The sequence below is a fragment of the Panthera leo genome, chromosome E3, assembly GCF_018350215.1.
Source record: "Panthera leo isolate Ple1 chromosome E3, P.leo_Ple1_pat1.1, whole genome shotgun sequence".
NCBI classification, from domain to species: domain Eukaryota; kingdom Metazoa; phylum Chordata; class Mammalia; order Carnivora; family Felidae; genus Panthera; species Panthera leo.
Window position 1 is genome coordinate 5,633,292 of NC_056694.1, and position 142,643 is coordinate 5,775,934.

Below are 142,643 nucleotides of genomic sequence, written 5' to 3' on the forward strand. Positions count from 1 at the left end.
TCTGTCTCTCTCTGTCCCAAAAATAAATAAAAAACGTTGAAAAAAAAATTAAAAAAAAAAAAAAAGAGATGAAAGTCTCTCCCTTTAATGAAAATGAAGCAAAAACATGGCTGCAACCAGCCAAGTAGGTATTTCCAACATGGTGGTCTCCTTGGAGAGGGCCCAGTGGTTAATGAGTATTCTTCACTGTGGGGGCAGAACTCACATCCAGTGTTCCTTTACACACTGAAGGCTCTACGCTGAAAACTTCTAGGTTCTTTCTCTGGCTCATCATTTCAACCCGCTTCCTGGGCAGTGTTTCTGTGACTCTGGAAGGAAAGGAGCCTCTCGTCTTCGAAGGGGTACTCCCTCACTCCCAGCACCATCCTGGAATGAGGACTCAAGGCAAACTAGCAGGAGTGGGTCCAGAGTTTGAGAGAGCAGAGCTCTGATTATTTGAGGGATTCCCTTTGAGAAAAAGAATACATAAGTGCAATATGCACTTAGGTATGGAAGTGAATATTTATTTAGAATAAGAAAGGAAATCAGCACAGAGTACTGGATCCCTGGGAATTCAGGTCACTTTCTTCTGCTATCTCTTTAGGCAAATTACTAGCCACATTTGCTGATTTCCTGGCTTTTCTCTCCACTTAGAATGTTCTAGGACTCCCACGATCTTCCAGCTCTCACAGGGGCCCAAGCAAACAAGAGGTCCTGATGCTGGGGCTTCCTGCCTGAAAATCTGTCCCTGGCAATGGGGCTGCCCAGAGAAGTTACATCTCTGCTCTGGCTGGGATTTGCCTCTGGCAGCATCCAGGGTCTGTGAATAAGGCTGGAGGCTTTGGAAACATCCAGAACTCTGGGATTTGGGGACACATGCCTGGAGGTAGCCTGGCATCGTTTTACAATTTCAGTCGATGGAAATCTGGCCAATTGAATCCTACTCTGTTTGGAAATAGATCAGGTAGAAAGAAGGGGAGTGGCAGGCCAGGGCCTGGGGACAGTTGTGGGCAGGCCGTCCAGCTGGGGTCAGGCAGGAGTCATCTTGGTGGAGGCATCGAGGCCAGCTCGCGATGGCCAATTCCTGCCATGGGAGAGGGAACCTCAGGCTGTGCAGGCCCAGAGCCCCCGCTCAGGTTTACTCACTCTCCTTGTTCTGATTCCAGGCTAATCGGGCAAATTTTAGGGCATCAGTCATTCTCCGGGAGGCCTGCCTGTTGGACAAGAAAGGGTAGTTAGTCTGCCAGAAAGCCTGTCCACCCAAAGTGGCCCCCAGTGGTCACCTGGCTCTCGTTGGAGGTCTTCTGAGGGAGAGAGGCTACTGGCCTGTCAACCTGCACACCCAATGGCTGTGTCTCACAGGGCCAACCACTAAATTGGCATTGAGGTTTTTATTTATCAGATTCTTTGAACTTGGTTGGTGCCAGTTCACCCCCAAGACAGATGGATCCATTTCACTGTGCCCAGAAAATCAACGTCTGGTGTGGTGCCAGCTCGATAAATTCACTCAAATGAATGAAAATTAGATTTCTGAGCGGGCTGGGAAGGCTGAACCCAGATACTGGCAGATTCCCAGGAAAAAATGGTTGCCTTGTGAGGGCCAATTGGGGGGGAGCAGTAGGTCTGTCCTGGGTCCTTTCAGGTGTCAGAGATAGGGTCTTTAAAGAGGTACACACAGGGGTGCCTGGGTGGCTCAGGTCATGGTCTCACAGTTTGTGAGTTTGAACCCCGTGTTGGGCTCTGTGCTGTGAGTGCGGAGCCTGCTTCGGATCCTCTGTACCCACCTCTCTCTGTCCCTCCCTCTCTCTCCCTCCCCCCTCTCTCAAAAATAGATAAACATTAAAAAAAAAAAAAAAAAGAGGTATACGGAATGAGGCAGACAACCAGCTGGGAATGTTGCCTTCAGGGACGTGGAGCTGAGGGTTCTATTAAAGCCCAGCAGAGCTCTCCGCCCAGTGTGCTCCCGGGCCTGTCTTCCTTCCAGACCCTTCTGTGCCCCCCCACTGGCACCATGCTGGCCTGGGAAGGCCCCCTTTGCCCCAGCCGTGCCTCTCCTCACACCATCTCCGGAGTCAACCACTGACACATGTTTAAAGAACACACACAGGCTTTGAGACTCTCTACTGTTGGGAAGTCAACCACCCCCGGCCTTGTGGGAAGAAGCCACTAGGGCCACAGCTGATTACAATTCCATTCACACTTTGTGAGTCAAGATCATGCAGATGTCAACACTGTTCCAAAGAGCCCATGACTGGTGCGCCAGCCCAGTGCAGCACCTCCACAGGAAGCCACCGCTACGGATCCGTGCAAGCTTCAAATGACACACACTCGCCCTTGGCTGAAACTCCCCAAGCGCATTCTAGGAGATTGTAGAGTCGTGGGAAGCAAGTGACACAGCAGGGAAACGGAGATGTGGAGAGGGTCGTTTAACTGCGTCCCATGTCATATGGGCTCAAACAACGTACACTGGAATTGAAAGATCGATGAGGATGAGGCCATTAGGGTAGCCCTCCCCCACATACCTGGCGTCCCTATGAGAAAAGGAGATTAAGGGGCGCCTGGGTGGCTCCGTCAGTTAAGCGTCCAACTCTTGGTTTCCGCTCAGGTTCATGAGATCCAGCCCTGTGTCAGGCTCCACGCTGACAGCATGGAGCCTGCTTGGGATTCTCTCTCTCCCTCTCTCTCTGCTGCTTCCCCTGCTTTCTCTCTCTCTCAAAAAAAGATTAACATTAAAAAAAGATTTAAAGAGGGGTGCCTGGGTGGCTCTGTCGGTTAAGCGTCCGACTTCGGCTCAGGTCATGATCTCGTGGTCCATGAGTTCGAGCCCCACGTCGGGCTCCGTGCTGACCGCTCAGAGCCTGGAGCCTGTTTCAGATTCTGTGTCTCCCTCTCTCTCTGACCCTCCCCCATTCATGCTCTGTCTCTCTCTGTCTCAAAAATAAATAAATATTAAAAAAAAAAAGATTTAAAGAAGAGGAGATTAAGACACAGACACACACACAGGGACAACCATGTGAGGAGATGTCCAAGGAGACAAGCCAAGGAGGGGGGCCCCAGGACCCACCAACCCAGCAGACACCCTGATCTTGGACTTCTAGCTTCCAGACTGCGAAAGAATACATGCCTGCAGTTTCTGCCGCCCGGCGTGTGGTGCTCCCTTACGGCGGCCCTGCACGGCCTGATACATGTCTCACCCCGTGCTGGCCCCTGGGAGTCCTGTTGACCAGGATGCCGCACACTCCCGGAGCGGCCCTCTTCCTGCCATTCCCTTGCCTTTGAACTCCATCCCTTGCTTACGTGTCCGTGGCAGCTTCCTCGTCTCTGCAGCCAGAGTGGGTTTCCTCAAGCCCACACTGACCACCTTCTGCGCTGGCTAGAAGGCCTGCATGCCTCCCCATGGATGCGAGACAAACCCTAACCTCCTGAACGTGGCTCCCTGATCCCCCTTGTCCTGAGCCTCATGTGCACCACTCCTGCTCCCTGCTTGGCTACAAACTTTCTGCAGTCCTCCACACCATGCCCTTTCATTCAGACCTCTGTGACTTGGTCGCTGGAACTGCTGTACCAAAGCACCACGGACTAGGTGGTTAAACGACATGGGTTTATCATCTCAGGGCTTCTGGGGGACAGGAGTCCAAGATCTACGTGTGGGCAGGTTGGTTCATTCTGAGGCTGTGAGAGCGAATCTGTCCCAGACCTCTTTCCTTGGCTTGTAGGTAGCTGTCTTCCCCGTGTCCCTCGACGCGGCCTCTACTACATGAGCATCACTGTGACCACATTTTCCCAAAATTAGGACACAGCACACATTGAATTAGGACCCCCTACTAGATGACCTCATCTTAACTAATTACATCGGCAACGAACCTATTTCCAAATACGGTCACATTGTGAGGTGCTGGGGTGTGGGACTTCAACATATGACATTTTGGGGTCACAATTTAACCCACCGCACTTGGATATGCTATTCCCCCCCATCTGACATGTTCTTCCCCTTGATTCTTTCTCTGGATGAGCCACAGTCATCCCGGAGGGTAATCGCTGCCAGGCATCCCCCAACTGCCCTGGGGCGGCCCCAGCTGCCCTGCCAGCCTGCCACCCTGCCCCAACCTTGCCACATCTTCCCTCTACATCCCGCGCAAGCCCCGCCCCCTTCTTGTGGGCCCCGGCCCCGCCCTGTGCACCCCGCCCCCATCCTGCTTGCCGGGTCCTTTCCGGAGTGCCTCCGCCCCATCCTTGCGCCCCGCCCTATCCGAGGCCTGCCCCACCTCTCCTATTCCACCTGGCTGTCGGCTCCCGTGCAGGAGTCTGGGGTCCCTGCACCTTCACCGCCCCCCCAAGCACTTCAGGTCCCCTTCTGCCTTGTCCTTGAATTCGGGTCGTCATCTTTCTTCTCCCTCTGCACTTGCTTGTTTCCAGAATTAATGAGACTACATTTACTTTTCATAACTTTTGGGGGATTCGGGCCATCCCTTTAGGAGGCAGGAGATGCTGGGGGGCGGGGAGGCCGGTGATTCCTGAGTCGGTGGATGATTTCTTCAGCTCTGGGCTAAGCCGGCTCCCGGGAGCAGCGCTTCTGCAGGGACACAGTGGCAAACATTGGCTGTTTATATGCATGCCGCCGGGCCTGGGGCTCCCTGCCGCAAAGCAGGAATGATAATGACAGTAACAGCGCACCTCTGGGTAATTTACAAAGCGTGTTCACCGCCACCATCTGATTTGATCCTTATTAAAAAACAAAAAGCAAAAAAACCCAATGCTGGCATATTTTCTATCCCCATATTAAAGACTGAGAAATTGAGGCCCAGGAAGGCAAGCTGAACCAGGTCTGCCTCCTTGGAACAAGGAGATGAGACAGGAAAGGGGGAGGCGACAAGGGGTTAACACGCTGGACTGGAACCTCAGAAAGTAGGGGGGACACAGAGGGAGGGGTGGCTGAGACCAGCACAGCCAACTGGTCCTTAGCCATCTAGCCCAAGCTCAGCACCTTGGCTGCACCCCAGACCCCAGGTAGACCCCAGACCACTGGCTGAACTGACCAGGGCCCCAGGTTTCCTTTCCTTGAAAAGCTACATTCAATGCCCTATCAGAGGCATCAGCTGACCAGGCCCAGAGAGTGGTTGTCTCAAGGAAACCGTAAACTACATGAAGGATGCCTTTCTCATATTTGGTTGACATGCTTTATGTATGATCACTCTTATGACAACAGAAGGTATATAAAAAGGCTCAGTTACAGTTTCTTGGAAATAATAAAATAACTTGGAGGGACTCGTATGCCAAGGAGTCTGAAGATGAATGCCTGGCTATAAAAGAAGACTCGTGTCGTATTTCATAAAGCTGTGGTTCAGCTGCCTGGCAGGTGAGGAACGAAAAATGGGATTGTTTTGAGAACGTTTTACGATGCATCCAGAAGGGTCCAGTTCATTGTGTGATCAACAATCAGACTTGAACGAAGGGAATGAACATTGCTATTCCCCCCTTTCAAATATCCTTTTGGGAGACAGCAATTTCAGGACTGAGTATAAAATCTAATAATTATCAGCTACCACTGTAGAGGGAGGAAATCCATGTTCAATCTCTATAGTATGTGTTACTGGAGAAGAGGAAGTCATTAGCTCTGTATTACAAATGGAGGAACTATTTGTTTGTGACAGGCACAAATGGAGTCACAATAAACAAGAGACAGATTGGGATTGAACCTAAGGACTGGCCTGCTTCCAAGTCTGTGCCCTAGGGGAACATCATTATATAGTCATTTAAAACCTAACCTGTTCTCTCCAAATTGTACTCTAAAAACATGTAATCAGAAAGCCCCTTTAAGAAAATCTGGAAATAAAAGCTGTTAGAAGAATAAAATCGGGGCGCCTGGGTGGCTCAGTCGGTTAAGCATCCGACTCTTGATATTGGCTCAGGTCATGATTCCATGGTTGTGAGATCAAGCCCCATGTCGGGCTCTGAGCTGACAGTGCGGGGATTGTCTCTCTCTCCCTCTCTCTCTGCCCCTCCCCTGCTGACACAACACTCCCTCTCTCTCTAAATAAATAAACTTAAAAAAAAAAATAAAACCAAATTTAAAAAAGCCACTCATTAGAACATACTAGGATATATTCCCTAAAATGATTAGCTCACGTTAGTTTTCTCTGCACTTGCTAATTAAAAAAAATTTTTTTTAGCATTTGACAAGAGAGATCTGAAATTATTCATTTAATTTATTATGGTAAATCTCAGTGTTTAATATATTTTCAACACCTTTCTAAAGTGAGATCTCACTTTGGTGTCTTCACCTCTCCTTTTTATTTTCTGTCTAAAATTAGAAGTTGGGTTAAAAGAGGTAGAAATGCAGAGCCAGATGTGGATGTGGGGGTCTCCTCAGAATATTTTATTCCAGTTCCTTGAGTTAATGTTTTCCAATTTTATTGAGATATAATTGAAGTATGCGAAGCTGTACATATTGAAAGTGTACAATTTTTAAAAGATTTTTTAAAGTTTATTTTGAGAGAGGGAGAGAGAGACAATCCCAAGCAGGTTCCACACCAGCACTGCAGAGCCTGATGCAGGAGGGCTTGAACTCACGAACCACGGGATCATGACTTGAGCCGAAACCAAGAGTCAGACCCTTAACCTACTGAGCCACCCAGGTGCCCCACATTATGTATGTATGTATTATATACATATACATATATATATATATATATATATATATATATATATATATATATTATACACACAGAGACAGAACCTACACTCAAGATAAAGACTTCATTGCTTCCCACAGTTTTCTCTGGCCCTTTGAAATTCATCCCTCCCCTCCCACCCCCAGGGGACCATTGATGGGTCTTTCAATTCATTTGCATTTTGTAGAATTTTATATAAATGAAGTCATATTGTATGTAGCCTTCTTTTACCTGGCTCCCTTCATTCAGTAGAATGAGCTGCGAGGGACTCACATTGTTATTGATCAGCAGGCTGCCAGTAGCATCCCATTGTGTGGACACACTGCATTTTATGTATATGCTCCCCCACTGATGGACATTTCCATTGTTTCTACTTTTTGGCTACTGCAAATGAAGCTGCTGTGGACATAGGTATGAGTCTCTGTGTGGAGACGTGTGTTTCTCTTGGGTAGACACCCAGGAAAGAATGGGCCACATGGCAGATGTATAAATTCTTGAACTTTTGGACTGTTCTCCAAGGTGGGCGTACCCTTGTACGTTCCCATCAGCAGCGAGTAAGACTTTCCATTGGTCCACATCCCTGCCAGTTTCTGAGCTGATTTTTTTAAATGTCTATTTTTTTATTTTTGAGAGAGAGAGAGAGAGAGAAAGGGAGAGTGACTGGGGTAGGGGCAGAGAGAGAGAGGGAGAGAGAATCCCAAGCAGGCTCCTTGTTGTCAGCACAGAGCCCGACATGGGGCTTGACCTCACGAACTGTGAGATCATGGCCTGAGCCAACATCAAGAGTCGGCAGCTTAACCAACTGAGTCATCCAGGCGCCCCCCGAGTTCATTTTAATGTGTAGTTTTGGCTTGTGTCGGTCGGGGAATCAACTCTTGGCTTATTTAATGACTGTCTACCTCTAGGGCTCGCCAGTGTTACCTCTTAAACATCTCTCCTCACTTGCTGCCACCACATGGTCAGCTCTGTCCTCCCAACTGAGGACACTCTCTCTCCTTGGAGCCAGGCTCTGTGCACCAACCAGCGGGGGTCTTTTCAAGACGCAGATCTGGTGGTGACTGTGCCTTGTTTGAGACCACATCACAGCTTCCCAGGGATGGGAACACATCTCTCTCAGAATACAACATGATCCTGCCAGATCTGCCTCCCGCCTCACCTCACTCCCTCATTCCCAGTGTCCAGTCTTCCTTCTGTTCTTTTAGTGGTTGGATTCAGCCAGAAAATGCTTTGTTTGGTTCCTGCATGATGTACCACACGGTTTTATTATTTTTTAAACACTGGAATGAACTGTCAACATTAAACACATAACAAATCTGTGAAAACATTAACAGGCTGGCATTCCCCGCTGTGGCCGCGTGAGCACGAGCCGGGGACTGCCCCTTTAAGCCAGGGCAGGTGGCCTGCCACACACCACCCCCCCCCCGCCCCCCCACCCCACCCCTTTCTTGCACCTGTTCATCTCCACTCACCTTTGCTAAATTCACATTTGTTCCTCCTTGAGATTTCATCTGAAAGGGGGGGATCTCTGCATCTCCCACCCTTGGCACCCTAGCACAGGGACCTCACCCAGGCAGGGTGGGTCTTCCTACTATGAGTGAGCCACGGGGCCATGCCCTCTGTCCTTTGGCACTTGTCCTTGTGAAACTGTTCTGCCAGGGCTCCAGATCCAGCCATGAGAACACAAAGCCATTTCAGTTTCCTGGGAGACAGGGGTAGAGGATTCACAAAAAGGAGGAAAGCTAATATCAGTTTTGATGCACAAAATAGGATTTTTAAGTATGCAGCCAGATTAGGAAGCCAGGTTTGGTCAAGAGAGGTAAAGGTTCTTGAAATTACTTTAGTTCCCCCTTTAGTAGCTCAAGAAGCACTGAATCGGAGGGGATCTGTCTCTTTGAGCCCAGCGGCTCGTGCAATAAGAGGGACATGGAGACAGGGACACAGAGCCTGTATCATAAACACCTCTCCCCAGGCAGGGGGTGCCCATGGGTGAGGCATTACATAGGGGCCTCTGTTACACCTCCTTTTTAGGAGTCTGGGTGGGGGCGGGGGCAGGTGGCCTCCCAGCCTGCCTTCCCCACCTGGTAGGAAGAGGGAAGCCCTGAGTCCACTTCCTCCAAGTGCCCTTGTTTCCATGTGAGGTGGGCAGGACCGGAAGTACCCACATTCCTGGGAGAGCGAGGAGGTGAGTGGGCTTCTGGCTTGATTTGGGGTTGGGACCTTTGGGCAGAGACTTGCGGGCTCCATATCAAAGGGCTGTAGGGCTAACCTCCTGGGCCCTGGTGGGGGATGGGGCATAGCACCCCTCCCAGAGGCAAGAAAGGTCAGAGCCATCTTTGGATCTGACCAAGTCCCAGGAGCACAGACTCCAACAGCCTTCACTCGGCCATAGACCTTAACCAGAGGCAGGTCTGCACTGGGGGCCGGACCAACTTTGTGGGTATGTGGCTTGTGCAGTTCATGGGACTGTACCCAGAAGGGCCCGCACTTGGCTTAATGTGCCCTGTCACCATCTTGAAATTCTTTTTTTTTTTTTTTTTAAGTTTATTCATTTTTGAGAGAGAGACAGAGAGACAGAGAGCAGGGGAAGGGCAGAGAGAGGGAGACACAGAATCCGAAGCAGGCTCCAGGCTCTGAGCTGTCAGCACAGAGCCTGATGCAGGGCTGGAACACACAAACTGCGAGATCATGACCTGAGCCAAAGTCACTTAACTGACTGAGCCACCCAGGCGCCCCAAAATTCTTAACAATTTTTGCACAAAGCACCGCACGTTTTCCTTGGGCACGGAGTCCTGCCGGTTGTATATAGCCAGTTCTTCTCAGGAGGCACCAGCCACATGTTCATCCAAGCACAAGGGCCCCTTTGCCCTAGTGTCATGAGGTCACAAAACCAACCACATCCACATGGGCTGGAACACCATCTCAAGGGGGCTGGGGGGACTCCTGGGGACCTGAGGGCAGAGAAACCCTGAAGGGAACAAAAAGACCACTAGATTATGAAAGGGCACACTGTATTTACTGGATGGCACTAAATTTTGTTTTCTTCTCTCCCCTCCCCTTCCTCCAGCTACAAATGGGGTGTAGGCCTGGGGGGAAGATTGAATTATTTTATAGATATCATCTGTAGAGGAATAAAGAGACCACATTACGCACATCTGCACGCAGTGTGAATCTGTGTGATCTTGCCGCAAATGGATGAGGTGTCTCTCTTTCTCATCCAGTTAGCAAGACTGAGAAGAAAGCAATGATAGCCTGATCTTAGAGGAATAAAAGTAGCAGTGCTTAAAAGAAAGGAAGAAAGAAAGAAAGAAAGAAAGAAAGAAAGAAAGAAAGAAAGAAAGAAATTGAAAAGAAGATGTAACGTTGCCTCTGGACTTGCGTGCCTCTGACCTGGGTGCTCTCTGGGGTGGGAAAAGTGTGCCGAACAGCTGGTTGCCTAGTAACGACTGACATCCCCCAACAGTGAGTTGGAAGAGGGGATGACGGTGAGGGAGGTTTTGTTCTGTTTTAGGGACAGAGCATCTGATCAGGAAAGGAAGCCCCACACAACTTCCTGTGGGTAGGGGAGTCCCGGACCCAAGAACAGAGAATGTTCCAGCCGGTGCAGGAAGGAAGGACGCACCATTAGTCGCAACGGCTCCATTTGCCGGAACGCCTTCTTATCCTAAGTCTCAGAGAGTGTGCAGAAGACAAAGCTATTCATGAGAGGGAGGAACAGACTTTCCCTGAGAAGAGGAGCAGAAACCAAGGGTTAGCAAAGAAGAGATGAATCCTAGGAGAATCAGTCTAGGAGAGAGGGCGCCCCATTAGTCCCAGACTTATTTCTTTACGTCTTGCTCCCTATTCCCTTTCCTCAAGCAATGGACAGAGGGATTTTAATGACAAAGAGCAGTTTTCATAGAAAAAGTTAGAGGCTCCAAGGGGCCACTGCGGGGGTCCTCTGGTCCTCCCCTTGCCTCTGCATGGAACCCTCTCATAACGATCCCAGACAGAAAGCCGTGCTGCTTTAAGGTTCTTCAGAGATGCTGCTGCTGTCATCTCCCTTGAAGCTCATTCTAGTGCCTGCAAAGTACCCTTCGTGTCGTACCTAAACGGCTGCTGTTGTAACATTTCCTCTTGTTTGAGGCTCACAAGAGAGAGGGTAAAACCAGACCCCGGCTGGGGTGGACCACCCTATGCTGGGGTGGGGGAGGGGGCGGCGGTGTGAAGCTTGCGTGAACCAGAGAAGGGACAGTAATATTCCCAGCCACCCGGAGACGGTGGGAGGGACCCTGCTCCTGCTGAGAGTGCAGGCATCGGACGGCCCTGAGTCATCTTCCTCCAGAGACCCAGCCAGATGAGACATCCTACAGAGCCCAGCCTATCACACAGACCCCCGTGGCGTGGAGGAAGCCTGCCCGCTTTCTCCTAGACTCTAGTCTGGACTGCCAAGGTCTGAAGCTCTTTTTAGCAATGTGCCTTACCTTCCCCGAGCCTCAGTCTTACCGTCTGTAGAGTGGGGTATGAGGATCCTTACCTCACACAGTCGTCATCAACACGAAATGGGATCGTGGACAGCACACTTAACATCATGCCTGGCACCTGTCAAGAACTTGGACAGCGTTAACTACGATTATTTTCTGGGAGAGATGACATATGCCACGTGAACAGACAAGCCCCCCACCCCCACCCCGCCGTGGATCTGTTTCTCCAGTTGGTCACCACTACATACATGGGGATATTTAATTAAAAAATTTTTTTTAACATTTATTTATTATATAAATATGTAATATTCTCTGTCTGAGAGACAGAGACAGAGCATGAGTCGGGGAGGGACAGAGAGAGAGGGAGACACAGAATCTGAAGCAGGCTCCGGGCTATCAGCACAGAGCCAGATGCGGGGCTCGAACTCACAAACCTCAAGATTACGACTTGAGCCGAAGTTGGACGCCCAACTGACGGAGCCACCCAGGCGCCCCAAGAGCTATTTAATTTTAACTTAAAGTTCAATAAGATTAAAAATGCATATATCAACTGCATGGGCCACATTTCAAGCACTCAGCGGCCACCCATGGCCGGTGGCTACCTATTGGACAGTGCAGACAGAGAATATCTCTCTCACTGCAGAATGTGTTACCAGACGGCATGGCCTTAGACCAGTGAGTGCAGGCAGGTCCCTAAAAGGAACAGAAGGAGGGCAGGCCACTTTTGAGGGAGGGAAGGTTGGGGTCCACAGCAGGGGTCCCCCTGGGCAGTGAGTAGGAGGCAACGCGTGGGCGGGAACTGGGTGCATGAGCCAGTGGGGCCACGGCAGCGGCGACTGCAGGGGCGCCTGGGTGGCTCAGTGTGTTGAGCTTACGACTTCGGCTCAGATCATGATCTCAAGGTTCGTGAGTTCCAGCCGTGCATCCGGCTCGCTGCCGTCAGCGCAGAGCCATCTTCAGATCTTCTGTTCCCCCATCTCTCTGTCCCTCCCCCTGCTCCCAATCATGCTCTCTCTCAAAAAAAAAAAAGAAAAAAAAATGGAGTGACCGCAGAGGGTCTGAGGACTCACTGCCCCTCCCCTCGAGCTGAGCTGGCAGCCTGAGGGAATCCATGATATTGGTTCCAGTCTCCACCCTACTCAGGCATTCCATGGATGTGGCAGCCAGGGGGTCTCTGATGAGCCAGGGGACATCTCTGATGCCTCCCGGAGGGACCGCAGTGGTGGCACCTTGAACTTCCTCTGTGGCGCAGTGAGAGCAGGCAGTTTCATCTTGTCCTTATGTGTGTCCTTCCTAAGTGTTAAGTGATCGGTGATACATCGAAGCCCTGATTGTTTCTGAAGGGCTCTTTTACGAGATCTCCAATAAAGTTCTAAATGATCATGCCTGTTTGGGGAAAGATAATGCCAGAGTGGGGCCGGGAGTTTGTCAGAAGAAATTCCAGCCGGTGAGCGTTTAGGGAGCGAGATGAAGTCAGCGCTTGGAGACCATGAATTAGATGGCTGAATATGTCACCGTAATAATGAAGAATAATAAATGACCGAGAAGCTGCTGTAACTCACAGGGCAGGAGTGGAGACTGGCAAGGGAAATTTATGCCCTTGTAGTGCTGGGGTAAGAGAACATGTCAGACGTGCCTCGGTCTTTGGAATAGAAACCTTCTAGAAGAATGCTCCTCTGAAAAAAAGCCTCTTGTCAAAAGAATGCCTGCCTCTGTTTCTCTGAGAGGAGGGGCTCTGGCTGTAACAGACCATCTGTCCATCCAGCCCACTCCATCCCCACCCGACTCCCTGCACCCCACAAGCTCCCGCCAGCCAGAGTGAGGGCAGCTGTGGGGACAGGCCACTGCCCCACCCTCATAGGGTGTCTTTCCAACCCCCTTCTCTGTAAACGGGCAGCAGGACCCATGATCAGGGGCGCCTAGGCCGTGGCCAGGGTGCGACAAGCTACCAGCAGGAAGAGCATGCTGGGAAAGCATTTTGCAGGTGCGGGGAGTCTGGTATTTTTATTAGGGAACAGGGGTTACTTTCTCAACATCCATTCAGAGCAATCACTAGAGAAGACAGGAGTCAGAAATAAAATGGGCCTCAGGTCTGTGGATCAATGTCGATCTGTAATCATTTACTCATGGTCTTCAGGGAAGCCACCGGCACAGCCCGTGTGGGAAGGCGCCCAACGGGACATGTGCAACCTGGCCCGCCCTCCCGGACCCTTCCCACCAGCCTGCAAATGTGCGTGAGTCTTACATAACCTGCCTTGACCTCCCCTCTCCTCCCAGCGCGGCCCTGTTCCTGGGCCCTGGGTCAGAGCCCAGAGGCTCAGTCCGCTCTGTGCACCTGTTGAATGCGTCCCCTCCATGCACGCCACCCACCGGCCTGCTGGCCCGCTGGCAGAGTCAGCTCGGGGCTCTGGGCGGGTCTGATGGGTGTGCCAGTCTGCTCCCTGGGCTCTGGCCAGCGTCCAGGATGCACGGACAGCCTTACCTCCTTTCTGAACAGTCTTTCTCTTCCTTCTTGTCTTCCGTGACCTCACCTTCCCCTGGGTCTGTGATCTGTAACCATGTCTTAAATTATAAAGGTGACTGAGTGACAATGTGTGGGGGATAATGTCATTGAAAGAAAAGTTTAATGTTACAGTTCTCCCGGAAATGAGAGGCACACATCCAGGCAGGCCAGGTGGGCGGGCGCCAGAGTCAGGAGGCAGAGGCCAGAGGGAGTGGGCAACAGAAGCCAGAGGGAGGGGAGAGCAGAGGCCGAATCCTCTCTTGGGTTTCCCTGGAGAAAGTCAGGGCAGGCAAACAGCCAGGACTCGTTGGTTTGAATAGTCCGGGGGGCCTCTGAGCTACAGGGTGGTCTCTGTCTGGTACTGGGCCCTGGGAGATTCAGGGAAGAGGGAAGATTGGCTTGGTGACCTATTAGCCACCTCCCCTCCTGTATTAGTTTGTTAGGGCTGCTGGGACAAAAAATGACAGACGGGGCGGCTTAAGCAACAAACATGTATCTTGTTACGGTTCTGGAGGCTGAAAGTCCAAGATGAAGGCATCTGCAGTGTCGATTCTTGGCGAGAGCTCTCCTTCTGGCTCCTTGTCACATCCACACCTGGCCTCTTCTCTGCTCACAGAGAGCCACAGAGGTAGAGACACAGTGACAGACAGAGTGAGTGCTCTGGTGTCTCTTCCTTTTCTTAGAAGGACATCAGCCCTATTCGAGCGGGGTCCACCCTTAGGAACCCCCTAAAGGCCCAGTCTCCAAATATAGCCACTCTGTGCATTAGGACCGCACCATAAGAATTCTGTGGGCAGGGGCCCCCTGGGTGGCTCAGTCAGTTAAGTGTCCGACCCTTGGTTTCAGCTCAGGTCATGATCTCGCAGTTTGTGAGCTCCAGCCCCCGGTCGGGGTCTCTGCTGACAATGAGGAACCTGCTTGGGATTCTCTCTCTGCCTCTCTCTTTCTCTGCCTCTCCCCTGCTCACTCTTACTCTAAATAAATAAATAAATAGAATTTCGTGGGGACACAGTTCAATCTAAAACACCTGCCCTGCCTCTCGCAGTGCTTCCGGGGTCTGGGGGTCACCTCCCAGAGAAACTACTTGCCTCGAATCCTTATCTCGGGTCTGCTCTAGACTGGCGCATTCCGGTGCCTCTCGGGCTGTCCTCTCCAGACCACAGGCTCTGTGACCGAAATGGCAAGACTGTCCTTTTATCTCTTCTGCCAAGGTCTCGCTCCTGGTTTCCCTCGGGGGCTGGATTCCGCTGCTGTATTCCTGGCTTCTTTGTTGCTACCATAGAGGATTCGGACAATTCCAGCTGGCCGTTGTGCCCAGGGGGTGGGAAGACACCTTTGGGGCCAGTCGATGGATGGACTCCCATCTCAGGCCAGATGAGGCCAGTGGGGACCCAGGGGAGTCGAGGCCACTCTGCTGCCCATGCCTGGAGGGCAGAGGTCTGTGCCGTGGCTGGGGTGAAGCCTGTCCTGGCGGTCCTTCTGTGCCCTGGCCGGGCCCGGCCCAATCTGCGAGAGAAGGGAGGCATCCTTCTCCCCTGGGGCTCCGGGAACCTGGAGTGGGTGAGGCTTCTCAGGGCTGTGGCTGCTCCTTCATTACTGATGCAGCGCTAGGCTGCCCTCTCTTGAGCGGCTCTCCTCCAGAGGGAAATTCCAAACTGGTTTCAGAGCTGCAGGGACCCAGTGCTGTGGCTGCCTAGACAGTAGTGGTTGGGGAGGAGGCAGATTTCAGTTAAGTGCCTGCAAGTCCCCCCCGCCCCGACCACTCAAATCCCCCCGGCCTGCCTGGTCCTCCACATCCCCACTTTGAGGGTGGGTGTTAGGGCTGACGTAAAATGCCAGCCTGGTGTTTGTGCACAGCGCGGGATGGGAAGGAGGCGCAAGGGGCTAGTGCTGGTGACTATCCGCCAGCCACTGGCCACATGCAGCTGTTTAGGTGAAAATTAAATAAAAGTTAAAATTCAGGTCCTCAGTTGCATGAGCCACATTCAAGTCCTCAATAGCCATGGCAACCAGTGGTTACAGTATTGGGCGAAGCAGATGTGGCACATTTCCATCATCAGTAGTAAGTTCTACTGGCCAGTGCATTCAGCCCTGATAGGCCCTTATGGGTGAGCACTTGGGGTTCCCAGCTTTTGTGGAACGCAAGCGTCCTCTGTTAAAAATGTAGCTTCCTGGGGCGTTCGGGTGGCTCAGTTGGTTAAGCTGCCGACTTCGGCTTGGGTCATGAGCTCACGGTCTGTGGGTTCAAGCCCCACGTCGGGCTCTGTGCTGACAACTCAGAGCCTGGAGCCTGTTTCAGACTCTGTGTCTCCCTCTCTCTCTGCTCCCCCCCCCCCCCACACTCTGTCTCTGTCTCTCAAAAATAAATAAATGTCAAAAAAAATTAAAAAATGGAGCTCTCTGGAGCAAGCGGCATCTAGCCCCACACTCTGAGTGCCTATGGCCTCTCCATCCAGCCTCTCCCCACTTGGGCTCTGCCCCTGGCCCAGTGCTGGTCCTTCCTGGGCTCCCAACGTAAGATTTACCAGCCACCCTCAGTCCTACCAGGGGAGATGGCAGGAGAGTGAGGGTGGGTGCTTTATGCGGCCTGGGGATGGTGCCACCCTGGGGCTGTGCCTGGAGCAGGACATGTATGTCCTGGAAGGACAGGCAGAGGCCAGAGGGAATCAGTATATTCAACCTTTAGGAGCTAAACTGTGTCCCCCGCCAACGTCATCTGTTGGCAGTCCTAACCGCTAATACATCAGACTGTGACGGCATTTGTAGATAGGGTCTAGAGAATACGTAGCTGCCTGGGTCCCACCCACAGCGGCTCTGATTCCACAGAGTTGCATTGGGCCCAGGAATATATATTTTTAAGAAGTCACCAAGTTAATTTTTAAAAACGTTTCATTTTGAATTCATTTGAAACTCATAGGAACGCTGCAGAAATAGTACAGAGAGTTCCAATATACCCTCACCTGCCCGGCCCCCGCCCACCCCCCGCTGTAGTTAGCATCTTACATAATCGTCATACAGTGGTGAAAACTCGCGACTAGCCTGGCTTCGAAGTCACCAGCTGTGTGTGCACGTGCATGTACGTGTGTCTGTGTGCACGCTCGGAGGCATCTCTGTGTGTCCGTGTTTGTGTGCGTGTGTCTGTGGGCATAAGCGTCCGTGTCGGGGTGCGGGTGTGTGTCCAGTCAGGGAGGTGATGGGCAGTCGGACCAGCGGGGCCTGAGGCTCTAAGGCTGCTGTTAATGCAGGGGAGCCCCCAGAGAAAATCCACGAGTCTTTTCTTCCAAGTGAATATTGGCTGTAATAACAAAAGGCTAACGTTAAAGATGCTTAAAAACAGGATGAAAGTAAAATACCACACATCATGGAAAGTAGGGGAGGCACAAAAGGATGTGTAAGGTGCACCGAAGCCCGGTGATTCAGGGCGGCCTTTCATGATACAGGAGATCCCTGCTAAAAAATGTAACAGCAACTGCTAAAATCCTAGAAATGGAGTGTCTCTAGCTCCCAAAACAGTGGAGGGGGAAAAATTGTGTAAGGACCGTAGCCCACGTTTACAGAGAGCTCTCGGTGAGCAGGCCCTGTTCTCAGGTCCCCCTCAGATCTTCCGCGTCGGAATTCTTTGTCATCTCCATTTCACAGATGGGAAAGCAGAGGCACGGAGAAACGGAGCCTTCCCTGGGACCAGAGGGAGGCCCAGGCAGAGGCTAAGAAACAGTATGAAAACCACATACATACAGGGCCAGGTCCGATCTCCAGGTTCCATCTGCCTGCTGCACAGAAGGGAGCCGGGGCTCTGGGCGGCATGGCTGAGGTCATGTCAAGGGGGAGGGTGGGCGGGGCTGGGGGCCTGGTGTAGCCCCCAGCCCACTGCCCCGGAGAGGCAGTGGCGAAGGAGTAAAAATATAGGACTGTTGGTGTCCTTAATAATAGAAGAGACAAGTCCCTGCTCACGACAAACAACAGCTCACAAATCACAGAAAGTGCAACAGCACACACGCCAGGTGCTGCCACCAGAGTGGAGCACTGGGCTGCACCTGGGACACCTGCCTCTCCCCAGCTCACCCGGACAGCCACTCTGGGCACATTGGTTTCGAGATTCGTGTCAGCGATATTTCCTTCTCCACCACGAGAAACAAATCTAAAGCTTTTTTTGAGGGTAGGTCTGAGAGGGACATGTGTGCAGAAACAATATTTATTTGTTTCACAAACAAGCATGTTTCCTGTGTCAGAGTGGAACAGCTCAGGTGTCTGTGGGCAAGTAGTTCATCATTTCCGATTGCAAGCGTAACATATATTTATTGTAAAAGCTTGGAGAATACAGAAAAGAATGAGAAGAAAATGAAAAGTCGCCCATAATTTGGAGACTACAACGGTCAGCACTTCTGTTTTAAAACTTGTGAAGAGGCAATATTTATCATATATATTATGTGGATGTAGAATATATGTGTTATACGTATTCAGGGATACATACAACTGGGGAAATAGCAGAGGAATGATTCACGCAAATGAAGGATAGAGATTAACTTGGAGGGTTAGGAGGGGGCTGTGATGGGGGACACACAGGAGTTCAAATGAACAGCCATATGTATTTTTTCAAAATGTTTATTTTTAAGAGAGAGAGAAAAAGAGAGAGGGAGAGCATGAGCCGGTGAGGGCAGAGAGGAAGAAAGAGAGAATCCCAAGCAGGCTCCGTGCTGTCAGCGCAGGGCTCGAACTCACAATTCGTGAGATCATCACTTGAGCTGAGATCAAGAATCTGCTGCTTCACCAACTGAGCCATCTTTTTATTTGAAGCTGGGTGCTGGGTACTTGGGTGTGTATTGTTCTTTAAACTATATGTAAAGGTTATATACACCTTTTGGTATATGATATAGTTTACAGTTGAAGCGTTCTGTTTTTCTGGCATCCTTTTCTCACTTCACTTCATTTATTCAACAAACACTGGCTGAGTGTCTCCTCTATTCTAGGCGTTGGGATCTGTGGGGGATGGACACAAAGATCCCCACTCTGGGAGTGTATGTTTGAGTGGAGGACAGTGGGGATCGGGAGGGCCAGGGGGCAGTTTGTAATCTTCATAGGATGGCCAGGGGGTCCTCACTGAGAATGCAGTGTTGGAGCAGAGACTTGGAGGGGGTGGGGGAGGGAGCCAATTGGGTATCTAGGGAAAGACCATTCCAGAAAGAGAGAACAGCCAGTGTAAAGGCCCAGTGTGGGGTGTGGGGAGTATGCTGGGGGCCATTGAGAACTAGAAGGAGCCTATATGGGGGCACCTGGGTGGCCCGGTTGGTTGAGCGTCCGACTTCGGCTCAGGTCATGATCTCACAGTTCGTGGGTTCGAGCCCCGCATCAGGCTCTGTGCTGACTGCTTGCTCAGAGCCTGGAGCCTGCTTCAGATTCTGTGTCTCCTCTCTCTGCCCCTCCCCCGCTCACACTTTGTCTCACTCTGTTTCTCGAAAATAAATAAATGTAAAAAAAATTTTGTTTTAAAAAAAGAAGAAGGCTATATGGGGGTGGGGGTGGGGGTGGGGGTAGGGTAAAGCTCAGAAAAATAATCAGAGGCCCAATCTGGGAGGGATTGGTAGGTCTTAAAAGGACTTGGCTCTCTCTAAGTGAAATGGGCACCATGGGAGCGTTTGAGTGGACAGCTGGCTTGAGCTGACATGTTTTCACAGGGTGACGCTGGCTGCTGTTGAGAATGGATTTGAGTGGGACAGAAAGAGGGACACCCTTCTGGAGGCTCTCAGGTGGGTGGTGAGACTTGGTTGGATTCGGGGTCTTTTCTGAAGATGGTGCACACGAGACTTGCTGTGGGATCAGATGTGTAAGAGGGAGAGTGGCCGATGCCACCGCCATGATTTGTGACCTCAAGGACGAGGAGGATGGGGTGGCGACCCCCCCCCCGGATGAGGAAGCCCGTGGGGGAGGTGGGGGGAGGCAGGAGGAGAGCCATGGGGAGAGTGGGGTTCCGGGGGACCTGGGGACACCAGGAAAGATGAGATGTGGATGGACAGGCAACAGAAGTGACTTTGATTCAGCAACTTCCCTGGTAACCTTGACGCCCCCAGTCTTTGTGGATGTGGTGGGCTGTATAATGACCTCCCCAAATAGACGTCCGAGTCCTAGCTCGCCGTGCCTGTGAGCACGACCTCACTCGGAAACAGTGTCTTTGCAGACAGATAGATTTTATAACATTTTGGAATTTTAAATACAAACCGATGGATTATTGAAGACCATTTCATTATTCATCTGCTGAGACATTCTTACCTATTGGTAGCGAGCATAATTTTCCACCATTCCCTTGAAATTCCCTGGCTTCCTGGCACCCCCGCACACCCTTCTCTCCAGGAGCCAGGGGAGGAGCTCCTGGCCTTGCAGGCTCCGTGTTTGCAGTGTGGATGGGTGCCCAGGGCCTGGGGCCTGGAACAGCAAATCGATTCCTGGGGCGAATGAAGCTTACAGCTGTCCGGATTTCAAACGGCCAGCTCAGCCTTGCAATGGCCTCACGTAGTTGTTTAAAATTCCAGAATTTAATCATCACGCTTGGCATAACTGTAAGAGGGGTGGGTGGTGGGACAGGAAAACACTGATGTAAACGCACAGGACCGTGGGCTCCAGCTTGAGGTGGGAAGTGCGTTTGTTCCCCAGGCTGGGCAGAGTGGATTCTGGCACACGAGCCGATTGCTTTGTGCAGCCAGGCACGGAACACCAGCCAGCCCACTGCTCCATCCACATGGGTGCAGCCAGGGACACGGGACCGTCCTGTGGGAAAGCTGGCCCTTCTGGGAAATGATGCAAATGCTCCCAATAGAGCCTGTTAACGTGGCCATGAATCCCAGCCAGGGTGACACTCGTCCTGGCTGTCCCTGGCTCAGGTAAGGGTTTCTCCAAGGCAGTTTGACTATAAACACATTTTGTTGGGAGTGCTAACCCATCACCCCCGAGAAAACCGTGGCATCCCTGTATCTGTTAATTCACTCATTCTGCCATTCATTAAAAGCATTACCAAATGCCTGTTGCGCATCAGGCACCCTGCTTGTGTCAGATGAAACAATCGATTCCCAAATAATGTGTCTACCCAAGGCCAGGTTATCTGGGTAATTGACCGGAGGGCTTGGCGTCCCTGTGGATTAGAGAATTTTGTGCAGTGTAACATTTGGAGGAGTTCAGCCTCGAGTTGAAATAAGACTTCAATGTGGCTTCTTGTGAACACAGCAAAGCATCCATCAATTTTGCACACTCCCAGGGCCACTCCCTGGGGGTGCTCCAGGACCCCCGTTTTGATCAGGGCTGCAAGCATTTTATTCTTCAAAGCCAGACAGTGTCCAACCTTTTCACCCCACCATTGCTCTGCGTGTTTGTATTGCTGGCCAGCCTTGCCAACAAATAAATTCATCAAGTTCCATGTCCTAATCTTCACTGCTCTAGTCTCGTACTCCTTCCCTGGCTTGTACAGGAGGCATTCCTGATAAGGGGTTTGTCTGCCTGGAAGGCAAGGAGGCCAGCCCCAGCTCCGTATCACCAGTGTGGGATTTTCACTTTTATTTATAGGGCAGGTTGTCAGGGACAAGCCGAGTGTTGGATCTTCCAGAATATTACAGAGAAAACATCCCCACACGTTTCAAAAATCTTCTCTCTGAACAAGAGGTTGCCAAGGGGAAATTTACCAACCAGCTGCTTTTTTTATGACGATGAGAGGGAGTAGTGGCCAGGCTTATAGATGGGCTGGAGCGCTGTCACGCGGCCCCAAGAACAGAGTTTGCAAGAGGCTCGTACGTGTTCAGAGTTCTGGCTCAGTACAGAAGCACTGTCCTTTCCCACCACCCCTTAAGCGCTACCGGGATTGACTCTGCTGCTAAAGCCACTTGTTCGGTGCCTCTCAATTACTTTCAAAATTATGGTTGGTTCTGGTGAAAGGGTGGATGATGCAAAAATGGAAGAAGGAGTGTGTTGTCCATTTTAGGGGCACCTCATCTTTTGGACCTTGGCTAATGATAATGGGATTTCTACTCTCCCCCATTTACCCTCACTTAGGGATATGAGGCAAGATAGGGGGATCAGGACTGAATGAAGCAGCTTGCCCCAGATTCTGTAGGCAGGGGTGGGGCCCCTTAGAGAACAGTGCAGAGGGAGGCGCTGCCATTTCTGAACGTGCGAACGCCATATGGTTTCCAGCCACTTTCAACCAAACATCTGTTTTATTAATATTAAATGAAAGTGCTTTTGGCTGTTAAGAAAACATTACTATAAAATGTGTAAGTATAATGATCACATCCTCAATACAGCGTACAAGATCGCCTCTGTGGAAAACAGGCACTTGTACATTTGCTTTTTATCATATGTGAGTATGATAGGTAATGAGAACATCAATCTATGTGGAATGATAAAAATAAAATTTACTGCATCTTCCTGACATCAATAGTGTCTCAGAGTGCATCAGGCCCCTTTTCTCAGTGAGATTAATTTGGGCTTCTTTTAAACTTTGCTGTGTTCATCTGATATATCAGTTCAGCAGAGTCTAATTACCAGGGGCTGATGGAGTAGATTTGTATTAGTTCGTTGACTGGCAAGGGCAGAAGGACCCAGAAGCAGATTGCTGATTCTCAAGCATCATCCAGCTTCCTGGAGGAAAGGCATGTTGCTGAAGATCTTGTCTGAGTGGAGTGCAAAGATATTCGGTGTCTGCAAACGTCTGTCATACACTGAGGATGCAAGTTTTGGAGGGAATGAGGGCAAGTAAATAGAGTATTGTACATCTTCATTAAGTCAGGTGTTTGTGGGATGGAGAAAACTGTCCTCATCTGTATGTGTTACTTCTCCGGGTTGGCAAAGGGGGTGGATCATAAGAGATGGTCGATACAGCATTTTCGCCTACCAGAAATGTCTATTAACCAGCAGATCTGCACATTTACGGTACAAATAGAAACCGATACTCATAATTATGACTCTCAGGCAACAAAAAATCCTGGTGAGACTCTCTGTTTATCAGAGCCAGATTAAATTATGGTCACTGAGGTTTTAGTGCCAAATGCGTTTTATTGTTTTATAATTCTTTGGGATAGGGAGATCCATGGAAGGTATAGAGGTAATGCTTCATAACCAGGCTATCTGATTGAGACAGAAGGTATCATCTGCCAGCTATGCTGGAGAACAGAGTTAACAGAAATGTGCTCGTGAAATGTGCAAACGGCAGCCTAGCCAAGTGTGGCTTCCCTTGTCATGGAGGTGGTTGGAGATAGGTCAGGCTGTGGGTACCCATGAGCCGGCCACAGGCTGCATTGCCTATAGCATGGGGAAGTGCTTGGGGGCAGTGGTCCTTGCTGACGATGACATACAGAAATGCATCTGGGTCTCAAGGACTTTGTGTGTCCCACCTTGTCAACCAACCAAACTGCCTGCATAGTGTGGAACTCTGGGGAGTCCTGAGGCCCGGTGACCAGGATAAATGGGTGATTGTCTACATAGGGCACTCCCTGTTTGGGCCACATGATGCTTGGTGGGGAAGGGGCTTGCCCAAACAGAACACGATCTTGAACCCCAGCTTCCCGCCTTCTGGAGTCGGGCTTGTCTCCACACCTTGTAGAGTCCTCTCTGCCCTGACTGCAGCTCTGGTCCTCCCCTGTTCTCTAAGCATGCAAACTCACTCCTGCCTCAGGAGCTTTGCACAGGTTGTTTTCACTGCCTGGAATGTTTGTCTCCTTGATATTCACGTGTTTGGCTCCTTCAGACCAAGCGTGGATGCCCTCTAAATGGTGAGCTTCTGTGACAGCCCATCTGAAGGGGACATCTGATCACTTTCCATGATGTCATCTTGTTGTAACACCTTGCACATACCTCACACCCAATATCTTCTCAGTTGCTTGTATGGAGTTTGTCGTTTGTCTCTCCATGAGGGCAGGGGACTGGCGGGCTCCTCTCAGTGTATCTCCAAGGCATAAAGCACATTGTGGGTGCTCGTTACAGTTTGGTGAAAGGAACGAAGCTATCAATTGTTTGGGGGCAATTGTGGTTTGACCACACAACCAAATCCACCCATCACATACTCCAAATCCTGGAGCAAGGCTTGAAGCTTCCTCCAGCCACAAGGATGGATGACATGGATGGGAAAATGCCCACAGTGTGGCTGGTGCTGTTTCAGGCCCGAGGGAGGCCAGGCTTCCTGGTGAAGGTCACCCCCAAACCTGCCCAAGATCTTCCCAGGAAAAATCTGCATTAAAAATTAAGGGGCTGTGGCAAAGATGTCCCCAGAGAGGGTTCTAGAATTCTCCCATGCAGGCATGGTGGGGTCGAAGGCAGAAGAGCCCAAGGTAAGAGCTTAGAGGGATGGAACCAGACAGAGTCGGCTGGCGCCCTGGTCTGCCCAGCGCATGTGTGACCTCGGTGAAGTCCTCTCTGTGGCTTGTCTGCAAAATGACTGACAGCTGTCTTTCCAGCCCCCCTCCCGCAGATGCAGGAAAGGCTGCATGTGCCAGCGAGTGCAGGTGGATGTGTACACAGCACAAATGTCAAGCTGTCATTAGCGGAAGCAAGCCAATAATCAAGACCCCCTTGCTCATAGTGACACTGGTGTAACCAGTGACTTACATTTCTGTTTCCAGTTTGGTCCTTGGGAGTCCAGAGGCTCCTGCATTTTAGACCAGCAAGTTATTGTTGTCTTGCCTGAAGAGCAGCAATTGTAATAACCGTGATGGCTAGATTGACGGTTTGCATTTCTGAAGAACAGTCCATGGGCTGGATACTGTGCCAAACTCATTGCATGCACTGTGGTGTTCAATTGACAGCAGCCCCATGGGGCACATACCAGTGAAGAAATGGAAGGCTGGAAGAAGTTAAATTACTTGCCCACCCAAGCTCTCTCAGCTGGTAGACGGCAGAGCAGGGATGTGAAACCTGGAGTCTGGCACCCAAGACTACCTCTGGGCCACTGGGACTCATGGTCCTCGCTAGAGGTAACTGAGACCCAGGAGGGCCTGGTCACATGGGAGAAGTGATGGGCTGAGGTAGCTGGAGTGGGGGGAGGCATCTTGCTCCCCGAGAGGTGGTGACATGGTTCATGGAAACACCATCACCTGTGGCCGATGGCTGGAAAGGTCCCAGCAGGGCCTTGATCTAGTGCTAATGACTCTGAAAAAAAAATAAAAAAAAAAGAGGGGGTGCCTGAAAGAGTTTAAATGCAAACTCCCCAAATTCAAGAGAAAGAATATTAAAACTCTGCTCTTCATGAAAATAACATCGTGGGGAAGGCCCTTTTTCCCTCGTGCTGACTGGACAATTGCATGAGAAGCTTCTGGGTTCTCCTTGGCTCAAGATGAAGGTTATGTCCATGAATTACTTATCTTAAGGTTGAACCCAGTGGTCTTGCAGTAAGCACTACAGGGTGGACCCAGCAGAACAGCCAGGTTGTGAGGCCCCCAGGGGGCCCCCAGGGATGGGGGGAGGAGCCAGGTGAAGCTGGTTCAAATCTGTCTGCATCTTCCTCAGAGCCTGTGTCCTCTTCTGTTTAATGGGAGCAGTGTGTCCACCACAGAGCTTTCCCAGCAATAGGAACAGTCTATGTGACATGCCTGACAGTGAACTGGTTCTCAACACAGGGTAGCAACTCTAGTGATTAGGACTTTATGGATTTTGAACAAGGTGGCAAGTGGAAAAATATTCTCATGGATGTCTGTCCCTTCCATGGAGGGGAGCACCGGGGACCATCTGCCCCGATACAGGGGCCCCTGACTGCATCCTCCACTGCTGCCCATCTGCGGGGGGACACCCTGCCTACTGTCTAGACCAAGGAATTCGCACCCTGTCTGAGCCCCTAATGGGCCGCTCCTCTTCTCTTGCACATCCAAGAAAGGCCCACATGGGGGACAGTGAGGAGGTGTGAGCAGGCTGGGGGAGATGGTTTGCTGGGCTTCTGCAGTGCAGAGTGATCCCCACCCAGGGGCAGACAGAGGCCCTGGCTGGGCTGTGAAGTTGGAGCTCCTGCTACAAACTGAGGAGCTGGGGAAGGTGGATGGATGTTGGAGATGCTGGGGGGTCCTGACAAGTGCATCCTGTTGGGGATTGTACAGAGATGAAGGGCATCACCTCAAAATTCATGTCCTTCCCCCATCCTCAGAATGTGACCTTATTTGGGAATAGAGTCATTGCAGATGTAGTTAGTTAAGACGAGGTCCTGCTGGAGTAGGTGGCCTTTCATCCAATGGGACTGGGGTTCTTATCAATCATAAGAGGAGAAAAGACACAGAGACGCCCAGTAGGAAGACAGCCATGAGATGATGGAGGCAGAGATTGGAGCAGTGCATCTACAAACCAAGGAATTCCAAAGACTGCCAGGAACCAGAAGCTAGTGGAGAAACATGGAGGCCCCAAGGAGAAACCAGTCCTGCAACACCTTGGTTTTGGACTCCTGGCCTCTAGAACAGTGAGACACTAAATTTATGTTGCTCTGAATCATGGCGACTTTCAGAGAGTGGGGACAGTGTCTGAAGAGGTGGGCCCTTGGGCAGAAGAAGAATGTTTGTTTCAGCAAACAGCGCCTATGTTTGGTGCATAGGTAAGCATCTGGCACTAAAGAAGCACACAGGCCAATGGGAATACATTCAGAAACAGCCCCACATGTGCATGGGAAGATGTATAACATTTCAGATCAGTGGGAAAATGTGGGATTATTCAATAAGCGGTATTGAAAGAGACTTGGAATAGTCTGGAAAAAATGAAGCTGGGGTCCCCTACATCACTGTTTATGTGAAAATGAATTCTAGATGGATCAGAGGGCTAAATGTATTACTGAGAAAGAAGGCCATGGCTTCTGAAGAGATGGAATAGGTATTTTTTTCTATTCTGCCTGCTAAGTATAGCTAATATCCCTGGACATTGTATGGAAAACAAACATAAGAAGTCTCTGAAAGGTGGGGAGAAGGCAGACGGGCCAGGGAGCTTAGGACCCAAGGAATGACATGGTAGTGAGTTCCTTGAAGTTTGATGTGTGTGTATGTGTAAGTGTGTGTGTGCACTTTATATATCTCAGACTGAGTATCAGAGAGGCTGGCAACCTAGAAATGCCAACAGGTACAGACAAAAAAAAAAAGCCTTACGAAGAATCTGCTCTCTCTAGCCAAAGGACAAGGAAAGTGGGAGCCTAGTAAAGCAGGCAACTTTAGACAATGACCTCTGCACTTCTGCCAAGCACTACTGAAAACAGAGGCCCTACCCCTGCCAACACAGGCTGAGTGAGGAGCCCAAACCTTCATCCCTGCCAGACTGTAATGAGGCACCCCAACCCACTCCCCCTCCCCTTTGACAAAATGGTGGCAGAGAAAGCCCTAATGGGGAGCCACAAATTTTATTCCTGCTGGTGGTAAGGAGACCCTCTCCCTCTGTGGATTTGGTGGAGGCTGTGTATGGAGCCTGGGGGTAAGCACCACCCAGTGGGAAGTAACAAGGGCCACTCCCCCTCCCTCCTGGGGTAGTGTCAGCTGAGGCCTAGAGGGGAGCCTCCACTTCTACCCCACCTATAGCAGCTAGGAAGAGGCCTTCCCCTTCTCCTGCCAGAGAGATGTCACAGGAGGCCTGGTAAAATAGGACATTTAAATAAGATCCAGATTCTCAAGATATAATACCAAAAATATCCAGGTTTCGGTAGAAAAATCACTCATCATACCCAAACTCAGGAATATCTCAACTTGAATGAGATAAGGCAATCAACAGAAACCAACACTGAGGTGGCACAGAGATCAGAATGATCTGACAGGTATGTTAAAGGAGCCATCATAGAAATGCTTCCACAGGAAATAACAAACATGCATGATACAAAAGACAGTGTAGAATATCTTAGCAAAGAAATATAAAGTTCCAGCAAAGAGATAGAAGCTATAAAGAAGAACCAAATGGAAATTTTAGAACTGAAAAATGAGAGAACCAAAATAAAAGCTCAATGGGTGGGTTTCACAGCACAATATGGACAGAAGAAAGAATCTGTAAACATGAAGATAGAACAATAGAAATTACCCCGTCTGAACAATGGAGAGAAAACAGACTAAAAGTCATCATCACACAAAAAAAGAGAGACTCAGGGGCCTATGGGATGACAACAAAAGGTCTGACATTCATTCCATAGGAGTCCTAGAAGGAGAGGAGAAAGAGAGTGGGGGCTAAAAATTATTCAGAGAAATAATGGCCGAAAATTCCCCAAGTTTGGCAAAAGACATAAACCTATAGGTGCAAGAAGCTGAGTGAACCCCAAACAGGACAGACCTTAAGAAGTCCATGCTAAGACACACCATGTTCAAATTTTTGTAAGTCATGATCTTGTGGGTTGTGGGCTCGAGCCCTGCATTGGGCTCTGTGCTGACAGCTCAGAGCCTGGAGCCCACTTCAGATTCTGTGTCTCCCTCTCTCTGCCCCTCCCTACCCCTCCTCTTTCTCCCTCAAAATAAATAAACATTAAAAAAAAACTGTGGAGGCCAGAAGGAAGCAGCACAATATTTTTCAAAAGCTTAAAGAAAGAGATACCAACCCAGAATTCTATATCAAATAAAAATATCCTTTGGGAATGAAGAGGAAATGAAGAACCTCTCAGAGGAAGGAAATCTAAGAGCATTTGTCACCAGCTCATCTACCCTAAAAGGATGGTTACAGAAAGTCCTCAAAACAGAAATAAAAATGATAAAAACAGGAATCTTGAAACACCAGAAAAAACAATAGCAAGAGTAAACATATGGGTAAACACAACAGACTTTCCTTTTATTCTTGAGTTCTCTAAATTATGTTTGATGGTTAAGCAAAAATTCTAGCATATTTGACAAGTACTCCATATATGTAGAGGAAATATTTAAGACAATTATATTATAAATAGGAGAGTGTAATGGGGTGTAAGGGAAGTAAGGTTTCTATATTTCATTTGAACTGGTTAAACGCCAGTATCAGTAGACTATGATCTATTATGGATGTTTCATGAGATACCTAAAGTAATCATGACAAAGTATGCAAAGAGACATATTCCAAAACACTATTTATAAATCAAAATGGAATTCTAAACAATGTTCAAGTAACCCACAGGAAGGCAGAAAAAAGAAAACAAGAAATGAGAAACAGAGAGAAAGAATGGAAAACAAACCAACAAGCAAAAAAAGGTAGACTTAAGCCCTGACAGCAGTAATTACATTAAATATAAATAGTCTAAATATACCAATTAAAAGACAGAGATTGACAGAGTGAATTAGAAAAAACAGGCATGCAGGAAAATAATTTGGCGGTTTCTTAAAAAAATTAAACATATGCTTAATATATGACCCAGCAATTGCATTCCTGCATATCTATCACAGAGAAGGGAAAACTTATGTCCACAGAAAAGTCCAATTGTGGGTAGAAACTTTATCTGAAATAGCCAAAAAACCCTGGAAAAAGTCAAAGTGCCCTGCAACAGGTGAGTGTTTCAACAAATTATGGAATATCCATACTATGGAATATTTCTCAGCAGTAAAAAGGAATGAACTGTCAAAACAGGCAACAATTTGGATGATCTCAAGGGCATCATGACGAGTGAAAACAGTCAATCTCAAATGGTTGTATGCTGTGTGATTCCACTTATGAAAAAATCATAGGAGCACCTGGGTGGCTCAGTCAGTTAAACGTCCAACTGTTGATTTCAGCTCAGGTCATGATTCCAGGGTTGTGCCATCAAGCTCTGGTCAGGCTCTGCACTTAATGTGGAAGACTGCTCAAGATTCTCTCTCTCCCCCACTCTGCCCCTCTTCCCCACTTGCATACTCTATTTAAAATTTAAAAAAAGAAAAAAAAATCACAGGTATGGAAAATAGATTAGTACTTTCCAAGGGCTAGTGGTGGAGTAGGGGAAGAAGGACTGGTCTGACTAAGGGGCAGTGTGTGGGAGATCTCTGTGGAGATGAAACAGTTTTGTATCTTGGTTGTGGTGGTGGCCACACAAATCTACACAAGTGATAAAATGGCACAGAACTACACACACACATTGAGCCAATGTCAGTTTCCTGGTTTTCAAGTTGAACTATAACCACAAAAGCTGTAACCACTGGAGGAAACTGGGTGAGGGTACAGGGACCCCTCTCTGTACTATATTAGCAACTTCCTGCAAATCTATGATTGCTTCAGAATAAAAATTTAAAAACAATAAAGACATAAAAATTACAGAAGAGAGCATGAGTGAAATAAAATGCAAAGCCTAGAGCTCGGAGAGGAAATAATCAATAAATTTAGCTACATAAAAATCGGAGACTTTTGTTTGATAGAGTAGACCATAACGGAGTCAAGAGGGAGATGAAATTCTGGGAGAAACATATTTGCAATGTCTGTGGCAGACATATGTGGCAGGCCAATCTCCTTGCCTTACAGAGTTCACATAAGTCAACAAGAAAAAATAACCCAATAGAAAAAATGGGCAAAGGATGTGAACGGGCGATTTACTGAAAAGTGAATACAAATGGCCAACAAGTGTGGGAAAGATGCCCGGCCTCATTCTTAACGAAGGGCATGTAAAACAGACAATAGTGAAATTTGTTGTTCACTTATCAGATAACAAAAATGGAAAACCAGGATGCCCCAGGGCTGGTGAAGTAGGCATTTTCCTACACTGTTGGTGGGAGTATGAATCAGTGTCCTCGTACCAGAAGACAGTTAGGGAATAATTATGAAAATTAAAAATACTCCCTGCAACCCCACTGCCATAAAGTTATCCTAAAAGCATACTCTCAAGTTTCTCAAGATACATGTGCCAAGAAATCAGTTTTTGTTTTTGCACCAAGAAATCAGTCATATTTATAAAATGGTGCCTGGAACACAGCAAGTGCTATGTAGGCGTTTATTAAATGAATCAGTAGGGCTCAGCTTGGGCCCAGGAAGGCTGTGGCTTCAGGGACACTGGCACACAAGACCCTCAGCACAGACACCAGGGTCATGGTGCCCACTATTGGTGCTTACCTAGGATGGTTCATTCTATGTCTCAACTTGACCGGGACAACTGGGTGCTCAGATATTTGGTCAAAAATTATTTTGGATGCATCTGTGAAGGTGTTTTTGGATGATATTAGAATGTGACTCCATAGGCTGAATAAAGCAGCTGGCCCTCCTTAATATGGGTGGGCCTCGTCCAATCAGTTGCAGGCCCCAATCTAATCAGTTGAATAGAACAAAAAGCCTAGGTAAGAGGGAATTCGTTTTATCTGACCTTCTTTTAGGTGGGAGACATTAGTCTTCTGCCTTTGGACTTGGGACTGAAATGTACACAACTGGCTCTTCTGTATAAAGAGAGTCTCACATTTAAAACTTGGTTCCTCCTGTTTCCCAACTTTCAGGGACAATGGTGATGATGTGTTTGGTGCAGTGTCTTTTCCTACAGACACAAGTCTCTATTCATCTCAAACATGTCCCCGCACAGGGTATGAACACCCAGCAATCCAGATACCCAACCCTCGGGACCCATAACGTCTCTCCCTCCCCTGCTGCACTGACTCATCCGCGGTGTAGACACTGGCCTCGGCCTTAGGGGACACATCCCGATAGAGGTAGGCCCAGCTGGGTGTGTATCATCCCTAGGGAACTCCAACCTCACAACGTGGGCTGGGCAGGTAAGAAAAGCGATGGTCTCACCTCTCTGGTCTCAAATTCCTGAGTCAGGAGCATTTTATGACTAGGGTCAATGTCACTAAAAGGCAAACAACAGGATGCAGGCCTGTGCAGGAAAGGCAGTTTGCAGAGATTTCTTGCCCCTCTGTTCTCACCTATCAATCTTTATCTAATTGAACAAGATTCTCCGCCTGCAGTAAAGACAGCCACACACAGACCTGGCGGTTTGCTCAGCTGGGGGACTTTGTAGCTTTTGCTCACACATGTATTTGTGGTGAAAGTTCTTACTTTAGAAGAGAAATAGAACAGAGAACTTGGGCTTGTGAATTTGTATTTTTCCTCTTTTTCACTCTAAGCCCATGAGATGCAAAGAAAGTTCTAGAACACAGCTCAGAAGGACCTCTGGATTCCATCTGCATTCACTGAGCTGTCATCTTTGGACACACACCATGTGAGCTCTCAGGCCTACTGTATCAGCACTGCCTTTTAAATGAAAAAAAAAAATATAAATATAAGCTGGGGCACCTGGGTGGCTCAGTTGGTTAAGTGTCTGACTCTAGGTTTTGGCTTAGGTCACGATCTTGTGGTTTACGAGTTCGAGCCCTGCATCAGACTCTGTGTTGGTAGTGCAGAGCCTGCTTGGGATTCTCTCTCTTCCTCTCTCCCTGCCCCGCCCTTGCTCTCTCAAAATAAATAAATAAACTTAAAAAAATACATTATGAAAACAAATATAAAGTGGATTGGATACTCCAAGTTCTAAACATTTTTTTCTGCTCCTCCCCTCAGTCTGCACCGTTTCTCCTTTTCTATCCAAATCGGCATATAAGCTCGTTTGCCCCAGATGACTTGGGGACAGAGGAATGGTAATGCCTTCTGAGAAGATGTTCGCCAACAGTTCTGAAAATGGGGCAACCAGAAAGTTTCTCCATTGTGGTTGGTGCCCATGCCCTATCAGTCTTGTGAGAATGTTCTCGTGTGTCAAGAAAATTTACCAAGAAAATATCATTGTGTTTACAATGATATAGATGCTCAGTTATAAATCAGACTGAATGGAAGAGCTTAGGGTGGCCCATCCCCAGTCCCCATCCCATTTACTCAGGACAACCTCCCCGTTTCTGCCTAGTGATGGTGGCTGGCATACGAGACAATCTGCCTCTTCCTCTGCTGCTTCACTTACCAAGTTTAGGGGGTAACTACCCATCCTGTTATGGTCCATGATAATTTAGTTCATTTACACCATTCTCTTCCCTGCTTTCCTGCCTTTCCCAATGGGTGATGGTTATATTCTTTTTTATTCTTGTGTTGGTTCCCTGAACGGGCTCTTTGAACCTCAGGTGGGTGTGCCAATGACTGGACTCCCTTTGAGGGTAGAGGGAAGGTCGGCCCCAGATGCCCTGAGTCCCTGTTGGAGAAAAGCAGTTCTGGGCACAGAGTCCCTCTCTCCTAATGGCCCCGTGGTCTGCCTTGGATTGAGTGATAGTTTTCTTGAGCTGTGAGGGGCAGGTGCTGGGAAGGGAGCTGGTGGAGGGCACATAGAAGTAGGTGTTTCATAACCACCCCACTCTTGATTTCTCTCTTGCTCACAGCCTCCATCAGGCCTGGAGTGCCCCCACACTGGATCCTGTATCTGGGCTTCCCCCCCATTTCACTGTGCCACGTGGCCCCATTCATTTCCTTATCTTCCAGAAACCCACTGACGTTTCTCATTCACTGATAGCCCTCCCTTGTGGGTACACTCCTATATTTCTCTCCTTTATTCAGTCTGTCTCGTCAACAGGAAAACCACATCAGCCTTTTTAACAGGTCTCGAGATGCCAGATGGAGACCTGAGTTCGGCGGCCAGAGCTGCCCTGGGCAGACAATCCACAGAGCCTGAGCATGATCGGCTGCCTGGGCTTTCTGGGTTCCCTTTATAGATGTTCCAGACAATTCCATCCATCCTCAACTTTGCCATGGTTTTAAAACAATTGCTCAACTCGGGGCAGTTTGTGGGGGTAAAATGGTGGAGATGAGCAAGCTGTTGGGTCAAATCAACCCACGCGTCTCCTGTGAAGATGGTCCCTGTGCCCAGGAATGGACATATTTCTGCCAACCTGGTCATTCCGGGGCGACCAGTTCCTGGGGAGCCGAGTGAGGGTTTTGAATGATTCCAAAAATCTCCGTAAATGCTTTCTATCTGTGAGCCCCATGAGAACCCCATGCAGTTTATTATCCCGAAGCTGACCCACGGATGTGGAGGGTGTCTGGACTCACTCAAGGGCTCCAGACTGACCTCCGGTGTTGAGGTCTGCCCTTCGAGCATATGCCTCGGCATCCCCCTCTTGTCCTTGTCCAAACTTGGGGGGTGGTCACAGACAGAAGATCATATTTGGGGTATAATTGGTACGTCCATTTCATCTACCTTTTTTTCCCTCCTTCAGGTGTCATTATGGGTTGAATTGTGTCCCACGTGCCCCCACCCCCCACCCCATTCCTCTGTTCTAACCTCTAAGGATCTCAGGATGTGACTATTTGGAAATAGGTTGTTTGTAGATGATTGATTTAAAATGAGGTCATTAGGATGGGCCCTAATCCAATAGGACTTGTGTCCTTATGAAAAGGCGAAATTTGGACACAGAGGCACCCCCAGAAGGAAGACAATGGGAGGGGGAGGACACAGGAGAAAACTGCCCCTGTGAGCCAAGGAGAGAGGCCTCAGGAGAAGCTGGCCCTGCCGACCCCCTTGATCTGGGGCTTCTAGACTCCAGAACTCAATGACGATAGATTTCAGCTATGGGAGCCATCCAGCCTGTGGCTCTTGGTTACGGCAGCCCTAGGAAATGAGTGTGGATTCTAAGCAGGAAAATGGATTCTCTGCATTTGCTTGGTTTGAAAATTTTCAAGGGCCGTGCAGGAAGCTGCACTACAGTCTCTTTGTAAAAGCTGATTATCACAGAGGGTGCTCGGTGTTGCAGAGAGATATCTCTGCCTCCCAGATGGCCTCTGAGCCCCCATCGGGCTCCACGCCCCCAGCCACAGACCCACCAGATAAGCTCTGAGTCCAGAGAGCAAGAAGGTGCCAGGGGCCGCCTGATGGGGGCAGAGAGGTGCCAGGAGGAACCGGCCATTTGGGACTGGCTGTAGTCTGTGGGATCTGAAAGCCAGGATTTTAAAATGAGGCTGTTTATATATTTCCTGACGACTTCCTCCCAGCTTTCCTGAATCACCTGGTAAAGTCCTGTGAAAGGGCGAGCCTTCTCCTGTGGGCAGAAGGAAACCAGGTTTTCATCTGCACCTGCATTGTTCTGCGGAGCATTCACCCCCAGGAGTGCTCCCCAAGGGCCAGCAGGGGACAGCATCCCAGGGCGCAGTACAGAGCTGGGAAAGGTCCAGGCCGGACTCCCCCCTCCCCAGTGCCCCCCCCACCCCACAGCTCTCTAGCTCCCATAGTAACTAGAAATGGGCCCAAGGGACTCCTTCCCCAAACACCCTCGGGTCCTTCACTCGGGTCTGGCGCACGGCGGGACCCGTGTCTGTGTGTGGACTGGGTGGGGGTGTGCAGGCCACTTCATCCATCCACATCTGAAGGCCGTTTTGCAAAACGCACAGTTTGGGCCTCTCATAGGGCAAATACTACCACCCAGGAGTGTTCACCTGGTTGCAGGTGTTCAATCAGCGCTCACTGGCACGGCCCTGTAGGTGCCTCCTTGTGCACCGAAGTGCCAGTAGGCCGACGGCAAGGAGCAGTTCTCAGCTGCATTAGGACATTTCTTCTTTCTCCCTTTTCCTTTCTCTGGATGGGATTACAGCCGCTTCTGCCAGCGTCCCCAGATCTCGTGCCAGGTGCTGCAGACTTCGAGGCTAATTGGGGCAGAGCCTTATCGGGTTGCACGCTGCCCGGACGTGGTCTTGGACAAGGGCACGCGCTCGGAGATTAAATTCTCCACGGCGACACAGCCTGTCTTTCCTGGGAGCGTACGAGCTTCTATCAACACTGGCGCCCTCTGATCGGATCACCAGGGCTCTGCTGCTGAGTCTGGGGTACAAGGACAAGGAGGTGACACAGGGTAGACCTGACACACCCAACTCAGGTGCTGCCCTCCAAGGCCTGCCCACCTCTTGGGGAAAGACTGCAGGCTTGGGGTGAGAAAGTCTTGGGTTCGAATTCTTCTCATCCTCCTGGCTTGGTGACCTTGGTTGGTGTGTCCTTTTACCTGCCGAGCCTCAGGGAGATGAGGCACCGGGCTGTGGTACAGATGCGGCATGCGGAGGCAAGGAAAGCAAATGTTTTCTCATGTTGGAAAGAACACTGCATGAGACTGGTGAAGCAGCTGGGTGCCGGCTCTGTTCTATGTGCTTGGGAGACATTAGTGAACCAGACATCAGACATCCCTCACTCGTGAGTTTACATTCCAGCGGGAGAGAGACAGTAAACAAAAAGCAGAATACATATGGAGTTTCTGTATCCGGCTAGAGGAGTGAAGGGTTATGGAAAAAGGAAAAGCCCAGCCAGGTAAGGGCTGAGAGTGTAGCCAAGTCGTATGGGCTGAGTACTAGGGAGGAGTTTCGATATGGAATAAGGCTGTTAGGGGAAGCCTCAGAGAGTGGGCAGCATTGGAGCAAAGACTTGAAGGACACCAGGGAAGTAGCCAAGTAGAGATCCAGGGGAAGAGCATCTGGGCAGGGAGACAGTCAGTGCAAAGGCCCTGTGGCAGGAGTGTGCCTGGTGTGTTTCCGGTGCGTGGTGGCAGCTGAGGGAAACCACTGAAGAATTTGAGTTTTTACTCTGAATGAGAGGGGGAGGCACTGCAGGGTTTTGATAAAAGGAATGGCATTATCTGCCATCGGGGGAGGCAAGGACATAGCCGGTTGACCAGTTAGCAGAAGGCCATAGATGATGGTGGCCTGGACCAGGATGGTTACAGTGGAGTGGTGAGAAGTGATGCTTTCCAGATGTATTTTCAAGAGTATTTCCAGACAGATTGGATGTGGGTATGAGGGAAGGGAAGAGTCAGACGTGACTGAAGACCTTGGCTGCCATCAACAAGTGTGGGTAAGACCTTGTGAGGAGAGGTTTGGGATGGAAAGTCAGGGTTAGGGCTTTGGAAAGGTTGAGTTTAGATGTCCACTGGACAATTCCCAGCAGGCTGCTGGACAGGAGTCTGGACTTTGGGAGGAAGATCCAGACTGGGGATGTACAACTGGGAGTTGTCTGTCTATGGATGAAATTTAGGGCCAGGAGACTGAACAAGGTTAAGGGAGTAAGTACATATGAAGAGAAAAAGGGGGCTGAGCTCTGGGGCCCTTCAAAGTCAAAGAAGTCAAAGAGAAGAGAAGGAACAAGCCCATGGTGCAGAAAAGCCGCCAGTGAAAGTTGGGACTGTGAGTAAAACGGGGGTCACTGTTGACCTTGACAATGGTGATGGGCTGGTGTGTCCTCCCCAAACTCATACAGGGAAGCCTTAACACCCTGGGATCTTGGGACATGACTGTATCTGGGGGCCTTTAAAGGGGTGATTATGGTAGAATGAGAGATGGGCCCTAATCCAGTAACACTGGTGTCCTTGTAGGGAGATGTGATTAGGACACAGATATGCATGGAGGGAGGAGCACGTGAGGACACAGAGAGGAGACTGCTGTCTACACCCCAAGAAAGAAAGGCCTCAGAAGGAGCCAACTCTGCTACACCTTGCTCTCAGACTTCCAGCCTCAAGAATCACGAGAAATAAATGTCTGTTGGCCAAGCCCCCCATCTGTGGTACTTTGTCACCGTGGCACCAGCAGACAAATCCCAAGCACCTCGGGGGAGAGGGCAGCAAATTCTAGCCAGGTGGGCTTAAGAGAGCAGAGAAGAGGGAACCCTTCCAAGGGTTTTACCGCCGAGAAGAGCAAAGACAAGGACTGTAGCTTTCAGAGGAAGTGGGATCAAGGACTTTTTTTTCTTTAAAGACATTTCTTTTATGATTTTAGGTGGGAGGCTTAACAGCTTGTTTTTATGCTGCTGGGAGTGGTCCAGTAGACGTCACAATGCGATGACGACGCAGGACGGTCGTTGCTGGAGTGACGGCAAGGCTGGTGGAAGGGGGAGGGGAGTCTGTGCCCAGAGGGCGGTGGGACACAAAGAGGCCTCCTGGCAGTTTGGGGGGACAGCTCCTTAGGCAAGTGGGATGAGAGAGGGGCCTGTCTAGCTCCCCCTTCCTTGTCTCTGCCTTTCCTTGTTTCTGTGCTGTTTCACGTCTGCAAGTTGTACAAAGCTGATAATGATGCAGTTGATTCTTGTCCAGCGAAAGGCAAGCCAACTGTGTCTACTGGAGGGCAGAGTATTGCTGCCGCCATTTTGCGTCTGTTTGCAAATTCGTGTCTGCCTTCCTTGTGTGATTCTTTCCATTCTCTTTTAAACCACAGGTCCTATCTCACTGATTCCCTCATTAACTGATGAGTTCAGTAAGATCTTTGACACACGTTTATTTTATATTTGTATGAGAGTCAGTATTTTACCTCAACGATCCTTTCTCACGACACTGATAGGACAGTAGGTATCTTTGCATATTCTCTTCTGATGGGTTTGATTTTTCCCATGGTTACCAGAGCTCTAAAGTGGGTCCCTTTCTAAAACCCTCATCTAGGAAGTGATGGGTGACAGGAGGGGGATACGGGCCACCTGGAGGGACCCTGTAGGTGTGCCGGCCAGGCAATGGCTTAGCCTTTCCAAGGGTGACAGCTCCCTGGACCTGTGTGGATTGCAGGGAGCTTCATTCCACCCCTGGCTGCAGGCCTACTTGGCAACACTGTCATTTTTCACCTGGAACCACCCCCCCCCCCCCCATACACACACAGGAGTTTGCTCCCCCTTCACTCCCACCAGCCCAGAAATGGCCAAGTTGATTTATTCGTGTGTCTGCAGTTCTGATGGGGGAGGGGGGCTCGTGTGACCCCAAGGGAACAACGCCTCCCATTCGAAGTTCTGGCCTAAGGAGAAATGGCAGGGGAGGGGGCTGCTCCAGGACAGAGGAGCACTGAGCTCAGCTCCCAGCCCACTTCCCCTCCAGGACTCCCTCTGGGACCCACATCTGACTCAAGTCTGGGAGGGGAGTGATATGCTGAGCAGAGGGCCTGCTTGGCAAGGGCAGGGTTCTGACACCACCCCCCGGCCTCCTCCCGAAGCCTGGGGCCCCCTCGCTCCCCTCTCAGTGGGCACCCCGCTCTGCCAACTATCCGGGTGTGCAAGGTCATAAATTTGGGTCTCGAGGTTCTGGGTTCTGGGTGCAAGTCCAAGCTCCTTCCTCCCCAGACGGACGGCCTTGGCAGAGTGTCTTCATCTCTAAGCTTCCACTTTCTCTTCTGAAAGCCAGGAATGGAAGGAACCTGCCTGTCTGGCTGCCGTGCAGATCAGGGCTCTGAAAGGGCCAAGCTCCCTCCTGCACTGCCCCTGCCCCTCAGCCTGGGAACGGCCCAGAGGCTCTGGTCTTGCTGTGTTCCCTGCCAGGGGAGAGGCAGCTAACTGCTCACTGTGATGCCACACCAGCACAGGACCAGGAACTGGACCTTCCCCTTGGAGCCTGGGGCCAAACTCTGTCCCCCACCTCGACTTCCTCTGGGGATCTTGGTGTGACCCTTTTGCCACGTATAAAGATGCCTCAGTGTTCTAGAATCTGTATATATATGTACATATATATATACATATATATATATGCATATATTTGTGAGATATAAATATATACATATATAACAGATATATGCGTATGTATGTATACATATATGTATGTATATACACACACACATATATTTGTGGCCTACTTTTCCAGTCTCCAAAACTCTATTCAATCTTGCAGGTTTAGACCAAAGGCTGCCTCCCACAGGCAGCCTTACTGGGTTGCTCACAGATTGAATTGATTACTCTTTCCTCTGCAGCTCAAATCCTGTTCCCCTCCTGGCTGCATTTAGACGTTTAGATTGTTTCCCCTATTAGGCTTATTTATTCATTCAATCATGTTTCATTCTTTCGTTCATTCATTCATTTGGCTGAGGTTTACTGAGCACCGTCCATGCACAATGTGTAGGCCCTGGCCTCGGCCTGGTGTCCAGATGTAAACGCATCAAGTCTCTGCCTTCAGGTGCCTGTATCCTCGGCAGGTTTCTGTTCCCGGCACTGAGGGCCTGCCTGCCAGGTAACAGGTGTTCGGTAAACAAAGGGACACTGTGAGCCCATTTGCCCAAACTTCCTGCACTTGGCACACCCTGTTTGTTTCGATTTTAACTGCACCTTTGCTATTGCACACTTTAATTAACATTCTTGGGCCCACTGCACATTCTTCCGCCCTCTGTGGGAGAGCTACGGCTTCGTGACAGGTTGCAAGTTATCACGTTCTTGGGAGACTCCCCGCTGCTCCGGCCTGGGTCCCACACTGGCCTCAGGCCCTGGGCAAGCCCCCGCCCCTCCCTTCCCAGCCCTGCCGTCCTTCTCTGTGACCTCTGAGCAGATGAGGGCAGTGGGCTTGCTGGAGCCTGTCCAAGGGGTGTGGCTGCCAATGCCACCACCAAAGTCCTGCCCCTCTCCCTGGTTTCGGGCTCCCATCTCTGGAGCCAGCTGTGCCCTGCAGAAGCAGCGTGTGCCTGACAGGGTTAAACCAGGCAGCAGCGTCCTGTGCTCTGCCCCGTGGGTGACGTTGTGTCCCCCAGGGGCCCAGACGCCCCACAGCGAGCCCACCCTCAGAAGAAGAGTGGCGGAAGCTGTAGACATAGGTGCCCATGGTGGCGAGCTGACCAGGCATGTCACACCTTCCTGTCCCTGCTTCTCAGGATCAAGCCAGGTGCAGGTCGGGCACCGGGTTCTGGCCCCTGGGGTCCATCACTCACCCTCCCCGACCAGGCCTGCGGCTCCTCCTGGGGAATCCTCTCCACCTCGCCCTACCGCACCATCTGGGTAGAAAGGCAGATCCAGGCAGTAGTTAAGGGGCGTGCAGTCCCCCCCCCCCCCACTGCTGGACTAGCCGTTCACTTTCTGTGAGCTTTGCATCTGGAATGGAATGAGGAGGCACGACGAGGTGTTGGGGGCGCTCACTAACCCACACCGGGCTCGCTCAGGGCAGACAGCTGACTAGTTTCTGCTGCTCAGAGGCCTGGCCCTTCCTGATTCTTCCTCCTCCAGACTTCCGGTGTGTTTTCTCATTCCTGCCATCCGTGCGTCCTGGTACGCTGGCTGGAGGCAATGGTCACTGGGTCAGCCGAGAGTGTCCATTCAGAGCATCTCGACGTGATCTCGGGAGAGACACGCTGCTCTGGGTCGGCCGGCAACCGTGGCTGAGCTTACTCTCATCCTTCCGGGGTCTTCCGTGGGATGGACACAGGAAGCCTTCCTAAGAAGACACTTACTACCCCTGAACTTCCATTCCGACTATGCTGGCCAGTGTGTCGTGCCTGCTGGTCACCATTTAGTGAGAGTCCACTTTGTGGCAGGCCTTGAACATGAGCAGGCACTGAATGCCCGTTGAAGAGGGAGCAGACTGAGGTTTACGGCGGGGAGGGAGGCCACGGCTTCCCTGAGGTCACAAAGGAGAGATGGGCAGAGTGCCAGGGTGGCTCAGTCGGTTCGGCTCAGGTCATGATCTCACGGTTTGTGAGTTCGAGTTCTGAGTTGGGCTCTGTGCTGACAGCTCAGAGCCTGGAGCCTGCTTCAGATTCTGTGTCTCCCCCTCTCTTTGCCCCTCCTCCACTCATTCTCTCTCTCTCTCTCAAAAATAAATAAACATTAAACAAATTAAAAAACAAAAAAACAAAGGAGAAATCGGCCCCAGGTGACCCAGGGCACAGCAGTGGCTCTCTCCTCCTCACCACGTGAAAGGGTCCCTTTCACCACGGGTTCCAAGGGTGTGTGAGGCCACTGATCTGAGGAAAAGTGTGGGGACAGGGACAGTTAGTGCCGTCCTATTCCTCCCTTCTCCCTGCCTCTGCCTCCTCTGAGTCCAGGGGAAGATCAGAGGCGCCAGTATGCTCTGGACCTACCGGCAAAGCAGCCTATGCTAGTGTCCTGGGGCTGCCCTAACAAAATTCCACAAACCGGTAGCTTAAAACAATAAAAATGTATTATCACATAGTTCTGGAGGCCAGAAGTCCAGAAATCCAGCTGTCTGCAGGGCCATGCTTCTCACCCCAGGCTCTAGGGGAGGGTCCTTCCTGCCTCTTCCAGCCATGGTGGCTCCTGGCAGTCCTGGGTGTCCCTTCACTGGTGGACACATCACTGCAGTCTCTGTCTCTCCTTTCATGGCCTTCTCTGCGTGTCTGTGTCTCTCTTCTTTTAAAGACACCATCCCATTGGATTTAGGGCCCGTGCTAATCTAGTAAGACCTTAATTATATCTGAAAAGACCCTGTTTTCAAACAAGGCCACATTATGAGGTTCTGAGTGGGTATGAACTTCCAGGGTGGTGGTGGGGACATTCTTCAGCCACCACACGGCCCTTCTGAGCAGGAAGCCAGCACCATCAGGAGTGCACAGGGAGGGCCAGCCGGTTGCGTCCCTCTCATCACAGCCACCTGTATGATCTGCGGCTGTGACCCTGTGTCAGCCCTGCCCAGGGCCCTGAAGCTCAGTGGCACGTGACACACCGGAGGCCCTGGGGTCTGGCCAAGGTCAACCCCAGAGTCCTGCTCAAGCAGGTCTGTCGTTCCAGACCTCTGTCTCCCCATAAAATGATAGGCCTCTTCTGAAGCACGTGCCCTCATCTGGGTCCTCAGCCTGCCCTGCGTCCAGGCGAGCAAGGCTGCAGGCCCCTGGGGCCCGGCGTGGCATTTCGTAAACAGAGCGTGACATTCGGAGGCAGCTCTGCAGCCTCTGGGGCGGCGGTTCTGTTTTCTGACGTACAAATTACCGTATTGTTGCAAATAAGAGTTGTAAACACAAGTAAGCCCCGGATCACAAATCCATTTTTATTAAAAAATACAACTCTCAGTGTTGGGAGCCCATTTTTCACCAAATGAGGCATATGACCAATCCATTAGAGGGAGAAAAATCAAAGGCAACGCTTCGCTTCGCTGGTCAGGTAGGACCCCGAACACACGAGTGAAGGTCAAAATGGCATTCAAGTATTTTATGTTAATTAAACCCTGTTGGTGGCTCAGCCTGGAGAGAAGTAAGTGAAACATTGGTTCCTCGTCGGGCTGTCCAGAGCACTGTCCTGCGGGAAAGAAGTGGGGCCAGTTGGGCCTTGTCGGTCTGCACTAATCGCTGTGAGCATCTCTGCCCTGCGGCACTCAGGTGGGACCCAGGCTCACGGCAGAGATCTCTTCTTATATGAACACACAGTCGGTTCCTATGAGCTTCCGATGAAAGTTATGTGCCAGGGCTTAGGGCGCCGGGGAGCCTGGAGGCCTGGGCTCTAAGCGCACAGTGGGTCTTGGGAAGCATCGGCGAAGAACCTGGTGGGGACTCTGCCCTGTGCTTTCCAGCTCAGTGTCCTCCTCAGTGCCATGGGAACGATGCCCACAGCTACCTCCAAGGCTGCTGTAGGGATTAAGTGCCTACTTCCACAAACGCCAGCCACCGTCACCCACACTCCTTTGATGACTGCTGGGACAAGTTTGCAATTATCAGCAGTAGGGGGTGGGCCTTTGCTCCTCTTAGGCGCGTGGGGTGCCTTCTTCCCTCACCAGCTCCTGGAGGTGGGTTATCCAATCTGATCCCAGAAGGCTCGTTCTGCTCTTGGCATTCAGCCCTCAGAGCCCACCACTATTACAATTCTTACTTTTTGTCTTCTCTTTACAGTAAACAACCAATTCACACCCTGAGAACTTACAGATTGGTAGGATATAAATACATCAATTTGTTTTAAGCCGTTGGAGAGCAAAATGACATTTTTAGCACTCAGAAGGGCTGAATCATGGTCTGGAGGTATGCAGTTGGATCAATTCCTTTGAGGGGTCAAGTGTAATTTTAGAGTAGAATTAGTATGATTCACGATGGAGCTGCTATACTTACAAAAAAAAAAAAAAAAAAATTCAGTTCCAAGCAAGGATTATCGTTCTTTTTACTTAAGCATTTTCTAAAAAGTTTAAGATGTGCTTTTGGAGGGAGGCGTTTATGACTCGTGAACAGTCTGAAATTGCCTCTTCCCACTGAGCACATCGTTGTTACAAACGGCTAAGTCACAGTCATGTGTCCAGATGACCTCTGTGTGATGGCCTAGGCCAGGCTAAGGTGACCCGCCCATTTCATATAACCCCCCAGGTTCCAATAAGTTCCTTTCATTATCCTGGTATTGCATAAAGGAATGGATTGGAAAAAGTCCAGTCGGGACAAATGGACCTCATAGGAAGCACCGAAGGAGGGGCCCCCATGGAATATCTGAGGAACTTGAAAGCCACATGCGCCTTGGATAGTATTAGGAAGGAGGACAAGAATTCAAAAGTTGATCATCTCGGTCTCCTCCTCTGTCTGATGAGGACCGTGGTGACCTGGACACTTTTCTGATGGAGGTCTCGGGGGTAAACTGAGGAGAAGGTGCTGTGGGTGCCTGCCTCCACTGAGACTTCTGGCCTCTCTTCCTGTTTTTCTCTTCTGCTGCCCATAAGAGAGATTCGTTTTGGAGTCTGAGGTCACCTCTATCGACAAAGAATATTTTCAAAGAAAGCCCAGTGGAGTTCGGGCCGGGTGCCTCTCTCTTGGCTTGCGTTGGGGGAAGAAAAGTTTAGAATCAATAACCAGAAATTTGAATTAGTTCAACTCTTTTTCAGAATAACCAGGAGTAGGATGGACGCGTCCTCCCCACTACCTAAGGCCCAATCCTTACTCTTCCAATTCTAGCTCATCCTCTCCAGGCCTGTGCCTCCCAGGCCAGCTCCTGGGGCCTCCGTGGGGTGAATCCTCACCCCGAGATCACACGCCCAGATGCAGCCATCTCCAAGTAATGGGTTAGCTAGCAGCACATTATTTCTGGATGATCTTCAAAATATTCTGCTCAGATTTATTTCAAGTGTGGATTTAGTTTCTGTCCTGCGGTGTTACCAGTTGGTAAGGATGTGTTCTGCCAAGGTAATTTGTTCTACTGTGGCCCAGGTGAGATGTAGCAAGGAAAGACATGAAATCTTCAATTTCAGGAAGGAAAGAGCATAAATTCTGAAGTGTAGCACCCGCCAGTGCGGGAAGGTCCCAGGGGAAGGCTGTGAAAGAATTCTATAAAGTTTTAATAGCTCAAGACCCAAGGTAGCAGAATTAAATGCAAGCTTGGGGACCAACTCTTTTCTTGATCGTATAAAACGTGGGGGAAATCTCTCTCAACTCAGGCAGCGCCTTGGGTGTTTGGGCGGAAAGCGGACACATCAGCATTTCGAAGCACGTGCCGAGTTTTTTCCAATCTCATCAGGAGAGGTGGAGCCCCCTCCCGGACGTGCGGAACAGTGAGGTTAGCCTGGAGCTGCAGGACACAGGTATCTTTATCCCTCGTGACAGGTAACTCGGTAACGCACTGAATACTGTGAGTCGTTTCAGAGAATTATCAAATTCAAGGGTGTTGTGGAAATCCCCAAATTTGTAGCCAGTTGCTCAGAAGTGTGGGTGGCCTGGTGGTCCCTGAAGCGTGGCTGGTGTCTGAAATTCGGGTAGCCCTGGGGAGCCCTAGACTTATGGGGTTTGTGCTAACTCCCGGGGGGCACAGAATTCTGGGGCAATCTGAACTGAACTGTAGTACAAAATTGTAGTACACCCAGTTGGTTTTCCCTTTTCATTCAACGGGGAAAATATTCCCACACATACTCCTAAAAGGAATCAGGAGTCCCCAGATCCTTCTGTCACAGGAGGCTGGCGAGGCCAAGAGGCTTTTCTTTTGCACAACTGGTTCCCACACTGGGGACAAGCAGGCTTTAGCATGAAACCTTGGCCTGAAAAAGCCAGTTACCCGCTCCTTCTTATGTCCTCAGCTCGAGGTGCCCCAAAGCCACCACGCCATCCGTTCAGAAACAAAGGCATAAATATACACAAAGACTACAGGTCCAGGTGCACATGCCAAAATCACCTTTCCCAAGTGGCAGAGGAGCCCCGAGCGAGTGCGTGTCCTGGGGACTCCGTTGTGACTCGGGTGCCGTGTGGACACAGGCTGAGGGAAGTAAAGGCTCCCCCCCTCTCCTCGCATCGAAGCCTTCCCACAGCCCCACTGTTGGGAGGAGTTCCTGGCAGTGATCTATTTGTAGCGTCGCTATTTAACCGGGTGACTTGCCTTGGCAGCCACTGAGATCTCGGATCTAACAGATTTGAAACTTAATCCCCGCAGCGCCAACAAAGCCCTGCTCTTTTCATGTGGCTAAAAACGTACGGCATCCAGACATGGCTCAGTTGTGCTGTCTACGTGGCATTTAAAACACCTCTGCCCACGTGGGGCATCCACATGAGCCAGGTTTCCTAGTAGGAGTGTGATCTTCAAAAACATAAAATAAAATAAGGCGTGGGGAAAAGGCTCAGAACTGGCTCTGGCAGCAGCATGCTTAGCTCACTAGAAGAGAGAGTGAAGCTCCCCCTTCCTCTCGTCAGTACGGCCCAGAATTGGGGGGAGAGGAAGCCGAGAGGGTAGGGTTGTGCAAATGGGCTGAAAGGGCTGCGTGCACGTTTCAGGAGAGTTCTGTGGCCCCAGGGCTTGACACATTCCGAAAGGGGACTGCACGGTTTAAGGAAAGGATCCAAAGCCCTTTGAACACCTTCATCTCACTCTGTTTCCACTGTTGTCTGGAAGAGAGCCAACATCCACATGGCTGGCCCCTGCTTCCAGCTTCCTCTCCTCTTTGCTTATTTTCTTCATGATGTATCACAACATCTGTTTCCCTGATTATCATCCAAGATCGGAGCCCTGGGGAGGCAGGATCTGGTCCGTCTTCTCTCTGTCGCACCTCTGGACTCAGCATGTTGCCCGCACACAGTTGGAGCTGAATAAATGTTTCGTAAGGAAGCCTCCTAGCTGGCCTCCCTGCTTCTGGCCTCACCCGTTTCACCTGCCTACTCAGCCCACCACCTGAGACACTGCTCAGGTAACAGGTGACAGGGGGAGGGCGTTTACTTCCGGCCTGGCCTGTGTGAAGCCCCTGCCCTAGTGGTACAAGTCCCTAACCTGGCCAGGTCCTCTTGTGCCCTCCTCGGCCTGGGTCTTCGAGGCATCCTCAGCCTCGCACGCCCATGCCCTCCCCTTGCCTCTCAGTCTTCCTTCATCACGCATTTGCTGTTTCCTTTTCAGCTCAGGCCCACAGCACCGTGCACAAAAAGGGGCTTGGTGACTACTGAACAAAAACGTCAGACACCCTGTGTCACCAAGCTGGGCCTCACACCAAGCAAGTCTTCTCTTTTAAAGACTTACCGTGTATATAATGTGCCACCATAAGTTCTTTTTGTCAGTACTTGAATGGAGCTGCAGCCAGTTGGGGGAAAAAAAAGTCTGTTTTTCATCTAGTGGAAAAAACAACCCAATATCAGGGAACTCAGCCATTTGCACATCCGGATCCTCTTACCACAAACGGCTTAAGTGCCCAGACATGCCGCTGATCCCCTTCTAGATGGTTCTGGTGCCAGAGCCAAATGAAATTCCAGGCGGCAGGGGACAGAGCTCTTTGTGGCTTCCTGGAAGTATGGTCATTGATGAGACTTGATATTAGCGGCTTCTGCAAACAGCCAGGAACCTGGTAATTGCTCCTCAGAGCTAGTGCCCAGAGGCTGGGCGGGCAGGTGCATGGAGTAATGGACTGGTACCCAGGGAAGGAAAGCATGGGTGTTGGGGAGGGTGGCCGTGCAATCAATGAGAGGAAAAAGACTTGTGAGTCTGACAGCCATTCAGAGAAATATTCTGAAACTCGTCTGCTCTTCTTTCCTTGGGTTTAGGGCTTTTTGGCGGTGGGGGTGGGGGTGGGAGGGCAAATAAACTTTATGCTATTGAAAAGCCCTGCTGTAATGACCCCCAGAAGACGGAGGTCGAATCCCGAAGGGTCCTAACGGAGCCTCCTTCCTTACTCATGAACTTGTAAGCATGAGAGCAGTTTCTCTCCACGTACCCCGCCCCCCGCCCCGCCCCCTGACTCCAAGGGTGTCTACATTCAGTAACGGGTCAGCTGTAGCCTCTGTTCACCTGGCCGGGTTTCCCCGGGTCTCAGTGACCAAAAGCAGCGATTAACTTTTTCTTGCAGCCATCTGCACCTATCCGGTACAAAACATGACTTTTGGTTAAATTAACAAGAAGAGTAATGACGACTGATGACTGCTTATATTGGCACAGTACGTCCGAAGGAACAATATGGTCAGGAAGGCTGAGGGAAGGGCAGATAGCGGAGGTGGGACTGGCCGCTCCTGAAGTTAACCCCCTGTTCGTTGTGCTGCCATCTTCCTCGGTTCCCCCACCCACAGAAGCAGAAAATGACGGTGAGCGTTTTCTTGAGGTCCAAAGCTCGTGGAGGCCCCGATTGTCAGCCACTGCAGCTTTCAGGTCAATCGTGACATACTGGGCTCCCCAAGAGCAGCAGGGCCCTCTGACTGACCTTTCTTTCAGGAGGGTCCTGTTTGTGCTGCCCAGGCCACAGCACTGAGAGTCTGGGGTGGGGGGGGGGGGGTTGGTGAGATTAGTTGGAGATTACCTAGGGTTGCTGTAGTTCCCCCCATCTGTAAACTTCCAGGAAGTGTGCAAAGCTGGCCTCTGACCTGGAATCAGACCGTGTTCCACTTTTTTTCCCCCCAAGAAATAGAGTCACCTCTTCTTTGGAACATGACAAATATTTCAAACATGAGCACCCAATGGTGTCTCCCCAGCATTCTTCTGCCCCACAGTGCCTGGGTCCTCACGTTGCTTTCTGGCTGCTCAGAATCCCCACAGGGGAGTGCGGACATCTTCTCCCAGGAGGCTTTTTCTTTACACGCAGTGTGGCATGCCGAGTCTCATACCTCTTGCTGAGAGAACTTGGGCTCTCCCACTGGCTAATCTGAAGGACTAGTTCATCAGTTACTAAAGACTGACAAGAATAGTTAGTGATGTGGTGCCTTGATGTCCCTAGATGATACATTTGAACAGGATTTTGACAAAAGCCGAGAGTAAAAATGGGGCACCAGCGGGCACTGGGGGAGATGTCTGGTATAGAAACTTAGCAACAGTTCACAGTGGCTCAGCTGTCAAGAGGCCTGACCACAGAGAGAGGAAGAGTGTGTCATTTATTTATTAAAATTTTTTTTCTAACGTTTATTCATTTTGGAGAGACACAGTGTGAACGGGGGAGGGTCAGACAGAGAGGGAGACAGAATCCGAAGTAGGCTCCAGGCTCTGAGCTGTCAGCACAGAGTCCAAAGCGAGGCTTAAACCCACGAACTGTGAGATCATGACCTGAGCTGAAGCTGGACACTTAACCTACTGAGCCACCCAGGCTCCCCAGAGTGTGTCATTTATTGAGCCCCTGCTGGGCTGTCAGACCTCTCTGTGTCTCAATTTGCTTGTTTTCTTCTTCAGTTTGCTTTCTGTAACTCTCTGCATGCAACCTGTGTCTCCGGAAGTAAGCATCAAATTTCTTGTACACTCTGATTCCTCTCTGCCAGGGCTGCTGAGGGAGGGCAAGGTGGGGACATGGGGAGGGAAAGACAGGTGCCTGCCTGGCCATGTGGGACAGTCCTTAGGAGCTAAGCAGAGCTCCTGTTCTGGGGGTTCAGTGGACCCTTTCTGTCTGTCCAGACCCCCCACCCACTCCCTGGGATGGCCAGATCACCCTGAGGGGGCCATTCTAGTGGGAGCTGCCAACTATAGCACCTTAGCTCAGGGATTGGCCCAAGGGGAGGGCACATGATTTGAGCCAGGCCAATCAGAGTGCTTCCCTGGGATTTTAAAATTTGTATTCCCTCCTCTTGGGCTGCCAAACTGTGAGGAGGTGAGTTCAGAGCTGCCATGGCTGAGCATCTTTTTTTCACAAGGAAAAAGGCCATCCACAGTGGGAAATAAAGGAGTTGACATGTGGAGGGAAACGGAAGCAAGAGACAGGGTGGAGAGGCCTGGCAGTGTCCAAAGTCCCCAGGGCCAGCTCAAGGTGGGGGTGTGGAGAGCAAGGGGCAGAACCAGAAGACGCAGTGGCAGAAACGGAGACATGGTGGGCGTTAACTGAAAAGAAATGGGTGGACAAGAGCAGAGAATGACAACGGAAAATCACCATGACCTTGACGGGGCAGCTGGGACAACTGTCTGCAGGCCAGACCAGTGCCCACTGATCACCAGCTGCCTGGAGGGATGCTGTTTTCTAGTTTTCCCAAGGTGCCATTCACAGTGGCCTTGGGAGTCTCCCTCTCTTTGGAACTGTTTAACGAGGGCCAGCCTCTGCCCCTGCCTGTGTACGAGATACAGGGCAGAGGAGACAAATGCAGACTTGTGCTCACAGTGTCTAGTCAGGACGCAGGCAAGTCAATGTGCAGTTACTGTGCCTGTGAGGAGGGTCACGGGAGAACCTCAGGGGCCGAGTCCAGAGGAGGGAAGTGTCTGGGTGGGCTTCCCGGAGGAGGCAGCAGGGATAGCGAAGCCTAAGTGGATCACGGCCATCGGGCCCCTCTGAGTCTGCAATATTCATGCCTTAACCAGGTAGAGGCTTTCGTATTGCTCAGTTTTTTCACATCTCTTTTATTTGACCCTAAAAGCAGCCGCTTCAGGAGAGGAAGGCAAATGTTACGACTGCCATTTTATAACGAAATCCTGGAGTATCGACTCCTGAAGTGGCCTAAGGCAAGGGGAGAAAACATCACTTATTGAGCACCTTTTATGTGCTGGGAACTCTGCAACACCCACGTTTACTCTCCTGGTCCACTGCGAGTTTGATGAACTAGCACTTTCACTGACAGAGAGACTGAGGCTCGGCTGATGCAGGTGAAGAGCTCCCAGCTCTGCGGGAAGCCGTTTTCCAGGCTGGAGCGAGGCTGTCAGGGCTGCCCGAAAAAGAAAACTCCTCTCCCACTAGCTCCACCACCAAAGGGGCCCAACTGGCTCACAGAATGGGAAGGTTCAACGACGAGGTGGGTTGCAGGGTTGGTTGGATTCAGCAGCTCAATAAAGCCATCAAGCACCCGGTTTTCCTTCAGGCTCTGCCTTCCAAGATGGCAGCTTCGTCATCAAGCAGCCTCCCTCGCGGTGGCAAAAGGGCCTCCAGAGTTTCAACCTGGAGCAACCACTACCACACTTTCCTTTTGAGATATGGTAAAATCAGAAAAGCAAAGGTGTGTTTTTTTCCTAGGAGGTTCCTAGCAAATTTTCCTTACGTGCCATTCCCCCAAACTGGAACACAGGTCCGTCCCTGAGGCGGTGTCAGGAATGCTGTGGGCTGACTGGCTGAGCCCTGGGTCACCTGAAACAGTCACCCGTGGCAGCAGGGACGGGATCATCCTGTTTAGAGGGCCAGAGTTCGTCGCATGCACAGGTGGACAGCTCACGGAAGCCCGATGTTTCACGGGAGTCTGGCCCTGTTATGTGCTTGGGCGGGGGACGCTGGCAGGCAGCCGGCGGAGTCCCCAGCGTTGCTGGTGGCTTCTTTTCTACGTTCACAGGACTGAACAAACAGCTTTGCATATTCATGGAAGCAGCAGAGCCTCGGACTGGATGCATGGGTGCATTTCTAGCCTCTCAGGGAAGGAAACAGCTAAATGAAGAGGCTCTCAAAGGATTTGGTGTTCTCGATGGTCTTCTGGAGGACATTTTTCGTGATCCCTGCAAACTTGCGCACAGTCAGAAACGGAGCCCACATCAGGGCTTGTTGTTGCCTAGTTGACTCAGGCACAGGAGCCCTTTGGCAGGTAGGAGAAGGGGAAGGTGGGTGCCTCTGCCTGGGTGCCCTAGGAGCTGACGGCACTGGGCCCTGGGCAGTCATGGTGGTAGGCCAACTCACCCAGGTGGAAAGACTCAGGCACCCAGAGTGTTTGATGAGGTGCTCAACCCCATCTCCCCCAACCCAGAGGGTACATCAACTCTGCTTCCACGAGGTGCAGATGAAGAGAAGGCTGTTAGTTAACTGTGGGTCCCAGGCTGTTTGTGCATCCATCCTCTGTTACTGCCAGGAGCCGGTTCAAGTTCACATAGCTCCTGGCCCAGGCAGTGCCCACAGGCTCTTCCCTCTTGCCCCTGGTTTATTTGTCCAGCTCTCATTGTCTGAGCTGCACCTGGGAGTCAAGCCCAGAGCTGAGTGCTGGCCGAGCAGAGATGGGTGGTAGCCCGTGCCCTTGAGCGCACAGGACCGAGGGGGGCAGGAGGGAGACGCTCGGCGGGGCAAGTTGTGGAGCACCCAGGCAGAGAGGAACTTGAGAAGCACTGAGTACCCCTGGAGATATGTGGGCACCAAGCCATGAAAGGCCGTGGTGTTTGGGGAACAGAAGTAAAACAAGAGGGTACAGGGACTGGTTGTGTGCAGGGAGGGGTGGTGGCAGCAAATGAGGCTTTAGGGGTAAACTGAGGCTGGACAGTAATGGCCTCAGGAGAGATGTCTCAATGGAACAGAAAATGGAGACGCACGCCTGCAGGCAGATGGGTTCATGGGACCTAATGCGTCTGGCAGGCTGTGGCAGTGAGATGGAGGGGATCAAGGAGGGGGTGGTACAGGCATCAGGGGAGGAATGCTGGGTCAGGCAGAGAGGATTTCCCGTCGGGTGTAGCAGGTGGCAAGAGACAAGGTTACCTTCAATGTACTTGTATGGCTTAGAAAATCTGGTTAAAAGACACAGGCATGGGGGCCAGGCTCGAATCGGGAGATGAGGGTTCAGCACGCTGTGCACTTGGGACGTTCCGGGGTGTCCAGAGGGCACGGTACAGATGCAGAGCAAGGATGGGGACGCAGGAGTTGGCACACCACCCTTTTTATTTTGCACATTCCCTTCCAGTGTTTGTTCCCGTGAGAGGCACATGCAGCTCCCCAAATGCAGACAACGTGGGCTGAAGTCCAGCTCCCATGACCACCATGCATGAGGCAAGTCGCCAGACTGAGCCTTGTTTCCTGGTCTGCGATGCCGGGATAACAGTCTCTACCCGACAAGGCTGTCGCGGGCATTAACTGAGATGATGAGGTCAGCTCTGTGCCTGGCATAGGACGTGTGAGCGGGACACAGCGGCAGCCACTGGGATGACGTACGTGTGCACGCGCTTAGGAAGGCCAGGGCACAATTGCTTTCTGAACCACGCCACCTCCCCGGTCCCCGGACAGGAATGGCCCTGGTGGGCTGCCTCCATAGAAACCAAAGGAAGCGTTGCTCCTGCGTTCTCTGAGGGGGCGCCTAGGCTGTCAGGGGGTTCCGGTTTTCAGGTGGTTCTCTCTGGGACAGATGTGGCTGGGCTGCTACACAGCAGGGCACGTGGAGAACACAATTCGGTCTCGTGCCTGCTCCTCCCCTCCGCCTGCTCGGGGGCAGGACCACTGGATGCAGGGTCAGGTGGTTTTACCTGCTGTAATTAATTCACACGATACAGGATTGTTCCTGAAGAGCGTTTGGAGGGCCCACTGATAGCGGCACCGGGCATCAACACCCCGAACCGTCAGGGCCTCCAGTGAGGGGCAGCTGCTGCCTGATCCTCGTGAACGACAAGCGCCGCTCAGACATTTGCTTTCCCATTTCTTGTACATTGTGTTCTGGCTTTAGACAATGAGATGCATACGCGGAGCCCAGGAGAACAGCTGATCCACATCTCTGGCTCTGAAGACTCGTGATTTCAGTGGAAGTAATGAGCAGAGACAAATAGTGAAGGCCTTGCCCTCACCACCGGGCTGATGAAACTCCGGCTGTGGGGACCACCTGGGGTCCTCCTACCTCCGGGCCTCCGTGTGTCCAAAGCATCAGGATCTATTTGGCTCCAGCCTCAGTCAGACCTCAAAGGCTGTTCCCAAAAGATCATGCAAAATCCGAGGCACGAATTGGAGATCAGTGGCTAGAAGAAGTGGAATTTTTGCAGTGAAAATTCTGTTACATCTGGTTTGCTCCCATCAGTTATATTTCATACAGTTTCTCTGATACCCCATCAGAAGAATACTGAGTAGGGGGGCTGGTTGTACACCTTTAATCATGCCAACGAAAGAAGGGGAATGCATCTGAGAATCTATGAGACTCTGGCAGGCATGAAGCCCAGCCCATTTGGCAGTTTCTTAGTTTCGTGGAGTGATTGACCCCCCCACTGCAGACTCAGCACTGTGCTGTCTGTGACAAGGCCTGACCAACAGGCTCCTATTGTGGACGGTTGGATGGCTTGATGGACTGATGAGAGAAAGAAAAGAAAAATAAAGGAAGAAAAGAAGGAGGGAGGGAGAAAGAAAGAAAGAGAAAGAGAGAGAAAGGAAAGAAGGAAGGAAGAAAGGAAGGAGGAACTTGTTCTCGTCTTCACAGGGATTCCTTGGCATGCTGTAACTGACCTGTCTGGTCCTCATCATAAATCCTTAGGTAGAGTCCGTTACAGGGCGTGAGTGTCTGTCTGTCCTCCTGACACCCAGGCGTGAAGACTTCCTGGTTTCCCGTGAGCAGCCTTGAGTTCCTGCGTTTCAGTCCGGCTCCTCTGGCAGAAAGGACAGCACAAGTCTGGGGAGGACTCAGCCCCACGTAGACTTTCTGCCTCAGAGAACAGCAGAAGACTCCCTTTTTATTAGATTCTGCCTTAGGTGGAGGAGGGGGCTGCTCCCCACTCCTGGAGGGCGTGTGCCACACTTGAGAAAACCCCCAGGTGAACCTCGGGAAGGAAGCGACGGTCAGAGCAGAGAGGCTAGGGGCATTCTTCATCCGAGGAGAGTGTGCGTCCTGGGAGAGCTATTTCCAAGGACCCTTGCTGAGATACGCCACCACCAACAGAACTGAAATCCAGGGCACCCAATTAACCCTGGCTCCCAGCACGTGAGCCCCACCTCTCCCCAGGCAGGGAAGGAGCTCTTCAACAGGCTTGGGGAGAGAAAGCTCAGGGCCTGGGGCAGCCAGCGCAAGGCTGACGCCAGTGGCTGCGGTCAGGGTCAGGACTGCAGAGAAGAGGGTGGGGTCCAATCTGCATTCCTTCCATTGTGTGATCCTGAATTCCTGAATCGAGAAAGGAAGACAGGGAGGTTCCCAGAGGAATCCACTAGGCCATACCTATTCGGTTCCCACAGGGAGAGGGATGAACCCAGGCTGGGGATGAGGAACCCAGGCTGTGACAATCATATTTAAATAGTGGTAGTGGATTTCTGGATGTTTGGAGGTCACTCTGGCTTTCAAGAACGTGGCAGTTCCTGGGTCCTGAGTTCCAGAGTAACCACTGATGATGCGGGGCGGTGGTGGTGGGGGTGAGGGGAGTCTTAGCTTCAATCTAAATTTATATTTCTATTTAGGTTAGCTAATCTAAGAGCAGGCAAGACAAAGCTCTGTGTGTGTGTGTGTGTGTGTGTGTGTGTGTTGGGGGAACCCTTGATCCACAGCATTGGCCTTTGCTTTGAGACATTTCTGGCTCGGATTTGAAAGTCTGTGCTGACATTTGTCTTTTTTCTCCATGGAGGCTGCTCTCCCTGTGTCATTAGGACACTGGCACCACAACTATTTCTGATGCTGAGTTCCTTTCTGTCCGGGCCAGATGCTATGGCAATTATCATTAAAAAAAAACACACAATCTGATAAAGAACTCGCTTCACAGGCTTAACTAAATTAATAGACTAAGTCTTGTGACCAGATAGACTTTCCTTTTATTGGCTGACACTGGAAAGTTCTCAGGCATCTGTCTGCAAAGAACAAAAGGAGCCTAGATCTCTTTATTTCTGTCCAGATTCTTTCCCCTGCCCCGAAACCCTGGCTCGGTGTAAGACAAGACACTCCACAGAAACAAAATGATTCCCCTGACAAAGGAAGCCTAGCGCCTGTAAGACGCATCTGAAAGGCCAGAGAGAACTGTTTTCTGATTCCATTAGGGGCACCATTGGTTGGGGAAGCAATTTTTTTTCTTAAAAAAGTTCCATCTTCACGCGGTATAAGGTTTTGAAGTTTTTGCCCCCAATTACTGCAGTGGTGGCAGGATGTGGATTAAATTTGGAAATAAGGAAAAACTTCAGGACAGGTGGAGGGGGCCACTCTGGTGGGAGCTGGGGTCGCACTTCCCAGGTAGCAAAGTTAATGGGTATTAGCGAGCTGCCAGGGTGGAATCATCAGCTATGCCCTTGGCAACCAGCCCGAACATGAACATGATTTGAGCGTGAGCAGAAGGCCAGGGGATCCCGTCCTGCTCGGAGAAGCTGATGCCTTAGTTCCCAAGCATCCCTTATCTTGGTTTGCTCCTCCCAGATGATGGCAGCATTGGTGGTGTGAGCCCAGAGCTCACAGCCAGGAGGAGCCTTCCCCACTTGGATGGGAACCAATAGTCTCAGGGTAATACCATCACACCCCCTCCTTCTGTGTGGGGTCAAAGGAAATGATCCACATAGGATGGGCTGACCCCAGACAAAACTGGCCCCCTGCTTCATCACTCATTGGCTGGTGAGCCACTGACAATTCCCAAGCCTTAGTTGTCTTGTCTATAAAATGGGCACAGCGACAACACCTATATAAAGGGCAGTGAGGAATAAATAAGAAAACAGCTGTGGGAAAAAATGGAAGCTGTAAAATGCTCTTGTGCTTGTGATGTTGTCGTTCTAGTTGCTGCCCACTGTGCTGTGTCAAGGGCACCTTTGGAGAAGAGAACGGAGTGGGAAGAGTCCAAGAGAAGCAGAGATTTCTTCTGATACCCCCAACACCACGTTCTCCCCCTACTCCAGTCATGAGGGGACTGAGGGTTCTCTGCCAGCCATTGTTGACCAGAAGTAGGACTCTTCTTCCTTCCTGAGAAAAGTGAGCCTGACAAGCAAAGGAATCCCCCGCTTCCTCTGGGGCTTCACCACTGCTCCCACCTGAGGCAGTTGTGTCCCTGTCCTGTCACGATCATGGACAGTGACCGACTTGATGGTAGGAACCAGGCCACTCAGCTGACGAGTAGTGACAACGTGGTCGCCTTGGCTGCCTGGCTGGAGGAGCAGCTGGGCCCCCAAAGGCCCCCCCGGAGATAAATATTGTTTTTCATTTCTATCTGATTTCCTAGTATCAGTAAATGCCCCCTGGCCGCTACAATGCTGTTAAAAATGCACCAGCAGACCCTGGTGGACACCAATTAACCTCCGAAACAAGGAACAGGAAAGGAAACGTGCTGTGGCAAGAGGCCACCCCCACTCCTTCCCATCCTTGTCTGGAGATGGAGAGGGACACCTTTTTCTCACGTACTGAATGTGTACTAAAAATGAGTAAGAACTGAACAGAACAGTCAGTAGAGACTCCAGTGTTCGCTTCTGAATGGTTCTCCGGCAACAGGTAACTGCGCCTGCTCCCAGAAACGGCGCTCTGCATGGATGAGCAGGACACAGTGGCCTCCCTGAGAGGCGTGCCCGGTCAGAGCCGCGCCCCGCGGAGGGGAGCAGGGGTCGTGGATGTGCCACGGGAAGAAGGCAGAGGCTCATCCGCACAATGACCTGCGGAAGGCGGGGGCCGGAATTCCGGCCCCCCAAGTGGCCAGAAGACCATTTCCTTGTTGGTCTCTGAGCATACACGGAGCAGCACCTTGTCAGTGGGTGTGATTCTTGTGACGTTGTGACGTCCAACAGCCCCCATTAATTCACACTCGGTGCCAGCATGACTCATGGCCTTGAATCAGCCATTGTTGAGTCTGAGGGAGGCAAATGCAAAAACCAGTGGGAAAAGGTGTTGAGAGGGAACGTTCTGTTCTGTCCTCCCGTGAGAAGTGCCTGTTTGGCAGAGCTGTGGCAGGGACAATGATCTAGGAGATGTCCTTGACAATTCTCAGGCTGTCAGGCTGAGAGGCAGCGAAGATGGGGACGTCACTGGCAGCTCCTGATGAAAGGAGGAGAACAAGAACCCATTCATTTAGTCACAGCTATTTATTAGGCTTCTCCCTGTGACCAGCACCATTCCAGTCGCTGCAGATATGCCGGCGATCAAGGGACCGTCCTCATGGAGCTTAGCGGGGATACAGACAAGGAAAATGGGTGCTCTCATATCAGTTTTCCTGAAGCTTCTGGGAGCCAATGCTCAATTCCGTGTAGGTGTGTTGAGATCGTTGGGGAAATTCTACCTTAGTCTGTTCCAGCCGCTACAATAAGAATACCACAGACTAGGTGGCTTACAGACAACACAACTTTATTTCTTGTAGTTCTGGAGGCTGGGAAGTGGTGTTTAGTAAGAGCTGGCTCCTAGACTGTGTCTTCTTGCTGTGTCCTCACATGGTGGAAGGGGCTATGAGGCTCTACGGGGTCCCTTTTACTAGGGCACTAGTCCCATTCATGAGGACAGAACCCTTACACCCTCATGACTTAGTCACCTCCTAAGGGCCTCACTTTTTTTTTTTTGCAAGTTTATTTATTTATTTTGAGAGAGGGAACGCAGCAGCAGAGGAGGGACAGAGAATCCCAAGCAGGCTCCACACTATCAGCACAGGGCCCCACCATGACCTCAGCTGAAATCAAGATTAGGACACTCAACTGACTGAGCCACCCCGGTGCCCCTAAAGAACCCACCTCCTAACACCATCACCTTTGGGGTCGGGTTTCAATATAGGAATATGGGGGGACACAAACATGCAGATATGGTCCCTGCCCTCACAGAGTGGCCTTCTCGTGGAAGAGGTACCCGCGGGCAGTGGTGAGGCATCCTGAAAGATCGGGGAAGTAAGGGAGAGAAGGTTCACCTTGGAGAAGCTGAATTATGGACTTGAGACCTCCTACATCAGAGCTCAGTGCGCAAAGTCACCTTAAGAGAGAGTCAGTCAGCAGGGCTGTAATTGGATTTAATGCGGAACTTACATCAAGAAAGACCGTGCGGTGCAGAAAACAAATCACAGGAGAGGACCCCCTCCCCCGCCTGCCCAGCACAGCTGGGAATTTGGCGCCCTGGTCCCACCCTGCGGCAGGGGTGTCCTTGTGGCCTGGAGGCACTTCCCGGGCTGCTCGTGGGTGGCAGCTTGCACTATTTGTACCCAACTCTTCCTTCCCTCCCTGCCCTTGGTATGCTTTCCCTGAGGCGAGTCTATTCCCAGCCCCGTTATCTTTGGCCTTGGCTTGCTTCAGCCAGTGGAATGTTCGTAGCCGTGATGGGAGCAGGGGCCTAAACGTGCCTGCGTGTTTGCCTGCTTCTTATGCTTCTGCCATTTGCCCCGAGAAGAGTTTGTCCCAGAAGCCCCTTCAGTCCGGGTCCCCAGAATGAGACACATGTGAGCTGACCTGACCCCACACTGCAGCCTGAAATAGGGCCTCCATAGTCCACCTGCAAACTTGTGAATAGGGAATGAACGCTGGTGGTTTAGGCCAGTGAGGTGTTGGGTTTGTTAGGTGACATCATCATATAACACCTGACTGATACACAGAACCCAATGCGGTGAACACGCCAATCACGAAGTGGCTTAATTGCTCACTGCTGCTCTGGTTCCCGGCTCTCTAAACCACCTTCTGTTTACAATTGGCTTCCTGTACAGGGTGCCTATAGGGAGATGAGGAGCTGGTCAGGCTTATGTTAATATCATTTGTTAGTTTGATCTCCTCATAAATTGTCAAGTTGGCCTTACACACCAGTCTCCTGTGAGTGGTTAAGAGGAGACAAGCCTGAGGCTGATGCTCTCAGAGACGCTGGCAAGGTTCACCACGTGGGGCCGGCGTGTGGCAGACGTCTGTGCCACGTGGCCTGACAGGCAGCCAGCCTTCCTTAAGCTACACTGCCATGCGGCCAGAAGAAACTCCTCAGAGCCAAGTTCACAGATCACTGCAACACCATGTAGCACCACCAAGATGGAACAGTCATGTCTGGTCACAGCGGTAGCTCTCAACTTGGTGAGGGGAAGCTATCATATGATACCAAGTATCATGGTTTCCAGGGGCAGGATCACAGTGAAGGGGACTGGAGGGTGGGGTGTAATTATGGTAATGTTCCCTGGTCTCCCCCATCACAAGTTGGTGACCACTGAGTCAACAGGATCAGAAAAGCTTTGTGGGGGGATGCATCATCCAAGATAGGTTTTGGAGGATGGACAGAATTTTGTTAAGCAAAGATGGGAGTGCAGGCATTGCAGGTGCAGAGAATGACACAGGCAGGAGTGCGAGTGGGTCGGGGGGATGTACAGGATGCACTGGGGGAAAGGCAAGGCGAGCTGATCCATGTGTCTAGAGCACAGGACGCAAGCTGACACCGTGGGAGATGTGGGGATGGGAAGTCAGGCCTGTGTGTCGCGGAGGGTCCAAATGCCTGGGTGCGGTATGAATATTCCGAGGGGCAGCATGGACCTGGGATCACTGCACCACAGTTCAGGCCCCTTCCAGCCAGGCCAGGCAAGCAGACCAAGATCCCAGGGGCCTATTGTGACCCTGATGCCCTGAGAACCAGGGCCCATACCAGTGGCGGAAGCCCCAGCTGGAGGAACACCTGGTCTGGATCTTGGGGATGAGAGGGAGGCCAGGGACTGGCCTCACTCCATTCTACGAGCCATGATTGGCCTGGCCTGTCTCTGCTCGTCCCTGCATCTGACTTGGCTCTCGGTCTCAGCTCCGGGTGCACTGGTTGTGTTCCCAGTGATTATGGCAGGCTCCAAAGTGTGGCTTAGTGAGTGATGCTTGGGCCGCATCCTTGGCTGGCTGTGGCCCTACTGGACCGGGTTTCTGTTTTGTTCTTCCTTCTCTTTTCTTGGAACAGAGGAGAATGGGGCAGGGCTGAGGTCGGGGAAAACTCTCTCTGTGGTTGCTTCCCCTAACCTCCCTATAATGATAAAGACCCACGTGGCCCAAGAGAGGGGCTCTGGTTCCATAAGCCACGTTGGCCCCATGTAGGACTTGCAAAGAAGGGTCAGATCCTTCTGTGAGCCAAGGCCTCTGCCTGATGATACTTGGCCTCTAGACATGCAGGCTGTTTCTAGAGAGGACTTTGTCCGGAGAAACCAATCCATTCATTCATGCCCTCATCAAGCATTTCCCGAGTATGGCCAGGTGCTGTGTCAGGTCTTGGCAGGATAGCGATGGCCAAGACAGACAAGGCCTCTGGAACTGACACTTCGGTGAGGCACATCCGGGCCTCCGAGGCAGGTCTGCACCAGCAATAGGGAAAGAAGTCTGGTGTCCCTTTTGGGGTGGGCTGTGGTTGGGCAAGTCTTTAGCTATGGCTGAGGAGGGCATGGAGCCACTGAAAGGAGCTGTCTGGGTGCACTGCAAACAGCCCACTCTGCCTGACAAGGGCAGGGGGGGAAGTACGTGTTCCACGGCCCCCTCACTGTCACCCAGGCCTGTCCAGTGCTGGCCTGTGCCCCACCCCGTTTCCAATGCCTCCTTCTTTCCACTCCTCCCCTTCAAGACCTCGAATCCCATTTTAACCAAACTCCACATACATAAATGTTCCTGTGCTGCACATGGGAGATGGAAGTTGATTTGCCCTGATTTACCCTTGTTTGCGAAGCCACTGAGAGGGCTCCACCTCTGATCCTTTGGCAGAGCCGCCGTCCAGTCAGTCCTGCAAGGAGACTGTGTCCCTCCCACTAGGGGCTCAGATGGGTGGTTTGGAGGGAGAAGCCCTTTGTAAGTTTTTGCGTGGGTGACAATCTGCGGTGAGTTCAGATAAGAGCAAAGAGGCACTGAATAAACATAAGTCATTTTCCCCATACACTGTCTTGACCTGGTCTTATCAGTAGCAGGTATTTGATACATTCTTGTTGGATTGTTTTTAGGCCTTTCCTGTCCAGAATGCTGCAGTGTCGACGCAGGGAAGACTTGGGAGCCATTATACCACACAGCCCAGCAGCTTCTCAACAGTATGACCCCAAGACAGAAGCTAAGAGCGCCTGGTCTGTCCATTTTTCTAATTAAGGTATCTTTAACACAGAGCAAGACGCACCCTTTTTAGCATATGGTTGGTTCTATGAGTTGCAACAAAGGCCCAGAGTTGTGCAACCATATCATCACCCCAGAAAGTTCCCTCACGCCTCTCACATAGTCAACTTGTCTACCCATTTCCTGCCTCTGGCATCCCAGATCTGTGTTCTGTTTGTATAATTTTGCCTTTCCGGAATATCGCATACATGGAGTCATACAGTATGTGGCCTTCTGAGTCTGGCTTCTGTCAGTTAGCAATGCATTTGCGATTTAGCCTTGTTATTGTGTGTATCAGTCGTTCGTTCCTTTTTATTGCTCGGTAGTATTCCATGGTGTGGATGGACCACAGTTCATTCATCCCTTTCCTTCTTGAAGGCATTTGGAAGGTTTCCAGTATTTTTTGGTGATAATGAATCAAGATACTTTAAGTGTTCCTTTTCAAGTTTTACGTGAGCATAAGTTTTCATTTCTCTCAGGTAAATATCCAGACGTGAGATGTGCTGGTCTTATCCTAAGTGTATGTTTAACTTCGTAAGAAACTGCCAAACTGCTTTCCAAAATGGCTATACCGTTTGGTATTCCTGTCAGCAATGTGTTATGCTAAGTGAAATAAGTCAGGCTGAGGAAGACAAATACCATATGATTTCACTCATACGTGAGATCTAAAAAAAACCCAAGAACCAAATGAATAAACAAACAAACAAACAGCAGAATCAGGCCTGTAAACACAGAGAACAACCTGATCATTGCCAGCAGGGAGGGGTTCCGGGGGGTGGACAAAATGGGTGAAGAAGGGCAGGGAGATTCAGGTTTCCGATTATGGAATGAGGAAGTCAGAGGAATAAAAGGCACACATAAGGAGTACAGTCAATGATACTGGAATAGTCTTGTATGGTGACAGATGATAGGGATACTCGCGAGCAGAGCTTAAGGCTTAAACGTGTCGAATCACTATGTTGTACACCTGAAACTAATGGAACATTGTGTGTCAACCACACTCAAATAAATTTAAAAAAATAGAACAATGTTAACTAAAAAGTTCTTGTTCAATGTCTCCCCAGAATATGACAGTTAGCCAAGAACACTCATTTAATTTTAGGATATTTGTTGTGGAAAATTTTAATTTCTATATTTAAACTATAAACTCCTTTTATAAATTAAAAACAAAACAAAACAAAACAAAACAAAAGCAAAACACCCCAGACCCCCACAGTGCATGAGAGTGTCAGCTGCCCCATCCTTACAGGCATTCAGTGATGCCAGATTTTTGTCGGTTTGAAGCCACTCCAATAGGTAATCAGTGGTATCCTGCTGTGGTTTGAATTTGCATTTCCCTGATGACTAATGATGTTGAGTATCTTTTCATGTACTTATTTGCCATGTGTATATTTTCTTTGGTAAATTGTCTGCTCAAAACTTTAGCCCATTAAAAAAAATTAGATTCTGTTTTGAGGTTTTTTGGGTTTTTTTTTAGAGTTCTTTATACCTTTGACACACAAATCCTTTGTCATAATATATTGCAATTATTTTTGCTTTGGATACTCAGGTTTATCTCTTAGGACAGTTTAAAATAAGAAAAAAAAAGTTTTAAAAATCTTTACCTTCTTTTAAACTGTTCTTGGAGATCTTAATTTCTTCGTGTAGATCCAGATTTCTGTCTAGTACCATATTCTTTTTCCTGAAGAATTTTCTTACACTATATATCTGCAGATAATGAATTCTTTCTGCTTTTTTTTAAGGTGTTTATTTTATGTTTATTTTTTGAGAGAGAGAATTCTAGGGTGACAGGTCTTTATCTTCCAATACTTTAAAGATGTTAATCTGTTATCTTCTGGCTTCCATAATTTCTGACGAAAAATCTACAATCACACCTCTGTATATAACATGTCTGTTTTCTAGTTGCCCTCAAGATATTGTCCTTATCACTGGTTTTCGGAAGTTTGAGTAAGACTTGTCTGAGTTTTTTGTTTGTTTGCATTGTGGGGAATAGGCTATTTATTTTGGTGTGGCCCTCTGACCTTCTTGGGTTTGTAATTTGATGTTATTTTATTTTTGGAAAATTATTGGCCATTATCTCCTCAAATATTTATTCTGCCTTATTGCCTCTCTCTTTACCTTCTGGGATTTCAACTATACTTGTTAGACCATTCATTATTGTCCAATATCTACTGGATGCTCTATCCTTTAAAATGGTTTTTTGCTCTTTTTAAAACTCTTCTTTGTGTTTTAGTTTGGGTAATTTCCATTGACCTCCCTTAAAAGTTCACTTTTCTTTTCTCAGTAGTGTGAATTATTCTGATAAGCTCTTTGAAGGCATTTCTCTTCTCTTTATTACTATTTTAAAAAATTCTAACACAGTTGATTTTCTAATAGTTTTCATCTCTCTGCTAAAATTTCTCAGCTGTTCATGAATGTTGTTCATCTTTCTCACCAGAGCATTCAAAATATTATTCATATTTATTTGTTTAATATTTTAAAGTTTATTTTTTGAGAGAGAAAGAACACACGTGGGGGAGGGGCAGAGAGCGAGCACATGAGAGAATTCCAAGCAGGCTCTGCACTGACAGCTTCCCGTGGGGCTCGAACCCACAAACCCCTCAGGGATGATGACCTGAGTGGAAATCAAGAGCTGGATGCTTAACCGATGGAGCCACCCAGGCACCCTTATTTATAGTTATTTTAAAAATCTCTGTCTCCTAGTTCTAACATCTGGGTCGTCTCTGAGTCTGGTTCTTTTTATTATTATATCTCTTTGCAGGGAGTTGTTTTTCACTTGCTTTGTTGAATGTCTTATAATTTCTGGTTGAATGCCAGACATGGTATGTAGAACAGCAGAGACTGAAATACTTATGCCTGCAAATGGGCAAGCCTTTTCTGCTTGACTGCTAGTGTGGGAGGTGGGTCAAACTAGTCAGGAATAAAACTGGGTTTGGGTTTTGTTGATGTAGTTACCTTCAGTGCACCACCAGCTTCAAATTTTTCTAGAGATGCTTTGTGTTTAGGGTGGTGGCTGGGGTGCAGAGAGTTTCTATCATTTCTGTTACATTCTCAGCTTTCAGTCTTCTCTGCATGTCTGCACCTCAAAGAGGGTGTCCAGGTCACGCGCTTCCCCCTTGGTGCTAGTCTGGGGCTGGTGGACAAAAATATTCTGTTTCCTGACCCAGCTTTGATCTTAGGCAGGTCCTGTGTCCTTGGGTCTTGGGGGTGGGGCTTTCTCCGTGATCCAGCCCACCTTCCTGTGGCAGCCAAACTCTGTCTTGTAACTGGTGGGTCTTGTGAAGGAGAGAGTTTCCTATTCCTCTACCAGCAGAAGATCTCTAAGGATATTAGGATAGGATTCTGGGCTCAGAATGGTTTCCTCCTGACCCCACTTCGGGGTAGACTTTTATTTTTTTTACCCTTACGCCACCTGCAATAGGTCTTTACCTGTGTTCTGGGGGTGATAGAGTTTTCTGTCCCTCCCCTCTTAGGACGTTAGGGCTTTATTCCAAAGGAGGCAGGAGTCCTGTATGCTGAGCTTTGTGCCCCTGCCACAGATGATTCAGTGATGTGTCTCATTTTTCCTTAAAAGGGCCCATCTTTACTTAGTTTTCAGACTACTTGGTTGTCCTGCAACCTTGGCTTTCTGATGGGTTCAATAAAAGTTATGGTTTTCTTGTTGTTAGGGTAGGAGTGACATTCTTTCTACCTTTCTTCATCCAAACCGGAGACAGAATTATCCATTTTGAATGGGAAGGAACAAGAAAAATGGAGGATAAACCACCGTGGAAAAAGAAAGGAGACTTTTCACTAATGAAGAAGAAGGATTACCAGCAGACCAAGGACATGGTATCCCAAGACAAGGATGGGGGAGGTTTGCTAAATCACAAGAAGCGGAAAGGTGTGGCTCAATTAGCAGTTAAAATGTGCAGTTGTTCACTGAGACAGACACAGCCATTCACTGGGGCTGAGTCTGTGTGTGTGTCAGCCATGCAGGGCAAGCCCGTTGGAGGTGACACGGTGAAAACATGCCCCATAAGGTTAAGGAGGCTAAAACCCACAAGCAAGAGTCCCACTGACCCCTATTCTTCACAGAAACGGTAACCTTATCCTTTAGGAGCAAACAACAGGAAGAGCTCTAGCCGGCCCAGGCCAGTTTGAACCTGACCACTGACTCACACCTGCATAGATGGACCACGGAGTGTCCACAGTTACCTCTACCTCTTTACAATGCTAAAATCTCCACCCAAAGAGGAGCACCAACCTCATTAACATAACACAGGGTGCACGTATAGGCATGTTTTCGAAGCATGACTGTGTAACAACATTAGGCCCCCCCTTTATGTGTGATCACAAAACTCCTCTTTCCGAATATTCATCCTAACTCTAAATAAAAGAAACCCATTCATCCCCATTCAGGGAGTCACGGCTTTGGAAGTTATTCCCCATGATCCCCATTTGTTGCAAATCATTTTCTTTGTGTGACAACTCACAACTCAGAACTCTGGGTACAATGGCAGAAGCCTATTCCCCTGATACGCCTGAGGGACGAGAAAGAGGGAGCGGGCAAGTACTGACCTTTGCACAATGAAAGGTGGCTGGCATACAGCACCACGTCCCCGAGTGCCCAGCAAATGAACCCTGCAATGTCTTCTCCCCGGCAACTCTGAGACTGCTTTGTGCATGGGGAAATTTCCTGATTTCAGTCACCTCTGGATTCCTGCCTATTCTTTCCCCACAATATTTTTCTTTCCACCCTCATTCTGGACTCCTATTTGTCTCTCTGTTTATAATCTCCTCTCTCCCCTTCAGTCCATCCTATGATTCAGCATCATAAAACATAAAGCATCAATGTCTCTCTTTATTCTCACAAAATGTCAACAACTCTCTCTTGCCTGGGCGACAGTCACAGACTCCAATGCCTATGGGGACCAGGCAGGAAGCATGACTAAGTGAGGAAGGCAGGACTGAGTAGGAGCACATACATGCCTGGTCACAGCGAACAAGTGCTTCTAAACTCCGGGTTACCCTTGTCAAGTGAGAATACAGGCCATGTGGACAGGTTTTCTGATTTTCCCGGGTAAGCCGGAAATCTGGCTTTTTGCATGAATTTTCCTATTTGTAATGTTGGCAACTAATTTAAAAATTTGTCAAAATAGTGTGTGGGCCAGAGAAAACAATCTGTGGCCGGATATGCCATGACAGCTGCCGGTCTGCACCCCTGGTGTGGAAAATCAGCTCCACGCTTCTCAGCCGGATATGAGAGGCATTGCTCAGTCCACCACCCAGCCTTTTCTTCAAGGATTCAGGACCTGAGCCCGTACACCAGAGAATTCTCCTTCTAGTCCACAGTACACATTACACAGCAGTCTTCCCGCTCATCCAGTTGAAGAATGCCCATTGGCACTGACCTGTCCTGCATTTCTTATCATTCAACCCTCCCTGATTTCCAGAGGCTGTGTGCCTCCTCTCCAAGTACAAGGTCTTTGACAGCTTCACAACCCCTCACCTGGCTTTTCTTTGTATCTGTAAACTTCCTTAATGAATGTACTCATTTTAAAAATGAGTTATATTTAAAATGTAACTTAGTTGAGTTATACAGACCAGACAATTCACTACTGAAGGGTACAATTCCACAATGTTTAGCACATTCCCATTAACCAATTTGCTATTTGTGTCCTACTGACTTCCAAATAGGATTTGGGGTTGCTTACAAAATTAAACACAATACAAACAGGACAACTAATAAGAACAATACATCTCCCCAATTATCAACAGACTTTGCCAGGCATCCAAATGAGTTACTCCACTTGAGCATTTATTTTAGCCTGAGTTCCCTGGCAGAGAAGAAAAAAGAGAAATGAGTTGTCTGATAAAACAACACAGACAAATTTCTCAAGAGAGATGTTCTTTCCTGGCTAAGCGTCCAAGGAGGATGTTTGCAAAAAGAGCCATTATTTGTGACTTTTATTGATAGACAAATGACTTTCGTTCAGAACAATATTGACACTTCTCCACTTAAATAAATTATTGACACAATAGACTTGTTGGCAGGAATAAAATGTTCAGTATAACATTGCAATTAAGAACACAGGCTTTGGGATCAGAAAAACTTCAATTATTAGGTGTGTAACCTTGTGCACGTTACTTTGTCTCTACAGGCCTTAGGTGCCTCATCTGTAGAATGGGGTTAAAGGCAGGGTGTCTTTCAATGAATTTTGGCAGGAGGATTAAATGAGAAAGTAAGGTTAAGGTGGTGCCTACAGCATTTCTCCACTGCAAAGATACTATTTCATCTTCCCCTTGATTAATAAGTATCATTTGAGGAGATACTTTGAGAGTATGTAAATATCTTGTTACCTCTCAAACTTTAACCCACTCGTTTTAGTATTCATGGATGATTCTCGCCCAAATCAATCATTACTGCCAAAGGATGACTGCCAAATGACGATCTTTTAATATCATCGTTCCTTCTGCAATTATAAGTTGACTTTCAACAGTAAAAAAAAAAAAAAAAAGCTTTCTGAAATTAAAGATTGTCTAAATAAATAAAAAGATATCCCATGTTCATGAACCAGAAAACTTAGCATTCTAAAGATGGTAATACTTCCCCAAATTTATCTATAGAGTCAACACAATTCCTATCAGAATCCTAGCTGGCTTTTTTTTTTTTTTTTGCAGAAATTAACAAGAATTAAGAAGCTGACTCTAAAATTGATAATAGAAATGCCAGAGTCCCAGGGCAACCAAAACAGTCTTGAAAAAGAAGAACAATGTTGGAGAACTAACACTTTCTAATTTTAAAACTTACTTCAAAGCTACACTAATCAAAACAGTGTGGTACTGGCATTAAAGGATAAATGTACAGATGAGTAGTACAGAATTGAAAGTCCAGAGATAAACTTTTAAATTTATGGTCACTTGGTTTTCAGCAAGAGTGCCAAGACAATTCAGTGGGAAAGATGAGTCTTTTCCAAAATGGTGTTGAACAATTGGATATCCATAAGCAGAAGAATGACGTTGGATGCCTTATATTATACGATGCTAAAAAAAAAAAAAAAAAAAAAAGGACCAAAGTCCCAAATTTAGGAGTTAAAAATACAACTATTAGAAGAAAACATTAGAGTAGATCTTCAAGACCTTGGGTTAGGCAATGCCTTCTTAGATAAGGCACCAAAAATACAAATGACAAAAGAAAATATAGATAATTGGACTTCATCAAAATTAAAAACATTGGGGCACCTAGGTGGCTTAGTTGGTTAAGTGTCCAACTTTGGCTCAGGTCATGATCTCATAGTTTGTGAGTTTGAGCCCAATGTCAAGTTCTCTGTTTTCAGCACAAGGCACACTTTGGATCCTCTGTCCCCCCTCTCTCTGTACCTCTTATTTGTTCTCTCTCAAATAAATAAATATTTTTTTAATTAAAAACATTTGTGTTGCAAATAATGCAACCAAGAAAGTGAAAAGACCACTCACCCACAGAATGGAAAAAAATATTTTCAAATCATATACCTGATAAGTGACTTGTATCTAGAGTACACAAAGAGCTGCTACAACTCAATAATAAAAAGATCAATAACCCAATAAAAAATGGGAAAGGATCTGGATAGGCTTTTCTCCAAAGAGGACCTACAAATGGACAGTAAATGTATGAAAAGATGCTCAGCATCATTAGTCATTAGTGAAACGAAATTCAAAACCACAATGAGATACCATTTCACACTCAGCAGGACAGCTATCATCAAAGAGACAGATAATAATGGGATAAGGAGAAACTGGAACACTCATATTTTGCTAGTGGGAATATAAAATGCAAAATGTGAAAGGAGTGAAGCTGCTGTGGAAAACAGCTTGGCAGTTCTTCAAAATGTTAAACACAGAGTTACCATATGCCAGCAAAATCACTCCTAAAGAAATCTACCAAGGAGAAATGAAAACATAGATCCACATAAAAATATGTACATGAATTTTCATGAATCTGTACACATAAAAACTTGTACACATAGTTCATATATTTATTCATACTAGCTAAATAGTGGAAATAATCCATATGTCCACCAACTGATGAATGGATAAACAAAATATGGTATGTCTATACAGTGGAATATTATTTGGCAATAAAAAAGGGTAAAGTAATGATACATGCTACAACATGAGTTAACTTTGAAGACACAAATGAGAGAAGCCAGTGACAAATGACCACATATTGTGTGAATCCATTCACATGAGATGTTCAGAGTAGAAAAATCTACAAAGATAGAGAATAGACCAGCCTGGGGCCGAGGATGGGGTCAGAAGGGAAGAATGACTGCTGATGGGGACACGGTTTCTTTCTAGGGTGATAAAGATACTCTAAAATTAGATGTGGTCATGGCTGCACAACTCTGTGAGTATACTAAAACCACTTAACTGTATACTTTATTTTAAGTGTGTATATATATATATATATATATATATATATATATATATATATAATATATAAGTATAATAAGTATAATATATATGTAACATATTATATATACATTTATTTATTTATTTTGAGGCAGGGAGGAACAGAGAGACAGGAAGAGAGAGAATCCGTGAAATCCAAGCAAGATCTGTGCAGAGCTCAACCTGGAGCTCGATCCCACAAACCACAAGATCATGACCTGAGCTGAAATCAAGAGTTGGCTGCTTAACTGACTAAGCCACCCAGGTGTCCCTCAACTATATACTTTAAATGGGTGAATTGTACAGTATATGAATTCTGTCTCCATTAAACTACTGAAAAAATCAGTACAGAAACATAAAAAACATTAGATTTATAAAAAGGGAGAACTTTTCTTCCCCCTATTATTTATTTATATCAATATGGATTCATGGATTCAATAGGTTATAATCCTTTGCCATTACCATTTATTTTGATGCTCAACTTGCCCCGTTTTGCCACCAGGAACACCTTCAAGCTGGCTACTGTGTCCTTTTGACGTGTATTGATAATTCCTGGAGCATTTCTTTACTATTGTTTTCTTTCCTTCTTGGCACACGATAGCCCAGGCTTATCTTACATTTTTCCTTTCCAGACTGGGGCCAGACATTGTTCCAAAGAGCCCTGGTTTCTTGGTGGAGAATAGTACTTCGAAACCAAGATCTGGGCACGAGGTGTGTTCATTGTTGGTGGGGTGTTAGTGCTTCTCTCAGCAAACAGAACTGAGATTTACAGAAATCTGAATCATCATATGTATGTACATACATGCATGCATACACATACATGCCCTCACAATCTATATCCATTTCTATATTTAACTGGACTAAAACCTACAAGTTTACACCAATACTGCCCATTTCAACATAATGCTAGAGGGTCCATTCTCTGATTCTCTCTTTCCATATTTGTAACTCCTTTTTCTGATGGTAATAAACCTGATATCCATTATCCACAATAAATGTACTTATTAGCTCAATCCTAGAATATTCAGAAAGTAATTTCAGAATTGCTAGCTCATGCCTCTGAGAAAATGAAGCCTGCTAATTAGAGTTCAATATTTATTTAGTGGGTTTTGTTTTTGTTTTTGTTTTTAGCCCAAGAGTATTGAGTCCAAATACTGTGTTCAAAAGTTAATTGGGTTAGTTCTTTTTCCTCCATTTCAGTGTGGTCACGTTATTCATTTGAATTATGGTTCAGTTTGTTTTTGTTTGTATTCAGTTTTGAAATTCCTCCCCCATCCTTGCGGATTTTCTTCCTTCCTTCCTTGCTTTCTTCCTTTTTAAATTCTTTCTTTCTGTGTGAAATATTAAGGTGGTTCCAAAGCTAGGGATTGAACAAAAAGTTATATTTGAAAAAGTGTCATTCTCCCTCTCATTCCCTCTACCCTTTTCTCTCCATTTCCAATCATATCCTGTAGGTAACCAATCTCGTTAGTTTCTAGTTTATAGTATTTCTCTTTGGTCAAATGAGTAGATAGAAAGATACATATTTCCTAATTTACTCTCTTCTTTTCACAAAAGACAGCATACTGTAGATGCTTTTACATGCTTTACTTTTTTTTCACTTAACCTACATCCTAGAAATCATGCTCAATCAATGATTAGAGATCTTCTTCATTTTTTACAGTTGCATAGTACTCCATTGTGTGACTGTACCAGTTTATTCCATCACTCTGCTGTGTGTGTATAACTAGGTTGTTTCTAGTATTTTCTATCGTTGGAGTGTATCTCCAGAGAAAATCCTCAGAAGTGGAATTGCTGGGTCAAAAGGTAAAAGCATATGTGGTTTTGTTAGCTAGACAAATTCCCTTTATGAGGGTTGTAACGATTTGCACTCACATCAGTAATCTGTAAGAGAGCCTATTTCCCTGCAGTCACACCAACACTGTGTGTTGTAATGCTTCCTAATTTCTGTCAATCCAATGATGAGAAATGGTATCTCTATGTAGTTTTCATTGGCATTTCTCTCATCATGAATAAGGTTGAGCATATCTTTATACATATAAGGACCATTTTTGTATCTTTTTCTGTGAATTGTTGATTCATGCTTTTGCCCATTTTTATTTCATGGTTTTTAAATATTCCCCCATTTAAAAATAGTTGTTTATATAATACATATATTAACTCATTACCTGTGATGTATGTTGAAATGATTTTCCAAGGTTGTTAGCTGCCTTTTAACTTTATATATATGAGGAAGTCTTCTTTAATGTAATTGAATTTATTGATTTTTCTTTTATCACATTGAGGTTGTGAGTCACAGTTAAAAGCCTTTCCCTACATCCAGGTTCAAGAGGAGTCCATCCATGTTTTTTTTTTAATTTTAATTTTTACAATTTAATACATGTTTATTTATATAATTACTAATTTACTGGATACTTATGCATGTTTTATTTTAGTCCTTGTAGGATTTTATTTACATAAATTTAGATTTATATAGCTTTTTAATTTTTTTAAAAAATTGAATTTTAATTACAGTACAGTTAGCTAACATTCAGTGTTGTTAGTTTTAGGTGTACAATATAGTGATTCAGCACTTCTATACATTATTCAGTGCTCATCATAATAAGTGTACCTTAATCTCCTTCACTCACTCCCCCCCCGCCCCACCTACTTCCCTCTGGTAAACCAGCAGTTTGTTCTTTACAGTCTCTTTCTTGGCTTGTCTCTTTTTTTCTTTGTTCATTAATTTTGTTTCTTAAATTCCACATATGAATGAAATCATATGGTACTTATCTTTCTCTGACTAACTTATTTCACTTAGCATTATATTCTCTAGCTCCAACCATGTTGTTGCAAATGGCAAGATTTCATTCTTTTTTATGGTCAAGTAATATTCCATTACATATATATATACGTATATATATGTATATATATATACGTATATATATATATAACCACATCTTCTTTACCCATTTGTCAATTGATGGACATTTGGGCTGCTTCCATAATTTGGTTACTGTAAATAATGCTTCAATTCACATAGGGGTGCATATATCTTTTCAAATTAGTGCTTTTGTAATTTGGGGGGTAAATACCCAGGAGTGGAATTATTGGATCCTATGGTAGTTCTATTTTTAATTTTTTGAGGAATCTCCATACTGTTTTCCACAGTGGCTGCACTGTTTGCATTCCTACCAACAGTGCACAAGGGTTCCTTTTTCTTTCTCTAAATCCTTTCCAACATTTGTTGTTTCTTGAGGTGTTGCTAGCTTTTTAGATAGTCGATCCAGTGGGAGTTTATTCTTGTATATGATACGAAGTAGGAGGGATCTACTTTTATTTTTATCTTTAAAAACATTTATTTTTAATATTTTTTAAACATTTATTAATGTTTATTTTGAGAGAGTGAGAGAGAGAGTGCGCATGGACGCAAGTCTGAGACAGGAAGAGAGAGAGGGAGAGAATCCTAAGCAGGCTCCACACTATAAGCACAGAGCTCCACTCAGGGCTCGGTCTCACCAACCATGAGATCATGACCTGAGCTGAAATCAAGAGTTGGAAGCTCAACTGACTGAGCCACCCAGGAACCCCATCTATTTTTTCAAAACAGGCATGTGAACTGTATCCTTGAGGACACCCGTAACTTGCTTCCTCGGGTGTATCCTGCATTTAAGTCCAATGTCAAAGTCCATGCCGGGGGTGGTAGCTGCTCCCTCACTTCATTAAAGATTATGTCTCCTCTCCCTCATGTTTTGTTATTCTTGTTTTTTGTGGGTTTTAAGTAAAAAGGGTAGGGTAAAACTTATCTTGACTCTGCTATCTTTAACTGGAAGTCTGCTAAAATATATTTTTTATTTTTATTTATTTTTTAAAGATTTTACTTTTTAAAGTAATCTCTATACCCAATGTGGGGCTCGAACCTACAACCGTGAGATCAAGAGTCACATGATCCAACAACTGAGCCAGCCAGGCAGGCGCCCCTGTTAAAATGTATTTTTAACTATGACATTTTAGCTTTACTAAAAATAATTAAAAGTACAGTTTGAATTTTTATAAAAAGTAGTTCAGTTGACTGGGAGTGGGAAAGATGCCTCCTGGATGAACAGGGAGAGTGTTAAGTATAAATGAAAGCATTAGGGTTGGGTAAGGCAGCTAAATTTATAGTAAAAACAGGTTTCAGGGAGTTCAAAACCTATGAAAGTATGGAAAATTGTAGGTTTCCTCCTACAATCCTCCAACTGGCTGAGTTAGATTGTGCCATTCTTCTCAAATTTGCAATATAACCAGACGGTGGGGACAGCAAATCGTCACTGAGCAAAGTATGTGCATTTTCTTAAATTATGCTCCGAATTATAGATCATCCTTCCAAAGGCAAACCATACAATTATTAGCAAGATTCCTATTAGCTCATTGACTATTTTAATAAAACCTTCTATTTTAATAGAAATAACATAATTAACTGGAAAAGCATCCTAAACTTTTGCTCATTATTTGTATACTTCTTATTCAGAAAGTCTGGCCACTGGGACCATCTCTCTAGCTTAAGTGCCATTATTAACCTGCTGCGAGTTACTCAAATTTCAGCTAGGAAACCTAGAAAGAAAGAAATAGCTTCTATGTGTAAATTCTGTCAAACCTAACCTATAGCATGGCCAGTATCAGTCACTAAATCTTAATCTCTAAGACTTTACTGAGGATTATTTCGTCAGATCAGATGTGCGGTGAGGCAGCCAGGTAACTTGGGAGTGGTTGGCACGTGTGGGCTAGGAAGAAGTCACACTGAAAACAGGCAAATCCTTCTTTATAATTTTGCTCAGTGCAGGCCTTCTCCCAATATCCAAAGGGGCTGCAATTTGTAACCAAAGAACGGGCCATGCATCTTCTTCAAGAAGGGGTTGCCATGAACATCGGGTCAAGAGTGCGGGTGAACTTGGCTTGTCATCCTGCCTTTACTCTTCAGCTAAAGAAGGAAGTAGGTCAGGGAAGAGCATGTGGAAAAAAAGATCAAGTGTTCTCATTTTTATTTTCAAGTTCAAGCTGTTTTAGGGTCATCATCCAACCTTTGCAGAGTCTTCCCATAAAGTAGAGAGGCCCTAAATTAGCTGAGCAACTGCAGTTTCCAGATAGAGGAGAGGTCATCACCTGGTAACTGGTCCCATCTCCCAGCCCACTGCACGACCTCATGGACCAGGTGTCCCCTGAGTTGTCTCTTTACCACTCACTTGGCAAATGCCTATTGCCTACTCCGTGTACTTTGTAATGTATTAAGTGCCACGAGCCTGTGAAAACAGTTGAGGGGATTTTTGCAATGTTTCTGTATTAGTCTGTTCTAGCTACCATAACAAAACAGTACAAACTAAGTGGCTTAAATGACAGAAAATTGTTTTCTGACAGTTCCAGAAGCTGAGTCTAAGATCAAGGTGCTTAGTTTCTGGTTAGAGCTAGTTAGAGTTAGCTTAGAGCTAGTTTCTGGTTGAGGCCTTTCCTTCCTTGCTTGTAGACTGTCACCTTCTTCCTGTGTCCCCACATGCCCTATTTTCTGTGCCCATGTGGAAAGAGAAAGATCTATGGTGTCTCTTCCTCTTCTTATAAAGAGATCAGTCCCATCAGATGAAGGTCCTACCCTTATGACCTCATTTAACCTTAATTACCTCCCTCAAGGCCCAATCTCCAAATGGTCACATTTGGGGGTTAGGGCTTCAGCAAATGAATTTGGGGGGACACAATTCAATCGCTAACAGTTCATTTCTGGAATTTTTAGTTTTTTGTTTTTTTTTTAAGTTTGAATCACAGATACTTTTGGTCTATGGGAGATTTTACCTAACGTATTATATACATTCACCATTACCTAAAGTATGCGGGTTGACTGGGAAAACTGGATCAAGGACTCTTACTCCCAAATACCTGGGTGTTAACAATGAGATGGATCCACACAGTAAAATCACATCTACAGGGCCGCTCGTAAACTTGTAGGGTGGAGAGTCATCTCAACAGTCCTGCCAGAGATCACCCATATGCTCCTAGCATGGCGCCTTGCACACAGTGGTCACTCCATCCAAACGGGCTGAGTGAATAAATGAACAAATGAGTGAGTGACCCATGATGACTTCCACCGAATCTTGGAAATGTCAAATATATGGGATTTTAGTAAAAGGAGGCCTGCTCTTTCCCTTCTGTCTGTCATTCACACCGTTCTGAGTTTGAACCTTGAACATCTTATCTTTAGCTCTGGGTTTACTTCATGTGCTTTAGGAAGGGTAGGGCTCCCTCCAAGTCTTTGTGAAGTGAGCCTTGGATAAACGGTAGAGGTGTGAAAAGCACCTGTCTAAGAAGATCTGTCAGACGTCTCCTGTGGGTCTTTAATCTGTTTCTTCCAGGGAGTGTGGCACTGGCAGTTCACGGAGGTTCAATCAAATGCAGACAGGTGGGAATGGGTTTCCTTCTCCACACAGCTGGCTAGATGGTGAGTCTCTTTCTTTTCTTTCCCTTTCCTTTCCTTCCCTTTTCTTTTCTTTTCCTTTCCTTTCCTTTCTCTTTCCTTTCCTTTTCTCTTTTCCTTTCCTTTTCTTTTCTCTTTTCTATTCTTTCCTTTCCTTTTCTTTCCTTTTCTTTTTTCTTTTCTTTTCCTTTTGCTTTGCAGTGCTCACAAACTTATTTTGAGCTCTAAGATGACTGGGACTCCAAAGGATAAGACTAATGCTGTTTGATAATCAAGGGGAAGACTATTTTAAAAATCTTTTTAAGGATTCTGCCAGCTTAACTTTAAACTACATATGAGCTGCACTGCATAGGGAAAATGTTCAGCCTAGGTCTACTTCACGATGATTATGTTAATGATAAAGTATTTCATAATTTTTTATCTATTTGGGATAAATTAAGCAAATTAAGTCTACCTTGCAAAACCTGAATTGGAATAAAGCTATTAGAGTAGGATTCCTACTCTAGCAAAACTATATAATTAAATGTAGAAGACTTAATAAATATTTGATAAACTCAATTCGACTTAACATCCACTGAGTGCCTACTATATATGTATGAGGCATAATGCTCAATGCTATAAGGTTTGCAAGAAAAAAATAATTTCTCAAGTAGCCTTGGTTTCCTAAGTATTTTATGTCACAATAATGTGACAACATATAGTGTCTTTTTACAAATCAGCTTATGCATTGCATCTTTAAGCACTCAGCTTCCCCTATTACACAATTTTAATCCTACTTTACCTCAGAGGAGTTCTGTGAAAATGAACAATTATAAAAAGTTCTGACCTTAAGAATCCCTTGTAAAATGCTACAGCTTAAATAATCCTGTTAAAAACATTAATTTAAACAGAGTATTCTCGCTGAGAGCCAAAACAAAGGAAAGAAACTCATTTACGGACTTCTCTGCCAGGGGTACACAGACACACTGTCATTTGCTGATCTAATTCTCTCTTCGGCTTGCAATGTTTTCCCTAAGCTCACACGAAGAAATCTACCAAGAGAGAAGAGAGTTCTCTCACCTACAAAACTCAATCTGGATTCAAGAGCCGACGGATAACACTAGTTCCTCTCAAAAAGGCTCTTATTACTGAATGGATTTTTTTCCCCACCCCCTTCCTGCACTCACCAGAAGGCTCCATAGAAAGTCTCCATAATTTGCTCCTTTGTGTTTCTCATTAGGGCCTGAGAGGAACCCTATTGAGCTTCCCTGACATTATCTCGGTCCACCTGATGCCTGGGTGTTTTGAAATGTCATATTGTTTGAGGGATAATACCAGCCCTGATTGTGTCAGTCACAGAGCTGGGCATGGAATAAGTAAGTGAAGGGGGACCACAAGGAAGAAAGTCAAGGTCATTCACACATGTCGAAGGAACTGGGCCCTCCTTACTGTCTGGGACATTTGGGAGCCAAACTGGCACTGGCCGCGCAATCCCAGGGTGAACTCCATGTATGCACCTGGCAGCTGGCTTCTTGGTCCCAGTAAGAAGTAAGTTTGAGCCCCTTCATCACAAAGAGGGGGAATCAGGGGCAGTGAAGCCTTGTAACTATGACAACCACAGACAACGAAAGAGAGCAGTGAGCTGGATCTGTCAAGGTAGACACTTAGCGCAGTCAAGGTTGATCTGCTCCCAGGGGAATAGGTTTGCAGCCACAGGCAAGTCCCACTTGCCCCAGTGTGGGTAACTGCAATGGTAGACCCTGCCAAAAAGTACAGGTCCTTGTTTCTGCTGGCTGCTGATGTTTCCCTCCCCTCACGGGTGTGCCGACCATCCCTCCCAGTCTGTGAATGCGAGCGGAACATGGCACCCGCTTCCTCCTTCCCTGCAAAAACCCATCAGTGCTGCACCCTCCTTGGCTCTGTGGGGTGGGCTAAAGTAGTGGGCAAGGCCAGCCAAGTGTCTATGATCCCAGGACACTAAGAACACGCAGGGCCAGCAAACCACTCTGGTTGCCTCGCTTACTCTGCCCTCCTAGGCTCTCGAATCTCCTTAGGGAGTTCTTGGGGGGAAATAAACACAATTGGCATGTGCCTCAGAGATAATTTCATCCCAGATCTGCAATCTCAACAGCCTGCTGAGATATGTGCCAGGTGAGTGTGTAAACATGTAAATCAGGCTTAAGACAATAAGGAGTTGTGGGGCCAGTGTCTCAACTGGCCATCTTAAAGGAATGCAAATTTAATACAATGAAAAACCAAATCGAAATGAAACGGAACATGCAGCCTAAATAAAACACATCTGTGGGCTTCAAGGGTCCCACAGGCCACTAATGTGCAATTCCTGATCTGGTCTATGCCCTCTTTTTATGGATGCAGAGACCGACCGAGTCCCAGGGGGGAAAAGTTACTCATTCCTGGGCAGGGCTAGAACCCAAGTTACCTAAATTTCCACCTATGGCTGGTGACCTCATAAAGCCTGCCTCATTATGTGTTGGGGGCTCAGCAATGGAAATTGCTAGACTTCTAAGTCCCAAACCTTTGGATGTATGGACACCAAGCCCCACCTGACCAGGACTGCCTGGGGAAGGCTGAGCCGCCCATTGTGGACAGGGTTCCCAGACAGACCTCATGGCCTCTGTGGCTCAGTTTCTATATCTAGAACCTGGAGACGAGCTTCCCAATTTGCCCACCTTTTATCACGAGAGGTTCCTTAACCATTGAGCTTCCTTGTCTGGGGGATGGTGGTTCTACAGAAAAGGCTGCTGTGAGGAAGTAATGAGCTGCTCATGGAAGGCCCTGAGAAGAGCGCCTGATGCAGAGTAATTGCTCTTTAAGCGTCTGTTAACATTGTGGGGTTGTTGTATAGGTGTTATTACTGTTTGACGTAGCCTACAACACCGTTGGCAGATGAGTGAATGAAGATGTGGTGTCTCTCTCTCTACACACACACACACACACGCACGCACGCACGCATGCAATGGAATATTATTCAGCCATAAAAAGGAATGAAACCTTGCCATTTGCAACAACATGGATGGATCTAGAGAGTACAATCCTGGGTGAAATAAATCAGAGAAAGACAAATACCATATGGTTTTGCTCATATGTGGAATTTAACAAACAAAATAAATGAGCAAAGGAAAAGAGAGAGAGAGAGACCAACCAAGAAATAGACTCTTAACTCTGGCGGACAAACTGGTGGTTACCAGAGGGGAGGTGGGTGAGTGAAATACGTGACGGGGATTAAGTGTATAAGAGGACACTTATCACGATGAGCACTGAGGAATATACAGAATTGTTAAATTGCTATATTGTACACCTGAAACTAATATAACACTGTACGTTAACTATGGTGGAGTTAACATTAAAAAATTAAAAAAAAAAATGCCATTGGTAAAATTAAATGTTACCCAAAAGCCTAACTAATAGGAAATGACTCAACAGAAGTTTAGTATGTGATTCACACAGCACACCAAGGAAAATTACAAGGAGAGAAATTACACGGCCCAGCCAGGAAAATAGAATAATGAAAACCAAGCAGCGATGCTATCCAGGGTAAACCTTTTCACCAGCCAGGAAGATAAGAATTAAGCAAATTTGTTCTCAAGAAAGATATGGCAGAGAGCTTTCTCTGAAAAAGAAAAATGGAACAATCTGCTTACTAAGTTCTCTCAGGAAAGAAAATTTCCTAAGTAAATACTTCGTATTCAGAATGATCATGAGCCACAAAAGGCATTTTCCTCAAGCGAACTGAGATAGAGTTTCTTGTAAATTAAAAACTTTCCAAAAAAACAAAAAAAGGGGAGAGTGGAGGCCAATTCATCAGGAGCTATTCAAATGAGCACACCTTCCCAACCACTTGAAGATGTTGGCCTCAGCAGAGTTTCTGCGTGCGGGAAGCGAACTGAGGAGTGTCCCCTTCGGAGCCTTTCCTCCTCACCCACCGCAGCCCTGCAGACATTTCTGCCTCACTTGATGTGCAACACTGCTTTCTCCAAGCTTCTGAGATCAGCCCTCGCGGCACGTTGTCGCCTTCCCCAGGGGTCAAATGCAGTGCATGGATATAGAAGCACTTCCACATCAACATCTCGTGTGCAATCTTGGGCCCCTCTCCCTGGGTGGTCCAGGGCCCCGGAATCCAGTCCCTATGTACCTTCTCCTGAGGACAGTCACCTTCAGTTATCAGCAGGCCTTGCTCTTCCCCAGCTGGACTGTGGTAAGACTCGACCCCTGGTTTTGGTCTGGTGTAGGGAGGGGAGGCAGGGGCACATCCCGAGAGGGGTACACATTCATTGCCTCGAGAGGCAACAACACCTGCATGGTCTTCCAGTCCTCTTCTAGCTGGGGGAGGGAGGGCACCACGGCAGGGTCTTGAGGTTTCAAGAGATCTGGGGCTTCAAGGTTCTCAACTGCATCTCCCAGAATGACCCCATCTCCATCCTCAGGGTGCCTCCTTCCCAACGCAGGTCCTGAGTGGGCCCGGCAGACTTGCTGGGGTTGAGAATGCAATGCTTTCTGGGGGACTGGAGGCTTCATGCCCTGCGTGGGGCTCAAACTCATGGCCCCGGGATCAAGACCCGAGCCGAGATCAAGAGTTGGACACTCAACTGACTGAGCCACCCAGGCGCACCCCCCCCCCCAACTCTGCTTTTCATAGTCTTTCGCCAAGGTGTCAGCAGAACTCATTAAAAAGCATCTCACCTCATTGGGAACATTCATTTCATTATAATATTAGTTTAGGCCCTTAACCTCTCAAGGGCTGGAGACATTGGCTTTGCCGGGACTCCTCCCCCAATCCCAGTCCCACTCTCCTTCATGGAAGTCTTCCAGTTTTACCACTCTGTGTGGAGGGACGCAGGAGGAAGGAGCTGAGCCGCAATATGGTTGAAACAGAGGCCTCAGCATGTTCCACAGGAGCTCTGGAGCCGGACCGCCCTGCCTGGAGACAACAAGGCCCGAACCCTGAAACTGTCCCATTGTCCAATCATTGGATGTGGCTGCCTTGGTGAGCAGTGGGCCATGGACAGTTCCCAGGGAGGGACTCAGCTGAGAACAGGGATGGTCGCCTGCCCAAGCAGCTGAGGGACAAGTGGCCTGGCCCAGGGGGGGGCCGAGAGGTGCATACGTTGGAGGTACACACGTGGCACACCCTTCTTTTGTTCGTGCAGATGACGTTGCCTCGTCACCTCCTTCGTCCCTGGGCCCCTCCACCTGCAGCCAGGGATCTCTCCAAAACGCAAATCCAATCACACGATGGCTGACCTGCCTAAAACCCTATCGTGGTCTCCCGATGCCCTGAGACTAACATTCAGTTGCCTTAACATGGCTCATAAAATTTTGCATGGTCTGACCTCTGCTTATCTTTGTGGTCTCATTTTTCAACACCTCTCTTGAATGTCTTGCTTCTGACCACAGGAAGACCATTTAATTTCATCGCCGTGCCAGGCCTGTGCACGTGTGCGTGCATGTCCGGGGTGGGGCAAGTGAGGGGTGTCTGGAGGGTACTCCTTCCGCGCTCGTCTCCTCCCTTCCCATGACCACTCCCTCAAGCACCTCCGACTTGCTCATTCCTCCTTATCCTTCACTCCTTACCACTCAGCTCCTCTGAGAAGCCTTCCCTGATCCCCCAGTGTAAGGAAGGTGTTTCTCCTCTGTGTTTCTCATACTTCCTGTACTTCTCCTGCAACCATGCTGTTCGTCCTATGTTTTAATTGTTTGCTATTCGGTCTCCCTGAAACAACAATGACCGTGGCTATCTTATTCACTGTCATATTTCTAGCTCCTTGCAGGGTGCCTGGTGCACAGTCTCCTAAACGAATGAATATACGGTGGCTGGAGAGGGGAGCAGAAAGAGGCATAGTCTGACCATTCAACAGAAAGAAAAGACGGAAATCAACCACTGAAGGTAATTATTACCACTTTTGGTCAAACAGGCTCAGAAAGAGAACGGAAGTAGTTCTTAGCGCAGATTCTCTCTGAGCACAAAAGCCGGTGGTATCTATCAAGCAGGTGAGGAAGGTGAACTCACCCAGTGAAAACGGGATTCAACACTGACCTTTACAGAAGAGCTTGGTGCCATTCTGGATGCGGGAACCCGGGGCGGGAGCGGGAAGGCCAGAGATCTGGAGGGAATCTCAAAGAAAGCCAACTAAGCAGTCAGGGAGTCAAAGTGATTCCTGCAGAAAGACAGAGGCACCGGACAGGTTAGGACCCTGGCTTAGAAGGTTTAGGCCAAACGGCACAGGCTGAAGTCTCCAAAATAATACAGGATATGAACACAGACTAATGTGTGGAGGCTGAAACACTGGAATCAGAGGCATCCTGGTACATGACATCAACATAAGGAATGTAAAAATACTTTCTGTGGCAGGAAGCAGATATACAGACTCCACTTCCAAGAAGTAACGGAGGCAAAAATGGGCATATCCCTCACTTGGAGAAGGGCTGGATAGAGATATCGCTGCCTCACTTCTCCAACAAAGTGGGAGGCATGGACCCAAAGGATCGCCCTTCTCTCACTGGATCTGTTCCTCATGATGCCCCACACAGTCAGGGTTGCATCCACAGTAGGCATCTCACTGGTGGTTGTTAACAAGTCCTTCAGTTATGAAAAAGACATAAATAATTTGGCAAAGCACCTTGGCTTTTAGTAGGAAAAAAAAAAGAAACTCAAAGTACAGTCCTTTAGAGCACAGAACCTCTCCTGAATGTAACACAGCCTCTCTAGACAGCCATTTATCGTTTTGTGCCCCAGTTTCCTTCTCTGTAAAGCTGGATTGTTACAAGGATTAAATAACTGAATATATGTAATAATGCAATCTTGGCTGGCCATTTACCTCTCTGGCTTCTTCATTGGTAAGAAAGAAAATGTAATACCCCACACAGGGTTGTTATGGATATCAGATGACAAAGCACCTAAGAAATCTCTGCATGTGTTCAAAAAAATTTTTTAACGTTCATTTATTTTTGGGGGGTGGGGAGCGTGAGTGGGGGAGGGGTAGAGACAGAGGGAGACACAGAATCCGAAGCAGGCTCCAGGCTCTGAGCTGTCAGCACAGAGCCCAGTAAGGGGCTGAAACCCACAAGCCGTGAAATTATGACCTGAGCCAAAGTCAGATGCTTACCAGACTGAGCCACCCAGGTGTCCCTCTCTGCATATGTTTTAAAGTGCTGCCTGTGAGTTAGAAGGTCAGTGTGTGTGTGTGTGTGTGTGTGTGTGTGTGTGTGTGTGTGTGTTCCTTTAAGCAGTTTCTGTTGTATGTGTCTTTTAAGAATAATCTCTTATCGCTTCTCGGCCTTTTGGCTAAGATCAAGTGTAGAATAATCTCTTGATGCTGGGAGTGTGCCCGGTATGTTTCTTGAGAGGCCATGAATGGATGGTGGACAAGCCCATGCACAGACCCCAGGGGAAAGCATTTCGCCCCCTCTGTGGAGCAAAGGTACAGAAATCTATCCAAAGGGAGGGATATCACCGCTCCTGTCTGTGGCCATTCCCAGCCTCTCAGACCCTCACTGATCCCCATCCAAGGACAACAGCTACACCCTGCCACAGCCATCTCAGAATGTGCCTCTGCTCTGGCTGACCTGGAATCCTCTCTTCTTACACCAGGGTGCCAGATGCTAAGCAAACAGAAAACCACATGCTTAGATGCGCTCGCTCTTTTTTGGGGTGTTTTTGTTACCTCTTGACGACAGACGTTTGTATCTGAATTGCTTCCACAACATTAACCTGGTATTTTGCCCTGAGAGGTTTCCAGTGTTGCGATGCAGTAAAGGACAAACCCCAAAGCCATGAATTGCTATGACTGTATACGGTCATCTCCTAACTCATGCTCCCTCTCTGCTCCTCTCTTAATATATATGCCTGCTATCGACAAATCACACCTTGTATAAACTGTGTGCTTGAATCTTTTCCAGATGCCGGAAGTATGATGTTAACAATGAGAAAAAGGGAAGGGAAGGCTTTCAAACCTTGAAGCTGTGTTTGAGAAATAGTTACAGATAGAGATACAAGCTATTAGGCCTTTTCCCAGAAGAACACGAGTAGAATGAAAAATCTATCTCAGTATGGGCGAAAAAACACATACAGTTTGTTTTGGTTTGAAAGAATATCGGTATAATAAGGGCCAAACCGAACTCTGAGCATGTACAAGCCTTTGGCACTTATGTGCTATCAAATCCAAACTGTTCAATTACATCACGTTATTAGACTTGCTCTTTTTATTGCTATCACTACCAATACTAGTCTTACTATTACTACTACTACTAATTAACGAGTATCGCTCTGTACCAGGCACAATGTCCTCTACTTGACAGACACCATTTCCCCAAAGCCTCACAACAATCCCATGAGCAGATAGCATCAGTCCCATTTTACAGGAGAGGAAATGAAATCTCAGTGGTTAATGAGGTAACTGGCCCCAAGTCACAAGAAGGTAGTGATGCCAACAGGACTTGAACCCAGGCTATTTAATCTAAAGCCGGATTCTTAAACTCTATGCCACCGCTGGCTGTGGGCTTTCTTTTTTCAGGATCGTGTTCACAATTTAACCCCAGCTATTTTTCACATTACGAGAGGCCCTGGATTCACGGAGATGGAAAATAACAGACCCTCCCTGAGAAGTGGAGGTGGGCCACTGGCTGGTCTCTCCAGCTAGCAGACCAGCAGCGTCTGCACGTCAGCTTCAACAGGACCATGAGTCACGCTTTTGCCTTAACAAAATGAGATGTATAGCATTATGGACTTTCAGAATAAAGTTTGCGTGTCCTCATTCATTTGGGCATTAGCCAATGGATTTCAACCATTCTTTATCCTTACGCTAGGTCGAGTTCCAAGCTGGTGATGATGTTTTTCTCAGAAATCTGAAGGCGATGCTGTACTGCCTTGTAGAGTTAAGTGTCGCTACTGAGAAATAGGATGCCATTCTAATTCCTGATCCTTTCTTTGTGCATTGTTTCCTCGGGAGCTTTGCTTTTAGGGATTTCTCTTCGTCTCCGGTATTTTGAAAGTACACGATTATGTGCCTTAGTGTGGGTCTATCTTTGCAGTGGGCTCTTGGTTGTCCCCTCAATCTGAGCACTGGGATTTCTGGGGGACATTTAGAAAAACAGATTTACTGACATATAATCTACATTCCATAAAATTTGCCCACTTAAAGAAAGGAGTCAATTTAATAGTTTTGTTTTTTTTTTTTTAATTTTTTTTTAACGTTTATTTATTTTTGAGACAGAGAGAGACAGAGCATGAATGGGGGAGGGTCAGAGAGAGAGGGAGACACAGAATCGGAAGCAGGCTCCAGGCTCTGAGCCATCAGCACAGATGCCCGACGCGGGGCTCGAACTCACGGACCGTGAGATCGCGACCTGAGCCGAAGTCGGCCGCTTAACCGACTGAGCCACCCAGGCGCCCCATTAGTTTTTAGTATATTTACAGAGTTGTGCAGCTATCACCGTAATCTAATTTTGGGACATTTCCATCACCTCCAAGACAAACCTTGTACCCACTCGTCATCATCCCCTATTTGCTCCCACCAGCTCTAAGTAATCACCCATCTACTTTGGGGGCCATTCTTTTGAGTTATTACTTTAATAATCCTCCTCAATTTTCTTTGTTCCCTCTTTCTGGAATGTCTTTTATTCAGGTATTGGGTCCCTCAGATTAATGTTTTAGTTTTCTTACCCTTCCTATTTCCATCTCCCTTTTTCTGCTCTGTGTAAGGGATATTTCCCCCACTAAAGCTCCACACCTCTTATTGAAAGTTATATTTCCAGCAGAATATTTTTAGTTTGCAAGAGGCCCTTTTTCCCCCCTCTGAACATTCTTTTTGTAACATTCTGTTCTTTTTTTCATGAATGTAATGTCTTCTTTTATCTCTGAAGATATCACTTATAGCTTTTGTTGGAGTTTTCTTCTGCTTTTTGCATTACTTATTTCTTCTGAGTTTGTTTTTTTTTTTCTTCTTCTTCTGTTGTTTTGGTCTCTGAGTTTCATAGTAGACCTTCCTCAAACATTTGGTGACTGCCGATTCATACTTAAGAGTGAAGCACTCAAAAGTATTTCTGTGTGTGTAGTTATAAGTTTATTGCGTGGTGATCACCCCTGCTCCTGTGTTTTCATCACTTAGGGGCCTTTAAAACCAATACAAATGCCAAAGCCCACCCCTGGAGTATCTGATTTAATTGGCTGGAATCTTGTCATTCATATTAAAAAAATTTTTTTTAATGTTTATTTATTTTTGAGAGAGAGACAGAGACAGAGCATGAGCAGGGGAGAGGCAGAGAGAAAGGGAGATACAGAATCTGAAGCAGGCTCCAGGCTCTGAGGTGTCAGCACAAAGCCCAACACAGGGCTGGAACTCTTGAGATGTGAGATCACAACCTCACTTAACTGACTGAGCCACCCAGGCACCCCCCGCCTCGTCATTCGTATTTTTTAAAACTCCCCAGATGATTCTGTTGTACAGGGGAAGGAATCCCTGTGGGGGCCCGAGGCGGGGGGAGGGGGCTCCTCAACTACCAATATAGGATATATTTTTCCCCCAGAGTAATCAGATCCCTCAGAAAAGAAACTTTCCATCTCTTACCTTGGCATCTGACTGCTGACATCCTGAGACCTGCCTGGAAGAAGGGGCTGAGGGTCTCCCAGTCAGCATGTAGGTACTCACACAACCTGGTGTTCTGCAGAGTGGTTGCACCCTTGACTTTGCCCTGTGCGCGCAGGTCTGGAATCAGAGAGGAAGTCTCTGGTCCAGTGGTTCTCAATGCTTAGTGTCCAGCATCAGCAACACCTAGAAATTTGTTAGAAGTGCCAATTCCCAGGCCCCATCCTGACTTGCTGCATCAGAAACTCTGGTTGGGGGGGTGGGCATCTGGGTGGCTCAGTCAGTTGAGCGTCTGACTTCAGCTCAGGTCATGATCTCACGGTTCAAGGGTTCAAGCCCTGCGTCAGGCTCTGTGCTGACAGCCCAGACCCTAGAGCCTGTCTCTGATTCCCTGTCCTTCTCTCTCTGCCCCTCTCCCACTCGTGTTCTCGCTCTCTCTCTCTCTCTCAAAAAGAAACCAAAAACAAAACAAAAAAACCTCTGGGAGTGGGGGCCCAGCAACCTCCAGGGAATTCTGATGCCTGCTCACGCTTGGGGACTACTCCTCTGGGCTTCTGTCGGGGAGCAGGGACTGCGTGGGTGCTCAGAGCGTGGGAGGGGACCTGAGGATCCAGGAGCTCTCGAGCAGGCCTTCCTCCGGTCTCCAGCATCTCCAGAAGTCCCTGGGCCCCTCTCTCCACAGCCCGAGATTTTGTAGTGGAAAGCAGTAATTTGGGGTCTTTCTTCCATCTCCAGTTTTCACTCCTCTGGTTTCCTAAGACAGTTTTAGCTCCTCCATTTGCTTTCCAGTCCCTGGATTTTATTGTTCTCTCCTCCTTTGCGGTGCTGTTTCTCCTTGCAGCGCATGTCCTTTTTAGTCCCTTGGCTGCCATTTTAAGTGAGGTTGCAGGAGGGTATTTAATCCACCAGGCTTAACTGAAGTCTCATGATATAGATTAAGTGAATAAAGCACATTGCAGGGTGAAAAAAAACAACCCCAAAACTAGATTCTATATTAACAAAGAAAGAAATAAAAAGCACAAAACCACGATATATGATTTCTATATTTGTATGTGCCTGTACGTGTATTTTAATACATGGTATGGATGGATATACTCTCAACTCCTAATGTTACCTCATGGTAATTGTCTTAGGGAGGTGGGGATGGGGGGAGAGGGAGGGACACTATTACTTTTTAAATTTATTTACTCCTGAATTATTTGAATTACTACAAAGAACAAGTATTACTTGTAAAAAATTTTTTAATGTTGAAAATCTATTTGCTTTGCACAAACTGACCTTATTTATTTAACTCATTTAAGTTTATTTATGTATTCTGAGAGAGAGCAACTGGGGTAGGGGCAGAGAGAGAGAGGGGAGAGTGCGAATCCCAAGCAGGTTCCCCACCATCAACGCAAAGCCCCATGTGGGGCTCAAACTCATGAATTGTGAGGTCATGACTTGGCCCGAAACCAGGAGCTGGGCGCCCAACAAACCAAGCCATCCGGGCACCCCTATTTATTTATTTTTTAAACATGTTTATTTACTTTTGAGAGACAAAGAAAGAGAGTGCAAGCAGGGGAGGGGCAGAGAGAAAAGGAGACAGAGGGTCTGAAGCAGGCTCTGTGCTGACAGCAGATAGCCTGATGTGGGGCTCAAACTCACCAACCAAGAGATTGTGACCTGAGCCGAAAGTGGGCGCTCAAATGACTGAGCCACCCAGGCCACCCTGAACTGACCTTTTTAAATTTACACAGTGGCCTGTGTGACCCATCCAGGGGTGGGAGGGTCTGGGGTTTCAGGGAAGAAATAGCCCTAAGTCCCAGATGTTGTCTCAGATTTAGGGTGGGCCCAAACAAAGTCAGAAAGATCCAAATATTCAAGTACCCAAAGTACCTGCTTCTATCCGTATATTTGGTATAGAATAAAAGAAGTGTTCTTGGGGCGCCTGGGTGGCTCAGTCGGTTGAGCGTCTGACTTCAGCTCAGGTCATGATCTCGCAGTTCGTGAGTTCAGGCCCCACGTCGGGCTCTGTGCTGACAGCTCAGAGCCTGGAGCCTGCTTTGGATTCTGTGTCTCCCTCTCTCTGTCCCTTCCCTGCTCGTGCTCTGTCTCTCTCTGTCTCTCAAAGATGAATGAACGTTAAAAAAAAAAAAAAAAGTGTTCTCATCCCTAGCTGGAGATTAGACTTGTCCTGGAGTACAGAAGAATGTGAGCAGCCACAGAAACAACAAAACACTTCACTGCCCCACCCATGGACTAATTAAATCCCAGGCAATTCTAATGTGCAGCAAGGGTTGACACTCATTTATGCAGATGTTATTTTAATCCCTTAAAAAAAATTTTTTTTTAACATTTATTTTTTGAGAGACAGAGACAAAGCATGAGCAGGGGAGGGGCAGGGCAGAGAGAGAGGGAGTCACAGAATCCGAAGCAGGCTCCAGGCTCTGAGCTGTCAGCACAGAGCCCGCCATGAGGCTTGAACTCATGAAGTGTGAGATCATGACCTGAGCCAAAGTCGGACACTTAACTGACTGAGCCCTTAACTGATTTAATCTCTTTTTAAAATCAGAAAGATCAGCTCTCTGAGGTCACTCGGATTTTAAAAACAGATCGCTTTGCTAGATTTTTAAATTCTTCAACTTTCTGACATCAGATAGCACAATACTGGGGAAGTTTTTAGTCTGTCTTAAAATACTACCTAGATTTGGCTTTGCAAGAACCACAGTGATCAATTGTGCACTATATCTCATAGCATTTGCAAGCTGAATGCTCTCTCATGGGCCTCAGAGATAATGCGACTCTTCATTTTACAGATGAGGAAATGTCGCCCAGAGGTATTCTCTCACAGATTTACTAAACTGGGGGGGGGGGGGGGGGGGGAGGGTGGAGAAAGAGAGAGAGAGAGAGAGCGTGTGTGTGTGTGTGTGTGTGTGTGAGAGAGAGAGAGAGAGAGAGAGAGAGAATGAGAGAGGAAGAGAGAGAGAGAGAAAGTGAATATTGTAAAAGACTTCTATTACTTTTACAAGTGTATGTAACTGGTTTATTCTATATTATGACAGAAACATTCTCTAAAGATCAGTTTTACTTAACCTTAAAAAAAAAATCAGTCAAGGTCCAAATGAATTGAGAATTGCTCATCTATTCTTCCTTGTGGATTTGTACTAACTCAAGTCCTGGCCTTGGCCTCTTGCAGAAAACAAAGAATAATTTTCTTTAAAAAAAAATTCTGTATCTTTATCCAATGTGCTTCTCTAAGCTTCTTCTTTGCAGCTTTACTGAAAGTATTTTGTTTCAGAGAGAAATCCTCTCGGCTTAACCTGCAATGTCCCAGAACAAATGGTGTGCTGTGTGAGCCAGGCACTAGATTGCCAGCTTCTGTGTCTGAGAGCCACGGAAGGCTTGAGGTCAACGTGTTTTCCTTACTGAGGTCAAAGTGAGTAACAAGAGAAGGTACTTCACAGCAGGAAACAGGTCACTCATGTAATGAGCTAGGACTCTTAAGTTCAGGAGGGAGGAAGGAAATTAATGCTCATTGGGTGAAAATTTATTCTTGGGTTTTCCTCTATTAAAATCACATTACATTTCCAATCTACGCCATTACAAACAACATAACATGTGCTATGTTATCTCAAATGTACATTTATGGCTTCTTAGGCATATCTGTTAACCTACATGTATATTTACATCCCATGCCTGCATTATTTAGATGTACGTATTCCCATATGTACAAAAGTATGTCCTCATGTACGTGGTCTCATGTGTACTTTTGTGTTGCATCACGTGTATACTCGATCATTGGCATATTTTTTTCCTATTAAGATTTATTGAGGTATAATTTACATGAAATAAACACATATTTGAACTGTACAATTTATAAGTTTTTATATATGTATACACCCATGAAACCATTACCACAATCAAGATAATGAATACATCCACCTTCCCAAGTTTCTTTTTGGCCATCTGTAATCCTTCTCAGTCCCTCTCCACTCTCCTATTCCCCCTGCTGATCTGTTTTAATTTTGCATTTTGTAGAATTTTATACAAATGGAGTCATGAGTATTACTCTTCTTTCTCTGGCCCCTTTCAGTCAGCATAATTATTTTCAGATTCATCCATATTGTTACACATATTGGTGGCTCGTTCTATCTTGTTGCTGAGTATTTACCACAATTTATTTATTCATCCACTTACTGATGAACATTTGGATTATTTCCACTTTCTGACTATTATGAATAAAGCTGCAATAAACATTCATGTACAAGTCTTTGTATGAACACAGCTTCCTTTCTCTTTGGTAAATACCTTGAAGTAGAGGGGATGGTTCATAAGTTAGGCGTATGTTTAACTTTTTAAGAAACTGTCAAACTTTCCCATAGTAGTTGTACCATTTTCTACTCCTACAGTAGTATATGAGAGATCACCCTGGCCAACACTTGGTGTGGTCAGACTTTTTATTTTAGACATGTTAGTGGGTGTGTAGAGGCATCCTGTGGTTTAAATTTGCATTTATTCAATGACTAATGATGTTGTGTATCTTTTCATGTGCTCATTACCCATCTGTATATCATCTTTGGTGAAGCATCTGTTCAAATCCTTTGCCACTTATTTATTAGGTTGTCTCTTTTCTTATGATTAAGTTTTAAGACTTTTTATGAATTCTGGATACAAGGACTTGGTCAGCCCTGTAATTTGAAAATATTTTCTCCAATTCTATGGCATTTAAAAAAATTTAACAGTGTCTTTCAAAGAGCACAAGTTCCTAATTTTTGTGAAATCCAATGTATTACTCTTAGAAATGGATTGTTCTGTTGGCTAAGAAATCTTTGCCTATTCCAAGGTCACAAAGATTCTCCCCTATGTTTCTTTTTTTAATTTTTTAATGTTTATTCATTTTTCGAGAGACAGAGCGCGAGCAGGGGAGGGGCAGAGAGAGAGGGAGACACAGAATCCAAAGCAGGCTCCAGGCTCTGAGCTGTCAGCACAAAGCCCAACATAGGACTCAAACCCACGAACCGTGAGGTCATGACCTGAGCCGAAGTCGGATGCCTCCCCGACTGAGCCACCCAGGCGTCCCGTCTCCTTTGTTTCTTCTAGAAGTTTTATAGCTTTAGGCTTTATATTTAGATCTATGATCCATTTTGGATTACTTTTTAATATCACGTGAGATATAAGTCAAACTTCATTTGTTTTTGGCATAGATACAAAATATTTTTTACAAAATGTTCCTTGGGGCACCTGGGTGGCTCAGTCGGTAAGCGTCCGACTTCGGCTCAGGTCATTATCTCCTAGTTCGTGAGCTCAAGCTCCGCATCGGGCTCTGTGCTGACAGCTAAGAGCCTAGAGTCTGCTTTAGATTCTGTGTTTCCCTCTCTCTCTGCCTCTCCCCTGCTCACACTGTGTCTCTCTCTCATAACTAAATAAACATTAAAAAAAAATTTTTTTTTAATTCTAAAAGATGTTCCTTTCTCCACTGTACTTTTACACCTTTGTCAAAAATCAATTGACTATATATGTGGGGTCTATTTCTGGACTCTCTAATCTGTTCCATTGATCTATTTGCTTATTATTCCTCCAAAACCACATTATCCTCATAATTGCAGCTTTAAAACAAGACTTAAAATCACATAATGTAAATCCTCCAAATTTGTTCTTTTTTTTTCAAAAGTGTTTTGGCCATTCTAAGTCCTTTGAATTTCCATATGAAATTTAGAAGTAGACTATCAATTTCTATAAAATAGCATGGTAGAATTTTTATTAGGATTGCACCGAATCTATAGGTCAATTTTGGAAGAAGTGACAATGGTGAGTCTTCTAATCCACAAACGCAGCGTATCTCTCCATTTATTTACATTTTAATTTTTCTCAGCAGTATTTTGTATTTTTAATGTACTAGTCTTGCACATCTTTTGACATTTATTTCTTTTTTTAAGTTTATTTATTTTTGAGAGAGAAAGAGAGCAAGTGGGGGAAAGGCAGAGAGAGAGGGAGAAAGAGAAAATCCGAAGCAGGCTCCACACTGTCAGCATGGAGCCTGATGCAGGGCTCAAACTCACGAACGTTGAGATTATGACCTGAGCCAAACTTAACCAACTGAGCCACCCAGGTGCCACAATATATATATTTCTAAGCATTTCATAGTTTCGTTGCTATCATATATTTTTAAATTTCAATTTCTAATTGCTGCTAGTATATAAAAATGCCACAGATTTGTGTCTGTTGATCTTGAATCCTGAAATCTTCTTAAACTCACTTATTAGTTCTAGTAGCTTTTTTTTTGCAGATTCCATAGGATTTTCAGTGTAGATAATCATAGAGTCTCCATAGTTATTATTTCTGGTGTTTATTAATCCTTCACAGACCCATATTACTACCACTTGGTATAGTTTTTCTTATGCCTGAAAATTACCTTTAATATTTCTCACACCATGGATGTTCTGGTGACAATTTTTCTTTCTTTTCTTTTCTTTCTTTCTTTCTCTTTCTTTCTTTTTCTTTCCTGTATGTCTGAAATGTCATATTTTGCTTTTGTTTTTGAAAGATATTTTCACTGGGTTATGAAATTCTACATTCACAGATTTTCTTTCAGTAATTTAAAGATGTTCTGACTGCTTGTAAGATTTTTCTCTTTATCAGTGGTTTTAAGAAATTTAATTATGATGTGCCTTAGTGTAGTTTCATTTATGTTTATTGTGCTTGGGGTTCACTGAGCTTCCTAAATCTATGAGTTTACAGTTTTCATCAATTTTGGAAAATTTTAGAACGTTATTTCTGCAAGCATTTTTTCTGTTCTCTTTCTCTATCTTCTCCTTCAAACTCCAATGACCTCATTGGCTTATTTTAGATTACCTAAAAAATAAATAACTGTAGCCCATAGATGGATGGGACACAGAGAAGGTAATACAACTGGTCTTTATCATAGCAAATGAGATGGAGAAAGAGATAATCAAGGCGAGATGGGTAATGTGCTGGGTGAGAAGTCAGAAGTTCCTTGTTTGAACTGCACCAAAGTTAACTATGCAACTTGACATTCGCCCCTTTATCTTTTTGGATCTCAATATTCTCAACTGTGAGATCTGGGAGTTGTTCTAGGTGACACTTGAAGTTCTCATGAACTTACATAGTTTTTGATCCTGGGTGAATTTTGTTGAGAGGAAAGGGGAAAGAAAGGACTGCATTCATTCTCATATCTTCACATGTGTCTAGTATCCATTCATCTTCTCCCTTCTTAGCGTAACGAGTTTGAGCAATCTGAGCTCAACAGTTAGGGAACTTGGTTATTTGGACCGATCCTCTCTTTGAAAACAACTAAAAGCTGAATTTTTAAAAATTCCTTAACAACACCAAAGAGTCTGACAAGGTTGTGTGAAATTACTAGGCAAATCAGGAACTGAAAGAAATAAGCAGAATACTGAAGCCACACTTGCCTGTCCAGGGAATTGATTTATTATTGGCCTAGATCCCTAAAGATAAGGATGTTCCCAGTGACTGAGAATTTGATGACATAATTTATCTTCATCCAATGGATGGGACAGTGACCTTAAGAACACGGTCCATCTCTACAGTGAATTCTTTATTTAATACTAGTTGTGTTCAAGGATTGGATGTTCTGTCTGGAACAAAAACTGTCATTATGTAAGAGAGCTCAAGCTGAGCTTTTAGATCATTAAACTACTTGACATGACTCTAAGTTCTTATTTCACAGCCAGAAATTCTTAACCCATATTCCTAGGCCTTCCATAGGTTCTGGAAAAGATGTGCAATTTCGCCGGGCAGGACCTCCCCCTCATTCTGCCACTTACTTTCCCAGTTGCTTTCATTTCTCCCAACTGTCAGGCATGTTGTGAAACTGAGTTTCAGTATCATTCTATTCCAATCCATCAGCTCAGATACTAATCATGAAACAGGTCAATGTGTTAGCTCCCAACAAAGCATTTCTGTTTTAGATTTGCCAAAATAGACTTCCAAAGGCATGTGCTTATAAGGATGATTGATGAGTCAACAAAACTTCAGTGGGGTCACTTTTAATTTGGGCCTGGGAAAACTAACAAGCCCTTTGTACCTCCCGGTTGTCAACAGTGGCCCACACGAGTAAGGAGGCATCACAGAAATAACTCCTGTTCAATCCAGGCCAACTCAAAGATTCCCCAGGTGTCGTGCTTATAGCTTGAGAATTATGGCAACCAGGATATAAGCAGTGCTGGAGGTAAATGTTCTCATTCTTTTGCTTTGTATTTCCAAAGTTCCATTCACAATGTCCGTTACATGTGTGTCTGTGTGGCTTGGATGGTGACTGAGGCTCCATAAGGAGTGTTAATTGCAATGATGTAGAGAGAATAGTTGAGGCTTATGTATCCTAGTGGAAAAGCCTTTTCAGGCCTGTTCTCTGTTTTCTGCTCCTTCTCCTCAAAGGATGCCCTTTTAAGGTTTTTATTCTCTGGAGTGAGGCTGTTATTCCATTCTCTAATTCCCCAAGAGGCAGTCAAAATTAGGAGGGCTTCTGTCTCTATTGCTTTTCCTGGACTTACACATCTCCAATGTATAATTACAACTGCAACACAGTAGTAGTCTTTCCTGTAGTTTTCAGAAGCAAATTAAGCTATCAATAAACCTTCTAGATCAAGAAGTTAGGAATGCATCTTTTACTCTAAATCAGTATACCGCCTATTCATGGGAATGATGTTTTGGGAAGCATACAGCCCCTCTACCACAACACACCTTTCACAACGAATATTGAGCTTTTACAACGTGCCAGGCACTATTCTAAGCCAGAGAGAGACACAGAAGTTGATAAAAACAAAGTATTTATCTCTTATCATCATACAGTTGAGATAATACTCCCTGGCCAGTTTACTCTGTGAGCGTGATCTTCAGCAAGACTCAAAGCACTGTGAATTACATTTATGTAGCAATTGGAGGATTTACATTGATTTCAACTGCAAAGGAAATGGCAATGTCCCTACCTTACTACCCACCCGCCATGACACCTAGCAAACACATACATTCTTTATACTATGTGGCTTAGGTGCTTTTCAAACCAGGACTCATGATACTGCTTATTTGTTTAAAAATAAACACTAAACATCAAAACATTAGCTGCAGTTTCAAGTAGCATACTCAATGCATATTTATTTTGTTACAGCGTTTGGAAAGTGAGAGGATTCTTTTTAGTGCCAAAATAGCAAAGAAAAATATGAAACACAATAAAGAGACTGGAGCCTAAGCTTTGACCTAAAGTGCTACACATTGACTCTGATTCTTTTTGCTTTCATATGCCACGAGAGGTTCTTTTTTTTTTTTTTTCTTTTCCTTTTGGCATTAAATTGACCTTATCTGTCAAACCCAAAGACTCAAGGCTGCAATACAGCATTATGCCTTTGTTCTCATAACCCTTTTACTACCTTATGTAGTTTTCAGAAAGCTAGACTTAAAAAACCAATCATAACACAGTGTCTCTTTCCACCAAAGATTTTTTCCTTCATTTTAAGAGTTTTTAAATATTTTGTAATGAATTTCAACTGGGATGCACATGGGTTGGGCAGTGGGACAAGGATCATTTAACTGGCTCTTGCTGAAGAAGAAGGAAAATCTTAATAGGAGAACGTATTTATTTAGGTTGCTTGCATTTAAGAGAAATGTCCTTTCCCCCCTTCCACTCAGATGGGCTGTTCATTAGCTAGACTGAATCACAAAGCAGAAGCAGAAAGAGTCTGGTTGGAAGCTGCCACCTCTTCAACCAAAGGAGCCACGTACATGAAGGGTTTAATTCGCTTCATGTGGTCCAGGGCTGAGTGGAGAAGGCAATGGGACATCTGGAACATAGATGAACATATTCCCTGATGGAGGCTGGGAGCAGTGCAATTCCTCTCTGATTAGCAATCTAAAACATGCACTCTCTTTGCACCTTTCATTCAGCCAGAGAGAGGCTGTTCCAGGTATGAACATCAAGATTCCATGGGGAATAAGTAATTCAGCTGAGATGAAAGAGCCAATAAGTATTTCAGCTCAGAGCTCAAGGAAACTCCAAACCTAATATGTTGAGAATAAACATCTCCTATTATGGAGAACTTGTTTTGGCTCTAACCCTCTATTACCAACTGCTCTGAGGGCTCGGAACCTCTGATAGTGCTGGGAGAAAGGTTCATTCTTTTAAATTTCACCTTAACCCCTGCCAAGTGGTGTTATAGAACAAGCAGGAAAAAATGCTAACCCTTCCTCCACCATTTCTGTAACACTTCCATCTGGGTATCCATCTGGGAGAATTTCAGAAAGTCTGGAATGTGTAGACATTTCAGACACAAATTCCCACTTTCCTTTGCTCAATTAAAACTGAACATTGTTACTACTTACACTTTGTTCATTCTTGTAAGTAGCTTACTATGGTCACCTGGCCAAAATAATGACCCTGTCTTTCCTTATGCAGACTAGGCGAGTGACATCTACTGGAAATGAGATAAATTTATCCTAAGGTATCCTTGGAAACAAAGAACAGATTTGGAACAGAGGACTAAAAGTCAGACATTGCTAACTGCATATCTTGTTTTCCTCCAAGGGCTTCAACTTTTTCTTCTCTTGCCTGCTCCTTCGGATACCCAACATTCCTATCAAGCATACCTTCTACTATCTTTTTAAAGGGCTAATTCCTAACTTTTCCATGAAAAAGTCCCTTGCCAATCTAACATAGTGACTTTCCTCCTGCCAAACCACCGAACAAATCATACATTGAACAAAATCTTCTGTTTCTCTCTCAAAGTACTACCACTATTGTGCACATCCAACAAGATATTTATTGAAAGGAGAATGTACATCAGACCTAGATGTTGCCCTTACGGAGCTTGTAGTCCAGTGGAGAAGATAGTTATATTACAAGCTGAAAGTAGTAAGGAAAATAGAGAATGCAAAGATAAACTACTGTCCTTTACAGTGTCACTTTGGACTGAGCAAAATCAGGGTAAACTTTGGGAAGAAGGTAAGGTGTGTGGAGAGCTGTGACGGATGAATGGCTTATGTGGCTCTAGAATTGGCAGAAAGGTCATTCCAGACATAGGAAACAACGCGGGCTCCAAATCTGAAGGAAGGAAAGTATGGATCATGGGTGAAAAGCATCAAATAGTTTCCTTTGATTACAGGGAAGTGATCAAGGAATATTTTATAAAATGGGGTTAAATAGGAAACTGGGGGGCACATAATGGAGACCAAAGAGTTTACAAATTTGCATCGGGACACACGGGAGGTTTCTGAGAAATTATATGCTTTCAGGGCTGTATTTCAGGAAACTGACCTGGGAACAGCATGTATGCTGAAATGGAGACAGTGGAGTTAGAGAATCCAGTTAGGAAGCAGTTGTATAGTTTAGAACAGAAGTAATGAGGTTGTGGCAGTGAATGGAGAGTTGACAGATTGTAAAAGTACAACTGGAACTCAGAAACTGATGAGAATTTGAATGAACCTGGAGGGCGGGAGAGGAGACACTGATAACTCCAAAGTGTTCAATTTGGAGGACTTGGAAAGCATTAACACATCGCCGTAGGGAATACAGGAGGAAGGAAAGAGAAATGAAGAAAAGAACAATGAATTTCGTTGAGAACATGTTGAGTTAGAAGTGGAGGTGGTATATCATTGACATGTCCAGCATGCAATTGGTTTATGATGTTCCCGAGCTCTGTGTAGATCAGGGGCAGAGTCACTAATGTAGAGATCATTGCTAAAAGCATAAACCTTGTTAAGGTAGAGAGCACTGTGAGAGAAAGGAGAGAGATAAGACAACTCAACTTTGGACACATTTACTGAAGGGGTAGGCTATGAAAAAAGACCCAGGGAACAAACAGAAAAAAAAAAAAAATGCTCTGAAAGCAAGGAAGAAAGCCAGAAGAATACGCTATTATAGAAACTAACAATGGAAAAGTTTTGTTTGCTTGCTTGTTGTGGAAAAGTTTTAATAATAATAATAAAAAAGACTTAGCTAACAATGTTGAATGCTGTAATGAGTTCTAGGAGAATTACAAAAAGTGGTCTTTGGATCTGGTGTGGCAAATTACTGATTTTTAAGAAAGCCGTTTTTGAAGAAGCCAAGCATTTTAAAGGGTTAATGAGTAAGTTAGGGAGTGGGACAGAGAAAAGAGCCCTTGACCGGGAACCAGAGACCCTGAGTTCCAGCTTGGCCTTGCTGTTAAGCTGCTGTATGACCTCTTAACCTCTCTTGAGCTGTTTCTCAGTCTTCAAAATTCTATAAAATCTCTCCTGACTATCATTTCCAAAGATTCAAGTAAGCTAACTATGGACCTAAACTTTACGGAGATCCTGAGCTACTGATTTTTATTGGGTATATGCCAATTTCAATACTTGTAATTTGTGTAAAAGTGAGGCTCTAAGTGTTTCCTAATACAAAATAATTCAGACCGTATTCTTCAAGTATCTGCTTCAAGGAAACCTTCCTCCAGCCTCCTCCCATCCCCAGTCCTTTACTTTTAAAAACTAAGCTAAGATAGTGTCTCTAGTTTATCCAGCAACTTGTCCTATTGCCTAAAATCATGGGGTGCCCCCAAAAGCCTTTTTTGTTTGTTGAAGTCTATTGGGTAGTATTAACAATCAATCCCCAAATCATGGCTTTCCAGCCACGTATGATCATATTCTTGTACAAGGGCATTTTCTGAAACTCAATGTCTCATATCACAAAATCAAACCAGAAATATGTTATTCAAGAAGAACCCAGATGCACTGAAGAAAGAACATTTGCTTTATCTGGGGGCTTTTAATCTATCAGGATCCTATAGCAATACAAACTCAGAATCACTGAAATGTTAAGTACTATAAAACTTTTAGTTGGGTTCAAGCACATAGTTTCGTAATATATTCGAAGTTAGTGTAGGTGTGAAGTAGTTCGATTGAATCTTGTGATTAAAGTTAAAAAACAATGCTTTAACACACACACACACACACACACACACACACGCACACACAGACGAGGATAGGATAACTTTCTCTTGTTGAGACACCAGTAAATTTTCCTGGAGTTCTCATCCCTTGCCTTTCTTTCCTCCAGAGAGGTTGGCCTGTTCTTTCTCAAGAATTCTTGTTTTAATTCCAAATGGATATTGTAGAAAATAAAGGGGTAAAAATTTAAGTTTGTTTTTGAAAGAACATAAAACTCAGCTCCAAATTCAGTGGAGAAAAGGAGAAAAAAAAGGACAGTTAGCATCTTTTGTGCACCTGTTATATGCCCAACACGTTCATGTACATTATCTTACTCAAGCCTGACAATAAGACTTTGCAGTAAATTTAGCTTTGGTGTTAGAGATAAGAAAAATGAGGCTCAGGGAGGTTAAGCTATCCTCTCAAGGTCAAATGGCAAGTTATAAAACTAGGATCGAAACAAGAGCTGAAACAAGACTCCAAAGCTCAAGCATGTTCTACTTTACCATGCAGTTCAGTCTAGTGAAAAATTCACTCTTGAAAAGGTCTTAGCATTTGAGGCATAAAAGAGTATTTGTTACAATTCACTGGAGCCTCCAAATTCTGTTGTATCTGCACTGAGTCCGATCGAAAAAAAATTAAACAAAACAAAAACATCCCAAAACATCACACACACTCTTAGTTCCCCTCCCAACTGAAATTCAGTAGGGAGGACAGTTCCTGAGTCATGTTCACAGAAAGCTGTCCTTGGATTCTGTTATTGAGCTCACACCCCCATTCCTGACTTCCCAAGTGGCACGGAGAAAGAGAAGAGGAAATGTAAGAAAAGTATAAGATGGGATCCTCTGACACCGTGGTGGAAATTAGCACATTTCCCAGAAGACCAAGATAAAAATGCATGTGAGAAGAACAAGGGAAGCAAACAGATGGGGCAATAAAATGGAGGCGGAATGAGCTCATCAGGATTTCCAGCACACGGTTTAAGTCCATACTGGGCTCTCAGCTGACCTGGGAGCCAGGAGACATAGTGAATGAGTGGGTGGTTACTATGCTGCAGCATCAGTTACACGAAGAGATTAGGTGGAGCTGATTCACTGCGGCAGGATCGGCACGACTTTTCAAGTGGAGGAAAATCTGTGGGCCCTGGTCTCAGCCACTCGCATAACCATCCTTATGGACAGCATGAGTCACATGTGTGGGATCCTGCAGGTAGACAGTATTGTGCCGTGAGTAAACCAAGGGCAAGCTTTCACGTTGCCGAGAGCAGGTCTCAACCACAGCTACGGCACATCTTTGTGTGAAGGTTTATCCGCCGGATATGCAAACACCCCGCCTTCCCATACTCCTCCTGGGCTACAGGTGGTTCGTAACACAAACAGAAAGGACATGGCTCCGGAACGCTCGTCACACCGAACAGTGATTCTTTTCCAAACTATCAGACCCCAGAAGGGTCTTTGGAAGAGTCTAGTCTAAGCTCCTTACCTGATACACAGCAAACTGAGGTCCAGGGAAGAGGAATGACTTGCCCCAAACCACTCAGCTAGTGACAGAGTGGGCATGAGGACTCAGTTCCCCCGTTCCTAAGCCAGCAGACTCTCTGCTGCACCAGCAAGCCAAAGTCAAACCCTAAATAGCATATACCCTGCGAACTAAGCCCTCTAATTATACTGCCTCCAAAGGAAATAACATCTTAAATGCCTGGGTCTCTCTCTCCAGGCTTTGGCAATTTCACTGACAATTTCCCGTACTGGAATCTCTTTTGAGAACTTTAAGAGTAATTATTTTCGGATATATGCTTTGTTATTTTTATGCCTTCTTACACACTGCTTTCTTTGTTCATGAGAAAATTAGGATTCTGGAAATACACTTGACTTTATTTAATTATTAAAGGAACAAGCATCCATTTCAAGTAGTTGCGAACGTAAATGTCATCGGTGTGCGTCAAGAATGGATGTATGGGAACAATATAGGCTATATTACTCTATTTTGACATCCAATTAAGATCCACTTTGGTCTCAGGAAAAATCTGCAAACCTATGGAGTGAAAACTGTAGAGCGAAATCCTTACCTGGATCATTCTGAACATGTCTGGATTTGGTGCCTTTATGGAATCATCTAAAACATAACATTTTTTAACATGTTTTGCAACCTGACTGCCTTCATTATTGCAGCCTGTGTACATGTGGGCTCGCTGGAACTTTGGGGGTTTTCAAGGAGCTGAAGTAAGGATGTAGAAGGAATGAGCCCATTCAAGGTCATGCTTACTAGGTGACGCTGATGCCTCCTGGTGACCCCTACCAGCAGCAGCATAAGCCCATTACCCAGTCTCCCTCCTCCCCACCTCATACCTTTCTTACAAACTTATATTCTTACCTGAGCCATCATCACTTCCATTGTCCTCTGCTTTGGGTGTTGTGGAGAACAGATTTTCTGGCTCTAATGTTTATCCATGAAGAGATTTCCACGAATAGAACTTTCCTCGTAATTTAGTAACATTGTCCTTGAAAACCCCACGACTATTTACATAACAGAAGCTATTGTTTGAAGTGCAAAGCAGGTCAAAATTTGGTTTCTGGAGATTAATCACTGCGGTCTGTTTTATATTATCATAATAATTTCATTTATTTTGATACAATTTGTTTTCAGCATCAACCTCAGCTTCTGTGCACAAGTGACAAATCCATTTGTTTCTGGCGTAATGGATAACGTGATTAATGACCTTGCAACAGGATTTCTTAAAAACACGGAGGAAAAAAAAAGTTTCCATTTACAATGTGCAGTAAACCAGCTCAGTCTGTAGCTGTGCCTCAAAAATCCCTCTGAACTTGTTTGCACGCCACAGCCAAGATTTTCAAACAAATTTGCTCCTGCCTTTTGGGGTTTCTGTCCAAAGCTGTGCTCTCCAAGAACGAGCGGACAGCGGCGTCAAATTGGGAAAGTGGATCTACGGGCAGCCCGCTCGCAAGGGTGGGGCCCCGGTATACTACGCGGTGCCATCTCCGTGGCCGCGCTCCGACGAAGCCAAGGAGCCCAGGCCTCGCTGAGTAAGGTCACACCACCTGCTGGGCTGTCGCCGGGCCCGCACGCGACGGCTCTGCGGGCGGCCTCGTGACTCCGGCCCCCGCGCCGGGCCCCCCGGTGGGGGCCGCGCGCGCGCGAGGGTGTGCGAGCGCCCCCTCCGCGCAGTCAGCATCCAGCGCGTTTCCGGTGCCCGCGGACCTGAGAAGTCTTCCGCAGGCGGCGGGTGGGAGTGGGGACCGGGGGGGGTGGACGTGCACGGGGGCGACCGTCGTGCGTCTCCTTCCCGCCTTCGGGTGACGCGGGCGCGGCGGCCCGCACCGGGCAGCCCACGAGGCCCGCGGGGGAGGAGGGGTCTCTCGACGGCAGCCTTGGGTTCGAGTTCCTCCTGGGGCTCCTCCTCACTGTCCTCACTTGGGGGGCGGGGGTCCCTCCCCACGGGGGCGGCGGTGGCCGCTGAGCGAGGCCTCGCGCCGCGCCGGAAACCCAGAAGGCGCCCCGGGGAAGCTCCCGGCTTCTCTTCAGCCCGCGACGCCTGCGTCCTCGGGTGGGTCCTCGGGGCGCCTGGACACGCCGGCCAAGGCTCGCGAAGGCACTCGAGAGTGTTTTTTCCCCCTTTTTCCTCAGTTCTTCCTTGCTGGGGGCCCCGGGACCCCGCGCTCGCGCCCCCGGCTCTGGCCCACAGGCCCGCCCGCCAGCCGCGAGAAGGCGCCCCCGCCCCGCCCCCTCGCTGACGTGCGCCCAGCCGGACCAATCAGAGCTCGCGGCGCTGCGCCCCACGCGCCGGGGCCTTCTCCCCTCCCAGCTTAAGAAAGGGCGCGCGGGCCGGGTAAGAGCAGAGTGCTGCGCCGGGCGGAGCGAGCGTGGTGTGTTAGGCGGCCGGTTCCACCGGCTCCCGCGCTCTAGCTGCCCTCGAGCGGCTTGCCCGGCCGCAGCCCGCCGCGGAGGCGCCTCCGCCGCGCGCCCCGACGGCGCCCTCCCGCTCGCCCGCAGATGCTGGAGTGAGCGTTGCGGCGGCGGGATGCTGGCGCTGCTGGCCGCCGGCGTGGCGCTCGCCGTGGCCGCCGGCGCCCAGGACGGCCCGGCGCCCGGCAGCCGATTCGTGTGCACCGCGCTGCCCCCGGAGGCGGCGCGCGCCGGCTGCCCGCTGCCCGCGATGCCCATGCAGGGCGGCGCGCTGAGCCCCGAGGAGGAGCTGCGGACCGCGGTGCTGCAGCTGCGCGAGACCGTCGTGCAGCAGAAGGAGACGCTGGGCGCGCAGCGCGAGGCCATCCGCGAGCTCACGGGCAAGCTGGCGCGCTGCGAGGGGCTGGCGGGCGGCAAGGCGCCGGGCCGGGCGGCCGCGGGCAAGGACACCATGGGCGATCTACCGCGGGACCCCGGCCACGTCGTGGAGCAGCTCAGCCGCTCGCTGCAGACCCTCAAGGACCGCCTGGAGAGCCTCGAGGTAGCCGGGTGCGGGGGTTCTGGTGGGGGGAGGATCCGAGGAGAGGGGCAGAGGCGGGGCGCAGGGTCCCGGCTGCCAGCCTGGGCGGGCCCGGACGCGGGGCGAGCTGCGCTTGGGGTCAGGGGAGGGCTTCTCGGTCCTGTTCGCCAACTTACTTGGGTGGCTCTCAGTCCGCCCCCACCCCGCTTCCTGCTGGAAGGAAGGGGTTAACTCCCTCCCCGCTCGCCGGGACTGTCCGCCGGGTGGACAGTCACTTCCCGAGGTTCCAGCGAGCGAACCTCTAACCTCTTGTAGATCTCCGAGTCCCTCGGAGCCGGACGCGCTCCCAGAAGCTGTGCCCGGTGATACGAGGCTGCCGCGTGAGGTCAGCTGCCCTGGGCGTCCCGTGTTCTCCTTTTAGAAATCAGCTCGTGCTGGACCCGAGCGGGCGGAGACCTGAGGGTCTTGCCGGGGGCGATCGCGGGCGGGTCACGGGCCACACAGTTCGCGCCTTGGAGGAAACCCCGTTAACTTCAAAGACACTGTCCACAAATTGCGACCTTCTGAGGTGCCCTTCCAAAGGAGAAGGAGCCTTACTCCGTGCTTTCTTGGAAGGCGTATGCAGTTTGGAACTTTGAAAGAAATTCTCATGTAACTTCATCTTCACTTTAGAATCCTATTTAAGAAGGGTGGATGTTTCTGTTGGAAACGTTTACCAGAATACTTATTAGGGAAACTAGGTTTCAATTACAGGTGGTAATTATTGCAAAATTATTTGAGGATTTCCCGCGGCATGATGGCTAAATACAGTATTTTCAGCATCTGTATGTTCCCTGATTCATGGCGGTTAACAACAGCGAACGTTTCTAGTCACTAAATATGCACCAGTCGTGCTGTCTAATTTTAACCCTTACAACAGTCCTCTGAGGCAGATCCTACTGACTGCATTTTACAATTCCGAATGCTTTAGAGAGAGGGTACATAGCTTGCCAAGGATTCATGGCTAGGCAGTGGCAGTGTGCCTCCAGAGCCAACATGATGGTAGAGGAGCAGAATAAAGAGGAAGTGAGGATTTAGAAACAGCATTAAAAGCAGAGATTCCTGGAATTCAGAAGTGTCATGTTTTAGAGCTCTCATTTTCCAGTAACATCTCTGGCAAGCATGGTTATTCACCTTTTTGCCACACGGGAATTTGGAAGCTGTTTTCATTTCTAGATGAAGGCTCATCAGCTTTGAGTACCATTTGATAAGCAATTTTTTTTCAGTCGTAGCTCTGTTGCAGTCTTAACCCAAGAATGGTGGATAGTGATTAAAATTTTGACTTTTTAGCAAGAGGAGAAAACCAGCTTTCTGAGAGAGCAAAATGAAATTCCTAAGTTTCAGATATTGCAGCAAGGTAATTCTTGTTTGGCTTTGAAATCCTTTCCATACAAAAGAAGAAAAAAAGCATCAGTGAAGTGCGCCCCTTGGCACGGTTTAACACTCCCGTTTGGGAAGCTTCTCCCCGTGTGGTTGGGCTTTTAGAGCTGCGTTTCACAATTTCTGTCTAAATGGCCTTAATACTTCTTCACGCGTCCCTCTCCCCAACTGGAAGCACCAGCTCCGAGTGAACGTGTCCACCGCGGTGCTGCCCGGCGACTTCCGAGAGGTCCTCCAGCGGCGACTGGGGGAGCTGGAGAGTCAGCTGCTGCGCAAGGTGGCCGAGCTGGAGGACGAGAAGTCCCTGCTTCACAATGAGACCTCCGCTCACCGGCAGAAGACTGAGAGCGCGCTGAACGCTCTGCTGCTGAGGGTGACTGAGCTGGAGCGAGGTGAGTTCTTGGCCGGCTCCTCTGTCGCCCTCTGGCTGACGTCCCTCCCAGCCCTCCACCCCACCGCCTTGGTGTTTGGCTGCAGGGTAAGGGCGGCTGGGCTCCAAGCGGGGCAGAGAGGCTGGCCCCGCAGCAGCGGTCTTCCCCATTTACACATCAGGCCACGAGGGCCCTTGAGGGAGTGGTGGCTTCCAGACCCCTCTGCCTGCTGACTCTTTCTGCGCTTGGCTCTGGGGCTGCTCCTCCCACATCGTCCCCAAACCTGCCCGTCCTACGTGCGGAAAACCACGGGATTCTTTACCATTCCAGCAGCTCTCCACTTTGCCTTCTCCGTTTCTCAAATGAAACGGGGTCTCTTTCAACTTGAGGCGTCTCTCCTGGTGCACAGGGGTTTAGGGTTTCTGCCTGAAGGTTGCCCGGCTTCACAGCCTCGTTGACACGCCTTCCGACTTGGTGGAGACTGAAGGCGCCGATGGCTCCTGGGAGCGGCCTGGTTTCCATCCCTTGCAGTTGGACCCGGAGTGTCTGCAGTGATGGGGCACTGCGTGGGGATGGCCTGTGGCTGGCTGAGCAAATAATAAGTGTGATTGAGGATGGTCCTGCCAGGAATCAGCCCCAACCCTGGCCCACTGGCGTTATGCACGGATACGCTATGTAGCTTGCCAGGCACGGTGGCCAAGTTGCTACAAGGATGTAGGTCGATAGAAGGCTGCCGAGTTAGTGTGGAGTAGTGCCAGGCAGTGTGTTGGACACGTCACACCAGTGAGACGGGACTTCTCTTACACCCATGACACCAGTGAGAAAAATGCTCCAAAGCTTTCAGCCAGAGGTGTGTTGTGGGGGGGGGGGGGAGGGGACCGAGGTGGGGCCTGGGCCTTGGCCACACGGGAGCTGCCGCTTTGTCACCGTCCCTCCCATCCCCAGCCTCGTTCCAGCACCCACACCCTCAGTACGTAAGTTCTGCAGAAGCCCTCGGAGCTCTTCTGGCACAGAAAGGAGGGCCATGTCCTAGCTGGAGCCCAGTTCTGCAGACCAGGGCCCCTGACTGGCCTTCCTGTAGGGCCCCCAGGACCTAGACTCTAGAATTCTTCTGTGTGCTCCACCCGGTTCGGGGATGAGTCTTTCGAGGAAAGTGGTCATTTGCTGACCAGTTTGTCTCCTGGGTAACTTTGAGTTTGTATCTGTCCTGTTTGTGGTCAGTCTAAAGGGGTAGATAAACTCCCAGTCCCCAGATAGACCGCGAGTGGAAAATATAACGTGTTCTTCAGAGCATCCTGCTGAGCCCCGAGGAAATGGACCTCAAGCATGTGCAAAGTAGGGGGCTTAGGGGGTCTCTGGCCCTCGGTCCATCATCTCCTGCCCATTAAGTGCCTGTTCTGGGCCAGACACTAGGCTGTGACTTCCACATTCTGTGACCCTTGCAACAACCCTATGAGGTAGGTATTAGTGATGGATGAGGGACCGAATCAGATGCCTGCATCCACGTGTCCAGCAGATTGCAGAGCTGGGGTTGAACTTGGTGGTGACCCCCGCAGATGAGAGGCTTGGAGGCTGTAGCCTAGAGTAGTGTGTGGGCTCTAGCCCTGTTGAGCAGCAGCCTCCCGAGAGCCCAGTGGTGAGCGTCCAACCCTGAGTGGCCCCTGGACCCACAGATGCTCATTTTCTTTGTTGTGGGACCTGCTCGTCTGCAGGGGCTTCCAGAGTGGGGGCCAGCCAGCCAGGCACAGCCCGCCTCAGAGTCTGGGTAAACCTTGCCACTGGGAAGAACACTTCTCTCTTTGGATCCCACTGCCCCCACCCGTTTTCACTTGTCTGCCACCTGCAGCCTCTGATTTATTGGTCAGGCCTTTTAATGCCTTAATTGGTTTTAACTAAGTTTCCTCTGAACCTCCAAGCTGTTTGATATAGAGGGCACCAGCTTTCAGGGTGTGGGCCCCCTCCTCTGCCCCTCGGCTCTCCCAGGTCTAATTAAACCTATCTGTTGTCACCTAGCTAACGATATTACCGACACTGAGCCTTATTAAATCAGCAAGCCTGCCCACCTGCCGGGATAGAAGCCATTTCTCTTTATTAGATAACCATGCGTTCATGAAGAACAGGGCCGTTTGCAGACTAAATACTAGGGGCTGCATGTGGTTGAGGGAGAACTGCCACTCCCTGCTCTGTCATTCATTAGCTGTGTGACTGAGGGGTAAGTCATCTCGCTCCTCTGAGCCTTGGTGTCTCGGCTACACAACCTGCAAAATCAGGAGTTGGGGCTTTGTAGTCTCTTGATTTTGCTTCAGCCTAACACGGGGTGAGCCCCAGCCTATGCCCTGCCGGGGGCCCCCTCACCTTCCCCAGGTGACCAGGTCTTGCCAGCCCTCACCAGGTGCTTAGCAGCCCCGAGGCCTGGGAGGTCAGGACGGATGAGGCAAGACTGCACAATCAGCCGATCCGAGTAAATAGTACCCATGAGACCCAGAGTCTAGTGTTTCTCTGCCGCCTGTTCCGGAGAGGTTGAAAGGGCAATGCTGAGCCCTGTTGCCTTTCTGTTCAGGTCTTCCTTGGTTCTATGGTTCACACCACGGCACCAAAGAGCTTCTTATGCGTTATATACTATGAACACAAATGAATTGGGGGCATTGTAGTGGAGAAGGGCTCATCCATTCTGGCTTGCGTTCTACAGAAGGGGCTGATTCATCCACCAGAGACACAGGCAGTTTGGCTCCATCGGTTTTGGGTCCAGAGATCCTGGCTGTTTCTCATGGTGACGGAGTCCTTCTGGCCCCTCGCGGATGTCTAATAAATACTTGTCAAATGAGCGAAGGGTGTTCGGACTCCTTCCCTGGCAGCATCTAGTGCCCAAATAAGAGGGAAGGTTTTGCCCTGACAACTCACAGGGTTGGGTGGTACCCCACAAACTTCAGAATCTGTGATAACCAGAGACCGGGTCTTGCCTTCCATGTATTTATTTCTGTTGTTAATTTTGGGATTAAATCAAAACTGTTGGAAATTACTTAGACCCCGTGAAGAGTACCAGTTGCTTTCAAAGATTTTGGAAACCCCATTTACATGGGGACAGTCAGGGGGTCCTCATCAGTCCCAGGTGGGCCCCAAAGTCTCCAGGCTCTGGCGAGGTGTGCCTAACCTCAGCGGGGAGGTAAACCTCCGTATTTCTCTGCCTCCCACTGGTTCCAAACCGCAGGAAATGGTCAACAGATGCAGTCTTCTCTTGAGGAAAGGGCAAATCATGAGCAAGGTGGTCCGTGTCAGGGATTTAGTCCAAAAAGCCACTTCTAAATTAAGTTGTAGTGTCCAAACATGGCCGTGGACTCCTTTGCCCGAGTGGCAGTGATTCTTTAGGGTGATAAGTGACAGGGACTTGACAAGTGTCCACTGAGTGCCCAGGTCCCTGTTAAGACTTCCTGCCTCCAAGTCCATCAGGGTTCCAACCCCGCCCTTGCTGAAGGAGCCGGGATTTCAAGAAAATAGCTGAGGAAGGGTTTTCTGGCTTAATTTAACCAGAAAATTATTTTTGTTAAATGTTTGTTTTTGCGAGAGAGACAGAGATAGAGCACGAGTGGGGGAGGGGCAGAGAGAGTGGGAGATAGAATCTGAAGGAGGCTCCAGGCTCCGAGCTCTCAGCACAGAGCCCGATGTGGGATTTGAATCCATGAACTGTGAGATCATGACCTGGGCCAAAGTTAGACGCTCAACCAACTGAGCCACCCAGGCGCCTCTAACCAGAAAATTAAATCCAGCTTTCCTCCTTCCTCCAGCTTTTAGGAGCAGGGAGGTTCTTGTTTACTCCTGGGTTGTACAACTTTGAACAGCGGCTTCCCAGTAGCAGGTGCTCTGGGGCTCAAGGGAACAGTCTGGGGGAAGTGGGGGTCCAGGAGAGCAGTCGCTCTGGGCTGCACCAGCGGGGAGCAGGCTAACGCCCCGCGGCCTCTCTTCTCCACCCCCCTAGGCAACAGTGCGTTCAAGTCTCCTGATGCGTTCAAAGTGTCCCTCCCCCTCCGCACAAACTACCTGTACGGCAAGATCAAGAAGACGCTGCCTGAACTGTATGCCTTCACCATCTGCCTGTGGCTGCGATCTAGCGCCTTGCCGGGCATCGGCACCCCGTTTTCTTACGCGGTGCCTGGGCAGGCCAATGAGATTGTGCTGATAGAGTGGGGTAACAACCCCATTGAGCTGCTCATCAACGACAAGGTGAGGCCTGCTTAGACTGCCACCTTCTCCCATCACGGCAACGGTCAGGTTGCTGCAGAGTCTGACAGCCAGCTGCTGTAGGGCTGTCCTCCTCCGAATGGTGACAGCTCTGCGCAGACTCAGCCCGGCCTAGGGCAGCAGGGGCGGGCGGCTATGGCTGGTGGAGATCCAAGGTGGGAGTCTGGCCTAGAAGCATCTCAGGGTCCAGGCCAGAGGTCATCGAAGGAACAGAGCTGAGGTCTCTCTGGGCCAGCCTGAATCGTCACTGGCCCTTGGGCCAGTCAGTGAGGGCTGTTCTCCAGGGCCATGCTGATTAGGGGAGGGGAAGTGTGTGTGTGTCTTTCTCTGTGGAGGATACTTCTCAGCATATCTTTTGGGGGTGGTTTATTGAGATATAATTTACATACAGTAAGACCGAGAGTTTTTAGCATACAGTTCGACCACTTTCGACAAATGCATGCAGTTGTGTGACCGCAAGTAAAATATGAAAGCGTTCCATCACTCCCCCCCCCCCACACACACACAATTTACTCATTCCCCTGTGTAATTAGCTTCTGCCCCTACCCCAGCCCATGGCAACCACTGATCTGTTCTCTGCCCCTATAGTATTGCCTTTTGTAGAGTAAATATCCTTTTTTAATAGACGGGCTGGTCTCATCATTCAAGAGCATGATCTCCTTGAGAACTTGGCTCTGGGCATCTGTGAGACCTCTAGGAGCCCCACTTAAACTTCCATTCTGAAGGCAGACTCAACATAGCCAAAAATGTGTCCTCACATCCTTGCTGGAGCTGAGCACTTGAATGGCCTCTCCGGCTCCCTGCTGCCTCTACCCTGGCCCCTTACCCTGCTTTTATTACCGAACTGCCCTGGGTGGGGTTTGTGTAAGTGGGAAATGGCATGGAATCTCCCTGCCAGGCTCCGTCTCACGGTGACCATGTTCCTGAGCCAGGGATTAATTGTTCTAAATAACGCTCTTGGACACAGGAGGGCCCAGAACCTTGTTTTCCTTTTGGGTTCGGTGGCATGTAAACAGCCAATTCCCAGGAGGAAGCGCCAGGTTGCTAGGATACCAGCAGTAACAACAGGACAGTTCCTGGTTGGGCTGGTCTGTGGTGCTCACAGGATGCTCACAGGCGACCACGTGGGTCAGAAATGCCCTTCCCCTGGTTCTGTATGGGGGTCTGAATGTGCATCCTCCCCCCCCCCCCAACCCAGCACACTCTCCCACGTAATTGTAGGCCTTTGGTTTTCTGCACAGAAGGACACACACAGTCCCCAAGTGCCGTGATAGAATTTGAGACCCTGCCTCGAGTGTAGATGCCTAGTCTGATTGTTTTCCAAAGATTCCTTCAGGTTCTTCAGCACGAGGCATTCGGGCTGAGTGTGGCCAGGCGGGGGCTGATTCTTCACATCTGCTTGGTCTGCACAGTGTCCCAGATTCTCAGCCAAGCTGGGGACTGAGGGTGTCCAGTTACAAGCAGGGCCACCCTGGGGGCAGGGGCATGTCCCCAGGCTGTCTCTTTCCTCTTGAGTGTCTGTGTTTCGCACACACACAGACCAAGGCCCTGTTTCCCACATAGCAGAGAAGGGGTAACCAGCTGGGAGCAGCACGATCTCTGGTCCCTGTGCGCGTCAGACTCCTGGGAACCCCATGGGGGGCCCTTACCTGCATGTTGCTGCCTACAGGTTGCACAGCTGCCCCTGTTCGTCAGTGACGGCAAGTGGCACCACATCTGTATCACTTGGACAACACGGGATGGCATGTGGGAAGCTTTCCAGGATGGAGAGAAACTCGGCACGGGGGAGAACCTGGCCCCCTGGCACCCTATCAAGCCAGGGGGGGTGCTGATCCTTGGGCAAGAACAGGTAGGTGCAGGGGATGCAGGATGGGGTGTGCTGGCCAGCCACGTGTCACGAGGCCGTGCCTGCAGGCTGCCCCCTACCCCCGCAGCCTGCCCAGCTGTCAGCCTGCCACACCTGGTCACTGTGGTGTGATGGCCACTTGGGTCCATTCTGTCTTGTGGCCTGAGGGGCCGGGGGCGGGGGGACCCGGTTGTGGTATGGTGGGTCCAGATAGATTCCAGAATGGAGTCCACCGTAGGTGGGCAGGAGTGTCCCTGAGCTCATGCTGCCATGGAGTGACCATGGGTTCTCTCTCTAGGCGTTTGACCTCTTCTGGGCACAGCACTGATTCAGGGTGCCCGGGGCTGATATGGCATCTTCCGGGAGCTGCTGGCTCAGTGTCGTGGGGCATGCCTGTGTGATGCTCAGCCCCTCGGGGGAGCTAGGGGTGGGAACGTGACCTCAGAGGCTGTCCTTACTCCCTGAGACAGAGGAAATCTAAGTTGCTTGTCTGCTCTTGGGCAGATAAGAGTTGACGTTTGGGTCTGTGTTTGAGGTTTGCTGAAAGCCAGGGAGTAGAGACCAGTTCCTTTGAGAGCTTTGAGTCTGGGCCCATCCTTGGCCCACTCCCTGCCTCACTACCCTGTGACTTCCCCTCTGGGAAGGGCTGGGAGTCTGGAGACCCGGGTCTAGTGTTAGCTTTGGGACTTTGGGCCAGTGTCTTTCCACTGTAGCCTCGGGGTAGTTTGGCATGTCCTAGAGGTCTGGAACGTGCAGGAATCGGGTCAGGGAGGGGGTGAGGTCAGAGTTGGGGGAGTCAGGAAAATGCTTCAGTCTCCCCCTCTCCCTCCTCACTCTGCACCCCTTCCCAAGGCCATTACATCCCTGGAGATTTAGCGGGCACGTTTGCTTTCTGAACCTGTGCCAATGTGGTTCTGTTCCCCCCCTTCCCAGGACACTGTTGGGGGCAGGTTCGATGCCACACAGGCATTTGTGGGGGAGCTCAGCCAGTTCAACATATGGGACCGCGTCCTTCGCGCACAAGAAATTGTCAACATCGCCAACTGCTCCACAAACATGCCAGGCAACATCATACCCTGGGTGGACAACAACGTTGATGTGTTTGGAGGGGCTTCAAAGTGGCCCGTGGAGACCTGTGAGGAGCGTCTCCTTGACTTGTAGCTACCTTCTCCTCTGTCTAGGGGTCTGGGGCTGGTGTCTCCTGTCGGAAGTGCAAGGCCACCTGCTCCCCCAATTAAACTGTGTATAGAGCCCCTGCCACAGTGGCCTGGGGCCCCCAAAGCTTGTTCCCAGGGAATCTCTAAGACTGAGGCTCTGTGGCAGCACCTGTCACTGGATTCTTTGTTCCTTCCCAAGATTTTGTTGTGTCGAGTAGGGAAGAGGCCCTGAGTTGCAGGTGGGAAGATACCTGACTTCCTGCTGGGGGTGGGGGGGATCAAGGTCTTCGGGGCCCTGTTCAGAGCCCCTACAGTTGCTAGTGAATCACAGCCTTGCCCACCCTCCCGGATCCGTGGTGTCTCACGTGCGCCTTCTGTCTGTCCCCTTTTGAGGCCGTGTGGCCATCCCACCCGAGTATCTGTGTCCCTTATGTATCGAGTGTATCCTGCTGTCCGCCGAGCACGCAGCAAAGCAGCCCCCACCACCCGCGGAAGGGCTTTCTCTTGGTGTTCTTTCCGCTGTAAGGAACCCTTGAGCTTGAGGAAGGCAGGCTGCCCAGACAATGCCCTGCCTTCTCCAAGGTGGAGGGGGCGTCACTGCCTCTAGAGGGGGCTGGGAGCTGGAACTCAGAAGGGCGTTCTGGAGAAGGGCCGCGGCAGCCTTCCATCCCCCTCTGTCACCTCTCCCTCCGACCGATGCTTTGATGGGATCATCGCTGGGAATGGCTTCTCTGAAAAGCCTCTTCACTCCTCTGGTGCCAAACGTTCAGTTGCAGCTTCTACAACCATCCGGTGTGGTCAGGGGGATTTCATTTTTTTTCCTAACAGAAAAGAACAGCCATTATTAGCAGGCTCCCATTTTTGATGTTTCGCCCCACTGTGAGGAATGTGCTAGTTTTCATTCACGTTGATTGCTATAAGCTGTGGACTGTCTTAAGGATTTCCCCCAGAACTTCTTCAGGAAAAGGAAGTCATTCGGCCGATAGTTGCTTAGTGACTCCAGGCTGCTTAATTTATTGGACAGAGGATAGTAATTTATTTTAAAGACAAAGTGGTAAAGTGGGGGAAATTTATAAAGTTAAATATTATATATTTTATTTTTCATACATGTTTCAAGTGCGAATTGTGGAAATTCCATTTGTAGGACCAAGCTGACATGCCCATCCCAACATTGTATGCTATGAGAACTCTTCGGATGATGGAATTCTGATTAAAGTGCACTGGAAGATGCCTCCGTGTCTGTTTGCTCCAGGTCTGGGGCTGAGGGTGGGGGTGGGGCTTTGCCACAGTCGGCACGTCCGGGGCCTGTGTGTCTGTCGGACCTGGGGGCGCCGAGGTGCAGCACTGACCCCTTCCCTCCTCGGTGCCAGGCGCGGACTGCGGACGCCCCACGGGCTCTGCCCTGCCTCCCCGCCTCCAGCCGGCCCCCCGTTCTCTCAACCAGGAATCGAGCTTACCTAGAGGTCCCTGAGCAACCCGTCCCAGGCATGACCCCTGCTCACCACCCACTCTGTGTGTGCTCACCAGATGTCTCACTTACCCCTCCTAACAACCCCCTGAAAGTGAATCCCGATCGTAGGTGACTACGTGGAACAGTTGAACGGTGACTTGGGTCACACGGCTGGTTAAGGGCAGAGCTGGGGGTCAAGCAGTCCTGAGACCCTGGAGGCCCTGCCCCTGCCGTGATTACCCCCGCGATGGCGTGGTTGACCGGGAGCCGTGGCTCGCCCAGCCACCCAGCATCACGAGTATCGTGTACTGCTTATCGCTCGCCCAGGAAGAATCAAATATCAAAACTCGAAACCGTTTCTACTGAACGTGTGTTGCTTTCATGTCATTGTGAAGTCGAAAACTTGTGAGTCAGGGACCATCTGTACACTGAAAAACTACAGAACACGATTATTTTTTTTCTTTTTTTTTTGATAGAAAATTATAGAGGGAAATCAAAGAGAATCTAAATACATGAAAACGTATCTGTGTTTATAGATCAGAAGAACTAATATTGTCAAGATTGCCATTGTGGACACGTGGTGGGAAAAATTTGGTTCAGATGTCAAGTCCGATGACACTCACATACCCCTGAGAGGGCACGAAAAGGTTTATTAGATCATGAGACTAATAACCGAATGGGGGAGATCATGGTGGTACCCACATGGGTCCGAAAATGGCTTGAGAGAACAGAGAAAAAAACTGGCTTGGTTTTTTTATGGTGGCTAGTGGGTAGGGCCAGAGCGATGATTCTTCTGTGTAGTTCACACACCTCACTGGTGTCAAAGGAAGAGGAATTTAGGCTCTCCTGTTACTTGTCCAGATGTGGGGAAAGAGGGAGAAGTGAGGCTTAAGCACTGTCAGCAGTCAAACATCAGAAAGTGTAGACAGACACGTGATTACAGCACACCTCAGATGTTCGATGCCTGAAATGCACCATGTTGCATTTAATTAGATTTGAACTTGTGTAAGTCGTTGTGAGGTCTGTAGCTTGAGGCTGGTAAGAATTCTGGGGGCAAGAGTCCTGTCGAATGCCTGTTCGGGGGCCCAGAATTGTGTATCTTGAGAGGTACGGTGAGTATCTCGACCCCTGTCAATAATATCTAGAACTGTGTAGGAGACCAGTATCTTGGTGAGGTCTTGCATTGTGGCTTTCATAAGTAGAGAGACTCGTGTGATCTTGATTTATATTTTGGGTATCTGTGGGACAGGACATTCCCAGAGTTCTTTACCCCCAAAGGGGCAACCTGGTTCAAGAATCTAAAGATGTACAGATGGGTCAGTTGTTGGCCAGGGCCGCTAGTGCTAAGATTACTCTCTGAAGTTTGGCCAGTTGTGCTGACCCTTGGGTCCTACTATCCTTCAGGGACATCCTGGGTGAGGGATAAAAAACATTAACTCCCCGAGGAACACTAGCAGGTGTCATGGTGGTAATACCATCTGAAAAATGTGAGGACTCCCTTTGCTGTTTCCTTAGCTGATGGCAAGGGGCTCCTCAGGTGGCCAAGGGGTCTGGGAGCAGGGTGACGTCCTCCAGCACCAAGGCATCTGGCAGGGGACTGAGGACAAGGAAGGCCACCCTCTGCTGCAGATGAGCTATGCCAGGGGGTCCAAGATTAGCTCTGTTATGTAGCAAAAAGGCCTTGGTGACTGTGCTGAGCTTGTTGCTGGGATGTTGGCTTTCATGGCCCAAGACATATGCACAGCTGGGCATGGGAGGCCTCAGGCCAGGGCCTGTGACAGCGACTGTTTCCAGAATCACATAGTATGCAACCAGCAATTGCTGCTCTAATGGCATGTAGCATGAGGCCAAGGAATCTCTTGTATTAGAAGCCCATGAGTAACTTAGAGTGGTCCACAGGCTCTGGGAGGCGTCAGAGGGGATTGCTGAAGCCTCTGTAGTGAAGCACCCTCTGGGGGCACTGTTGGGAATGCTCGTTGCATTGCAATTTGGACAGATTCTAGAGCCTTTTATTGTGGGGGCCCCACTTGAGGTGGGCGATTTGTAAGTAACAGCACAAGTGAGCTTAATAAAGTCTGTAAATGCAGATTGCACTGCTTCCAGAACCCAAGAAAGTCCTAGAAGAGGTTAGGCTTGTTTTAATGTTGAGGATACTGAGAGACAATAGCCATTTTTTGGCAATGCCCAAGATGGGATGGCCTTCAGTTTACCAAACAGTTATTAGGAATTTAACCGAGGTTTAGGGGTCTTGCGGTGAGAGCAGGACAATGATCTGCTATAATTGCATCAAGATACAGGATTCAGTCTGCGACACACAGTTAAGTGTCGGCCAAGGCATATGACCCAGGGCCACTTTAAGGAGAGAACCAACCCCACGTTCCTGTCTAAAATGCCACTTACCTAAACTTCTGATGCAAGTCAGTTAAATCCGTAACAGTGACTCCCAAGCTGGTGTGCAGTTGGCTTGAGGACAGGGAAAGGACACTGGCTTGGGGTTTTTACAATGGTTAGAGGGTGGGACTGGGGTGAGGTGTCCATGTATAGTTTGAACTTCTCACCTGCACCAAGGGAGAGAGCACCTGGGCTCTCTCATCAGTTTGCCCAGGTGTGGGGCAGAGAGGAAGAGGGAGGGAAAGGCAGACATCAAAAAATGGAGTCAGAGGATTTCCTTGCAATGACAGTACCCGCCAACTGGATGGGCAGATTTAACACCATCCCTATTAAAAACCAACTTGACTTTTTCCAGAAATTGGCAGGCCAATCCCAATCCCAATCCCAATCCCAATCCCAGGTGTCTCAGTCAGTTAAGCGTCCGACTTCAACTCAGGTTATGATCTCATGGTTTGTGAGTTTGAGCCCTGAGCCGGGCTCTGTGCTGACAGCTCAGAGCCTGGAGCCTGCTTCTGACTCTGTTTCTCCCTGTCTCTCTCTCTGCCCCCGCTCACACACTCTCTCTCTCTCTCTCTCTCTCTCTCTCTCAAAAATACATAAACGTTAAAAAAAATGCAAGAGACCCAGAATAGCCAAAACAATATTGAAAAGAAAGAACAAAAGTTGGAAGACTCCTACTTGATTTCAAAACTGACTACAAAGCTATAGTAACAAGACTGTATGGTCCTGGCTTAGGGACAGATGTATGGTTTAATGGAAGGGTTTCAGAGTCCAGAAATAAACCTATACTTTTATGGTCAGTTGATTTTTGACAGAAATGCCACGACCAGTCAGTGGGGGAAGAAGAGTCTTTTCAACAAATCCTGCTGGGATAGCTAGATATCCACACGGGGGGAAAAATGAAGCTGGATTTCTGCCTCACACCATAATATAAAAATTAATTCAAAATAGATGAAAGAGTCTACATTTAAGAATTAGAACTATAGGGGTGCCTGGGTGGCTCAGTCGGTTGGGCGTCCACCTTTGGCTCAGGTCATGATCTGGTGGTTTGTGAGTTAGAGCCCCACGTCGGGCTCTGTGCTGACAGCTCAGAGCCTGGGGTCTGCTTCAGATTCTGTGTCTTATACACTCTCTGCCCCTCCCCCACTTGTGCTCTCTCAAAAATAAGTGTGAAAAGAGAAGATTTAGAACTATAAGCTCACAGAAGAAAACATAGGTATAAATATTTGTGACCTTGGATTAGGTACTGATTTCTTAGATGTGATACCAAAAACAAGCAACCAAAGGAAAAATTAATAAATTGAATTTCATCAAAAGTAAAATTTTTTGTTTCAAAGAACACTGTTAATGTGAAAAGGCTACCCAGAGAATGATAGAAAATATTTGCAGCTATATTTCTGATTTTAAAAAGCCTAGTATCCAGAATATGTAAAAAACTCTTAACAACCCAGTAACAAAAATTGACAAATAATACATATAAAAGTGAGCAAAAGATTTGACTAGGTCCTGCTCCAAACAAGATATACAAATGACCAATACCACATGCAAAAATACTTACTATCATCAGTCATTAGGGAAATGCAAATTGAAACCACAATGAGATACTATGTCACATCCGCTGGGGACAGCTGCAATTAAACAATAAGTAAATAACACATGTTGGAGAAAATGCAGAGAAACTGGAACCTTTGTACATTGCTGGTGGGAATGTAAAATGGTGCATACACCTTTGGAGAAAGCGTTTTGTCAGTTCCTCAAAAAATTAAACAGTTACCGTATGACCCAACAATTCCACTCCTAACTATATACCCAAGAGAACTGATAACATATACCCACACAAAATGAGTACACAAATGTTCACCGCAGTGTTATTCATAATAGCCAAAAAGTAGAAACAACCCAAATGCCTAGCTACTGATGAATGGATTAAAAAATTGTGATACATACATACAATGGAATACTATTCTTTAATACAAAGGAATGATATAGTGATGTACACTCTAATATGGATAAATCTTGAAGACACTATGCTGTGAGTGAAAGAAACCAGTCCCAAAGGACCACATCTTATGTCATTGATATAAAATTTCCAGACCAGGCAAATTTATGGAAACAGAAAGTAGATTAGTGGTTGACGGGGGCTGGGTGTAGGTGTGGGGATAGAGGGAAATGGGAAGTGACTGCTAACGGGTATAGAGTTTCTTTCCAGGGTGATAAAAATGTTCCCAAATTGGGGCACCTGGATGGCTCTGTTGGTTGAACATCTGACTCTAGATTTTGGTTCAGCTCATGATCTCATGCTTCATGAGATTGAGCCCCGCATTGGGCTCTGCACTGACAGTGTGGAGCCTGCTTGGGATTCTCGCTCCCTCCCTGTCTGCCCCTCCCCCACTTATTCACATGAGTGCTCTCTCTCAAAATAAATAAACTTAAAATGTTCCCAAATTGATTGTGGTGATGGTTGCAAACATCTGAATATTTTAATATATACTGAATTGTACATTTTATGAGTGAATTTTATGGCATGCAAATTAGATCTCAATTTTAAAAAGAAAAACGTAAGGTTTTGGACCTGAACAGGTGGCAGATGCCATTTCTTGAGATGGGGAGATGGGGGAGAGCAAAAAAGCAGGTTTGAGAGGGAGGAGACTCAGGAGTTCTGGTTTTGAACGTAGATTTGAGATGCCTTCAACTCATTTCGGTGGAGCTGTCCAGTGGGCAATTGGATTTTGCAAGAGGTCAGATGTGGAGATTAAAATTGAGGTTAAAAACACGGCTCCTACCAGGGTGATTGCCCACCCTCTGCACTTTTTGAGAGTAAATGTAAAGAAGCATTTGAGCTCATCCTTCAGTGGACGACAGGCTCCTCCTCCCTGGTAGGAGCCGTACTCATGCACAAGCCAGTCTAATTCGACATGCATTTATGGATCCTATTTGGGACAGTATTTAGAAGGTTGGACCTCCTCTCACAGTCTGTTGTGAGACACAGTCAAACCGATTAAGCCAAGTAAGCAAAGCATCGTCTCTGAAAGCTTATAGATGGCCAATGCTGGGGTATGGGCAGTTTCCATAGGGACTTGTCTGTTAATGACCCCTTGCTCCATATTCAGCGGCAAGCTGAACCCACCCAACCATTGACCTTGACCTCAATGGCTCATAGCGCAGCCAGTTGACTCTGCCTGGGGTTGGCTTTGGGCAGTCATACAGAAGCCACTTGAGTGTTACTAGGGATTTCAGTAGGATAGGGAAGCTTGTCAAGGCCAGGATTACGTGTGTTTGGTTACGGGACTTTGGCCTTGACAGGCTGCTGGCCTATTGTTTTCTCAGGGAAGCACCGGGCAAATTTACCAGGTGGTTTTACTTCTCTCTACAAAGCAGCCCTGCTCTCTGCAGTTGTCAGTGCAAATATCCACGAGCACATTTTAAAACCCTGTTCAAGCAGAAATAAAACACAGAAGACTGCAGCTTGTGGATAGATTCACATTTCTTTGTCACTCATTATCATGCCCCAGAGAGCACGTCCTGAGGGAATAATGCAGTCATATCCTGGCTTTCTGTGCTCAAGGGAATGGCATAGATCACGAAGGGTCTATATCTCCACTTGAGATTCAGGTCTTGCAAGAAATACCACGTCTATTTTCTTCCAAGACTATTTTGAGACATCCTATATACAACAGACTAGGTGTAATATATGTGTGCAGTTTAAAAATAATCCTAAGTGAACATTAGTGTACCAGCCACTCGGTTTAAGGAATATTTGTTCAGGGTCTGCTTTGTGCCGGATACTCTTCTAGATACTCGGTAGATGCCAATGAATGAAAGAGAAAAAAATCCTGCCCTTGTGGATCTAACATTCTGGAGAGAGGAAATCAACAGTAACTCCTAGATGCTTGCATGAACAGATTATAGAATTTGTAAGGAGTTGGTGAGTGCTCTGGGAAAAGGACTAGTAGAGCGGAGTGGGGTGAATAGGAGTGTGGTTGTGGGGATTTCTCAGCAAGGTAGGTTGATGGGGGGCACCTGGGTGGCTCAGTCGGTTAAGCATCTGACTCTTGATTTTGGCTCAGGTCATGGTCTCTCTGTTTATGGGTTCAAGCCCTGCATCAGGCTCCGTGCTGACAACATGGAGCCTGCTTGGGATTCTCTCTCTCTTCTCTTCTCTTCCCTTCTCTTCTCTTCCCTTCTCTTCTCTTCTCTTCTCTTCTCTTCTCTTCTCTTCTCTTCTCTTCCCCCCCCCATAAATAAATAAACATTTTTTAAAAGGTAGGTCAATTAAGTAGGCTTTATTGAGAAGATGGTGTTTGAGCAAAGATTTGAAGGAGGTGGGAGTTTTGACCACACAGATCTTTTCTGCATGATCAGACTATGGGCTCATCTATGACATGATTTTTTTTTAAAAATAACTTAATATGACACTTTTGCTATTTCTCCAGGATGGTGTGTGTAGCTGTAATTTATTAAATTTCACCACTGTGTAGTCTTTCTTGAATGTCCAAACCTCATTCATCTATTTGTTCCTTAGCCGATGAACTTTCTTGGATGGCAGATATCTACTGGTGCAACCTGCAAGAATTTTCTCCAGGGCTAATGCCTAGGAGTGCAGTTGCTGGGCTGAAAGGTAGGAACGTCTTCACATTTAAACAAATGTTATGGTTGGAAATGCATCTCCCCACCAAAATATGTCGAAGCCCTAACCCCCAGGATCTGTGAGTATGACCTGATCTGGAAATAGGGTCTTTGCAGAAGATGGAGTTGAAGTGAGGTCATTGGGATGGGCCCCAATCCAATATGACTGGTATCCTTATAAAAAGAGGAAACTTGGGTGCAGAGACAGACAAGCACAGGGGGAAGACAACGCGAGGACACAGAGAGAAGGCCATCTGTAAGCCAGGGAGCACCTGAAGCTACCAGAAGCGAGGCGACAGGCCTAAAACACACACCAATCACAAATCCCATGTTGCCAACTGTACTTCTGGCCGCCTGGCTGTAAATTGGGTTCCCATGACCTGCTCCTTGGGTTTGGTAATTTGCCAGAATGGCTCCAAGAATGCAGGGAAATACTTCCATGTGTTGGTTTATTATAAAGGAAATAGTAAAGGATAACAGATAAGCTTCCAGGTGGAGAGACACACAGGGGAAGAATCCCAAGTTTAGGAATTTCTGTCCCATGGAGTTGGATCGATGACCTTCCCGACACGCGGATGTGTTCATCTCCAAACCTCACACTTTGGGGATTTTTATGGAGTATTCATCACATAGGCATGACTATTAACTCCATTTCCAGCCCATCTCCCCTCTCCAGGGTAGAGCGATGAAATTTCCAAGCATCTAATCATGGCTTGGTCTTTCTGTGACCAGTTCCATCCAGGAACCCACCAAGAATTGCCTCATTAAAATAAAAGATGCTCTATCACCCAGGAAATTGACAAAGCATTTAGGAGTTCAGTTTCAGGAACTGGGGTCAGAAACCAATGTGTATATATTTTATTATTTCATAATACCTCATGTAAATTTTTGGGCATACAGAGCAGAAAAACGTTTTAAGTTTATTTTTGAGAAAGAGAGAGAGAGAGAGAGTGCATGCTTGTGTGTGTGTGTGTGTGTGTGTGTGTGTGTGTGTGTGTGTGTGTGTATGCTCGTGAGGGCAGGGGAGGGGCAGAGAGAGGGAGTGTATTGCAAGCAGGCTCTGCGCTCAGTGCAGAGCCCTCCTTGGGACTCACAAACTGTGAGTTCATGACCTGACCCCAAATCAGGAGTCTGACCCTTAACCCACCGAGCCACCCAGGCACCCCAGAAAAAAATTTAAACATATTGAATGAACACTTACAATAATTGTTTTAATGTCTTTGTCTCTTTATTTTAACATCTCTGTCAATTCTGGGCCTGGCTTCCAGGAGCCCTGCCCCACAAGTGCTCAGTAGTCTGGGGAGGAGTGTGGTCTGTCTGCCGTCTCTGATGTTGTCTGCCCCTCTGTCCAGACACAGTGGGATGACTGAGTTGTCTGCCCCGGGAGGGTGGCAGGCCTGACTGGGAAGAGCCTTCTAATGACCTTCTTTTGGGCACATGCTCATGAGGCCCAGCAGCCCCAGCCTGTCGTGAGCTGGCCAGTGTCGCTGGGAGATGTGGCCATGCCCATGCCCTTCCCCTCGGGGAGCTGTTCTGCAGGACCAGAACCGCAGACTGGGTCTTCGTTGTCACCCAGGGCAAGACTTCAACTGGTTCCCAAGCAGCCCATTAGAAGCGGGGCCTCTGGCAGAGCGGAGGAATCCAGGTGTGGCAGACAGAGTCTGTGCCCAGGAGGATCACACCATTCTGATTCCGGCCCTTGTCTGTGCTGTGGTGGGGGAGGGGGGGGCAGGGGGGTGGAGGGCTGAGCTCAGGTATCCCCACCCAGCTGCCTCTCGGCCCTCAGAGAGGAACTTCTGCCTGGGACCTTTCCTTACAGCCCACCTCCTGTTCTATTTTAAGAGTCTCCGGTGCAAGAAATAGGAAAAAAGGAATAAATACATATATTTGTGTTGCGGCAGAGAGAGGAGGCAGAGTGTAGATGGCTGCAAGGAGACTTTGAGAACAGTGTCTTCTGAGAAGAATCAGACTCACTCCCAGGTGGGCGAGGGTAGGGGCTGTTTACCTGTGGGGAAACTGAGGCACCAGACTTCCAGAAAAGCCAAGACTCAATCTCAGCCCTCTTAGTAGTATACCCTGCATGCTTGGTCTACACGTATTATTCTCTTGGTAATAAGATGTAATCTTTTTTACTCCCTAGGATGTAATTTAAAAATAGATGCAGCCTTTGGCTGACTTACAAATCAAGGTGTGTACCTGGACCCGTTAACCTGCAACCCGAGGTGACAGGGACGGCCCGCAGGGAGAGCCCTGGGTCCCTTCTTCAGGTTTCTGCAGGAACACTGAGCCCCTCCCTGGCAGTGCAGGGCCATGGGCTCTGCTTCCCTGGCTCTCTCTGCTGAGACATACTTGGCAGAAACTGTCCACGTGCCTGGCACACCCCGAGCCCTGACCCAGAATGTGGCTAAGCCCTGAGCACATCCACAGGGCAGCACACTGATGCCATCATTCACAGCCACTCAGCTGGTGACAGTTGGTCAGGGGGGCCTCGTGCCCTGAGATGACAGCAGGGCCGGGTGGCTGGGTTCTGGGCTCTGCTGCACTTGCTGTGTGGCCTTGAGTAAGCCACTTCCCCTCTCTGGGCTATCTGGAATGTGGTCCAGAGATCTCGACATCCCTTTGTCCTGGAACCCAGCTGGGGGGATATTTACAATAATCCTTCATGGGGATGTTCCAGGGGGCTGGAATTCATTTAAGCCACGTGACATCCCTGAAAAGGCAGGCAGGTTTGTTGTTCCCATTTCACAGATGAGGAAAATGAGACCCAAGCAAAAGAAGGGGCTTACTGACACAGAGGATGCCCACCCAGGATCTGGCCTTGGACATGCTGTCCTGCAGGCATATTTCACCCAGAGACTTGGGGAATAGGGGCATGAGGTGGGGCACGTACCCCTGGGTATTACTAGAGGCATCTGAGTGCCCCCTCCCCCTGGGGACCTGGGGACAGCCCCCAGCCAGCTGCGGGCACCCACAGCAAAGCCTCGTTCCCATATCCTCAGGTCTCTTCTCCTTCCTACCTGGCTCTTTCTCTCTCCTTCAGCAAATATTTGCTATTGCTCAGCGAGGTGCTGCCATGGTTACAGGCATCCCAGGAGCTAAGGGTCCAAGTCGGACTTTAAACCTCTTTAAAATTCAAGACCCAGAGTAAACAGCTGCTTCTCGAAAGCTCAGTCCTGCAGGTGACAGTGCTCCCATCACTCCAGACTGCAAGGCCCTTGCCGGCGGAGGGGTTGAGAGCAGTGGAGGCGGGGCTCCAGGGTGGCACCAGGGCCTCACAGCCCCGGGTGGGGGAAGAAGAGCTTGAGGCCACGCAGGCCCCCTTATGGGGACACCCGGGCATGGTTTCTGCTCTGAAGAGGTGCCTCCTCTGGGCAGTGGGGACCCAGCTTCCAGTGACGCCAGGGGATTGCGGACCGGGACCTGAGTTCTGATCGGGCACCCTCCATCCCAGGTGTGAGCCTGGGGAAAATCTCGGTTCTCTGAGCCCTTAGTTTGCTCATCTATAAAAGAAGGGCAATTAGCCCTCCAGGGCTTATTTGGAGGAGTGAAGCCTTCAGAGGAGGACATGTTTTCTGAGTAGGAAAGTGTGGTTGTCAGCGGATGGGAGGCCCAGAGGTCTGGTTCTAATAGATGCAAATGCCCAAGTTTCTTTGCACAGCCTCTCCCCTGGGTGACTTGGGGCCGGGACTCCACGTCTCCGAGTTGCAGTTTCCTGCCTGTGTGATGGAAGAGAAACAATGCACAGCACTGGGTTGTTCCAAGAACTGAAGGAGCTAAAAATGCGTGTATCAGTTATCTGTTACTGTGTAACGAATTACTCCAAAGCGGAAGGTCTGAAGCCAGGCAGACCTTTATTGTCTCGCCAGATCTGTGGGCTGGGAATCCAGGAGTGGCTTAGCTGGGTGGTTCTGGCTCAGAATCTCGGGCTTGTGATTAAGACGCTGGCTGGGGCTGTGGTCTCTGAAGACTTGACTGGGCCGCAGGGGCCACTTCAAGATGGCTGTTGGCAGACCCCAGGTCCTCACCACGTGGGCCTCTCCAAAGGGCTGCTCGCGATGAAGCAGATCTGACCGCAGTGGTGTCTGTCGTAACCTAATCTCGGGGGATGTGCCATCACTTCTGCTGTGTGCTACACGGCTCCAAAAGCCCTGATGTGATACAGGGGCAGGTGGGGCTACTCAAGGCTCTGTGTTCAGGAGGTGGAGATCACGGGGCGCCATCTTGGAGGTAGGCTACCACCCCTGGAAAGGGCCCACCCAGTGCCCCGGTGTACAGGAGGCGATACAGTTGTTATGCAGCACTTACAATGACTTAGGTTGGAGAAGGGAATGTGGGAAAGATAACAGGCTGAGAACTAAGTCTCCAGGTGCCAGCTGAGACACGTTCCCTGGGCCAGGCAAAGAGACTCGGTGACCAGACTTACAGCGCCAGCAGGAGGGGCAGGAGGGGATCCCTCAAGGGGAGACTGGCGGGCACCAGGCACAGAGAGGGCCGGGACAGCCTCCGTCAGTTACGGCCAGATCCAGGTGACATGCCACGGAGCAGACAGGCAGGCTGCGGCGGCGTGGACACCCTGGGCACTCTTGTCCCTGGAGCTTCCCTCTAAAGCTGCTTGTCCCACGCAGCACACTGTGTCCACATGCACTGTGAAGTCTTGGGAGCAGCTCTGCTTGGCTTCTTAGGGTTTCTTCTGATATGAGTCTATTCCAGGCACCAGTCACTTTCGTGCGTTCTCCTGAGCACCTTGCTACTCACCTGTATTCCCGAAGCCTCATTCACCCTTCTTGGGGCCCAGGGATGAATTCAACAATCGCCCAAGTGCTTGGAAGATGCAGTCTGGAATGAGATTCTCTCCACATGCCGCCTCTCTCCCATCGCCCAGGAACCTACTCAAATGACACGGCCCCCAGAGAAGCCCCCGTCTCCAGGGCCCCATCTCTCCTTCCCTGACCCCTACCCTGCTTTGCCTTCTGCAGGGCACAGATGGTGCTGTGCCCATTACCTTGCATTTAGGATGGCTTGTTCACCTGCCGTCTCCCATAGGGCCGAGGGCTCCAGGAGAAGCTGGACTGTGTTTCCCCGCCTGGTTCTGTATCCCCTGAGCCCAGCCCCGTGCCAGCACCCGGTAGGTTCTCACGAAAGTTTCTGTAGGAAAGTGAATGAAGGAGGAGAGAGGAAGCTGCCACTTTCTGGTGGGGAGCCCCTGCCATGACCAATGGAATAGCCATTATATTTTGAGACACAGATGAGACCATGGAGCCTCCTGGCTCTGCAGGGACAGGCTGTGGGAACCCAGGGAGAAGGCAAGGAGAATGGGGAGCCTGTCTAGCAATTCAAGACAGAAATGGCGGTGGCTGAGCCAAGGGTGGTGGCAGGGGAGTTGGCGAGAAGGGCTTAGCTTCCAGACTGACTCCCAAGGTAGGGCCGCCAGGGTTTCCCTGCAGGTTGGCTGTGAGGATGAGGGTTTGGGGCAGAGCCCGGGGTGTGCTGGTGCTGTGTGCTGACCCTGAGAATAGGGGCCGTGGATTTGGGGACGTGGCGTGGCCGGTGTGGGCGCTGGAGCTGGAGGGGTCTGTAGGCATCCAGTGGGGACATGCGTCAGAGTCCAGAGACCAAGAGTCAGGCTGGGGATGGGAATGTGGGAGCTGAGGCGCAGAGATCAACATGAAGCCATACAGCACCCAGCTGCCCGAGGGGGCGCTGGGTCCTGAACACCCCAGGTTAAGAGGGCAGGAGAGCAGAGGAACTGAGTAGGAGCAGCTGGGGACAGGACGAGAATGCACAGTGTGGCATCCAGCACGCTTTGGGAAGGAGGGAGACAGGCGACCACCTGCCAAGTGTGCTGGGTTGAATACCTTCCGCCCCAAATTCATGTCCACGTGACCCCTCAGTGTGACCTCAGTTATAGGGGCTTCGCAGTTAAGATAAAGTCATACTGGATTCAGGTGGGCCCTGCGTTCAGTGACGGGTGTCCTCATAAGGGGGAGACACAGAGACACAGAGGAAGAGGTGATGTGGTCACAGAAGTAGGGATGCAGTTACTAGCCAAGGAGTGCCACCTGTGAGCTGGCAGGGGTGAGGACAGGTCCTCTCCTGGAGCCTGCAGAGAGAGCATGACCCTTCAGATACCTGATTTTGCAGAACTGGGAGAGAATAAATTTCTATTGTTTGAAGCTGCACGGTTTCGAGGCGCTTTGCCCCAGGAAACGAACACAGATCCCTCTCTGTTGCCAGCCCACCCCAGGGGACATCCAGAGGGTTGTCCAGAGGGTTGCACCTTGACCCACTCTGCTTTGTCCCCTCTGTCCTCCTCCTACCCTGACACACCGCAGCCGAGACATATAGTGACTCTCTGTGGGGAGCCTCTAGATGAGACCTCTGTGTCCGGGGGGGCCGGGGTTCGAGTCCTGCTCTGCTACTTTTTAGCCTTGCTTTGTCCTCACCTGACAAATGAGAGCAACAGCATCATGAAGGCCTGAATTCACCCACAGAGGTCTGCCTGGAGGGCCCGGCACAGAGTAGGCTCTTAGAAATAGCAGCTTCCGCTCCCCACCGTGCCCAGGTGGGGACGTGATCTGTGGAATTCACCAGGGAGGATGAGCCCCGCCCCTTGCATCACAGGATGTCGTGGATGGAAAGAAGGAATGACAGGAAGACTGTTGTAGGTCTTGCTGCAGAGGGGAATCTTTGCCCCGGCCAGCTTTGGGGGCGGGGGTATGTCTGGGCTACAGTCTAGCTTTTGGCACCAGGGGGGCACAATACGCCGTACTCTTAGGGTTAACAGTTAAATACAGGATGCCCAGTAAAATCAGAACTTCAGATAAACGGCAAATAATTTGGTAGTATAAGTATATCCCAAATACTGCATGGGATATACTTAATGATACCAAGTTATTTGCCGTTTATCTGAAATTAAGCGTGGTGGGGTATTTTGTGTTTTTATTTGCTAAGTCTGGCAACCTTTCATTTGCTAAAGCTTGCTTCCCTCCACTAGGATTTACAGCCAGGTCTTGTGAAGAGGCCATCCACCGACCTCTTGGCTAGAGAAACACAGAGTCATCCCCTCACCCACCTCGGCCTCTCTTCACCTCCCACAATTTGGCTCCTTGTCCGCCATGGGCAAAACACTCTTTCCCGTTATACCTACACCCCCAAAATATGAGGAATCAATCACAATTTTAGGAAGAAAATACAGGTGTCGTGGGAGAAAGACAGAGTGAATTCAGAGTTCATTAGGCAAGCTAATCAAGTTGTCCAGCCGTGCCTTGCTGCTTCTTGGAGCCATCTGGCCCTCCTGGATCAACGCTGGGCCCAGTGGGAGGTGTTTTTCAGTGGAGGAGGAGCACAGAGATGCCTGCAGGTAACTGGACGGGAGACCCTGGCAGAGCCCGGAGGCCCTCGGAGTTCATCACCTCACGCAGGGCAGCAAGCTCAGTCAGGACCTCCCGCCAACTCCCATACTCCTTTTCTCTTGAGCTTCCTGCGCAGGAGAAAGAGGAGCAAAGGGCTGCCATTGGCCGAAGAGCGTCTGCTCTCCCACCGATGTGTCGTGGGCACCTGCCACCCTTCCGGGCGGTGAGTCGGCCAGACCACATTCCTGTGCTCCCAGAGCTGATAGTCCAGACTGGGTGAGGCAGTCAGCACAGCAGCAAGGACTTTCAGAAGGACCAGCTTCCCGAGCTGCAGGACTGCTATGGCCCCCACCCAGTTCCCTGGCAGGCCGGACCCCCTCATCCACAGGGGCCAGCGATCCGTTGTCTTGGTGGGCACCAGCACCAGGCAAATTTATCCTTTGCTTGGCTGGCACGTCAGACCCCAGGGTCAGAGAGCAGGCTCGCTTGCCCACCAGAGCCCAGCCGCTCTGGATTCTCAGGATTTCCCTCCCACCACCTCCCTTCTCCCTGCAGAGCGTACTGTCTGGGCCGAGGTGTCAAATGGCCACCCAGAAGCTGCAAAAGCTCTTCTGTCCCTGTCCTGTATGTGTCTTAGCTTTGGTTCCCCAGGAGCAGACCTGGAACAAGGACTCAGGTGCAGGTGGTGACTGGGGAGACGCGCCAGGTAGGCACGGATTAAGGAGCAGGGAGAGCAAGGCGGACAGGGAATCAGTGAGGGGCGTGTTAATGATCGGGCTCCCGTGGGAACTGGGACTCACGATTGTCCCACCAAGAGACGATTTAGCTACTTCTCATCCATGTTCCTTTCCTCCACAGCTGATGCTGATTCTGAGGGTGTTAAGTCCCCGGATTGCCTGGGCTTCTCTGACCACGGGCTCGGCTCCTTCCCAGGCACCAGAGGCAAAGCTGCCATGCCAGTGTGTCCAGGGGCTGCCCGTGGGGGCGGGTGAACCCAGAGTCATCTTCCCAAACTGAAGCTCTGTCCCCATTAAACGCTAACTCCCCAGCCCCCTCCTCCAGCCCCTGGTAACTACCATTCTACTTCCTCTAAACATTCTATCATCTGACTCTCCTAGGTCCCTCATATAAGTGCAATGATACAGTATATGCATGTTTGTGCCTGGCTTATTTCATAACATAATGTCTTCAAGGTTCATCCATGTGGTAGCATGTGTCAGAATTTTCTTCCTTTTTTTTTTTAAAAAATGTTTATTTAATTTTGAGATAGGGAGCACCAGTGGGGGAGGGACAGGGAGAGAGGAGGGCAGAGGATCCAAAGCGGGCTCTGGGCTGACAGCAGAGAGCCCTATGCGGGGCTCAAACTCATGAATCGTGAGACCATGACCTGAGCCAAAGTCGGACACTCAACCAACTGAGCCATCCAGGCACCCCTAGAATTTTCTTCCTTTTTAAAGGCTGCATAATATTCGATGGTAAGTATAGACCGCATTTTGTTTATCCATTCACCTGTCGATGGATACCCGGCTTGCGTCTACATTTTAGCTATTATCGATAATGTGATGAACACGGGTTTACTCACCAGGGATTTCTGAAGAGACTTGAATGAAGGGTCTGTTGACAGAGTTAGGGGCAAAATGGAAGAACCAACAAAAAATGGTGATACACCCAGAGACTCCCAAGAGTGGAAAGTCATTACCACCTCCAAGGCCTGATGGGCAAGGTCAAGGAGAGGAGGTAGCAGAGTCCAGGGAGTGTTTGGGGCTGCTCAGCAGGAACTGTAGCTTCTAGAACCACAAGGAAGCAGAGGGGTGGCAGGCCCATTGGTGATGGGGCAGTGATACCCTGACATCCTTCCTCCAGCTATCTGATCTGGTGATGCCTTCCAACAGAGCCTGGGTGTGCACTGGTCAGCTATTGTCATTATCATGCTGGTAACGTGACATTCAGTGGCTTCAAACAACAATCACTTATTCTCACATTCAAGGATATTCTGATCAATGGGGCAGCTCTGCTCCATCTATCTCATATCTCGTCCTGTGGCCCAGCCAGTACCCAGGGTGCGTCCTTGTCGTGGCCAAATAGAAGCACAGGAAGGCAAGTGCATTTTAGCCTGAGTTCCTCACGTCCGTTGGCTTCCCGTTGGCCAGGTCAGTGGGTGGGGAGGACCACTCTGCCTGCCACCAAGCCATGGCAAGGGCGTGGGGGTGTATTTCTGTTATTGGGGAGTGAGGAATCAGAAGCGGTGATCCATCAACTAGGGAAGGGGGCGGATAGTCTTCAGAGTCAGGTTCTGGAAGCCGAGGGAGGTGGGGGTAGTTGGATGGGCAAACAGAGTGGGGAGTAGGCCCCTTCCCTCTGCAGGCTCATCCCACCCCCTCTCCACGTGAGTCTGCATAGTCCCCCCTCCCTGCCACCAGCACACATGTCCTGCAGAGACTTAGCATGTGGTGCTCTCGGCCGCCCTGGTCAGAGGCCGGAAGGGTTAACTGGAGAAGAGTGCACCGAATCACAGAGACTTTTTCAAAGACTTGATAAATAAATCACCACTCATGTTTAATTCAAAGCCCCCGCTGCCTACAGAGAACACAGGGAAGAAGCGATCTTTCAATTAAAACAGCTCTGAGGGGCTTCTCCTGCTCTCCTGGGGCTTTCTGGCCTCTCCCTCTGGCTGGAGGAGGCCCCGGCAGGGAAGGCCAGCGTGATCCTGCAGTGATCCCAGGACAGCTTGGAACAGAACGCAGACCCCTCATGTGGGCTGTCCGGGGTCCCAGCCTCGGCTCACGGGCCACCCTCCTCCCCGATCTCACTCTCCCAGATTGCCCCTTCCGGGTTCCTCTCAGAACCCGGTTTTCTCTTCTCCATAGCTCACGTCCTTATGCGAAGTTTTTCTGTAGGTTTTCCTTGTTTCTTTATCGTCTTTCTCCCCGGCTAGAATGTCATCTCCATCAGAGCGGAAACTGGGTTCATCTCACTCCCTGCTGAATCCCTAGCATCCAGGAGAGCGCTTAGTAACACAGTAGATGCTCAGTAGCTGTGTGTCTATGTTTGCGCCTTCCCACTTCTAGGCTAAACACCCCCAGCTCCTCCGTTTTCGAGCACGAAGCAGGACCTGGAGCATCTCCTTTGCTCCCTGGGTTCCCCGAGCGTAGGTCTGAGCAAGAAGGCCAGAGAAATGTGGGGCCCCATGTTGCAACAGCCCGGCACCATGCTGAGCACTTTGCACGGATGGACCAGCCCGGCACCACCAGAGCCCATCTTACAGATGAGCAAACCAAGGCACGTTGAGATAAAGTCACTTTGGCCAGGTGGCACCATTAGTAAGTGTGGTGGAGGCAGGACGTGAACCCGGGCCCAGGGCGTCCAGCACAGGAACCCTGAGTCACTCTTCTCAAAGGTGAGAGCTTTTTATAACCAGCGGGTGCTCTGAGGGTTGGGTTACCACACACCTCAGGAAACCCCAAGTGGCAAAGTCAGGACTGGAGACTAAAGAGAGACCGACTATTCTTGTAGGCTGGGATCAAAATAAACTCTCAATCAATAGTTTGGACTTAAAACCCAGTCTTTCATGTTTGTCAGAAATATATCCTGTTCCCAGGATAGCTCTCTCTTTTAGGAGTGATCTAGGTGCCAGCATTCAGCACACCTTAGGTGATTTATCTCAGCAATATCATGCAATTGATATTTTTTAAAAAGATTTTATTTTTAGAGAGAGAGAGAGGAAGCGTGTGAGCAGGGGAGGGGCAGAGAGAGGGAGAGAGAGAATCCCACGCAGAATCCATACTCAGCACAGAGCCCGACTTGGGGCTGGACCTTACCGACCGTGAGATCATGACCTGAGCTGCAACCAAGACTTGCATGCTCAGCTGACTGAGCCACTCAGGTGACCCCATGCAACTGATACTTTAAATCTCCATTTTCTCTGTAAGAAAACTGAAGTCCCCCAAAAGTCGAATAACCCAGTCATCCCCCTTGGGAGTGTCAGAGTTCGGACCCCAGAATCATGTTCTTTCTACAGCAACCCCATAGTAATTACGCTGTTTGTTGTAATCACCCTCACCAACATTTAACGGACACTTACTGGATGCCGGACCGTGTGTTCAGCAATTACAGTTGTTAACTCATTTGATCCTAATTACAACCCTAGGAGGCAAATACTATTTTTATCTCCACTAATTACAACCCTACAATAAAAAAAAAAATTTTATCTCCATTTTATTTTTTTTAAACATTTTTTATTAGTTTATTTATTTTGAGAGAAAGAAGGAGCTGGGGAGGGGCAGAGAAAGAGGGGGACACAGGGTCTGAAGCAGGCTCTGTGCTGAAAGCAGCGAGCCCAGTCCAAGGCTTGAACTCACGAACCATGAGATCATGACCTGAGTCAAAGTCAGTAGGTTGAGCGTCTGACTTATGATTTTGGCTCAGGTCATGACCTCACGGTTTGTGATATTGAGCCCCCCTGTCGGGCTCCGTGCTGGGATTCTCTCTCTCTCTCTCTCTCTCTCTCTCTGCCTCTCCTGCTCGCACTTACTTTTCTCTTTCTCTCTCACACAAAATAAGTAAATTAAAAAAAAATAAAGATGAGGAAATTAAGGTCCAGATGGTTAAGGAACTTTTTAAAAATGTAGGTTGTACATTAGCATTCAGGGGTGTTGAGGCCACCAGATCAGGAGACAATTGCCATTGAAAAGATAGGTTGTTGGGGCTTCCGGGTGGCTCAGTCAGTTGAGCGTCCAACTTTGGCTCAGGTCACGATCTCCTGGCTTGTGGGTTCGAGCCCCGTGTCAGGCTCTGTGCTGACAGCTCAGAGCCTGGAGCCTGCTTCGGATTCTGTGTCTCCCTCCCTTTCTGCTTCTCCCCTGCTCACGTTCTCTCTCTCTCTCTCTCTCTCTCTCTCTCAAAAATAAATAAACGTTAAAAAAATTAAAAAAAGGAAAGATAGTTTGTTTCTCATAGTTCCCAAGAGGCCACGCCACACCAGGCCACGCTATGCAGGTTACACGGGAAATCACTATCATTGGTCAGAAGGCAGAGGCAATTAGGGAGAAACATGGGCAAGAGACTTTATTGTGGCTTCCAGGGGAAGGCGGGCTTAGGACTGGCTAGTTTGAATAAGTTCAGAAGGCTCCGGGGCGTAGGGCTATCGCTAGTTGTCTGGTACCTGGCTGTGGGCTAATGAGGGCAGGGGGTAGTGGCCCAGAAGGTGAGAGCCTGATAGACAAGGAGGCTGAAGGTATGAGCTCCAGACTGGTTGGTATGCATGTAAAAGACACAAGGTGAGCACTTGAGAGGCCCCAGGAATTGGCTTAGCCCTGGGATGGGCCAGTCTCTCCAGGGTCAGCAGCACATGGTCCCCCGAGGTCACCCAACACAGGACCGGAAACCTAGGTGGGCTGGCTTCAGAGCCCATGCTCTTAGCCCGTCTACAGTGAGATTTCCTCTCTGCGGCAGAGACCCGCTAATACAGCTCGGGGAGAGCTCAGGGGAAGTGACCGCAAACACTGATGTCTGAACAGAGATGAGCCGTGGGAGGCTGCAGGTGGGAACGGGGGTGGGGGGGGGGTGGGGACAGGAGCCAGGAAGGCTGTTTGGGGCTTTCTTCAGGCAGACAAAGAGTCCCCGAGAGGCTGGTTATGAGCCAGCATTGCTGTTGTTCATACTATCATTTCAATTTGGGAGAAAACCAGCCACACCTGACGGCAACGTGAATCCCACCCCCATCGCGAAACGGCCCAAACTGGATCCAACAGACCCCACTGCCTGGCTGGGCCGCATCCTGATTGTGTTCTGACACGGGAGCGTCACCACCGAGCTTCCAGATTATTTGGATAATATGCCTTATTTGGGATGGGCAGCTGGAAGAGAGGAACAGCCTGCACTGAAATAGCAACATCTGTTGAAACCTCCCAGGAGAAAAATTCTCCTTTTGTTGTATATTAAGTCATTAAAACACAAAAAAGGAAAAGGGACATTAATTTCCCCACCATATGCAGACAATATTTTAATGCAAAGGTACCAAGGGAAGTGTCGCCTGCCTTCTGCTGACAGTCTGTGGAAGGAGTGTCAGGCAAGCGGGGGAGTGGGGTGGGGGGGAGGGTGACCCTCCACAGGAACCAATTTGTCCCCTGCAGACAGGGGACCAAGGAGCCTGGACTGGCTCTGCTCAATCCCATATTCTGAGTTTCTTTCTGCTTCCTGGGTCTGAGCTTGGCTCGGAGCTCTGGGGTCTGCACCAGGGTCTCGGGCTCGTGCTTAAATCATCGTCCCAGGTCCTTTTCTTATTTTATTTTTTTAATATAATTTATTGTCAGATTGGCTAACATACAGGGTGTAAAGTGTGCTCTTGCTTTTTGGGGGTAGATTCCCGTGGTTCATCACTTACATACAACACCCAGTGCTCATCCCAACAAGTCCCAGATCCTTTTAGAGGCCACGGTCTCCCCGAACCTGGGTTCCCTCACCTTCTGATGGCTGATTAATGACACTCGTTCTTCCTGTCCCAACGTTCTCATCCGGATCACCACGCACAGAGTGCGCAGTGGCTTCATCCAAGCTGGCTCATGAAAGGTTCTCTTGTCATGCGACCCATTGTTGCAGGGGCTTTTTGGCCCACTGCCTCTAATACCCTCTGCCAGGGTATTAGCCCCTGCACTCTGCATGGTGAGAGTGCAGCAAATGCACAGAGCCACTGCCTGTTTCTGTATTGAGGGAGCAAATTACCCACGGGCCCATGCCTCTGTCCTCTGCCTTCCCTGACTTCCTTGGCCCAGACAGAGCATCCTTCCTGCTCCATCCCCTGGGCACAGGGGCCCCATCTCTGCCCTGAGCCGGACATCCGCCCAAACAGCTTCCCCAGGCAGTGCCTTCCAGGCCAGGCCAGCCCTTAGCAAAGCCTGTTTGCATCTTGAGGATCAGCCCTCACACAGCCACTGCCTTTTTATTTTTATATTTTTAAGAGAGAGAGAGAGAGAGAGGCAGAGGGCGGGGGGCAGGGGGAGAGAGAGAGAGGCTCCCAAGCTTGCTCCAGTGCAGAACCCCCTATGGGGCTCAATCTCACGAACTGTGAGATCATGACCTGAGCTGAAATCAAGAGTTGGATGTTTAACCAACTGAGCCACCCAGGCGCCCCAGAGCCACTGCCTTTTGTATGCCTGGGACAGCCCTCATGAGTGGATAAAAGCCAACGTCTTCCTTCCAGAATGCCCTTGATGCTCCCTCTTGGGGAAACATGGTATTCGTTTTTCTACCCTAAGAACAAAAAGCCTAGAACAGAGTGTCGTTTGCAATGGTAGCAATCACCCCAGCAAGGATCCTGGCTCTTGTTACCAGTTGACTGAGTAGTTTACCTGGAAGAGCGTATTAGTCAGGTTAAGCGAGGCTCTATGGCAGCAATAAACACTCCCAAATCTCATGGCTTTAACCCAGTTGATGTTAATTTCTTGCTCACATAAGTTCCGTGGCTGGTCCGGGTGACTCCCCAGACAACCTTCCTCTATATGTTGTCCTGACAGATACAAGCTCTGTGGTCTTCAGTCTCCCCGTCAGCATGACCTTCCCAGGGAAAAGGGGTCCTGAAGAGTCACACTAGCTTTCACAGGGTTTCACATGGAAGGTCACATGACCCTGCTGCTCCCATTTCATTGGCCAAGGCAAATGACACATCCATGCCTGGTTCCAGAGGAGGGCAGGAAGGTGCAAGCATCCTCGGAGTCAGAAGGAGAGGAGAGGTGGAGGGTGGGGGGCAGTAGTAATGCCCCCCCACAGCCAGCCCCTCGCAGCGCTCACCGTGATCCAGCTGCTGTGTGTGAACCCATTGAATCCTCACGGCGATCTACTCTCATCCCCCTTCTACAGATGAGAAAACTGAGGCTCAGGTGAATGAAGTGACTTGCCCAAGTCCTGCACAGCCATCCAGTGGGTGCCACCTCCAGATGAATAGCACTGATAGGGACACAGAAAGCAGACCCCGAGCTTCTTGGATTCCCCCAGAGCTGGCTGGGGCTGGACTCCAGTCTCCTCGGAGGGGGAGGGGGCAGTGGTGGCAGCGGCCCAGCAGGGTATAAACTGAGATCAACACCAGATTCCCAGCTCTCCTGCGGGGAGCAGCTTCTCTGCAGAGACCTCAAAATCTTTGTCCCAGTCATGACGCGGTTGAGCCACTGAAAAAATGGAAATTGCTACCCCTAAAACTCTCTGGACACTCTGGTGGTGTTTTAAAGTCAGAATTCTTGGCTTTTGACAAATTGAAGTTCGTTCTAATGCTGTTTTCCAGGGTCCAGCCCAATGCCCCCTTGATGAGCAGCCTCAAAAGTGTGCAACACCATGGGCTGTGGAGGCCAGGGGTCAATTTTTTTTATTTGCTCATAAGAAGCTACAAATCCAATAAATGGTAGATGAAATAAGTAAGAAATGTCTTTGCATCATGAAACAAGGATCCTGGGGAGGGCTACCCATGGATGTCATCAGAAATCCAGATTATTTCTACACTCCTACTCTGCCATCCTTGGCATGGGGATTTGACCTCATGGTTACAAGATGGCTGCTACGCCTCCAGGTATCATACCTGGACTCCAGACAGAATTAAAGGGCAAAATTTGAAAGGCTGAATTTGCTCCAAGAGCTTCTTCCTGGTTCTTTTCGCTTACACGTCGGTGGCCAAAACTGGTCACTTGGTCACTTCTAGCTGCAAGGAAGTCTGACGAGATGAGTGTTTTAGCTTTCCATTCTCTTTGGGAGAGAAAGAAAGCAGGTCGGGAATGGCTCTGGGCACCGGATGCTCTCTGGCTGCCAGAGACAGGCAGATCTGGCAACATCACTTACAATGACCTTGCACAAAGTATTCCTTTGAACTTCTATTTATTCACTTGGAAAATGAGGACAATTACAGCGCCTCCCTCCCAGAGTCGCGATGCCTGGAATACAGAAAATATCGAATACATGGTAAATATTATTTTAATTATTACAATGGGAAAACAATATTTATGTAAAAGGCAGGCAGCAGACCCAGTTAATATATTTCTGGAAAATTACCCAACTATCCCAAATCACACAGAAATGTATTCCAAAAGTCCCTGTAGAGGTAGCTTAGAGTTCTGCTTGAAGAGGCCTGAGGGTGAGGTGGAAACCCCTAACCTGCTTCCCTCCGCAGCCTGTAGGGGAGCAGAGCAGGGAGGAAACAGAAGGAGAGTGTGACCGGGGTGGGGCGCTCCCAGGACCATAGCTCTGAGCCTGCCTGGCCCATGCAGGACTCATGACCGGATGAGACAGCAGAGTGACAGAGCCGCAGGAACCCAGCCGCCTGCCTGGCCCACCCTTACCACCCCCCCCAACCCCCCCGCAGAGCTGGGACCCTCCCCACCCCCACTCACTATGATGCATTTTTTTCTTGGAACAAACAGATGAAAGATGAAAGAAAGCTGGGGGCGGCTGGTCGGGCCACTGGAAACATCTCTGAGCAGGAAGCAGCAGCTGAACTGACTACCCTTTGGAGCCGCGGGCTGCAGCCCTGGTTGCCCTGGGGTTCCTGGGGTCCCGTGAGGATGAGAACCGGAGAATGAGAAGAGCAGAAGAGAATGAGAAGAGAAGAACTCCTGGGGAGGAAAGTTCCAGTCTTTGTTCCTCTCGCCCAGGGAGCCCCAAGGGGTCAAGAGTGGGAGAATGGACGGATCAACCATTGGGTGCCCCCAAGACCATTCTGGTTGGGGCTTGTCTCCTAGGAGCCCTGTCACCGCTGATCCTAAGGAAGGGACGTGAAAGTGTCCTGGGGTCGCGTAGAGGCAGCAACCACAATCCGTGTGGGCCGAGTGGGTAGACGCAGTATCCGGGATGTTGTAGGTGCTCCAGAAATCCGGGCTGGGGTGGCAGATGTCAGGTGCCGCTCCAGGAAATCCACACAGCCACTCCTGAATTGGCTGGATGCCTGGCCTGACTCCCTCTGATGAGCGACCTCTGTCCTGCCACCTCCCCAGCTGGCCCGCCTCCTCTAGTGTGCCTTTGCAGCAGGAGAGCCAAAGGGGGACTAGAAACAGAGCATCCTGACCGGTGAGGTCACGCACGCCTAGTGAGCATACATTGAGCACCATCTGTGTGCACGGCCCTGGGCCAGAAGGGGTCAGCGCCCAGCGTTGGAGGCTGCCAAAGGTCTGTATGCAGCTCTCGATTTTCATTTAAAATCTGCTGTTTTTCATCTCCGGCACGTTCTTCTTAGAGACGACTCATGGAGTTAGTCACTCAGAGAGACACAAAGGAGAAATTAAATTAGGAGTATTCCTGTCCTAATGGCAAATCCAAACAGACACCAAGCAGCTGGCTCTCTTGGGGAATCAGCCTCCCCACGTGAGGTTGGATTTGGGAAAGAAACCAGAGGCTGTTAACTGACACATAGGGCCTCCTTCTGGGGCCTGTGGGCTAAGCTGGGACAGGGGGAATAGCGTCCATCTGTCCATCCCTCCCCCTACCAGCCCCCACCCATCCCCAGAGCCTGACCTATAACCAGGTTTGACTCATTTATTTGAACTTCTCATTAACCTCCAAGGTCATTCATGCCTCAGGCCCTTTGCACTTGCTCGGCCCTCAGCCAGGGAATGGGTTCTCCCCCAGATCTTCACAAGGCCCTTTCTCAGGCTTTAGCTGTCAGCACAAATGTCATGACGTCCTAACAAAGAGTGGTCACTCAACCCCTATGCCCTTTCTCCTGTTCTATTCTTTACCAACACTTACCTTGAGACGTCTCCTTCTTCGCTGCTGATTTGCTCACTGTCCTCCTCCCTTCACCCGGGAGCGGGTGTCGTGACCCCAGTACCCAGAAGGAACGTGCACATGGTAGTGCTCAGTAAACATTATCGAGCAAATGAAAGAACCCTTTTTGGCAGATCATACAACGGAGGCCCGGAGGCTAACAGAGTTGCCAAAGTCCACAAAATGGGTCAGTGCCAGGATTCAAACCCAGGTCTTGGGTCTCCACATCTTGTGTTCCTGCCATCTAGCCCCACTCTCTTGAAGTTTCCAGGCTTCTTCTTGTTTCTGTCACAACTTACCCCTCCTGGGTCCTGCTCCCTTGAGAAGGGCAGTGACCTTTGAAGGCACGCATCCCACATCCCTGGGAGGCGTTTGGTGCATCGACTGGGCCCAGAGGTTGGGCAGCCTGGCCTCTGAGCTCAGTTCTATCACTCACAGCCGCTCGACCTTGTTAAGTCACTTACCATCTTGTGCCTCTGTTTCCCCTTCTGTAAACTGGGGGTGATAGTAATATTGCCCCTCTTAAAGAACGTGTAACAGTTAAATGAAGTTATACACATAGAGCCTCAGAACTGAGCCCTACACAGAGGAGCAACAAAGGAACATCGCTGTCATTGTAGGGATGGCCTGTCCTCCTAGCCGTCTTGCCCTGAAGGCCACACGGCATCTCCCGCCGACCCTCCACCCTCCCCACACGCCACTGCTCCCCTCAGCTGCAGCACCCGCCACGATCCCTGAAGCCAACGAACTAACGAACCACATCCTCCTGGTGGGAATGCTTTCTTTCCTCGGAAAATCCCTCTCCACAGCCGCCTCCTCTGAGAAGCCTTCCTGGATTCCCGGCCCAGCAGCAAGCTAACACTGGAGCGATACCACAGGGAGGTCAGGCGGCAGGGAGCCAACTCACAAGCCACGTGGAGCCATTTTAGAAGCAAATCTCCAGCCCCGGGTGAGACTTGCCACTGATGTCTCAACTGCAACCACCTGGAACCTAAGCTGGAACCACCCAGCTGCATCACTCCCAAGTTCCCAAGCCACAGAGAGCAAGGTCGTAAGTACTCTTGTGGGGTTTTTATGTTTGTTTGTTGGTTGGTTTATATATTTTATTTATTTATTTATTTGTTTGTTTGTTTTTTATTTATTTAATTTTTGTCCAAAGCTTTTATTCCCATGCTTGGTACAGTATCCCTACAAGCAGCTGGCCCTAAACAGTAGCTGTTCTCAAATAGGTCACTGCCACACCTCGGCCAGGTGAGTTAAATTCATGCAGCCTCAGGACCGAGACCAGCTCCTGTCAAGTAGACCGCGGTCCTCAAACTGCTCCTGGCCCCTCACTGCCCTCCCTTCGGGGCCCCCCACGACGCGGTTAACCCGCAGGTCCCGATGATCACGGAGAGGACAGCACTTCCACAAAAGGAACAGGAACGTGCGGACACGGAGTAGCAGGGCCTATAGGACGTCTCCCCAGGGCCCTTTCCATAAGGACCCCGACCGGCTCGCAGCCGGGTGTCCCCGTGTTGCTCACGGTTACAAGGGCTGCGGGGGGAGGACCTGGCGGCCCCAGTTATGCGCAAGCGCGTGCGTGCCGCCTGAACCCGGCGCCACGCGCAGGCGCGGCAGGGGCTCAAAGGCAGCGCGTAATGTTTATTTATTTTTGAGAGAGAGAGAGAGAGAGAGGGCGCAAGCGGCCGCGCAGAGAGAGAAGGAGAAGGAGAATCCCGAGCGGGCTCGGCACTGTCAGCGCAGAGCCCAACATGGGGCTCGAACTCACCGACTGTGAGATCATGACCTGAGCCGAAACCAAGAGTCAGATGCTTAACCAACCGAGCCTCGTAAGTACTCTTGTTTTAAGCTAAGTGTTGGGATGACTTTTTAATGCTGTAATAGATGACTAATGTCGCGTATAAAACCCCACCAGAGGGCATTGCGCTCTGATGGGGTGACTGTGAGGTGGTGCTCCGCCGGAGTCCTGGGGTGTCCCCATGGGATTACTGCCCGTATCTCACTCTCCCACCCCATATCCTTCCCTCCCAAATAAGCCACTTGTCCTCAAATCCTTGTCTCTGAGTCAGCTTCTAGAGGCCCAAACGAAGACACAGGGAATGTCAGTCTCCACCATGTGGTCCTGCCTCCTCTCTGAGTATCACTGCGGGGGGGGGGGGGGGGGGGGGGGGGGGGGGGGGGTGCTGCACACACACAGCTCATCCAGCCCTGAGGGCCTGCTTCTTCTATGGGTCTCTCACCTCCCAGGAAACTCACCTCCTCTTTCCTGAGCAGAAAATCCCTCCTGAATCCAGGCTGGTGTCAGCACTCAAGGCCTGAGGATCCCAAGGGCACCCCAAACCCTTCCCTGTCCACTCCTGTTCCCAGCATGCGTCCAAGAGTTCCTACCAGTGTAGAGAATCTGCCCTTCACTCCCACTCTGCAGCTGGCATAAATACAGTCTCCCCACAGTGGATTAGTTTTCAAATGTATGGAGATGGTGTGATAAATAACTTTTAAATTCTTTTTTAAAATGTGGGGTGCCTTTGCACCCCAATGTTTATGGTAGCACTATTGACAATAGCCAATGTATGGGAAGAGCCCAAATGTCCATCGACAGATGAATGGATAAAAAAGAGGTGAGATATATGTGTATATACACAGTGGAATATTAGCAATAAAAAAGAATGAAATCTTGCCATTTGCAACAATGAGGGTGGAACTAGAGTGTAATATGCTAAGTGAAATTAGAGAAAGACAAATATATGACTTCACTCATGTAGAATTTAAGATACAGAACAGATGAACATAAGGGAAGCAAAAATAATATAAAAGCGGGGGGGGGGGGGGCAAAGCGTAAGAGACTCTTAAATATAGAGAACAAACTGAGGGTTGCTGCAGAGGTTGTGGGTGGGGGGATGGGCTAAATGGATAAGCGGCATTAAGGAATCTACTCCTGAAATCATTGTTGCACTATATGCTAACTAACTGAGGTATAACTTTAAAAAAAAAAAAGTGTGCCTGAATTCATTCGAATAGCTGTTTGTTCTCTACTGGTGTCTCCATCCACAGGCTAAGTGGATTTTTCTGACATTACAAAGGGGTCCTCCCCCTGATTAAGGTTGGGGCCCCGTGATGCAACATAGGCCATTAACCCAGGGTAGCAGTGTGGTGACAGCCGTGGGCAGTGCCAGTTTAGGAAGGGAATTGGGAGGTGGGGGAGGCTACCTCACAGGTGATGTCCAGGTATCCCAGGATACGTGAGACTCCAAACGGCGATCTTGCCGTCAGACGTGGGGTCTGATTT

At 48.6% G+C, this 142,643-nt stretch overlaps 2 protein-coding genes, 2 long non-coding RNA genes and 1 other non-coding gene across 6 annotated transcripts; 2 read left to right on the forward strand and 3 right to left on the reverse strand.

Annotated features, from left to right (window-relative positions):
* Positions 1-234: 234 nt before the first annotated feature.
* LOC122210056 lies at positions 235-8,590 on the reverse strand. The gene is made up of 4 exons (XR_006197899.1): positions 8,120-8,590; positions 7,807-7,888; positions 1,126-1,193; positions 235-447 (listed from the first exon to the last, which is right to left on the reverse strand). It is a non-coding gene; the product is annotated as an uncharacterized LOC122210056 (long non-coding RNA).
* A 47,738-nt stretch (positions 8,591-56,328) lies between these two features.
* Positions 56,329-102,448, reverse strand: LOC122209842. The gene is made up of 3 exons (XR_006197776.1): positions 101,699-102,448; positions 81,886-82,006; positions 56,329-57,014 (listed from the first exon to the last, which is right to left on the reverse strand). It is a non-coding gene; the product is annotated as an uncharacterized LOC122209842 (long non-coding RNA).
* A 916-nt stretch (positions 102,449-103,364) lies between these two features.
* On the forward strand, positions 103,365-114,028 carry NPTX2 (neuronal pentraxin 2). The gene is made up of 5 exons (XM_042922436.1): positions 103,365-103,790; positions 105,364-105,580; positions 109,533-109,777; positions 111,465-111,644; positions 112,575-114,028. The coding sequence occupies exons 1-5, from the start codon at positions 103,365-103,367 to the stop codon at positions 112,800-112,802; spliced, it is 1,296 nt and encodes a 431-aa protein (XP_042778370.1). The 3' UTR covers positions 112,803-114,028.
* Positions 114,029-128,236: 14,208 nt separating this feature from the next.
* LOC122210215 lies at positions 128,237-129,746 on the forward strand. 2 transcript variants are annotated; one of them, XM_042922755.1, is made up of 3 exons: positions 128,237-128,625; positions 128,742-129,323; positions 129,476-129,746. In XM_042922755.1, the coding sequence occupies exons 1-3, from the start codon at positions 128,616-128,618 to the stop codon at positions 129,607-129,609; spliced, it is 726 nt and encodes a 241-aa protein (XP_042778689.1). In that variant the 5' UTR covers positions 128,237-128,615; the 3' UTR covers positions 129,610-129,746. The 2 variants fall into 2 exon arrangements, with proteins under 2 accessions (XP_042778689.1, XP_042778690.1); XM_042922756.1 differs by lacking the exon at positions 128,237-128,625 and having other exon boundaries at positions 128,779-128,840; positions 129,173-129,323.
* Positions 129,747-140,866: 11,120 nt separating this feature from the next.
* LOC122210409 lies at positions 140,867-140,991 on the reverse strand. The gene has a single exon (XR_006198055.1). It is a non-coding gene; the product is annotated as a small nucleolar RNA SNORA76 (small nucleolar RNA).
* Between the last annotated feature and the right edge of the window lie 1,652 nt (positions 140,992-142,643).

What these genes read in the sequence shown, in the direction of transcription:
- LOC122210215 (XM_042922755.1), top strand. An exon ending in TGACTGGGGAGACGCGCCAG is followed by an intron (nt 129,324 to 129,475) that starts GTAGGCACGGAT and finishes TTTCCTCCACAG; the next exon opens with CTGATGCTGATTCTGAGGGT.
- NPTX2 (XM_042922436.1), top strand. Translation starts at nt 103,365, where the DNA reads ATGCTGGCGCTGCTGGCCGCCGGCGTGGCGCTCGCCGTGGCCGCCGGC. An exon ending in GGTGACTGAGCTGGAGCGAG is followed by an intron (nt 105,581 to 109,532) that starts GTGAGTTCTTGG and finishes CCACCCCCCTAG; the next exon opens with GCAACAGTGCGTTCAAGTCT. An exon ending in AGCTGCTCATCAACGACAAG is followed by an intron (nt 109,778 to 111,464) that starts GTGAGGCCTGCT and finishes TGCTGCCTACAG; the next exon opens with GTTGCACAGCTGCCCCTGTT.